Raw genomic sequence first — 107,882 nt, 5'->3', positions numbered from 1 at the left:
TAAATAAATATAAATCCATTACAATAGACTAGCTTCCTTTATATTAAATTGCAGTATAGGGGAGAAGTTGGTGTGGTGCAGGCAGCTGGCTAACAAGTTAATTCATGAAAATGTATTAGGGTGTTATTCTGGGCATTAGGGTCCTAATGCCCGCCATAACGAATGCATACAATAAATATCACATCTTGAAATGTGTATGCAAATTTGAAAAATGTATGTGTGTGTGAGAGAGAGCCTCTATAGCAGGGGTCGGGAACCCATGGCTCGCGAGCCAGATATGGCTCTTTTGAGGGCTGCATCTGGCTCGCAGACAAGTGTCGCCATACTTCGCGGTTCCCCGCTGACCCAGCTGCTCCCCGGTCCTCCGCCGCCCGGGCTTAAAATGCTGTCAGCCCGGGCGGAACGCGGCAGGACAGCTGGAGTCAGCGGCACCGGCGTGCTCTCTCCTCCCCCCCCCCCCCCCCCCGCGGCCCGGAAGAGGAAGTGGAGAGCATCGGGTGCCTGCGCGGGAAGAAGAGACCACACTAGCGTGGTCTCTTCTTCCGCGCAGGCACCCGATGCTCACCACTTCCTCTTCCGGGCCGCGGGGGGGAGGAGAAGAGAGCACGCCGACTGGAGTCATCCGGGTGCCTGCGCGGGAGTCATCGGGTGTCAGCCGGGTGCCAGCGCTGGAGTCATCGGGTGCCTGCGCGGGTCTTCCCACGCAGGCACCCGATGCTCTCCACTTCCTCTTCCGGGCCGCGGGAAGAAGAGAGCACACCGGTGCTCTCTTCTTCCCGCGGCCCGGAAGAGGAAGTGGAGAGCATCGGGTGCCTGCGCGGGAAGACCCGCGCAGGCACGCTAGTGTCCGACGGGAAGAAGACTGCAGCGCGGCTCGGAGGAAAATGAAAATCTTCAACCGCGGCCGATGGGACTCCGCCTTCGCCTCCGCGAGGGCTGAAAATGAAGGAGGTTAGCGTTGGGAGGTGGCTGCTGCTGCCGCGAGTTCCCGGGGGAGGGGGAGAGAGAGAGTGAATGAATGAGCGAGCAAGCATGTGTGTTTGAGATCCTGTGTGTGTGAGTGAGAGATTGCATGTATGTGAATGATTGAGAGCCTGTATATGTGAAAGAGAGTATGTCTGTGATTGAGATCCTGCCTGTGAGAGAGAGAGCATGAATGTAAGTTTACCATTGGGAACCTGTATGTGTAAGTTTGTAATTGAAAACCTGTTTGTTTGAAAGAGTATGTGTGTATGATTGAGATCCTTTGTGTGTGAGAGAGATCATGTGTATGTATGATTAAGAGCCTGTGTGTATAAGTAAGAGAGAGATCATGTGTGTCTGTGTCTGATTGACAGCTGGTTTAGGTGATGGAGCATGTGAGTATGTGATTGAGAGCCTGTGTTTAAATGAGAGAGAGAGACCATGTGTGTCTGTGTGATTGAGAGCTGATTTAGGTGAGGGAGCATGTGAGTATGTGATTGAGAGCCTGTGTTTAAATGAGAGAGAGAGACCATGTGTGTATGTGTGTGATTGAGAGCTGATTTAGGTGAGGGAGCATGTGAGTATGTGATTGAGAGCCTGTGTGTAAATGAGAGAAAGAGAGGACATGTTTGTAAGCATGTGAATGAGAGTCTGTGTGTGAGAGAAAAAGACAGCATGTATTTATGTGATTGAAAGCCTGTGTGTGTGTAAGCGTGAAAAGATAGACAGCATGTGTGTAAATGTGTAATTAAGAGCCTATATAAGTGAGAGAGAAAAAACATTTGTATATGTGAGTGACTGAGAGCATGTGTGTATAGGTGTGTCATTGAGAGCCAGTGTGAGAGAGGAGCGCTGGTATGTGACTGAGAGAGGAGAAAGTTCCAAGCAAACCACCCCACCTCCTGCTAATTCAGAACAATCTCAGGACACCTGGATATCAAACGTTCCCAGGTATGCAGAGCAAAAAAATTTTTGTATCCTTATTATTTTTCATTACTGGATCTTTGTGTCTGCTATTTTGAAATATTTTGTTGGTATCTGGAAATGTTTTATATGAGTTTTTAATTATTGGATATTCCACTCATCAGCTGTTTCGAAATATGTTCTTTTTGTTAGTACAGTTTTACTGCTGATGATTTTATATTTCTTGATTTGTTTTATAAGGATGTGTGATGTTTCTTTTTTCCTTTGTTACACTGCATACAGAGACTCTGGCTTGTTGCAGTTTCCAATTCAGTTTTTGTCTGCATGCTTCTTGTTATGCGTTTTGGTCTCTTTATTCTATGTTAGGTGAGGGACAGCACGTGATTCAGGTGAGGTTTTCTGCTGGCGTGTAGTTTCTGTGTAGGACTCTATAGCAGCCTGACTTGGTCCGTTTTCCTAATAGGAGATGTATTGGTGTCTTAAGGCCTGGTGTAATATTTTCAGAGACTTATTGTACTTTAAAAGTGTGATCTTACATAAAATGCACACATTTACTTGTATTTAGTTTTAAACATATTGTATGGCTCTCATGGAATTACATTTTAAAATATGTGGCGTTTATGGCTCTCTCAGCCAAAAAGGTTCCTGACCCCTGCTCTATAGAGACCCACTAATTTTTGAACTATTTATACCACTGTAAGAGGGGGCACTAGTAACGAGGTGAGGTGGGTTCTGGGCAATTTTACATGCACAGTCATACGTATGAACAGCACAGTTACCATCAGTGAAGATGCACTATCTACCTAGCTGCAGTCAAGCAACATACAGATGGTAAAAATCACTCTTCTTTCACCTTTCATCCCTCCAAATCCCATTATATAGGCGGAATCTGCAGAAATAGGGTCTACTCTAAGGCAGGTTATGTGGGTCTTCAAGGTAGTGACTACAAAACCCGTTTAATTTTAGCAACCCTGTATTTCTCCTGTCTTTTCAGTATCTCCCTGGCCTTTTTTCTGTTGTTTCTCACGCTGTCTCAATGGTTAAGCCATCTACTTTATAAAAGTGTTACTCTGTTTTGAACTTACATCCCCATGCAGTGTGGTTTTTGTAGTTCCTGATTCTACCTATGGAACATAAGTCCCATAATGTATCAAGATTATGTTGTTAGAAATCATTGCACAGAGGGAGGAGGCTCACAAAAAAGTTTACTATTTATACCACTGTAAGAGGGGGCACTAGTAACTCAGGGTGAGGTTTGTGGGGGGTGGGTTCTGAGGGGGGCAATTTTACATGCACAGTCATATGTATGAATAGCACAATTATCATCAGTGAAAATTTAATTCCAATCGATTTGGCCTCTACCGCTGGCGGCGTTCTATGTATCCACCTCCCCCCACCCCTTTACGCATCCCAGAAAGCAGAAGAGCCCTGCTTCTCAAGCCTGCTTTACATGTTGCCATAGAAACAGAAGGTCAGCGCCCGCATCGTCGCGTGATCGTAAAGCAGCAAAAAGGCCGTGGTCGTAAAGCACAGGTTGTGCGCGCGGCTGCGGCCTTGCTCGCCGTTTCCCGGGATTCCGGAGTCGGCGCTTTCAGCTCCCTGTTTGGCCCTCGTTCCCGCCTGCGAAGATGGCGACGTTTGTGAGCGAGCTGGAGGCGGCGAAGAAAGGCCTAAGTGAGGCGCTGGGAGAAAACGTAAAACAGTGAGTGCGGCCGCCCCAGCAGTGCCATGCCCGATTAATGGGAGCGGGGAAAACGGGGAATCTGCGCACGGCCGGGTCCCGTCATCTTCGGACTCAACTTAGTTCGTTTAAGGCGAGAGAGCGGGGCGCTTCTTTCTTCCCTATAAAATGTTGGTGGTGTTGCCGCCTTATAGGCTCTCTAGAAGTACGGGAAGTAGGCTCGTTGCAGAAATTCGTTTTCTCTCTTCAGGACCAGTAAATGAAGCGTTACCATCTTCTGGACCGAAGAGGTGACTGGGGAGAGACAAAGTTTAAAAACAAACAAACTGTGTTGAGTAAAAAACACAATCTAAAGATGACAAAACAAAAACCAAACAAACATGAAAAATTGTTTTTGAAAAAATAGATAAGAAAGAGAGCTAGATCTCTGTATAGAAATAACTTGAGTAATAAAGTAATTCTCTGCCCCCCCCCCCCCCGAAAAAGCCCAAACTAAAAGGTTACAGTGGAATAAATAAACACATTGGCTTTTTATTTTTTTATTTGTATTTATCTGCTTTTTATATTCTGCTTTTCAACACTTCAGAGCGGATTACCCTTGACTCATAAATATTGACTAGTGTGTATATTGTATCAGGTCAGATATACCCTCAACGATCCATTTTTGCAATTTTGTGAATCCTGGAAATGTGACATAAAGTTGACAATGGCTGAAAATAGGAAAATCTAGTTGGATTTAGTCAAATGTTTGGCCTATGTGGTGGTGATGGTCTTCACAGAAACCATAAAGATCTGGAACTTGTGGCCTGTTAAAATAAAGGGTAGTTATTGTCACTTGGTGCTATGTCTATGTGGGGAATAAATACTTTATCACCTGTAGAAAGTCCAGAAGTGACCGACATGTCCAGGAAGTTTTCTAAAGTAGCTGAAAAGGTATTTGAAAAGTAGGTTAGCATTCATAAACTACAAGAAATTGCAGAAAGAGGAAGATAGGTGGCAATATCTGGGAAAGTAGGAATGCAAAAATGAAAATGGAAGCAAAAATAGCAACTGGTGAAAAGGGGGAAGGAAAAAGCTCCTTTTTTTTAAATAGATAAGTTAATGATAAGAGGAAGTGCAAAAGTGGCATTATGAGACTGATGTGTAGAGGTGGACAAGTAAAAGCAATATTGCTGACTAGATGTTTGTTCATTGTGGAAGGGCCAGGAATTAGGTCCACATAAAACTAACACAAATAGAAGTGAGTTAAACCTCAAATGATTTTGAGAAGTGTTTGTGAGGAGCTAGCTAAACTTAAAATAGATAAAACTGTGGTCCTAAATGGGATAGATCTAAGGGTATTAATGGAATATAGAGAAGTTCTGGCAGCTTTACTGGTTGACCTTTTCAATGTTTCTTTAGTCTGGAGTAATTCCAAAGTAGCGGAGGCAGGCAGATGTGGTTCCTATTCACAAACATGGTGAATAGGAACCACAGGGTGCTGGGAGCTACAGGCCAATTAATCTGATCTCTGTGGTGAGTAAATTCATGGAATCTCTGCTAAAACATAGGATAGTGCAGTTTCTGGAATCCAATGGATTACATGATCCAAAGCAGCATGGTTTTACTAGAGGTAAATCTTGTCAGATGAATCTGATCAATTTCTTTTGATTGGGTGACCAGAGAGTTGAATCAGGGGGGAGCACTAGCTGTAGTGTCCTTGGATTTCAGTAAGTCCTTTGGCATAGTTCTGCATAGGTGACTTATAAATAAATCGAGCACCCTTGGTAATGGCCTTAAAGTGATTGTCTGGGTTAGAAACTGGTTTATTGGGAGGTGACAAATGGTAGTGGTAAATGGAGTTAATTCCAAGCAGAGAGGCGTTACTAGTGGTGAACCACAGAGATTGGTCCTTGGCCCGGTTCTTTTCAACATTTTTGTGAGCGACATTGCAGAAGGCTTGTCTGGAGAGATTTGGCTTTTTCTGAATGATATCAAAACCTGCAATAGTGTAGACAGCCAGGAAGGCAAGGAAAACATGAGGCAAGATCTAGTGAAATGTGAGGAATGATCAAGTGTCTGGCAGTTAAGATTTAATGCTAAAAAATGCAGACTTTTGCATTTTGTGATGCAAAAATCCAAGGGAAAAGCACACTTGAATGTGAAATACTAAGCATGAAAGAAGAGCAGCATCTGTGGGTGAACATATCAGATGATCTTAAGGTTGCCAAACAGGTGTGTAAAGTAATGGCAAAAGCCAGAAGGATACTTGGCTGCATAAGGAGAGGAATGGTCAGCAAAAAAGTAGGTGATATTACCCCTATATAAGTTCTTGATGAGACCTCATTTGGCATACTGTGAATAGTTCTGGAGATTGCATCTTCAAAGGGATATAAACAGCGGTTCTCAAACTGTGTGTCGCCAAGCACCGGCAGGTATGTTGCGGCTCCCGGTGTTCCATTGCCCTGCTTGTGCTTCCCTTCTCCCTAGGGGTGGGGCTGAAGAATGGAGAGACGCTGCGCGTCACCACTGGAGGCCAGGCCGGCAGGGCCGAAGAGAGGCCTGTGCGCCGCTGCCGGCGGAGCCGAAGAATGGTGAGACGCACGCTGCTGGCGGTGGCTGAAGAGTGGAGAGATCTGTGCGCCGCCGCCAGTGGAGCCGAAAAATGGTGAGACGCATGCTGCCGCGGTGGCTGAAGAGTGGAGAGATCTGTGAGCCGCCACCGGCGGGGCTGAAGAATGGAGGGCGCTGTGTGCTGCTGCCAGCAGCTGAAGAGTGGAGAGACCTGTGCACTACCGCTGCCGGCGGGGCCGAAGAATGGTGAAATGCTGCTCGCTGCCACCGGCGGGGCCGAAGAATGGAGAGTCGCTGCGTGCCGCTGCCGGTGGCTGAAGAGTGAAGAGACCTGTGCTCCGCCGCTGGAGGCCAGGCTGGTGGGGCCGAAGAGCGGGGAGACTCTGCGCACCTCCGGAGGTGGCTGGAGAGACGTTGCACGCTGCCGGAGGTCAGGCCAAACAATGAGAAGAGGCTCCATGTGAGCTTGTGTCTGTGTGTGTATGGTAGAATGGGTGCCTGGGTGCATGAGTGAGGGCTTGTGTGTGTGTGTGTGTGTGTGAAGTAGAATGGATGCCTGGGTGCATTAGTGAGGGCTTGTGTGTGTGTGGGGGGTAGAATGGGTGCCTGGGTGCATGAGTGAGGGCTTGTGTGTGTGGGGGGGGGGGTAGAATGGGTGCCTGGGTGCATGAGTGAGGGCTTGTGTGTGTGGGGGGGGGGTAGAATGGGTGCCTGGGTGCATGAGTGAGGGCTTGTGTGTGTGGGGGGGGGGTAGAATGGGTGCCTGGGTGCATGAGTGAGGGCTTGTGTGTGTGGGGGGGGGTAGAATGGGTGCCTGGGTGCATGAGTGAGGGCTTGTGTGTGTGTGTGGGGTAGAATGGGTGCCTGGGTGCATGAGTGAGGGCTTGTGTGTGTGTGTGGGGGGGGGGGGTAGAATGGGTGCCTGAGTGAGGGCTTGTGTGTGTGGTAGAATGGGTGCATGAGTGGCAGTTGTGTGTGGTTGTAAGTGACAGTGTGAGTGTGATTGAGAGAGAGACTGGTCAGAGGTGATGTGTTTCTGTGAGAGAGGCAGACTGGTCAGGAAGATGACTGGTGTGTGTGTGTGTGACAGACTGGTCAGGGAGGTAACTGTGGTAGAATGGGTGCCTGGGTGCATGAGTGAGGGCTTGTGTGGGTGCTTGGGTGCATGAGTGAGGGCTTGTGCGTGTGGTAGAATGGGTGCATGAGTGAGGGCTTGTGCGTGTGGTAGAATGGGTGCATGAGTGAGGGCTTGTGCGTGTGGTAGAATGGGTGCATGAGTGAGGGCGTGTGCGTGTGGTAGAATGGGTGCATGAGTGAGGGCTTGTGCGTGTGGTAGAATGGGTGCATGAGTGAGGGCTTGTGCGTGTGGTAGAATGGGTGCATGAGTGAGGGCTTGTGCGTGTGGTAGAATGGGTGCATGAGTGAGGGCTTGTGCGTGTGGTAGAATGGGTGCATGAGTGAGGGCTTGTGCGTGTGGGTGCCTGGGTGCATGAGTGAGGGCTTGTGTGCGTGTGGTAGAATGGGTGCCTGGGTGCATGAGTGAGGGCTTGTGTGCGTGTGGTAGAATGGGTGCCTGGGTGCATGAGTGAGGGCTTGTGTGCGTGTGGTAGAATGGGTGCCTGGGTGCATGAGTGAGGGTGAGTGTGTGTGTGTGTGGTAGCATGGGTGCATGAGTGAGGGCTTGTGTGTGTGTGTGGTAGAATGGCTGCATGAGTGGCAGTTGTGTGTGGTTGTGACAGTGTGTGTGTGATTGAGAGAGAGACTGGTCAGAGGTGATGTGTTTCTGTGAGAGAGGCAGACTGGTCAGGAAGATGACTGGTGTGTGTGTGTGACAGACTGGTCAGGGAGGTAACTGTGGTAGAATGGTGCCTGGGTGCATGAGTGAGGGCTTGTGTGTGTGTGTGGTAGAATGGGTGCACGAGTGAGGGCTTGTGTGTGTGTGTGGTAGAATGGGTGCACGAGTGAGGGCTTGTGTGTGTGTGTGGTAGAATGGGTGCACGAGTGAGGGCTTGTGTGTGTATGTGGTAGAATGGGTGCACGAGTGAGGGCTTGTGTGTGTGTGTGGTAGAATGGGTGCACGAGTGAGGGCTTGTGTGTGTGTGTGTGGTAGAATGGGTGCACGAGTGAGGGCTTGTGTGTGTGTGTGGTAGAATGGGTGCACGAGTGAGGGCTTGTATGTGTGTGGTAGAATGGGTGCACGAGTGAGGGCTTGTATGTGTGTGTGTGTGGTAGAATGGGTGCACGAGTGAGGGCTTGTATGTGTGTGTGTGTGGTAGAATGGGTGCACGAGTGAGGGCTTGTATGTGTGTGTGTGTGGTAGAATGGGTGCACGAGTGAGGGCTTGTATGTGTGTGTGTGTGGTAGAATGGGTGCACGAGTGAGGGCTTGTATGTGTGTGTGTGTGGTAGAATGGGTGCACGAGTGAGGGCTTGTATGTGTGTGGTAGAATGGGTGCACGAGTGAGGGCTTGTGTGTGTGTGTGTGGTAGAATGGGTGCACGAGTGAGGGCTTGTATGTGTGTGTGTGGTAGAATGGGTGCACGAGTGAGGGCTTGTGTGTGTCTGTGGTAGAATGGGTGCACGAGTGAGGGCTTGTGTGTGTGTGTGGTAGAATGGGTGCACGAGTGAGGGCTTGTATGTGTGTGGTAGAATGGGTGCACGAGTGGCAGGTGTGTGTGGTTGTAAGTGACAGTGTTTGTGTGATTGAGAGAGAGACTGGTCAGAGGTGATGTGTTTCTGTGAGAGAGGCAGACTGGTCAGGAAGATGACTGGTGTGTGTGTGTGTGTGTGACAGACTGGTCAGGGAGGTAACTGTGGTAGAATGGGTGCATGAGTGAGGGCTTGTGCGTGTGGTAGAATGGGTGCTTGGGTGCATGAGTGAGGGCTTGTGCGTGTGGTAGAATGGGTGCATGAGTGGCAGGTGTGTGGTACAGTGGGTGCATGAGTGGCAGTTGTGTGTGGTTGTAAGTGACAGTGTGTGTGTGATTGACAGAGAGACTGGTCAGAGGTGATGTTTCTGTGAGAGAGGCAGACTGGTCAGGAAGATGACTGGTGTGAGTGTGTGAGACAGACTGGTCAGGGAGGTAACTGTGTGAGAGAGACACAGACTGGTCAGGGAGGTGACTGGTGTCTGTGTGAGGAAGAGATACTAGTTAGGGAAGTTACTGGTCTGTGTGAGACAGAGACTGGTTGTGGGCCTAAGGAAGAGGACCGTGAGGACAGAGCTTCAGCAGTCCTAGCTGCTTCTGGTGAGTGCTATTGGCCTGCATGGGAAAGGAGTAGGAGAGTTGCTGGAGAGGGTAAGTAAAGGCAGCTTTTTAAGTTTATTTTTCTTAATTGACTACCATTTTAATTATTGTGTATTATGTGATGCCTGCTGTTTTGAAATATTTTATTGATATTTGGACAATTTTAAATACTTTTTATGAGTATTTAATTGTTGGATGTTATTTTGTTCATCAGCTGTTTTGTAACATTTATTAGTATAGTTTTACAGTTATTTCTAAGTGGGTATCTATAGCAGCTTGGCTTGCTCTGTTTTCCTAATAGGAGGTGTATTAATGTTTAGGGCCTGGTTAAATATTTGTAGTGGTAAATTACTGTCTTTTCATAAGGAAGGCTATTGTGCCTGGTAGTAAAGAGAGTTTGTTTTGCTTTTACTGAGATGTCATCAGATCCAGAATATCTTTTTTTGTATGGTGAGTTGCATGGGTAATGCTCTGCACCCATTTTTGGGGGTCGGGGGTTCCTGAGGATGCAGAATGTATATTTACATTTTGCCCCGTGACGGACACATGTTCAGTGTGTCACGCATGTGAGAACCATCTGTCAGGTGTGTCCTGGCCGAAAAAAGGTTGAGAACCACTGGTCTAGAAGGTGGCTTCTAAAATAGTCAGTAGTCTTCATTCTAAAGCATATGGGGACAGTCTTAAAAATCTAAACATGTATATGCTTGAGGAAAGGTGAGCTAGGGGAGTTGTGATAGACATTTAATTTCTTTCAAGGTTTCCATGAAGAAGGGGTGTGTCTCTTTTAAAGGAAAGGTGGTGCTAGGATGAGGTTGAGAGGGGGTAAACTCAGGAATAATCTAAGGAAATATTTCTGACAGAGAGGGTAGTGGAAGCTTGTGATAAACAGATTATTTCTGAGGGAGTGGTAGGGATTGTAGATTTGAATAGTTGGTGTGTATGAGCAGAGGTCTTATGGTCTTTTTGTGCCTTCAAGCTTCTACATTTCTGGTGGAGAAGCTTGATTACTAGAACATTTCAATGCACAACCCATATTTGGTGTTCAGATTTTGCAAAAGGAATACGGTGGGACTCACTTTAAAATGAGGACAATATGGCAGCATCGCAGGGGATGTCAACTCAGACTGGGTACCATTATATTACTTTTGTGAACGTTGAACTTGGCTTGCTTTTCTGTCACATTGTCTGCTTCCTCTGTCTGTTTCATTCATACTTTTCATTGCTAAGGTGTAAAGTGTAATAAGTCTCCTTAGTTATTGTTGTTGTTTTTGTTATGAGTTATTTTTTGTTATTCTTATGTTTCGCAATGTTACAATGTATCAATAGTAAGACACCTTAGTCTTACTATTTCTAGCAGTTATAATGTAAACTGATTATGAATGATGGTATATAAAAACAACTAAATAAAAAAAAAAAGTAAATAAAGATTGTCCATTTGGAGGAGGTCATCAAACTTTCCCATTGGATGGGGAAGGCAGTTTTGATGTTCGTTTTTTTTTTCCATTTTCTCTTTTGTGGCTCGTTTTGTAGCCAGCATTAAGTGGCTTGACCTTTCTTGTGGATGAGGATGAAGCGAACTGATCCTGCTGCACACTTGACCATGGATGTGCCAACTGTAGGTACTCATTCTGGGCTGAGGATATGGCAGTTGAACCTATTGTATTGGCAGGTGTTTTCCTGGATGGTGCGGGCTTTGTTTAGAGATCTTTTTGTAAAATTGCTCCAGAAGCTGTGGCGCAGCCTTTTGTCTTCAGTTGGAATCCAGTATCACTTTACCATGCTTGCGGTAGGTGAAAGTGGTCATCAGCCTTTCTTGAGCAAAATGAAGAGTATTTGTAAAATTTCTAAAAAGGCAGAAATTAGCAGCCAAAGTAAAAATTATACTGACAGGCCAAAACCTTCAGTAGATATAAGCAACTTTGTCCTGTCTCCAAATCATCTGTGGTTATCTGGTTTCTGAAAATGTTCTAAGTTTTAGATTATATGTTCTGTTACGGTCTCTTCTCTGTATTAATAACATAATTGCCATAGTCACCACTTTGTTATAATATAGCTGCCATTTGTATGAACAGAGTGGAAGAGTAGCTAAGAGAGAGAGAAGATGGAGGCTTCTTGCTTTGTAGGGAGCATGGTTAATGGCTGAGTGAGCTACCCAGCAAACTAAGATATGCAGTCAGAATCTTATGGAACTGAGCAAGATAAGAGATATGGCACCAGCAGAAGGAAACAATGTAAACCAAGAAAGGCGTAACCCTGAAACAAAGTAGAATCTGATAGAAGAAAAAGGAACTGTGCTTGAAACTAACAACTAGGAAGCCAACCTACCGTATTTTTCGCTCCATAAGACGCACCTGACCATAAGACGCACCTAGGATTCAGAGGGGGAAAATTAAAAAAAAAAATAAAAAAAAAAATTGTGCTAAACCGGCTCTGTCCCCGGGCGTCTGTGCGTCTTATGGAGCAAATTAGGGGAGTGCATAACATTTTTTTTTTCTTCCCATTTTGTTTTCGGGTCTGGGGAGGGCCATTTCGGTCCATTCCCCAGATCAGAAAACTTTTGTCTTTCTAATTCTGTGGGAAACACCCACCCCCCCCCCCCCCCCCAAAAAAAAACCAGCCATCCCAACACTTTAAATTAATTAACAACCCCCACCCTCCTGAACCATTCAAGACCTGCCATAAGTCCCTGGTGGTCCCCCACTTTTGGGGGAAAAAAAGTGCGTCTTATGGAGCAAAAAATACGGTAATTTAGGAGAACTTTGTATCTTATCTCTGGTACAGCTGTGCTGACTCCTGTCCAGCCAGCAGCCTGAACCAAAACTGATAGTCTGAACAGAGCAAAGTAACAAGTATTTCTTCATCTTGATAGGAAGGTTCAGAAAAAATGTTGTCACACATAGCACACAAGGCAAAGATGAGCATTCTCTTACCAACAATAAACTTGAGAAGGTAAAGTGAACAGAAGGAAATCTACAGTGAAACATTGTAATAATATTCATTTCGGCCTTGATATAGTCCATCCCAGGCCACAGTAGAGGCTTCCAGCAGCAGTTTCTCACTTGCAAAGCTATTAGGGCTGCCCACATTTAGTAAGTGTGCAGACAGGATTGTCAAGGACTGAATTGGACCGATGCAGCAAATATTACATTTTGTTAACCCTCTCACTTCCTTTAAGGTTCTGTGCATGGATTCTCATAACAGGGAGCTGCTGCCGCTGCCTAATACTGTGCACAGAAATGTTTTGGTTTATTTAAAATTGGGGGGGGGGGGGGAAAGAAAAGGAAAAGAAACTCAGGCCTGCCTCGCCCCCATCCCTGTTAGCACCTTGAACTGCCAAAGTTTAAAAAATAAAAGTACACTTCTGTGCCACTTCTTCATCCATGTGTGAGCAGTCACCAGTCACTGCTGTTTTACAATTGGTGCAGGCCTAAGGTCGGCTGGCACTAGCTTGAAAAGCAGCTGTGAAAAGGGATCACTCCAGCCCATTGGAGACCGGCAGATGGGGTAAGGAGTGGTAGGTATGGCGAGGAAGGGTTGGGGAGCTGCAGGTGATGATGCCAAGCAAGAGGAAGTGAGGGTGCTTTTATTTTTTTTTTCTTTTTGCAGCATTTTTGGGGGGAGGGGACAAGGGAGACCTCAAGGGTGGCTATTTCTGCCATTGTGTGTGTGTGTGTGATTTTGTTTTATTTAAAAAAAAATTCTTTCATTTTCCAAATCAAATGAAACTAAACAAAATTTGTATCAAACTAAAGCACATCCTGCTGCGGCCTGGGCAGCTTTCTGCTGACTGTGCTGTGGTAGAGAAACTGAGCTGCTGCTGTTGACTGATCCCCCTAATGCTAGACCATAGTGACAAGAGGAAAGAAGGCGATCAAAATTAGGTGAAACAAGTCTATGGCAAGAGCGATGTATGATTTGCAGTACTCGAAGGGTTGAGGAGAGGTTGCAAGTAAACCCTGAGCTGTTGCCTGCAGGATTTTGTTGGAGTTTGTGAAGGTTTGTTCCTTTCACCAACAGAGAAGCGGTCTCTCATCCCAGGTTATGGGGTCAGATATGACTAGAAAAAACATTTGGATTTCCCTTCTACTGTATACATTTTCAACATTTGCAGTGGGCATATTCACTTTCAATACTTGGAGCCCAGCTTTTACATTTTAGTTTTATTAAGGTTATCTTCTTGGTGTCCGTTTATCGTGTGTTTGGGTAGTTGAAAATGAAGAAATGTGGAAGCCACTTCCTTTTACAATCTTGCTCGATTTCATCATCAGATTCTGGTTTGCTGATTTTATTTGTTCTAAATCTGGAAAGCAATCCATAAATTTCCATACAAAACATTTTTTTGAAACTAATCCCATGGTAAGGAAATTCTTTTGTGTCATGGTAAGAGGTACATTGTCTGGAAACAAGCCCCATAGAATGATAGTAGTACTTAAAGGAATTCAGAGGTTACTTTCTTTATCTAAAAACTTATCAATTTTATTGCAAACATTCTGTATATATTCACCCTTCCAAAGACAGTCTATTAGGGTCTTTATTTCTTTCTTGCATTTCTGACTGAATTATCTATCTAAAGCAAGGCCAGAAAAAAACCTGAGCTGGCTGGAGGGAGCCAAGTCTGGAAGCAGCTGATAGGGTGCAGAAGAAGGACGTTGGGGAGCAAAATGTCAAAATAAGCAAAAAAAAAAAAAAAAAAGAGCCAAAATAAGAGTAAAAACAAAAAAAACCTAACAATTTTTTCCCCCCCAACTCCAAGGAATTTTGGATAGTGCTTTTTGTTTGTTTTGTTTGTTTCTTTAAAGAAAAAATTCCTTTCCTGATCTAGAAATCCCATCTTAAATTTTGCAGAATTAAGAAACCATTTGTGTAACAGTTTAAATTGAACTGCCTCTACAATATTGAGTTGTTGTTGCTTACTAACAGGCCGATTCAGTAAAAGTCGCAGGAGAGCGGGCGAGCGCACAGGCCACTGTGCGCACGATTCAGTATTTAAATGAGGGCCCGTGGTAAAAAGAGGCGCTAGGGACACAAGCGCGTTCCTAGCGAGTTTGACAGCCAACGCTCAATTTTGCTGGCGTCTGTTCTCAAACCCACTGACAGCCATGGGTTCGGAAACTGGATGCCGGAAAAATTGAGCATCTGTCTTCCAACCCGCGGGCCGATTTTTAAAAAAAAACATTTGTTTTACTTATTTTTAACTTTTGGGACCTCCGACTTAATATTGCTATGATATTAAGTCGGAGGGTGTACAGAAAAGCAGTTTTTACTGCTTTTCTGTACACTTTCCCGCTGCCGAGAGAAATTAATGCCTACCTTTGGGTAGGCACTAATTTCTGAAAGTAAAATGTGCGGCTAGGGCCATCAACATACATTTGCATGTTGCGGGCGTAATTAGTTTCGGGGGGGGGGGGGGTTTGGACGCGCGTTTTCGATCCCTTACCGAATAAGGGGTAAAGCTAGCTCGTCAAATGCATGTCCACACTAAAGTTCATTAATGATGCTTGTCTGACAACCAGCTTATTTTGCTGCATGTTTACTTTTTTATTGCATACTTTTAAATAGCTTTAGGTACAATATAAAGGGGCTGATGTAATAGTGCCAGTTTCACCATGGGTTTTATTTTTCAGCACGTATATCTTTTTAAGCAAGCACAGCAAAAGCAGGCACCTCCACGGGATAGAATAAGGGGATGGCATGCAAATGAGATACGCGCAGAAAATTCTCGCAAAATAAATATCTGCGCAGATATGCATGCTGCAACGTGCACTGATGGTCCTATGCAATAAACTGCTCATTAATGTAGTGACCCATGATTGATTCTCAGTTGAAAGCCTTTAAGATAGTAGTGAGTTAGTGGACCAGGAGTGGGACTGAAGGTGGGCAGAGCAGTGTCTAACTCCTTCATGATCCATCACCAACTGTATGGGAGCTACAATGGTGGATGCCGGTGAATGAGGAAAATGCAACAGAGATTTGGAAGGGGTTACAAAAGCTTTCAGCATTTCTGACATGCGTGTTCCCTCTCCAACCTCTCTTCTGGCTTCTGCCGCTTAATTTTTTGAACTTCAGATAGGCACTTACATTTAACTCCTGCCCTGACCCAGGCATTAAAAAACCCACACTAACGTTAGCATAGCTTTCTGCATTGCCCATGAATAGCATGGCATTAGCAAGGACATGTGCTAAACCAGCCATGGCTTTTTGAGCAGTTTTGTGTATGCGGTTTTTCCTGCTAACCGCGTTATTACATACTCGTGAAAAATCACGTTCAAAAACCTGCGGCAGGTCTACTGCAGCTTATTACATTGGCCGCAATGCATTTTAATTCAATTAAACATTTTGCACTATCTCAAGTTTCTTAAAGACTCAAAGATATTCCCATACAACCATATCCAAAACTTAAATAGCAAGACTGCTACTGCAGAAATTACTCGAGCAGAATTTTTCTCATCTTAAATTTTCCTTCTCTGGGAAGGTTAAATATTCCTCTCTCAATAAAAGGAAATACTATTAAACAAAGTTGGCAGACTCCCAGAAAAGATGGATTTGGGACAGAGTTAATTAAATTTATTACAGGCAAGATTTCCCTTTCACTTTTGTGAATGTTTAATGGTGTTTGCAAAAAGGATAATTGCTCAGTCAGGTAATTTGACTTGCATTACATTAATATCTAAGAAAGGGTCTGGAAATCCTAACTTTTATAGACCCATTTTACTTATAAACCAGGATATTAAATTCTTGGCTAATAGACTGGTCCACAAAGACCAAGTTGAGTGTGTAAAGGGCAGACACTTGGTATTAAATATGCTTAATCTCTGTATTAAATACAGCCAAGGAAAAGCTTTCACTAGGGCAACAGTACAGAGTATGGGTGCTGAAAAAGATTTTGCTATACTTAAATACTGCAAGTCTTCCTTTTGTAGTTGTTTAGCAACCAAGAATTCATAGGCAGAATATAATTAGACCATCTAGTTCTTTCAAGCAATCATGCCATTATCGTACCCTGTGTTTTGCCACATAAATTACATTTATGCCTAGTCCCAACACACTCATTAAAAGCCAGGATTGTTTTTATCCAGTGCTCAGTTATTGTGTATAGATATCTCGTATGCTTTTTTTAATTTTTATTTGTATTATACATGGTATATTTCTACTTTTCATCACATTACCTATCATAGGGTTTCCCAAACTGTGGGTTGGAATCCCCAAATAGGGTGTCACAATCTTCAGCTGGAGTCCTAAGTGCTTCAGATGGCAGCAGCCTGGGGCCTGTGAGCCACCAATCACTCGGGTCCTTTAGTGGCCCTGCCCTTGCATAAATTCGTTTGCTAACAGGGTGCCCTGCACAAGAAGGGATCAGGGCCACTGTAGGGCCTGTGAGCTTGCACTAATCCACTTGCTCCATTGCTGACTTTAAGAATGCTGCTGTAGCTGCTACTGCTGCAGCTGTTTGCAGATCATGGTCAGGTTTGGACCAGCCATGATGGGAGGGAAGGGTTGCGTGCCTGGATCGGTGGAGATTAACAACCTTCTTCTAATTCACTACTGAATTTACCCAAGAGAAAAATGTTTCTCTTGTCATCAGCTTGTCCTTTATACCCACGAGTTGTCATCTACCTTTGGCCCAGGGTCTAAAGGAAAATGTTGAAATGTTGTTGCTGCTGACTCGGGTGGGGGGTGTAGGAGGAGCTATTTGAAGGGAGGGATAAGATGCATGAGGGTTGGATAAGGTGGTGTGGGATTAGCTGTTGGTGGTGAGAAAAGGGGAAATGACAGATCATCTGCAGATGTAAAGAGGTGGGGGAGGACAATGTGAGAAGGCTAGAGAGGAGGTGAGGGATGAGGTCAGAGGGAGGGGATGACAGGTAAGAGGATTAGCTAGAGGGATGCGAAAAGGACTGGAGGGGTGTGGGGTGTGAGGTGTGGAGGTTGAGTAAGCGGGTTCACTGGAAGAGATGGAGAGAGGGGCCATCTGGAGTGGGGATAGTGTAAGGGAATGATTGTTTGAAGAGGAGCATACCTCTGCTAATTGGTTTTGATCATTCTCTCGGATCATGTGAATTTTTAAGAGCTATAATAGCTAAAAGTTTGGAAAGCCCTGATCAAGCATAAATATCCCATCGATTGAGCATCAGGCTCTCTCTCTTTTTTTTTTTTTTTTTTTTTTTTACTCCTCTACTACTGTTTGGCAGCCTCCCAAAATAGTGAAGAGTTTTATTTTTCACAGGCAGCTGCATTTATTTTACAATCCCTTCACCTACTTTACAAGAAAGTAACACACATTTCTATCAAAGCACTATGTGGGGCATTTTCAGCTCCAAATTCATTAAGTTTGTACTTGGTACTACAATGAACCACACTGACACATGATCAGATAGACAAGGCACACCAATATTGACCTTGCAAACTGTACAACTGATTTTTCCTTTAACAGAAATAGATCTTGCTTCATGCATGTTTAACAAAGAAGTAAAATCTATTTCATTTGGATTGGGGAATCTCCATGTATCTTTTAATTTGAAATTTTTACTAAGTACATTACATGCCATAGTGGGTCAGAACAGCTTCTCATCCTGTCTCTGACAATGGCCAATTTGGGTTGTTTGCAAGAATCTTAATGGGGAAATCCATTTACTTGTTCCTTTCGCCTAGAAATAAAGGATGTTGCTCCCCATGTTTTTAATGAACCTGTCCTTCGGAGACTTGTCTAACCCTCTTTTTTTTTTTTTTTTAACTTGGCCATACTATTGGCATTGACATCATTCCATGTAACAATTTACAGCTTAACTATGCATTGACTGAAAAAATGCTTTCATAAATTTGTTTTAATCTCCTGCCTATTAGTTTCATTGAGTGTCCTCTAATCCTAGTACCATTTGAAAGCACATCCCTTATTCCAGACCATTCAAGCTTTTATAAAAATCTATCCTATCTCCTTTCGGTCATCTGTTTTTCAAGGATTTTACAGACTTAGCTACGGGAAATTAGTTTGAGCATGGTTGGTCCCCCACCCTACAATCACATTTGGGTGCGATTCAAACCATTTAGGTTGGCAGGTACCTCCCAGAGTACATATTTACTTATTGGGAAAGAACAAAGCAGGTACTTGTACGTTCCAGTAGATGCTGGGCCTATCATTCTTTGAGTGTTTGCTTTTTTAACTGGGCCTATTTCTTGGGGAAATGCTTTTTGAGGCAGACTGCATACCTCAGAAATTAGAGATTGGTCCTCAGGACTAACGTAAAAGACCGCTGACAGTTTGAGCAGCCTTCCTATTGGTCTCTGGATAGGACAGCGTGTGAACTTTAATTTCCCATTACCACTCGGCACCTTACAGTCAAAACAAGTTTTATTGTTTTAAAGTGTGTTAAAAATGGACTAGAGAGCTGGCTTGGTGGCAGTGCTGTGCCCTCCCATGTGGAAGACATGGATTTAAATCTGGGTGAGATCTTCGGTTTCTTGGTTGAACCCAGGATGGCAATGCTGTGAAGGGAATGTTTATAGCCCCTGGGAGGAGGGAGTCCCAGTGATTGCGCAACAGTGGAACCCAGTGGCTGGCCTTGGGTACCACGATTGCAAGGTCCTGGAGGTATCTGTAATGCATGGCCCTTGGATGAGGATTGTTGCTGCAATGGCAGCTTTAAGTAAGTTGGGGATATAAAATAGGGGAAAAGAATCCCTGGGTAGCTATGAATTGAAGGTTCATGGTATTGGATCCCAGCCTTGGTTCTGATTTGAAGCTGAAAGAAACAAGAGGAAATTACAGGAGTGAAAAGCTGAGCTTCTGAAATGCCTTGGCCTTTGCTCATGTTTCCTCAGAATCAAGTTAATTAAATATTTTGTTTTGTTTTAAACAATATAGTTTAAAAAAAAAAAGAACAATTTGGGGAAATGCATTTCTTAACCCTACCACTGGGGACAAAATAAGTGGCGGTGCTGCTTTAGAGCAGAGCCTTACTGTATCCATTCAGAAGTTTTCCCAAAAGTAGCAAAATATACAGCTGTCCATTCTTGCGTGGAGCAATCGAGAATTCTTCTTTTTACCTTAGGTACTGGGCTAACCTAAAGCTGTGGTTCAAGCAGAAGATAAGCAAAGAAGAGTTTGACGTCGAGGCTCGCAGGCTTCTCACGCAGGAGAACGGTAAGCAAAGGAGATCGGAAGGCTCCATTTTCAGGGGAGGAGAAGTCTGGCTTTGTGCTTCTCTGGAAAGAAAAACTATTGGTGTGTTTGAGTACTTGATGTTTGGTTTATTTTTATTTAATTTGTTTACAACATTTCTGTTCTGCTGATCCTAATTTCTAGCCTTGGCGGAGAATAGGCAAAAGGAACAAAAACAATGTGGTTAAACATACAATAAGTAATAAAAATAAACCTTGTTAAAATTGTCTGCTGAAATCATTTTCACACTTCCTTAAACAGTTCTCAGTGGTCATTTGACCCTCTCTGGCCAAGATAAAGAAAGGGATACATTTAGGGCTGCAATAACACAATACTAATTTTATGTTGTTATTTATAGGGTTTCATTTTTAGCTGAGTTTATTTTATTTTTACGATATTTTATTTGTTTTTAGGACATGTCGTTAAAGACAGTCAGTTGTTTTATTGTAAACCGACTTGAAGTGTACACAATATGTTCAGTATATAAAAATGTTTAAATAAATAAATAAATAAACATCCCTCAGCGATCACCAGCCCGGCCTTCTCCTCAGTACCTCTCTGTTAAGACTGCACATCTTACAGAGACTTATTCAAAAACCCTGGTTTTGTGATGGGGACTTCTTGTGGAATGATATTCCTCTTGAACTGTGAGCTGAAAAGTGCTATTTTTGTAAGAAAAAGTTAGAGCATTTTATTTCAGCTCACAGTTCAAGAGGAATATCATTCCACAAGAGGTCCCATCACAAAACCAGGGTTTTTGAATGAGTCTTGGTAAGATGTGCAGTCTTAACAGAGAAGTACTGAGGAGAAGGCCGGGCTAGTGATCGCTGAGGGATGTATTGTGTTATTGCAGCCCTAAATGTATTCCTTTCTTTATCTGGGCCAAATGACCACTGAGAACTGTTTAAAGAAGTGTTAAAATGATATCATAACACTGAGATACAAATATTTGACTCTTACGAATTTCTGTTTGCTTATAAAAACATCCCTTTGTTTTTGGAGACTTAGTTGCATCTGTTTTGAAGTTGTTTGTTTTTTTATTTTTTTAATGTAGGTACAGTTCAGTCAGATGTTGGAATATATAATGTTTTAGCTTCAGGCTGGAGGTGCAGCAGTGGGGAGAGCATTGTGACTCCGAGAAGTGCTATTTTTGCCACTCTTCCTACAGCCTTAACCCAGTTGCTCCCTTATGTCCACAGTAGGAAAATGAAAGATATTTTATTTAGATTTAGTATTCTAAATCTTGATCCCTTTAATATTTCTCCTCTTGGTTTTGCTGGTTGTAATACCTGCAGTATTTGATCTCACCCGATATCCTTATTTTTACCACAGCATATAAATGTAAATCCCTCCTACAGGGTTCGTCAGTCCTCAGAATCTGAATCTCTGATGTTGGCAGGACACAGTTCCTGTTTTATAGAACTTCATATTGGAGCGAAGTTGAATGAGACTAGATGTGATAAGCACCTAGCCCTGCAGCTAGTGCAGACTACCCTTCGATATGGCATCAAGAAGTTCTTTATCATTACCCTGAAATAGGATATTAGAGCACTAAAGTAGTAGTGAACATAAGAACATGCCATACTGGGTCAGACCAGTATCTTGTTTCCAACAGTGGCCAATCCAAGTCACTGACAAGTATCCAAACATTAAATAGAGCTCAAGCTACTATTGCTTATTAATTAATAAGTTTATGGATTTTTCCTCTAGGAACTTATCCAAGCCTTTTGATAAACCCAATTACACCAACTACTGTAACCACCTCCTTTGGCAATGAATTCCAGAGCTTAACTATGCGCTGTGTGAAAAAGTTCTTCAATTTGTTTTAAATGAGCTGCTTGCTCCCTAGTCCTTCTATTAACTGAGAGAGTAAATAACCAATTTACATTAACCTGTTCAAGTCCTTTCATGATTTTGTAGACTTCTATCATATCCCTCCTCAGTCGTCTCTTCTCCAAACTGAACAGCCCTAACTTCTTTAGCCTTTCCTCCTAGGGCAGTCATTTCATGCCCTTTATTCTTTTGGTCGCCCTTCTCTGCACTTCCCCAGTGCAACTATCTCTTTTTGAGATGCGGTGACTAGAATTGCACACAGTATTCAAGGTGCAATCTCACCATGGTGCGATACAGAAGCATTATGACATCTACTGTTTTATTTGCCATTCCCTTCCTGTTTGCTTTTTTGACTGCCACACCACATTGAGCAGACTTTTTCAATATATGATCTACTATGATGCCTAGATGTGTTTCCTAGGTGGTAACTCCTAAATTCTATCTTAACATTGTGTAACTACAGCAAGGGTTATTTTTCCCTATATACAACACCTTGCACTTGGCCATATTAAATTTCATCTGCCATTTGGAAGCCCAGTCTTCCAGTTTCACGAAGTCCTGAAATTTATCACAATCTGCTTGAGATTTAACTACTCTGCATAATTTTGTGTCATCTGTAAATATGATCACCTCAATTCTCATACCCCTTTCCAGATCATTTATAAATATACTAGCCGTTAAGCCTGTAACAACGGGCTACATTAAAAAAAAATTTTCGGTCCATTTCCTTCCCCCTCCCCCTCATTCTCCCACCTCCCCTCAGTCACTCCCTCTCTGGATGGCACAAACGGAAGATCTCCGGGGGAAGTCCCTCCCTCCCTCGCGCGCGCCGCTACTGCTCCTCCCAGCGCCATTTCTGTTATGGGCAAGCTCTGACCGACGTGCTCGCCCGCGCATGCACGGTAGAGCTGCTCTCTACTGCGCATTTGCGGCATGTCAGTCAAGCTTCATTTATCTAGTAGATTAAAAAGCTCCGGTCCAATTACAGATCCCTGAGGCACCCCACTGTTTACCTTTTTTCCACTGTAAAAACAGACCATTTAATCCTACTCTGTTTTGTCTTTTTTTTTTATTTTATTTTATTTTTATTGCATTTTAAATTTTACAAAAAACAATTTCTATTCAAAACAAAGTACAGGTAATAATTATATTTTTAAACCACTCTATTATAAGTAATATGGTGGAGGTGGATACCGAAATCTTAAGAGCGATTAATTAGAAAATAAGCAAGCAAAAAGAAAAATAAAGCAACCAAATGAGTAAGCCTATTACATGCCATGGGGTGGATTTTCAAAGGGTTAAGCGCGTAACATACGCGCTTAACCCTGAAAACCCGCTCCTATGTGTGCAGAGCCTATTTTGTATAGGCTCGGAGATGCCTGCATGTCCCGGGGCTTGAAAAAGGGGGCGGAGCGGACCGGAGGGCGGGGCCGGAGCCAGGCACAGCGGCGATTTGCCGCTGTGCCCGGGATCGCGGGCTGGCTGGCCGGCCAGTGCGCGTAACCTATACCTGTCCAGAGGCAGGCGCAACTTATCAGATAAAGGTAAGGGGGGGGTTTTAGGTATGGCTGGGGGGCGGGTTAGGGAAGGTAAGGGGGGCGGAAGGAAAGTTCCCTCCGAGGCTGCTCCGATTTTGGAGCAGCCTCGGAGGGAACGGAGGAAGGCTGCGCGGCTAGGCGTGCACAAGTGTGCGCACCCCCTTGCATGCGCCGATCCTGGATTTTATAATATGCGCGCGCATGTTATAAAATCAGGCGTAGATTTGTGCGCGCCAGGTTGCGTGCACAAATCTACGCCCATGCGTAGGTTAGAGAATCTGGCCCCATCTGCGCTGACTATGTCACATTGGGGTGTGAATCCAGGAAGAAATGTAGCTGTGACGGTTCAAAAATTACATACACTGAATTAAGGAATTTGACAACACATTTACAAGGGTAGCGAAGAGTAAATTTGGAACAGTTAGTCAAAGCTTCTACTCTCATATCTAAGAATTTTTTCCTTCTCTCTTGCGTTACCCAGGTAATATCAGGAAATAGCCACACTTTTTGGCCATAGAACAATTCAGATCTATTGCAGAAAAACAATCTAAGTGTTATTTTTTTCAGTAAGAAAGGCAAAAGACACAAATAACACTCCTCTTGTAACCTTGTCCTAATGTGACAGCTCCAGGATGTCAGTAATATTCAGCTGTTGTTGCGGTTCCAAGCTCCCTTTGCCATTTTCTATTCTATTCTGCGGCAAATAGGAGGCCTTTATAATTAAAGGTACAGCTTCCAAAGGTATTTTTAAAATTACATTTAAGTAACTCTTAAACATTTCTGTTGCTGATATCTGTCTAATAATCGGAAAATTCAGTACCCTTATATTTAAACTTCGGAGTGAGTTCTCTGTTTTCAATCTTCTTATTTTGCACAGTTTCAAGTTGCATTGAGTGCTGCTGATATCCTTCCATTACTTTGATTTTTTTCTTCCACTTCTTGCATCTTTTTTTCCTGATTTTCAATCCTTTCTTCGTTTTTAATACTACATTTATTTGACTCCAGGCACGATTTAGATAAATTAATAATAGCTACTTCGATAGCTGCCAGTGCTTCCCAGATCGAGTCTATTGTTACTACCTCGGGTTTAACAAGAAAGGAGGTTAAGGCTTGTGTAAACTCACCCACACATGTGGCTTCAGCGACAATGTCCTGATTTGTTTCCAGTGTCGGAGTTGTAGGCCTGATATCACCCAGCATTAGTGATAGGTATGATCCAATTGAGGAGCTGTGGTCTGCCAGTCAAAAGGGTTCCCACGTTCCTTCTCAGGTATTCTTCCCGGTTCGTCGTCCTTCTGGCATCCAGGCTCGGTAGAGCTATCCGGGAAGCTTGTCGATGCAATTTCCCGCATCTCTCTCACACGGTGGGGAATGGCATCTCTGGCGCACCAGGACTCAGCGAGATTTCATCTGCCAATGGTAGAGGCATTTGCTCTACATCTCAACCTCCCGCGGCACTCGCTCCCGGCTCCTTCGGCGTTGAAGTGAAGAAGGTATGAATCGTGATTTGTTTTGCATCGGAAATTTCAGAAACTGCCTGGATTTCTCTAAGCCGGGCTTTGCGTTTAGTGTATGGCATTTAGTAAACCTTTAGCAAAGCAAATATTCTAAAGAAAATTTCAGCAGAGCAACCTTCTCCAACTTCTCATTCGGCCGCCTTCTTGACTCTACCAGAGGCCTGTTCTGTCTTTTAACCAGTTTACAATCCACAAAAGGACATTGCCTCCTATCCCGTGACTTTTTAGTTTCCTTAGAAGTCTCTTATGCAGGACTTTGTCGAACACCTTCTAAAAATCCAAATATACCACATCTATCGGTTCACCTTTGTCCACATGTTTATTCAACCCTTCAAAAAAAAAAAAAATATAGGAGATTTGTGAGGCAAGAATTCCCTTGGGTAAATCCATGCTGACTGTGTCCCATTAAACTATATCTATCTAAATGTTTTATGATTGTATTCTTTATAACAGTTTCCAAAATAGGGGGGATATGATAGAGGTCTTTAAGATCATGAGAGGTCTTGAACGAGTAGATGTGAATTGGTTATTTACACTTTCGAATAATAGAAGGACTAGGGGGCATTCCATGAAGTTAGCAAGTAGCACATTTAAGATAATCGGAGAAAATTCTTTTTCTCTCAACGCACAATAAAGCTCTGGAATTTGTTGCCAGAGGATGTGGTTAGTGCAGTTAGTGTAGCTGGGTTCAAAAAAGGTTTGGATAAGTTCTTGGAGGAGAAGTCCATTAACGGCTATTAATCAAGTTTACTTAGGGATTATCCACTGCTATTAATTGCATCAGTAGCATGGGATCTTCTTAGTGTTTGGGTAATTGCCAGGTTCTTGTGGCCTGGTTTGGCCTCTGTTGGAAACAGGATGCTGGGCTTGATGGATCCTTGGTCTGACCCAGCATGGCAATTTCTTATGTTCTTAAATGATTAGCCTATCTGCTGCAGACTTTAAATTGGGAAACTTGTTTTACTGTTAAGTAACTTGTCACATCTCGAATGTTTCGGCGCAATTTTGAATTCAAATTGTTGCTCTAGTCCAACACTTTAAACCTGTTTGGCAGTAGTAATTGACCTCTAAACCTTATTTGATGATGTCTGTATAATTGTGTATTAAATTGTTTAATTGGGGTGGGTTTGTTTTGGGGGGGGGGGGGAGGTAGGGGACTGGGCTGGCAGCTTTCTTCTGCTTCCAGCTCAACCAGGCCTGGGATCTGGCCTGCTGAACCTTCATTCACAAATACTTTTTTCCCCTATAGCCCTCTTCCCAGCTTAGTCATTGCAGCAATAGTCCTCAGGCAGGGGCCATGCACCAGGGTTCCCTTAGTGCCCTAAATCCAGCCACTAGGTGTTGCTTTTGTTCAATGGCAGCTGACCCAGGGAGTGGAATATTAAACCTGAGTCACCAGACTGGTCCCTATTGGGTTTTGTTAAGGCCAATTTTTATTCTGACTCTTCTCCCTCATAAACTATTCTGTTTCTATGCTTTTTTTTTTTTTTTTTTTTTTCCAGTGCATTCTCACAATGATTTCCTGCTGGCCATTCTCACACGCTGTCAGATCTTGGTTTCTGCTCCTGGTAAGTGTTTAAAAGTTACATCCCCAATAAAGCCATAAAAATAATTCAATCTGGGCAAAGAACTTTAGCCTTCTGGGCCACAGCTGTGATAGCAACTTCTGGCTCTGGCTTCTTTTAGCTGAGCTTAGCCATACACGTATCTGGTCTCTTGATGAGCCTTCTGTATCTTATTTGCAGTGTTTCAAAAGTCCACATGCTATTCTGTAACTTGCACAGCTAAAATTTACTGCTGAGTTGTCAGTCTTTAAAACAATGCGCCGGGGTTCACATGATATGTTGGACTTGGGAGGCTGCGTGAGCTAGTGCTCCGGGTGTCACCCCCCCCCCCCCCATGTAACTATCTTTCAAGGCGAGTTTATCAGTTTGCAGAGCGCCTGTCTGAAACTTAAGCCAGGAGAAAAACTGGGGAAGCCATGGTGCCGCTTTTTGATGGCATACGAGGAGCAATTGCATTTGTATTTAAGTGCGGCTCACTGTTTGCCTGAAACCAACATTTATTTAACAGTTTTATAACATGACCGCTGGTGGGAGAGTGCGCTTCGCAAGAGGGCAGTGAGACCCAGCAGAGTGCGGCAAGAGCTTGAAGGTCCACAATGGAGGCCTAAGAAATAAAGAGCCGATTCTCTGCAGTAGCCCCATTTCGGAAGTAACTTCTCTTTTGATGCGGTGCTGATTTGGCAAAACTATAAGGCCCATCTTTATTTTTCGGCAAGAGTCTCTGCAAAACGAAAGGAATTTGTCCTGATATGTACTGAGTTGGTGAAATGGGAGATATGGTTTGCCCTGCAATACCCAGCGAAACTGGTTATGTGAAGATGTAACATCTGCAAAGAAATTTATCAACACTCTCTGCTTCGGACTTATAATAGATGGTTAACTAATGGCTACTAAGCTTAAATGAAGTCTTTCATTTCTTTTTGCATGTTGGATTTCTAGTTGTATCTTTTACACTTAGCATTGTATTGGAAACATATGGTTTTCTGGGGGGTGACACCTGAACATATCTCAGGTGACCCTGGCCGCCTTAAATAGAGGGCAATTTGATCAAAGTTTTCCTCAAAATCGGAAAAGATGTACATTTCACTTATATTTGAATTTTTGTTGTTTCCTTTGTTTATAGGGGGGGTTTGGGGTTATGGGAAGATATGGCTGGTAGAGCTTTGGAGTTCAAGCCAAATAGCACGTCACAAGGTCCCCCCGAGCACGACGACAGCACGCCGAAAAAAATGGCGCGCCTGAGGACCGAGTCGGGCTCCTATGCCCCAATACTGGACCGGTCGACCCACTCTTCACCGGGTCCACACAAGCAAAAAGAGAACGTCCTCCCTGGGACCTCAGGGCCCACCTCACACCGAACCCAACACCCAGAAGCGGCCTCCTTTTTGCGACCCCCCCCCCCCCCCAAGTCTTCAGGGTCAGGTGATGTGGCCACAAGAAAACCCCGACAGGCTGCAGCACTATGTCCCCTCACTCGGGAGCAACATCGGAAAAGTCGGGCCACAGACAGAGAGCCGTGCCGGAGAAAACGGCGCAGGGAACCCAGCTTGGAGCGCCATCTCAGCTGCACGAAACGCCTATGGAGCGCCCGACCCCCTGATCGCATATGGCGCACATGACTCAGTGCGTCCCAAGCAAATGGTGCACCAGAAGAGTCCACCGCATCCCAAACATGGTGAGCACTCTGTCCACTCAAAACCTGCTTCGACCCGCTCAGAGCATTCCCGCGCACTCAATGTCCACGTCTCTCACTCCCTCAGGAACCTTCGGGAGACGCACATGACATGGAGGTCATCTCAGACCTGGACAACCCTCTTAGCTCCTCTCCATCTGGTAGCCATTTGGGGATCTCTGACACAGTCTACTCGGATTTGTCCTCTATCTCAAGACGAAAACGCCTATTGCCCCAACTTCAGGAACCTCTGGCAAAGCGGCACAGACCTTCTCCCGCACTTCCACCATGCACTCAACTTCGAAGAATGGCTGCAGAAGACATCTTGCTTGCAGCACTGCCTACAAGACCAAGACATTCTTCTAATCGGAGACAAACAGCTCCGCATGATGGCAGCCTTGCCTCCTAAACTATGCTGCAGATGTCACAGGCCCTTAACTCCTTTTTTATGGACCCGGAATCCAGGGTGTCCGGAACAGAGCCTCTGGCTGCCTCACCATCTCGGCCCCGGGACCCTGTCAAATGGCCTTCCCCAGTCTCCATACATTCACAGAGCCCTGGCTTTCTGGTCTCCCCTCCGACTTCACTGGGTTCCTCCACTGGCATGCCCTTGAACCCACTGGAGGGGCCCCTGGAACCATATTCACCGGCAGAAGATCTCTTCTATACAAAGTTCATAGAGAAGGTGGGAAATCTACTCAAGGTGGAGACGGGTAAGATCCCCGACCCATGTTCGGAGCTCTTAGGCATATTAAAAATGTTTGAAATTCCCCCTGAGCCGACGGCCATTCCGCCTCATCCAGTTCTGGACGCGGTACTCAACAAAATGTGGGAGTCCCCTTTCTCCAACCTCCCAGCTTCACAAAAGACGGACTTAAAATTTCGTATGCGAAATTCGACCATCTATGTGTCTGTCCAACTGCCGCATAGTTTCATCGTTGTAGAGTCAGCTATGAAAAAAGCCAAAAAAACTAGATTGCACTCCATTGTGCCTCCAGATAAGGACCACAGATATTTGGATGACTTCGGCCGGAAGACCTATCATGCTGCAATTCTGTCTTCAAAGATTCACCACCATCAATTTTACATTACGCAATACCTCTACAAATTCCTACAGGCTTTAAGACCTGCCTGCACCTCGACCTCCACCCAGGGATTCTTATCCCAACCCTTCCTGGATTTGGAAGAAGGTCTGCGCCCACTCCCTTACATAGCCCCTCTTTGAGCGACGACAACCCAAGTGCCATCTCTACAAGCGGAAGTTTCCACTCTGTTACAGCAGAGATCCATCCAGGAGATACCACAGCAGGGATTCTAATCCCAATACTTCCTCATCCCAAAGAAATCGGGCGGACTCTGCCCAATCCTGGATTTACTGAACCTCAGCAAATACATTCAGAGGGAAAAATTCAAGATGACATCTCTCAAATCCATTCTCCCGCTTCTGCAACCCAACGACTGAATGTGCTTCCTCGACCTGAAGGATGCATACTCTCATATACTAATGCACCGATCTTCCTGGAGCTACCTCTGTTTTCGGGTCCAGGGTGGGCACTACCAATACAAAGTTCTATCCTTTGGCCTCTCCTCAGCCCCGAGAGTGTTCACAAAATATCTAGTGGTGGCTCATCTTCAATGACTCTACATTCAGATCTTCCCATGTCTAGACAACTGGCTGTTGGTAGCCTCGGACACAGACACCTTGAAGGCGCACACTCTGCACACAGTCCATTGTCTACAGAGTCTGGAGTTCCTAATCAGTTACAAGAAATCCCACCTGCAGCCTACTCAACTATTACAGTTCATTGGTGCCCAAGTCAACATCGTTGTGGGCAGGGCTTACCTTCCCCAAGGCAGGCTCCGCACTATCTCCTGCCAGGCACAACACTTGCACAATGATCCTCTCCCCTCTGCATGTCAAGTGCTAAAACTCTTAGGCCATATGGCGGCAGCCATCCATGTCGTGCTTCACATGAGACTCCATATGCGCCGCTTGCAATGGGGCCTCAAGCGTCAATGGTCTCAATTTCTGCAAATACTAACAACCAAACTTTCACTGACGTAATCCATGATAGAGGACATCAGTGGTGGCTGTCTCCCATGAACCTCTTCAGGGGGGCTCTCTTTCGATCTCCACCGCACCAACTCATACTCACGATGGAATGCTTCCAGAAAGGGTTGGGGCGCCCACCCGGCCGATCTCAAGATACAAGGCCTATGGTCCCCCGAAGAATCCCTCTATCAAATAAACCTACTAGAGCGAGTGATATGGAACACTCTACAAGCCTTCTCCACCCAAGTCAAAGCGAACCGCTTTATGGTATATACAGACAATCAAGTCGCCATGTTCTTATATAAACAAGAAAGGAGGGTCCAGTTCCTGGACACTGTCGGGAAGTCATTCAAATTTTCCATTGGGCAGAATCTGCCAACATATCGCTCCATGCTACATACCTACCGGGTCTAGACAACGTCACGGTGGACCGCCTGAGCAGGGTTTTCCACCCACACAAATGGATCTTGATCCGGGAGGTAGCCCTCAATATCTTTTGACAGTGGGGCTTCCCAGTGATGGATCTCTTTGCCACGGAACACAACTGTCAAGCTCCAATCTTATGCTACATCTACCCCAGCAGGAAATGCTTCGCTCCGGATGCCTTCCTCATCCCATGGACGGAGTGTTTACTGTATCCTATCCTCCCATTCCCCTCGTATCCAGAACCATTCAAAAATGCATTCAGGACATAACAGACTTGATTCTCATAGTGCCAGCTTGGCCGAGACATCCATGGTATGCCTTTCTGTGGCCTCGCCCATACCATTGGGGGGGGATGGGTCAAACACTCCTGACTCAGGAAGGGGGGGACGTTCCTCCACCCGCTGCATCAATCTCTTCACCTAACGGCTTGGAGATTGAAAGGACAATATTAACACACCTCAACCTTCCTTCGCACATAGAGGACATCCTCATTGCCTCCAGGAAACCTTCTACTAGGCTCAGCTACAAAGGGAAATGGCATCGCTATTCCGAGTGGTGCAAATCGAGAGGGCTCGATCCATTCTCCTGCTCTGCTCCAAGCCTCCTGGAATACCTTCACTCTCTCTCTACCAAACTGGTCTCGCTACGACATCTGTCAGGGTGCATAATGCCATTGCAGCCTTTCATCACCCGCTCGTCTCTAGATTTATGCAGGTCATGCTTCGCCTCCGACCACCAGTAGTGAAGCCACCAGTGCCCTGAGACCTTAATATAATTTTAGAACCTTTTGGCGCCTGCCATGTGAAATATCTCACCTGGAAAGTGCTTTTTCTGGTGGCAGTCGCTTCAGCTAGAAGAGTCAGTGAACTTCAAGCCTTAGTTCACTATCCGCCTTATTTGGAATTCTGCCATGATAAGGTTATTCTTCACCCTCACCCCACCTTCTTGTCCAAGGTGGTATCCGCTTTCCAACTCAATCAAAAAATAACCTTGCCGACCTTCGTACCAAAGCTCCACCACAACGAACGAGACCTACTCCTTCATACGCTGGACTGTAAAAGAGCCTTAGCTTACTATAAACAGAGGACTCAACACCCTCCAGGCCCTCTCGGCTCTTCCTCTCCTTTTAACCTAATGCTCCCGGTCAACCGGTATCCAAGAGAACTATCGCCAGCTGGCTGTCGCAATGTATTCATTTCTGCTATGAACTCTGCACTGAAAGGCAGAGCTCATGCTCATCTAATTCGAGTCACAGCAATCTCCGTTGCCCATCTCAGAAAGGTGCCATTACTAGACATATGCAAAGCAGCCACGTAGTCCTCAATGCACACGTTCACATTGCACTACTGTCTGCACCATCAAGCGACCTCTGATGCTTCCTTCCATGGTTGTGTCCCTGGACTACTAAAATATGACCCTATCTGGACACAACCCAAGGGCTTGGGAAGCCCAGACAGCATGGCTAATTCAGCCTGCTATCGACGGGAAAAAGCAAGTTTGCTTACTGTAAACGGTGTTTCCGAAGATAGCAGGATGAATTATCCATGCAACCCGCCCACCTCCCTAGACAGTCTTAAATCATTCCACTTTGAGGTACAGCTTGGTTACTAACAGAGTGAGGAGGGGGGCACAGAATCGCGTGGGAAGATGGCCGCAACAGAGCATCAAAACTCTGTGACTCCTGAGGAAAACTCTGCCTACTGGTTGCCGTGGACGACTCCCAGACAGCATGGCTAATTCATCCTGCTGTCTATGGAAACACCGTGATTTGCTTTTGTCAGCCATGGGAGCAAGTTGATGGAAAGGAGGAATTCTTGAACTCATAGATGGTTCTTGGCTCAGGTGTATAGCCGTCTGTACAGTATGAGTCAGTCTCAACAGTTTTTTGTTTTGTATTTTCACATTTGCTTGCACCAACAATCATTTGAGCTTGAATACAGCCCAGTAGAGACTGATTCAGTGAGGCATCTGGACTGTACTTGATTTTTCTCTGTGTTTAGTTGACAGAACGGTTTTTTTTGTGTGAGGAGAGGTCAGTATTGGGATTTCAGAAAAACCTGAATATTTGCTTGTAATTTGCCTCACTGGGCACTAGATGTCAAGCTTGCACTGTGCTGATGTGCCTGTAGGAGGAAGCAGTACCTGGCAGAAGGGCTGATACTTGTTGGCAGCTTTTTGCTTTCTCTTTCCTGCTTTGAGACCTCTGAGAATTGCAAAACTACTACATATGGTTTGTTCTATGGGTGATATCACATGAACATTCCTGGAAGTTTATTATTACAAAATCAAGCAAAGTTTTTGCTTTTATTATTGGCCAGTAATAAAAAGTTTGTTTAAAAATGAGGCCGAGATTCAAAAGAGGTAACTTTTCCTGTTAGCTGGACAAACCTAGAGTTTTATGTTCCCCCATCCCTGCTAAAACTTTTTTTTAATGTTGGGAGCATTCTGGGGCTGTGGTTTTTGGCTGGCTAGCACTGATATCAGTGCTACCCAAAGGGTTATCTGGTTAACGCTATACACCTGGGCGGGAATTCTGCACCAAAAAATTGAAAATGTTACAATTTTGCATATTTTTATTTGTCCAGACTAATTACTATATTCACTGTTTTTGAATACAATATAGAAAAATATTACTGAATAAAATACAATATAGAAAAATATTACTGGGGAGGAAGTGACATCGGGCAAGATGGCTGCTTAGGAGAGAGGCTCCATCCCTAATTTGTATTAATCCTCAGAATTTATAGATCCTGAGTGCAGTCTAGCAATGATAGCAGCAGAGTTGCTATTGGCAAAGAAAAAAATCGATCTTAAATGTTTCTCCTTGGCGAATGCGGCGTGACTGTTGTGCTGGGGCCTGAAGAAGAAATGGCACCGGAGCATGAGATGCAAGAGGTATGCCACGATTGGAGCACTGCAGTAACTGACTGTGCGCCGACAGGGGCAGAATTTCAGGCCTAGTTCCAGGACTTAAGGGGTGATATGGCCAGCCTACGAAAAGAGAAAGGAGAAATGGGAACTGATATCCGATGCAAGGTAACAGATTTAGGCTGGCGAATGGAAAAGTCTGAAACTCGGCTGAATGAGCAAGCCTGTAATCTAGCTAAATGGTGGAAAGAGCAGAAAAAATTATTGGAAGCTAATGAAGAGCTGTCTATCCGAATTAAAGACCTGGAAACTAGGTCCCGCAGGGTGAATTTACGTTTCCATGGAGTGCCAGTAGAGACTGAATTGGGGGACTATTTAAGGTGGTCTCTATAATCTGTATGGCAGTGCTGGAGTGGGATGGAGATATGGAGAACATCCCAGCGATTAGCTGGAAAGAGCACATAGATTGTTGGAAAAGTGGAACAAACAGGCTAGAGACATTACCGCCTCCTTTCACAGTTTCCCCTTAAAAGAGAGAGTTGCAAATCTGGCAAGGAAATCTGGGCCCTTAATATGGCAGGGACATAAAATTGAGATTTTTAGGATCTTGCTTTTTCCACAGTTCGGAAAAGGAGAGAATTTCAGGACCTTATAGTCCTTCTGCGCAATAGGAATATAAAATATCGATGGCTATTTTTTTTTTGGATTGATCTTTACAGTAAGTGAAGTAACATCTCTAGTGAAGACCATTCAGGAAGCAGCAGAGATCCTGAGAGTGGCAGGCATGTTGATACCGCAAGCAGAAGTGGCAGCAAAAGGATCAGAAGGTGACAAGCGGTGAGATGGCCCTCCGAAATGGCAGAGATTAGGCAAAGGAGGAAGAAGGTTGCAGCACCAATCGGGCAGATTGAACCCATCTAAGGAAGCCCACGTTGAGGAACTTGTGCCCCTAAGGATCCTTGGGGTCCTCCCGTAGATGTTTGCAGATTGTTCAGTTGGGCATGAACACGGGATTTGATGCATTTTGTGTATGATAATAGGGGAACGTAATATTTTATGGGAAATTGACAGATTTGGGAGGGGGAAGTAGGGAGTAGTTATCTGGCAAGGTGACTTCACTCCTCAGCTTGGATGGAGTCCATATTGGAGGTTGGTGGACGAGTTTTGTGAGTGGGCAAGAGAGAGGTGGGGAGAAAGAAGGGTTACCATCTGACTTAGGGATGGCGCATGAGGTTCTGAGGCTAATGGGAGGCGGGGAGGATTTGTAATGCTGAATGTTTGAGAGGGGGATGATCCTGGGGAGGGGAGGGGGGAATGATTTTGTGGATGGATGCATGTGGATTAGTAAATGAGGGGAGACGGGGGTGATACTTATAGATGGGGGGGGGGAGGTCTAAAATTAGTATCTATTAATACAAAGGGCTTGAATTCTCCTATTAAGAGATTTTTTTCAAGAAATGTCAAAGCTTAAGGCCTCTGGTTTTCTTCTGTTAGGAGACTCATCTTTCTAAATGTAAAGAGAGGATACTTGGTGTTAAGGCATTTCCACAACAATTTCATGCTATGGGAAAGAAGTATTGTGGGGTGGATATTCTTTTTTTCCAGTCAGTGGTGGCAGATATACGGGCTGTGCTAAGAGATGTGGAGGGAAGATACATCTTAGTCAAAGTAAGAATAAATGATGTGTTGTATAACTGTTCAAATTAATGCTTCCAGCATTGATCAAGGGCCATTCTTGGATAAAATTTGATTTGCTGACGGAGTGGGCGGAAGAACACCTTATTGTGGGGGGGAGATTTTAATGTAACTAGCTATCCCTATTTAGACAATACAGGTTCAGGGATGGGGGTGGGGTTGAGGAAACACAGATACGCCCTTAAAAATCTGATTAGATTGTGGATTGGTAGAGAGATGGAGACTACAAAATTCCATAACTCGGAATTACACTTATTTCTCCCATATGCAAAATTCTTATTCATGGTTCTGTTTCTTTTTAATTTGATAGATCTTTGAATTATATAAAAGAGACTTACGTGGGTAACATCACCTGGTCGGATCATGGTCCAGTCTAGTTGTTCTTGCAATTGCTGTGTAGACATAAAAGGACATATTATTGGAGACTAAATGACAGGCTGTTAGATGATACACTTTTTGTTAATACTCTCATGGAGTACATACAGGAATATTTGGTCCTTAACAATACAGGGGATGTATCTCCAGGGATTATATGGGACTAAAAAGTGTGGTGCAGGGCAAATTGATTTCACAAGCCTTGTTTCTTAAAAAGGAGAGGGAAAGGATAGCGAGATTAGAGTTAAATTATAGGAGAACACCAAAGGCGCTCAAACTAGAGAAGTTAGAGGAGGCTAGAAGAGAACTGAAAGAGCTAGATCTGCTAAATTTGCATTTGTTAGACCTACTAAAGCAGAAACATTTTGAGTTTGGCAATACGGCTGGGCCTTTATTAGCTAGGCGATTGAAGGAGAAGATCTCCCAGCATCATATTACTAAGATACGAGGTGCAGCAGGGAACTTTGTATATAGTACTGACAAAATTGGCAAAAGATTTGAAAATATTGGCTAAGGTATTGGCAGTTAGGCTGGGAAGATAGTACCGATGCTCATCAGATCAGCCCAGATTTGTACCAGGGAGACTGGTCTCAGATAATGTTAGACGGATCACCAAATTGATCTGGCATGCACAACAGAGGCAAATGCCAGCTGTCCTATTGGTGGTGGATTCAGAAAAGGCATTCGATAAGGGGCAATGGCCCTTTCTTTCAAGTGATGGGGAAAATGCGTTTGGGTGAGGGCTGTATTGGATGGGTTCAGAAGTTTTATGATACACTGAGAGCGAATATAAAAGTAAATGGGGGTTATTCGGCACCCTTTCAGGTGACGAGAGGCATCTGACAGGGGTGTCCACTCTATTGTTTGCTCTCTTGTTGGAACCCTTATTTTATTTATTTATTTATTTATAGGTTCTTCTATACCGCGGTACGTATAGCAATACATCACCTCGGTTTACAGTGAAACATTAATTTAGCAACAGGCTTTACATGTAACAGTATAAAATAAACAGTAAAACAATTAATAGCAACAGGCTTTACAGAAAAACATGGGTTTCAAATAATATGCATAAATATTGAACAATAGAATATTAATAACCATGTATTTGCAGGAGCAAATAATCTATCTGAGGCAAACCAACGTCTCATTATATATAATAGCCTGAATTGATAAACCATGTGGGGGTGTGGAGTTGCAGATGGAGTTGGGCTGGGGATGGAGTAAACCCTTTGCTGAACAGGTGAGAGATAATCCTCAAATTCAAGGTATACAGTTTGGGGAGGTGGATTACAAAATATCACTATTTGCCAATGACCTGTTTACAGTCACTAGGGTTCGAGTTCCACTGTTGCTCCTTGTGACCTTGGGCAAGTCACTTTACCCTCCATTGCCTCAGGTACAAACTTAGATTGTAAGCCCTCTGGGGATAGGGAAATACCTACAGATCCACTTTGAAGTGCTGAAAAAAGTGCAAAAAGCGGAATAAAAAAAAATCATTGATAGCTTTGCTGGGGGAAATGAGACCCTTTGGCAAAAACTCTGGTTTAAGGTTAATGAGGATAAGTCCGAGTTGTTGAATGTTTTTGTTCCTGAGGATCACTTTGTAGAGATTGGCAGTGCACTCCCTTTTTTAAATTGACTAAGAAGTGGGTGAAATATTTGGAAGTTAAAATTGGCCTGGGTTTGGAAGAATTATTCACTTTTAACTGTGATCCATTGATTCGGGAAGTTCAAAGGGATATAGATAGATGGGATAGAATGGATTCTTCTTGGTTGGACAGGGTAGCTATTATTAAAATGAATATTCTACCTCGATTTTTCTATTTTTTTCAAATCCTCTCAGTTGCATTTCCGAGGGCGCTCTGAAATTATGGCAGCACAAGCTTTTTCAATTCATATGGAAACTGAAGCCCCCAAGGGTATCTAGCAAAGGTTTATTTCAGCGTAAGCTAAGTGGAGGGCTAAGTGTTCCCAATTTATTATGGTACTATGTCTCAGCTCAGTTGGCATGTGCAAAGGGAGCAGTGGCCATAGGTAGCTATTGCCCGAGTGGTTGCAGGGGAACCTCCATTGGAGGTGAGGACATGGCAGGAAGGGTAGGGATGTCACTTTTCTCCTGGTGGTTGTTAGAGGTGTGGAAGAAGCGGAGAATTAAGCTGCAAGGCATAGGAGGATTTTTCACCACACTTCTTTTCTGTTTATTAAACACTTTGGGCTGGGGATGGAGTGGAAAGAAATAGAGGTGGCGAGAGAGGGGGATAACTAGACTGGAGCAAACTTGGGATGGAATTTCACATTTTGCAGAAATCATATCACTTGATGCAGAAGAATTCTCCTAAAATCAACTGGCTCATTATTTTTGCTCAAAGAAGTTTCAGTTGGAGTTGAAAAAAGAGAACATTTTTTTGTAAATTTTTGTGAGCAAGCAGATAAGCTTAAAAGACCTATATCCCAGATTTTATGTGGTGTGGAATGAGATAAATGGTGATGTGGAGCCGGTCCCCTTCCACTCTCCAAGAAATGTGTAACATGGTCAAGTAGTGCCAATTTCCCCTTCCCCTCACAATCTCCTATCTTAAGAAAAAAAAAAAAAGGGTAAATCTCCAATGCAGAGTGGGAAGAAGGAGGGGTTCTTATCTCCTGTTCCACTAAATACTCTGTGCAATAGCTCTGACAACTCTCTGCTTAATATTTATTCACTTTCTGCCAGGTGAAAAGAACCATGATTGCACAATGTTTGCCTTCACCACCTCCTCTGGCAAGGCAATTGATTCTGAGTTGCCCTCCCCTAGGGGGTCATGAAATGAAACTCCGGGGAGGACGACTCAGAATCAATGTCAGGAAATAATTCTTCACGGAGAGGGTGCTGGGCACCTGGAATGCCTTGCCAGAGGAGGTGGTGAAGGCAAACACTGTGCAAGATTTCAAAAGGGCATGGGATAAACACTGTGGATCACTAAAGGCAAGGGGGAGAGGAATATGAAGTAAGAGGCATGGGGGCAACTTGCTGGAGTGGCGGATACTACCCTTAACAAATAAGCCTTTATACTGTGGTGCAACTCCATCAGTGCTCGCTGCTTCAACGGCAGGGGGAAAAGAGGAATGGAATTCAGTCAACAACCAACAAGGACATTGAACTGTACAGTCTGGGATAACAAATAAGCATGGGGTAACTTGCTTGATGCAGCGGTTACTACCCTTAACAAAAAAGCCTGATACTACACTTTGGATGCAAGTCCAGCATTAGTCTCTGCTTCAACGGTGGGGGGAGGGGAAGGAAATTGGACTCAAACAGTAACCAACAAGAGCCGTGACCTTGGCGGACTGAGTAACTGATAAGTATGGGAAACTGGGAACTATGGGAGCTTGCTGGGCAGACTGGATGGGCCATAAGGTCCTTTTCTGCCGCTGCTTCTATGTATATATGTTTCTATGATTGGTCCAGTCCATTGATTGATAGTTGCGGGATGCTTTTGATTAATGGTGTGAGCAGTTAAGTGGATATGAAATAAAAATTAGATCCATCAAGGGGAATCTTAATACAGTTTTCTTGCTTTAACAATCAGCTGAATTTTCTTTCAAAAAGACAAAAATGATGGCTGGTGCTCCTGCCTTAAGATGGTTACCCTTTTTCTTTGTTTTAACTGCACACGAGACATGTTAGGAAATGATACTACCACAAATTTATTTCTGCCTCTTTATTTCATGCTGTAGAAGGACCTGGGTCTTTGAACTCTGCAGCTAAGCCTGGAAAACCAAAAGGGAAGAAAAAGTTTTCTTCAGTTCGGCAGAAATTTGACGTAAGTGCAGCTCTCTTGGGGGAACTTTGCTTCTCTGGTTTTTTTTTGTGTAAATAAGATTTGTGTTTCATAGATTTGAAATGCCAGTTCCTAATTTTTTCTTTTCTAATGCTTCTTGACCTTTTATCTAGTATTGCTCCAGTTTAATACATAAAAATTCATAGTACCTTGGAAGCCACTAAACATATTAGCCTTCCCCTCCCTTTTACTATCCCAGCAGATCTCTATTCCCTTTCCTCCCCCTGGTCTCACCAAAAGCAGAGAAGGTGATTTATAGCAGGAGCAGTCGGCACGAGCCACCCCTGGGAGTCAGGACCACCCTTTGTTTCTGCTGATCCCATCCTGTGACTTTGTGACCTCATTTGGTGTCATGCACAGTTTAGGGAGAGCTATATTACTGCTGAAAAACTGATTTAAATAAGTGGGTCTTTAGAGCTTTAAAAGTGTTTTGTGGCCTCCTGAGGATGTATGGATAGAGGAAGGGAGTATCAGAGAACTGGTCCTGCTATGGAGAATGTCCTCTTGTGAGTTACTGTAAGGTGAGCGTTTCAAGGGAGCTATTGGTTAGATGACCGAAGGGTCTTACATGCAGTGGAACTGATCCAGGGTGAAGTAACCTTGTTAATAAGGTTGTGCAATATAACAGCTAATTTATACTGTGTGCGTTCGTGTATGGGTAACCAGTGGAGATTTCTTCAGGGGAGGTGAAATGTCAGTGATGAATGGCGTCAGGCAGTTTGTCCTTCCGTATCACAAGCAGTTGAAATATGCCTCACCCATACTTTCATAATAGTATGCTTTTCATTCTCCAGCTTCTTGTTAGCAGATGCCCCTGACTACTGTGATTTTTGCTCATCTTCCTCCCTTGCCGTTACCACCACCTTCCGCATATCTTCCAGGCATGCTTGAATCCGGTCACTATTCGTTTTATGCACTTTCTAAAGCTTTCTCTTGTGATAAAAGTGTGTTACCCTAGTCAGTATTTGGGTAGGGAAACCAGAAGATAAGCTTACAGAGGCAGCCAGCTGTCTGCTTCATACTTAAGAGAAAGCACTCGGATCATAAGAATTACCTCTGACATGCAAGCTAAGGTGAAAGGGCCCGTGCAAGCCTATTTAGTGCCCTACTTGAATATTAAGTTATTGACACCTCCTCCCCCCCCCCCCCCCCCCAAAACTTACCTATTGGTGGCAACTCCAGCACAGCACTCCCTCCTACCCACAGCAGTAGATCCAGGACTATGCTCCCTTCTTTGGCAGCATTGAATTGGGTACATTGTCCCTCTAGACTTCATGCAGGAAGGATTTTGTCACCCTCAAAATCTTGGCGCTCTAGGTGACCACCTGGTTTGCCTAATGAAAGCACCAGCCCTACAAGGAGGCATGATTTGGACCTAACCAGCTCAAAAGATGGCTATGTTGAAATACTTCCTAAAGATAAATTATGATAAAATAGGGAAAATCCTTGAAAAATAGAAAATGTCTGCGTAAATTCTGCATGATTCAGGGCTTGTTTCTATGTGTCATATCTCCAGAGAGCACCACTGTGGTGGACACTTGACTTCTGATGCCAAAACACTCATGTGTTGGAGAAATAATTGTAGAATGATCTGTGCTAATCTCTCTCATTCTTGTTTGTGTTTGTTCAGTGAATGCCTGAGTTTTCTTAAACAGCATGTTCTTGAGCTGTAGATGTGCTGCTATGAAAACGTTTTTCAGTTTTGATATGAAAAATTGATCTAAGACAGTGATAAATATCTATATAGATATATACGACTTTATGCTTTTATTGCTTTGTTTATTAAATATTCTGGCTCTGATACTCACAGAAGCAAAACAAGCGAGTCAAGTGGTGATCTTGTTGAGCTGCAAACACCACGTCTCAAGCAGAAGACAGTGAAACAGTTGCTGACATTCGGGAGCCCTGTGCTGCAGGCACAGATCCCTCAGCTGTCATGAGCTGTAGCAGCAGAACCTTATGTTAAGGAGCAACAACACAAGTTAATGTTCCAATCAAGCCTAAAGCCAGCTATTAGTGCTAAATAGTGCACGATGGCTGATGAATTTGGGCAAACATGGCCTTCCTCTCCTGCCTCCACAAAATTAAGTAATAAAGCAATTTTTAATAAGAAAATTGTTTGAGAAAAGCTCTATCGGTAAATAAAGAAAAATACATTATTTATATTATTTTAACACTATTCGTGCATCGGGTTGCGTACATAACTAATAGACTAAATAGATGGACCACAGGACCATTTTGCTTTTCTCTTGTAATATGACAGAGCCCACTTCATTTCAGGCTTTACCTTCACATCTGCACAGTTATCTTCTGTATATATTTATTGATTTATTTAGATTTTTATATTCTGCTTTTCGAGTGTACATCAAAGCGGATTATATTCAGGTACTATAGGTATTTCTCTATCCCCACAGGACTTACAATCTGATTTTGTACCTGAGGCTTTCTTGAATTTTGGGAGACTTCCAGGTATTCATCAACCTTGTTGTGAAAAAAAGTATTTTCTGTTAGTCCTGAGTCTAACCCAGCAGTTCTCAAACTCTGGTTGGTAACCCCAAGTGGTCAGAAGTAACAGGGTTACTCTGCTCACGTGGACATCAGACCTTCACTCCATCCTGCATCTGGCAGTCAGTGCACATGCATAGGCTCCAGCACAAGCTTCCAGTTGTATGGGATATCTGTATGGAGGGTCAGGGTCCGGGTCCATGAGCACACGCTTGATTCACAGGTACTGCACGGACTACAGCTGCCATCATGTCCTTGCTTTTCAGGGAGGCAGAGGTCTATTAGTTTTAGATCAGCATGTGGGGTATAGTGAATTTTCAAGTGTTAATATTAGGCTCATTTTGGATAAACTTTGAGCCTTATGATATAACCTCATGTATAAGAACTTTTTTCCACTGGAGAAAAGTAATGTTCAGCTATGCATGGTGTTCAGTGTTTGTAGCTTAGCCAACAAAGTAAGCTAGATTGAAATGGCTTCTATATCATGTAAAGCGCCTATAGACACCACATTCAGGAGTTGTGTTATCAAAATCATTACACAAAATGTTTGATATATATTAAACTAGTATAAGATGGATGCTGTCATTGTACTCCTTTCATATGGCTGAGCACTGTACAGCACTGGAAAGCCTTCCAAAAGTATTTTTTTCCTTATCTTTCCTTTTCACACATAATTGGCAGCTACCTCTCTCCTCTACAGTCAGCAGTGCTGTAAGTCTCTTCTAGCCTCTTATAGAAACATAGCAACATGACAGAAAAAAACTGTATAGTCCATCCAGTCTGCCCATCTTCCAGTTAACTGAGCATTATAATTCTTCCACTTCCTTAGAGAGCCCCTGTATTTATCCCATGTCTTCTTGAATTTAGATATTGTTTTTGTCTCCACCATTTCCACTGGGAGGCAGTTCCAAGCATCCAACGCCCTCTAGCAGATGGGAGACTCAGTCAGATTTCAAAGCTGCCGTCACCCTAGATATGCCCCCTGCATATCTTTAACAGGATGGAGTCTTTAACCCTGCTAGCAGATGGAGACTGAGTCAGCCATTCAGTATCTCTTCATCTCCTAGCAGATGTGGATTGTGTCTATTGTGGAACACATAATCTTTAGATGAGGAAAATTTACTTTCAAACTTCTACCTCTAAATTGGAGAAGATTGAGCTCCACTCTCCTGCGGTGATACCTAAGGGTTATTCCCCCAGTTGAGAATTTCTGAGATCCCTCAGATTTGCTTTGATCCGGTAGCCAGTTCCCGGTGTGGACTTTGCTTCTGAAGCAGCTAAAAGGCAATGGGTACAGGAAGTCAAGTGCGGCGGTGACTGCCTAAACTCTGTCTGTAAAGAAATATTTCCTAAGATTACTCCTGAGTCCTTTCAACCTCATCACATGACCCCCCTCATTCTAGAACCTCCTTTCCGTTGAAAAAGGCTCACCTCGTTTGAGATATTTGAATATCTCTCTCGTATCTCGCCTTTCCTTTAGGGTGTACGTGTTTTAGATCTTTAAATCTATCCCCATATGCTTTAGAATGAAGACCACTGGCCATTTTAATAGCCACCCTCTGGGATGACTCCATCCTGTTAAAGATGTGGTCTCCAGAATTGTACACAGTATTCCAAGTGAGGTCTCACAGGGGCAATATTTCCTCCCTTTTTCCGCTGATCATTCCTCTCCCTATGCAGCCAAGCATCTTTTCTGGCTTTTACTGTTGCTTTATCCACTTGTTTGGCCATCTTAAGATCAACAACTACAATTATCCCCAGATCCTGCTCTTCCTTTGTGCTTAGAAGAATTTAACCTCCAATACTGTATCTTTTCCTTGGGTTTTTGCATCCCAAAGGCATTTCTGCATTTTTTTAGCATTAAATCTTAGCTGCCAGACAATATACCTTTTCTTGAGCTTTTGCTAGTTCCCTCCTTATGTTTTCATACTTTCCTGGCTGCTCACCTTTTTACAGGTTTTGGTATCATCGGCAAAAGACAAACCTTTCCCAATAATCTTTCCATTATGTTGCTCACAAAGTTGTTGAAAAGAACCAGTCCAAGGACTGATCCCTGAGGCATACTGCTAGTAACACCCCTTTCTCGTAGAAAACTCCATTTACCACTTTCCCATCTTCTCTTAATTTTTCCAGATATTGTCACCTGTCTTCCTCTTTCTGTGAGCTCTTGTAGTTTATGAAACTAACCTTTTCTGCTACTTCATTAGAAAACCACAGCAGCCTCTTTTTCCTCTTTCCTAACAAAAAGATTAGTTGCTTAAATATCCCCATTTAGTTTTGCCCATTACCCTTCTACTTCCCCCTAGATTTTCCCATCCAGCTAATGACTCCTTGAGGTACTCAACCATTTTGAAAGTTAGTTTTTCTGTAGTCTAGAACCCTCATCTTAGAATGAACCTTCATCTCTTGCATCCTACTATTGAACTCCACCATCCGGTGGTCACTGGCTCCCAGATGTTCATCTACTACATCAGAAATACTGTTTCCTAGTGAGTAGCCAGATGGACTCGGGACCAATGGGTTATATGTTCCCCTGCTAGCAGATGGAGACTGAGTGATTTCAAAGCTGACGTCACCCTAGATATACCCTTGCAGTGACCTCAGCCATTCAGTATCTCTGTCTCCTAGCAGATGTGGATTGTCTCTGTCGTGGAACACAGTAATCTTTAGATGAGGAAAATTTACCTTCAAACTTCTACTTCTAAATTGGAGAAGATTGAGCCCCACTCTCCTGCGGTGATACCCAAGGGTCACTCCCCCAGTTGAGAATTCCTGAGGCGATTTCTGAGATCCCTCAGATATTTGCTTTGATCCGGTAGCCAGTTCCCAGCATGGACTTTGCTTCTGAAGCAGCTAAAAGGCAGTGGGTACAAGAAGTCGAGTGCGGCGGTGACTGCCTAAACCCTCTCCCCTCACAACCGGAGGCCGTCTCTGCACTGAGCCCAGGTAAGTAGAGAAGAATTCCTCTTATCCAGAGACATGGAAGGGCTTCGGTAACTCTTTCCCCTGTTCTCCTTGCTTGGCGTGCTGTACCGATGACGTTCCCGATCCCAATAGGGCGAAGGAAGGGAGTTTCCGAGCGAGTTGAACACCCCCCCCCCTCCCCGATAGGCTAGGCCCTGCTTCAGGCTCAGTGGGCACTCCACGTGGTGGGCCGCAGTGGTGCCATTTTGTGTGCGGTTTTGTTGCGGCGCCACTTTCCCCCATTGTCGGTATGTACGGTGTGGGCCGGTCCTTGTGCGCCTAATGCGCACTCTTTTGTGCATATCTACGCGCATAACCGAGCGCATAACTACACGCACAACCGACCGCCGAGGCAGGCCTGTGCATGCTCGAGAGGCACTATCCGTCTGAATGCATAAGCTACAGAGTATTATGGCCCCGGCAGCAAAGAAGCTCAAGCAACACTCCCTTTGTGCTGCCTGCCATATTAGGGCTGCACAGCCTGACCTAGAATACTTCCTGTATCAACGCTGTGAGGAAGCCCAGGGAGGGCTGGACTCTCAGAACCTTTCCAAGTCCGGCCCCTCCCAGTTGGAGGATGGGTCAGCCACGACCTTATCTGGCAGCACCCTGGACCTGAGCAATTCCGGGGTGACGTCTTCCCGGGAGAGGGCGGTTCAGTGGCACCTGCTCCAGTTCCTCCTGGGCTAAATTTGCACCTGGCGGCCTTCTCTTGGTTGGAAGTCTTTCAGGGCTTACAAGCCTTTGTTCAGGCGTAGTCCAAGTGCCTGTAATTAAAAACTCACCTGAGCTAAAAAAATTCTAACTTATCCCTATCAATTAAAAAGCAGAATGAAAATACAAAAAACCCCCAAACTTTGAAATGTTTGTATGCTAATGCTAGAAGTCTAAGAAGTAAGATATAAATAAGATGGGAAAATTAGAATGTATAGCAGTGAATGATGATATAGACTTAATTGGCATCTCAGAGACATGGTGTAAGGAGGACAACCAATGGGACAGTGCTATACCGGGGTACAAATTATATCGCAGTGACAGAGAGGAGCACCCAGGAGGTGGTGTGGCGCTTTATGTCTGGGATGGCATAGAGTCCAACAGGATAAACATCCTGCATGAGACTAAATGCACAATTGAATCTTTATGGGTAGAAATCCCTTGTGTGTCGGGGAAGACTATAGTGATAGGAGTATACTACCGTCTACCTGGTCAAGATGGTGAGATGGACAGTGACATGCTCAGAGAAATTAGGGAAGCTAACCAAATTGGTAGTGCGGTAATAATGGGAGACTTCAATTACCACGGATTAGTCAAAAAAGAGTCAGTGGTATACCACACAAATATAATCAGCAAAGAATTAGTGGAAACCAAATTGATTAAATATTATAGCCTAAAAGGTGTCAGCAAGCCTGTCGTTGTGATACTTAAACAGTGACCAACCGGTCTACACATCACCCACCTTATAAAGTCCTTTTTAATGAAATCTATATTTTTTTGGATTTTTGAATATTATAACCTTTTAGGCTATAATATTTAATCAATTTGGTTTCCACTAATTCTTTGCTGAGACTTCAATTACCCCAATATTAACTGGGTAAATGTATCATTTGTACATGTTAGAGATATAAAGTTCCTGGATGGAATAAATGACATTTTTATGGAGCAATTGGTTCAGGAACAGATGAGAGGGAGCAATTTTAGATCTAATTCTCAGTGGAGCACAGGATTTGGTGAGAGAGGTAATGGTGGTGGAACTGCTTGGCAATAGTGATCATAATATGATCACATTTGAATTAATGATTGAAAGGGGGGGACAGTAAGCAAATCCATGGCTCTCGCGCTAAACTTTCAAAAGGGAAACTTTGATAAAATGAGAAAAATTGTTAGAAAAAAAACTGAAAGGAGCAGCTACAAAGGTAAAAAGTGTGCAAGAGGCGTGGTCATCGCCTAAATAAATAAATAAATAAAAAATAATACTATCCTAGAAGCACAGTCCAGATGTATTCCACACATTAAAAAAGGTGGAAAGAAGGCAAAACGATTACTGACATGGTTAAAAGGGGAGGTGAAAGAAGCTATTTTAGCCAAAAGATCTTCATTCAAAAATTGGAAGACGGATCCAACAGAAGAAAATAGGATAATGCATAAGCGTTGGCAAGTTAAATGTAAGACATTGATAAGACAGGCTAAGAGAGAATTTGAAAAGAAGTTGGCCGTAGAGGCAAAAACTCACAGTAAAAACTTTTAAAAATATATCCGAAGCAGAAAGCCTGTGAGGGAGTCAGTTGAACTGTTAGATGATCGAGGAGTTAAAGGGGCACTTAGAGAAGATAAGGCCATCGCGGAAAGGTTAAATGATTTCTTTGCTTCGGTGTTTACTGAAGAGGAAGTTGGGGAGGTACCTGTACTGGAGAAGGCTTTCATGGGTAATCATTCAGATGGACTGAACCAAATCACGGTGAACCTTAGAAGATGTGGTAGGAGTGATTGACAAACTGAAGGGTAGTAAATCACCTGGACCAGATGGTATACACCCCAGAGTTCTGAAGGAACTAAAAAATGAAATTTCAGACTTATTAGTAAAAATTTGTAGCCTTTCATTAAAATCATCCATTGTACCTGAAGACTGGAGGATAGCTAATATAACCCCAATATTTAAAAAGGGCTCCAGGGGCGATCCGGAAAACTACAGACTGGTTAGTCTGACTTCAGTGCCAGGAAAAATAGTGGAAAGTGTTCTAAACATCAAAATCACAGAACATATAGAAGGACATGGTTTAATGGAACAAAGTCAGCATGGCTTTACCCAAGGCAAGTCTTGCCTCACAAATCTGCTTCACTTTTTTGAAGGAGTTAATAAACATGTGGATAAAGGTGATCTGGTAGATGTAGTGTAAGTGGATTTTCAGAAGGCGTTTGACAAAATTCCTCATGAGAGGCTTCTAGGAAAAGTAAAAAGTCATGGGATAGGTGGCGATGTCCTTTCGGGGATTACAAACTGGCTAAAAGACAGGAAACAGAGTAGGATTAAATGGACAATTTTCCCAGTGGAAGGGAGTGGGCAGTGGAGTGCCTCAGGGATCTGTATTGGGACCCGTACTTTTCAATATATTTATAAATGATCTGGAAAGAAATACGACGAATGAGGTAATCAAATTTGCAGATACAAAATTGTTCAGAGTAGTTAAATCACAAGCAGAGTATGATAAATTGCAGGAAGAACTTGTGAGACTGGAAAATTGGGCATCCAAATGGCAGATGAAATTTAATGTGGATAAGTGCAAGGTGATGCATATAGGGAAAAATAACCCATGCTATAGTTACACAATGTTAGGTTCCATATTAGGTGCTACCACCCAAGGAAGAGATCTAGGCGTCATAGTGGATAACACATTGAAATCTTCGGTTCAGTGTGCTGCGGCAGTCAAAAAAGCAAACAGAATGTTGGGAATTATTAAAAAGGGAATGGTGAGTAAAACGGAAAATGTCATCATGCCTCTGTATCGCTCCATGGTGAGACTGCACCTTGAATATTGTGTACAGTTCTGGTCGCCGCATCTCAAAAAAGATATAATTACGATGGAGAAGGTACAGCGAAGGGCAACCAAAGTAAGGGGAATGGAACAGCTCCCCTATGCGCAGTCTGTCTCTCTATGTCTATTAACACTGAAGACTGTATTCTTTAGGTGGCAATATGCTTGGTTTGTTGCATCTCCCAACCATTCCTCTGGTTCACTCCAGGAACATTGCAGTTTCACACCGTTCCTTCTTATTAAACCATCTCCTTACTGTCCCTGGATGGATGCAAGGACACGGAAGACTACAGTCTCCTATGCCACTTAAACGTCAGTGGGCTTTTAGTACGGTACCTGGAACACTCAGAATTGGTGCACAAGACAGATTGTTTTTTTGTCCTTCAAAGGGGAAGAAAACAAAGTGAAGTGGCTGTGTGAGCTACCATAGCTCGCTGGATCAAGGAAGTGAATCCAGGAGCTTATGTGGAGGCAGGGAAGCTGTTACCCCTTCAGGTCAAAGCTCATTCCACTAGTGCCCAGGCCATATCCTGGGCGGAAGCTAAGCTACTGTCTTCCGTCGACATCTGTCGAACAGCGACGTGGTCTTCCTTGCACACCTTCTCCAGGTTCTATCGCTTAGATGTCCAGGCCCGAGAGGATGCAGCCTTTGCAAGGGTGGTGCTAATCGGACCTCAGGCAGCCTCCCGCCCCATTCGGGAGTAGCTTTTGTACATCCCATTGGTCCTGAATCCATCTGGCTATACGCTATGAAATGGAGAAATTACTTACCTGATAATTTTGTTTTCCTTAGCGTAGACAAATGGAGTCAGCATCCTGCCCAGGAGAGGTGGCAAGAAATCGCCCATGAAATCACTCTATTCCATTTGGTTATGGAAAATCCGTTTGCCTGTCCCTAGTTCAGGGCATCTATAGTATTGCTGGGATTCAGCACTCTCAGTTGGTTAAGTACAGTCGCAGTCTCCAGTTTTTAATTGTTTTTAATCAAATTAAGTTGTATCCAAATTCTAATCTGGTTCTTCAATAATATGTCCACAATGGCTTTTGAAGAGAATATTGAATGGCTGAGGGGTATATCTAGAAGGACATCAGCTTTGAAACCTGACTCAGTCTCCATCTGCTAGCAGGAGAGCACATAACCAATTGGTGCTGAGTCCATCTGTCTACACTAAGGAAAACAAAATTATCAGGTAAGTAATTTCTCCATTCCTGTTGGCAAGTACCAGGTTCAGTATCTACTTCTGGGGGAATTCTGTGCATAAAAACTGAAAATTCTGCAAACTTTATATTGGTCAAAATAACACAATTTACATGACAGTCTTTAAGTAATTACATTTTAAATTATTACAGAAAAAAGTTATTACTTAGTTGCAGAATTTTAAATATTTTGAGCAGAATTGCCTTAGAAATTTACTGTAAGTGTCCCTTCCACATACACACCCCCTCATACAGGCTCCCTCACTCTCTCTCACACACACACACACACACACACACACACACACACACACACACACACACACACACATCCCCCTCACACAGGGCCCTCTCTCTTGCATACACACCCACACAAGCTCCCTTTCTCTTTCACACACAATTCCTCACACAGGCTACCTATGTCTCTCACGCAGCTCTTCACACAGGCTCTGTCTCACACATACACAATCCCATCACACAGGCTCTGTCTCACACATACACAATCCCATCACACAGGCTAGCACCCTCACATACACACAATCCCTTTTTTATACACACGAGCTCCCAATCTCTCACACACATACACACGCCTTCACAATTTCCTCATAAAGGCTCCCTCTCTCTGAAACCCAAACTCAAGCATCCTCCCACCCACCCTCTCTTACCTCCCATGCTCTCTCTCACCCTCCCCACCCCCTCACCAACCATGCTCTCTGTCACCCTCCCCTCTCTCACACACACATTCTCTCTCACGGCATTCCCCCCCCCCCCCCCCCCCCGCTCTCTCTCACCCTCCCCTTGCCTCTCTGACATACATTCTCTCTCACTGGCATGCCGCAGGACGCGCTCCGTTCCCGGTGAAGATAAAGGCCCGGTGCGCTGTTCGTGGCGAAAACCGGCGCGCCGGGCCTTCACCTTCGCCGCGAACAGAGCGTGTGCCGCAGGATGCACTCCGTTTGCGGCATGCCGGGGTCTCTTCTGCTATTTTCTGCACAGAATTTGGCAATTCTGCGCAGGGGGGGAATTCTGTGCAAATTCTGCGTTCTGCAGTAGCGCAGAATTCCCCCAGGAGTATATAGTATCGTCCCCTTCCATGTGGTTCCCTTACCAGTTGACAGAACAGGTATGGTGAACTCTCTCCTACCAGCAGGAGCATCATGCTTGCTATTTTGCAACCTAACCAGGAGTTGCACAAAATGTATGCAACCGTGTTCTCCCTAAAACTTTCAAAGTGATGCTACTACTATACATTGGACTTTTGATTGGACGATGGGTAGTGTGGAAATTAACATTATCAAACAATATGAATACACAGTCTTGGCAGTGCTTAGGAGAAGGGAACCATATGGTGTTTGTAATTGATATTCTTCATGCGCATGCTTCCAGCACTCTCTCTAGCTAAGAGAAGGGGAGCTAGAGGCAGTGCTGGAAGTGTAAGCTAAGTAAGCTTACACTTCCAGCACTGCTTTTCTTAGAACAGCGCTGGAGGTGCTGGGAGTGGGGCAGAGGGTCTCTTGCTCCCAGCAATAAAATGATTGTATCAGTGAGGATGGAGAGAGAGGGGGTGCCATGCCCTTTAGCATTCTTATGGGTGGGGCGGCAGGCTGATGTGTTAATTTATGAAACTATGGGACAGGGGGCTTCTGCTGTATTTTAAGATTTAGACATTCTGAAAGGGCTTTTTTTTTTTTTTTAAACCTATGATGGCATGTTTAATATTTAGGCCTAGCATGTGATCAGAACATGTTAAGTTGCCATAAGTGTAAAAAAAATAAATAAAAACTTTCAGAATTTCAAAGCCAGTCGGCTACCACTATAAAGTGGATAGTTTGTGATAATCTATTGGCTTTGAAATTCTGAAAGGATATATAATTTTTGTTTTAACCTATGATGGCCTGTTAAGATGTTTTGATTGCATGCTAAGCCCTAATATTAAACACCAGAAGAGTATTTTGGTGTGGGCTGTCTGAGGTTTTCCCGTTTCTGGACTTGTTTTGTTTCTGTAATTAGCAGGTTTGCTCTTCTTACATTTTTTCTACTATTTACCAATGTTCACATTTTTGGGGTTTTTTTAGGGTGTGCAAAAAGGAAAAAGTACATTGGAACTAGGGGAGTCCTTAGGAAATAACCTCTTTAGATATTACTTTCTTTTTAAGAAGTTCCTGGTGGGTGTGAGGAGTGTCTTCAGTCTCTTGAAACTTTGCTAAGGCTCTATTCCATCGCTTGGAACAAATTATAACAAAAGTAAACCAGTAGTATTAATGTTGCTTTTTGCTACTTCCTTTTACAACAGCACCGATTCCAGCCCCAAAACCCATTATGTGGAGCTCAGCAGTTTGTGGCCAAGGACCCCCAGGAGGATGAGGACCTGAAGTTGTGCTCCCACACCATGATGCTGCCAAGCCGCGGGCAGCTGGAAGGACGAATGATTGTGACCGCTTATGAACATGGCTTGGATAACGTCACAGAAGAAGCAGTGACTGCTGTTATCTGTGCTGTGGAGGTGAGTTACTGTCGCCCAGGAAAGGGGGTGGGATGGAGTTTTGTAAAATCTGAAAAGAAGTCCCAGAAGCAGGCAGAGTCCGATGCAAAGTGTGGTGTTTTGGGGTTTTTGGGGGGGGGGGGGGGGGGGTTTAATAGCTCATCCTTCAAGACCAGCTGACCTGTGTTTGCTGGTGGCAAGCACAGGTCAGCTATTTATTTTCCCCAGGTATAGCTTGCCTTTCTTGTTAAGCCTTTTATGCTGCCCTGGTTGCATTTGCTCCTGCTTCCCGTATTGCATGGACATGTGTTGACTTAAAAGACTCATCTGCAGTGGAGATCACTATATTACTTAGGACAAAATAATTTAAATATTCCATGGAAAGAAATGGGAATGCACTTGGTAAATGACCAGAACTAAGTTATGTTTGAGTCCAGGTGACTAGCAAGACCTGATTCCTAGCTTGAAATGAGCAGACTGTCCATCCAATACCACCATGCTTTGGAAATGTCAGTAATGGGAAGACTGGCTATCAATTTTGTTTTCTGCTATGCATGACTGCTTTTAACAAGAGGGAAGAAGGACCAATGTTAACCAGTTAGAGCTGGGTGACATGAGGCAGAAGGAGATAGCAATTTTGTTTCGCAGGAATTGGCTCTTGAATCCTTTTTCACTGCTCTTCCAATTACAGATACACCTGAAGGATATTCTGACATCCGTCATATCTCGAAGACGAGCCTATCATTTGCGGGATGGCCAATTCAAATATGCTTTTGGAAGCAATGTCAACCCTCAGCCTTACCTGAAGAACAGCGTTGTTGCCTACAATAATTTAATTGAATGGTGAGTTAATGGTTGGTATCAAAGGACAAAAGAAGTTAAGCAGGATTTGTAGCGAGACATGGCTTTTTGAAATTCTGCATAACAAGAAGCTGAAAACTAAGGGACATATCTGAGCTATATGTATTCCTAAATCTGATCCTGAAACACATTAAGGTTAGGGGGTCAACGGCTTTGGTCTTGGCATGCCACAAACAAGTCTGATTTTTCAGAATATCCACTGTGAACATTCTTGCCGAATATTGCATGTACTGCCTCTCCTTGTATGTAGATATCTCACACACATTCATTGTGAACATCCTGAAATCCAGACCTTTGTGACAGTCCAGGACTGGATTTGCCTATCCCTGCATTAGGGCATGGAAGAAGGATTTAAGCTGGGCTGTGGAGGAATATATAGGGTCAGGCAGCTGTGAAAGAGTTAGCAAAACTTCGATCTTGCAAATATTACTCAACATGGATACAAGCTACTATATAGATGGTACTTACTCAGTTTAGACTACATAAGCTTTATCTGTCAGGAAAGGAAGAATGCTGGCATAGAAGTGGGAATGTGGATACATTTTATGCATATCTGGTGGGAATGTGTGTAGATGAGGTCCTGTTGGGAGAAGGTAGAATAAAGATTAAGTTAAGTAGACATCCCATGCTATTTCTGTTAGGAGCCACTAAGCCTGAGGTGGCTACCAAAATAAACTAATTGCATAGTGTGTAATGGTGACCCGTTGCGAGACTGCCACATCATTTATTTATTTATTTAGGGTTTTTCTATACTGACTTTCTTGATACAAATCAAATCAACTCTGTTTACATCGAACAAGCAGTAACTATAAACAACCATTAACCAGAGACAATTTGAAAGGAGAATAAAGTTACATTATAACAAGGATATGTTAACTTGGAGTAAGAAATAAGAAAGGGCACGAAAAGAGGGGGTAATATACAATGGGTAATATACAATGGAGAATATGAGGGAGGCAAGGAACAGTATTCATAATAACTTATAAATATTCTTATAGTAGTAATTTGCGTACATGAAATAGAGCTTGTTTGTATGTATAATTGTTAGAACAGGTTGAAATCAGACTGTTGGGTTGTAAGAAAGCTCACATGTCCTCAAGACTCTTTTAATGCGATGTATTTGGAGAATATTTATTTGAGGAATTAACTTACTGTAATATCCAAAGCATATTGCAGCAATTTAAGAGGATATGGAAGTCGTATGAGAGGTGACGTGAAATGCCGACTCAAAATGTGGATATAGTTAATGCTTAATGGAAGCAGTATGGATGTAGATGTGTGTGGAGATTGGCTTGGAATGTACCAGAAGAGCAGCGCGCGGTTACACTGGACCAGTGTTACACAATGCATTGTCTGGGTTAAGGGCTAAGACGGATGATTTGAAACTCAGGAAGGTAATTAAAACATGGCTTGTTAAGCAAGCTTTTAAGAATTAACAGGGATTTTATATTGCGTTGTCTGTCAGTTTGACACTTTTATTTTACTGTTTAATTTTAATGCTATGTGGTCAGATTTAGTTATGCTCTGTACTTTAAGAGTTTTGTGTGTTTTTAAAACTTTGTACACTGCTTTGAACAATGTTTGAATAAACTAAACTATCAACAGATGGAGGGGAGGCTGGGGGGTTACTGTGATAGGGTTAAAAACTTGATTTAAAGTCTAGATACCTGTTATGTTTGTGTTAAAAAAAAAATTTAAAATCCAACAAACAAAGGACACTGTATTTTCCTTTACCGATGTCTGGTATTTCTTGTTAGGCTCCACCCTGTGATGATTACAGCCTTATTAGTAAGAATACCGTTTTTAATTTTTTCTTTTATCCTACCTAATAAACGAAGGATGACCGACGTGCCGCAAATGCGCAGTAGAGACCAGCTCTACCGCGCATGTGCGGGCGAGCACGTCGGTCTGAGCCAGAAAAAAAGAAAAAAAAAATGGCGGTGTCCAGTGGCAGCGGCGGCGTTGAGTGGCAGCAGCGGCGGCGGCAGGTGGCAGCGGCAGCGTCCGGTGGTGGCGGCGGCGTCGGGTGGCAGCTGCGGCGTTGAGTGGCAGCAGCGGTGGCGGCAGCGTCCGGTGGTAGCGGCAGCGGGTGGCAGCGGAGGCGTCCGGTGGCAGCGGCGGCGGGTGGCAGCGGCGGTGGCAACGAGGGAGGAGAGAGAGAGGGAGTGGGACGGAGGGAGGGAGTGAGACTGAGGGAGGGAGGGAGTGGGACTGAGTGAGGGGGGAGAGAGGGAGAGGGGGGGGAGAGAGGGAGTGGGACTGAGGGAGAGTGAGAGGGAGGGGGGGAGGGAGTGGGACTGAGAGGGGGAGGGTGAGGGAGTGGGACTGAGGGAGAGTGAGAGGGAGGGGGGGAGGGAGTGGGACTGAGGGGGAGGGAGTGGGACTGGGGGAGGGGGAGGGAGTGGGACTGGGGGAGAGTGAGAGGGAGGGGGGGGAGGGAGTGGGACTGAGAGGGGGAGGGAGTGGGACTGAGAGGGGGAGGGAGTGGGACTGAGGGAGAGTGAGAGGGAGGGAGGGAGAGTGGAGGGTGGGAGGGAGGTAGGGGGTGGTGAAGAGGGGGAGGTGAGAGACAGAGGGATGTAGCCCGTTTTAACGGGCTTAACGGCTTGTTATTTCATATTTGAATGCAGTTTTTTTAATATATCTTATTTGCCATCCATTAGTGATACCTCTCAACCGAAATTGTTTAAAAGTATGCTTTTCTTTGTGAAATTAGCTCTCTTGCACAGTCACCACCTATCGCCTTCATTAGTATTATTTTATACTTAGCTATATTTAATAAGAAGTTATCTTCTTCTATAAAGACATTTATTATTGCAAGATTGGAGCCGACAGCCCGACACTGGCAGTGTTTCGACCATCCCGTCTTCATCAGGGACTGAGAGCTATATAAAATCAAAATCTATTGTTTCTCACAAAAATTTCAATCCCTGGATCACCTCCCAATTGTGTACATAAACATATAAAAACTTACATTTTACTTGACTTGTACCCTTCTAGAATGCCATGTTGCTATCGGACAACTGGCGTGAGGTACTGCATGCTATTTAAATGTTAAAAGGACCAATGATCTGTGTCCGTTTCAGAACGAGACTGTCAGCAAATTGCCCATGCGCTAAACCCAATTCTGTCTACATTTCTCCATCAAGTCCTCTACTCGCTATACCTCGTGTGAGGAACCAAATCCTGATGACTAAATAAGGTTCTCTTTCATGTTCACTTGTCTCCACTAGACAAAATAGGTCTTCTGATGACAAATTTTCTATTGCGTCTGCTTCTATCTGTTTCTATTTTAATCAAATCCCATGCGTATTTTTCTTTTATCCAGTTACTGTTTAACCCAAATTCATCTGAAACCTGAAGCCGCCAACAAATCCCTGCCTAATCCCTGTTTGCAAAAAAACAAATTCCAAGTGACTAATTTTGTTTATTACACCAAACGGGTCCCTTTTTAAGAGAGACTGTCAACAGCAGTTCTCCTTCACATCCCTTATACATTACCCCCATGTGGGGGACCTATCACTAGTGACTGATGTAGTTCCCTATCATATCCCTCTATCCCTACTGAACAGTAGGGCTCCCATGTCAGATTTTTATTATTGTCATTTTTACAACAATAATAGGATCTCCTTCCTATCCATTTTGTAACTGCCAAAGAGTTCTCTGTCCCATACCCGATTATTAACAAGAAAATGCCAGCCTAATAAATTTACCTATTGACTAAACTGAATCTGTTTCTGAATGGGGATTATCGGCGCATTGTTAACGCACTATTCCTCCCTGTTTTAATGCCCTTTTTAGGTACCCTTATTTATGAGAAAATGAATCCCCTATTGTTAACTGATATCATATCATCTTTGTATTCTCTGTGATTTCACCCATCTGGTGTATATATCCACTTGCTTCTTCCTCAGTAGTATATATACACTCCCCTTTTTTTTATGTATTGCATTATAACAAGGTGACCCACTTCTTATATGGTTTTTGAGTTGTGTTTTGTTTGTGGTTAACCCCAATGTCATCATAAGGAAATCCATTATGAGAATTGTAACTGACTTGAGGAGTGATCTGTTGACAAGCCAAATTTCTGAAATCCACAAGTTGCTATATGTTGTAACTTAATAAAATGCCGCCCGCTCTATTTCTTTGAGTCCATTTGGGGCTACTGTGTTCCACGAGAAGATATACCGTTGTTCGATCTGAACTAATTTGAGGTTATGAACACCCCCCCCCCCCCCCACCGTGGTGAACTGGGAACATGGCACAGTGCTGCTGCTGTCAGGTCTTCCCATTGATGGGCTGCTGCTACCCAGTGGTCTACTAAAGGTGCCCCTTCCTTATGTCTCTTAATGCAACTTATTTATGTTTATGTGGTGGACAGATTGTTTTAGGTACCTGTATCTGGACTAATACAAACATTTAAATTGAAAGAAAATAAGTTAGAAAATTGAGCAGGGAAAGGAGCTGCACAGGAGCTCTTGTAAATCATGCTAGTAAAGCTTGAGTCATTAGCAGCAGGTTTTTGGTGGAATTGTTCAGTTGTATACAGTATATGTGACAGAAAATAATTTTCATTGACAAATCCTAGTTCTTAACATATTTCTGTGATGTATATTTGTTTTAAGGCTAATTCTCTGCTAATTCCAGTGTTTCTGGTCATCCTTGAATGTTTTGTATTCTTGAAGACAGAAGTCCTATTAATTGGCTTTTCCATTAATTGAATGGCCATTGCTGCAGCACTATTATGAATGTTGCAAAATCACCTGATTTGTCAAAAATGATTTCTGCTTTTAACTTGATCAGACAGGCCTTTATACTTCTTGCAACAATGCTAAATTGTTCATTAGTGGGGTTTTCTATGTACCTTTATAAAAGGATATACAGAAGAGGACAAAACATCTGTTACAAGCATGCGGTAGAGGTAAAACTATGCAAGAGAGAGTGGGGATTCCCAAGGATATCTGGTAGTTGACACCTAGCCAGGCTTACATAAGTCAAGTGACTAATAGTGAACTGTTCCAATCCTCCCTTTCACATATGCACAGAAAATGTTTCTCACATTCTGGCCTTTTTTTTTTTAATTCTTTATTTAGGATCAGGCATAATATAGAACAGTACACATTATGATCGCTTAATGTACAGTATCTTTTCTTAAAGGAGACCTCTGATACAATTTGCTTTGTGAAAAAAAAGCAACTGTTCAGATTAATCTCCAGTAAAGTTTGAAATCTGTAAGAGAGGTCAAAAAGCCATAAAAAAAAAGTTATGCATTAATCCTAGGATCAGGCAATTGACTCAAATAAAATGAGAAATAAAATAAACCGTGGCCCATCCTACAGAATAGAACTTCCAAAAAATCTCCAGATTTGATTGTATTTATGATGCTGCCTCTTTAATGAATATGATATTTGAAGACGACTGCACCGAACGATTAACTTTACTTTCCATAGCTTAATTGTGGGAGATGTTTTCCAATGACCTGCGATGGTAAATCTTACTACCAGAAGTAAAATGATTAATGTGCACCCCCCCCCTCCCAAGCCCAAAATTCAAGAAATGGATCAACGGAAAATCCCACCATTCTTGTTATAGTGCAGAACATCACCTCCCAAAAAGTTGATACCAATGAACTTGTCCACCACAAATGAATGTGAGTGCCGCTTAACCCACATTCTTTCCAGCACAGAGGACTTCAGTGTAGTTAAACTTATGAAACCAAGTGAAGAAGGAAGAATCTTAAATCTGAGTGCATAGCGAAATCTTATGTGCATCATTCCATTAAAATATCCCAATCTTTCTATAATTGAACTGAGAGCTTCTTGTTCCACTGAGATACCAAGGACTTTGTACCATATTGCCAAAACCATCCAGCAACTGTCTATAGGTTAGAGCAGTGATTTTCAACCTTTTTTGAGCCGCGGCACACTTTTTACACTTAAAAAATCCCGGGGCACACCACCAACCAAAATGGCACAAAATGACACTAAAACAGTACATATTATACATATGTTTAAAAATATAGATTCTAAATGTATCTATACTCATTCAGTGTGAAACCTGGGCCTGTTTCGATGAACACAAAAGGGATATCCTGGCAGGAATGGTGGAAAGACACACACGAAGCTCTTCCTCAACAGTTCTCAGTCTCTCCCTGTTTTTAGTTTTTATGGCAGTCAAGCTTGAGAAGCCCAGCTCACATAGATATGTGGTTGAAAATGGGATCAATGTCAAAATAGCTTTGTTGGCCAGAATGGGGAACTCCTTGGCAACAGATAACCAAAAACTGTCTAAAGGAAGATCAGCAAAGTTTAGCTTTAAACCGCGATCTTGCTTCAGTTCAATGAGTTCCTCTTGCTCCTTTAAAGTCATGTCCTTTCCAGCAACGGATAATGAACTGTATGGGTCCCTAACCCAGTCAAGGCATTCTGTGAAGGCTGAAGAGAAATAAAACGACAATTTCTCCTCAAGAGTTTTCAAATGTCTGCCAATCACCTCGCACATTGCAGCAGTGTTGCCATCATGCAGTTTCTCGGTGAGCGGGAACATCTGAAGGTTGCCACCCTGAACATGTTGTTGCCAGAGCTGCACCTTTAAACGGAATCCGTTCATTTTATCAGTGCTTGTAAGCAGGTTTTCATTTCGGCCTTGCATCCGTGTGTTCAGTTCATTCAGATATTGAAATATATCAGCCAGGTATGCCAGCTTTGTACACCACTCATCACTTGCAAGCAGCTTTGAAAAATCGGACCTCTCGTTTGTCAGAAATATTTTAAGTTCCTCTCGCAACTCATACACACGGGCCAGCACTTTGCCGCGTGACAGCCACCGGACCTCCGTGTGGAGCAATAAGATTTTATGTTCCGCTTCCATTTCTGTACACAAAGACGCAAATAAGCGACATCGCAAAGGTCGCATCTTCACAAAGTTCACTATGCGCACAACATCATCCAACACAGGAACTAGATCTGCTGGTAAGGTCTTTGCAACGAGGGCCTCACGGTGCAAGAAACAGTGGGTAACAAGAACATCTGGGTTTCTTTCTTTAACCCTACTTACAAAGCCTTTGATGCGCCCGACCATGGCTGCGGCTCCATCAGTGCAGACACCTGTGCAGTTTTCCCATGTAAGCCCACTTTTATCAAGATATTCCGATGTGACCTGGAATATTACCTCTCCTGTTGATTTTTCTGGCAGTGCCTTGCAAAATAGGAAGTTTTCTCTAATGGCTTCTCCATCCACAAAACGCACATTGGCCAACAGCTGACAATGTCCACTGATATCCGTCGACTCATCAAGTTGCAAGGCAAATTTCTTACTGATGCGCACCTTTTCCAAAACAACTGTTTCAATGTCAGCAGACATGTCATCAATCCGTCTGGAAATTGTGTTATCAGAGAGAGGCACTTTAGCTATCTCTTTGGCTGCGTCAGGGCCAAGCATCTCATTTACAATAGCTTTACAAGCTGGTAGTATTAATGTTTCTGCCACAGTGTGAGACTTTTTTGATTTAGCTATGAGTTCAGCAACAAGGTAGCTAGCTTTGAGGGCTCTCTCATTTACCTGTGTGCTTTTTCTCAAAAAAGTTGCTTCTTTCTCATTGTTTGTACGTAAGCGTACAAAATACTCCATCGGCTTGTTTTGAACGGAAGAGTGTTTCGTTTGGAGATGGCGTTTAAGCTTGCTTGGCACCATGGCGCTATTGGATAGCTTCTCACCACACACCAAGCACAGTGGTGTTGGTGCTGTCGCATCCCCAGTGAAAGTAAATCCAAATGAAAGATAGCTTTCACTGTATTGCCTTGAGCTCACCGTCTTGTCTTTTTTCTTTTGTCGACCTCTCATACTAGGGCCTTCATCTAGGTCAGAATTGTGTCCAGGGTCCTGTTCGGCATTTGCCTTTTCCATTCTCAAATACTTCTCCATCACTGCTGAGATAGTGTGCACAGCCACACACTAAAATAGAAGAGTATTACATTATCTGCCACACTTAAAGGACCTCTGCCAAGCATATACTGCAATATAAAGGGGTACAATGAGAAATACTATGGTCATGAGGCCAGAGTACAAGTACCAGCTCGGTGATGTCATTAAGTCACGCGAGCGTTCAAAGCTCGCGCATGTGTTATTGTACACGGCTCCTACACTGTAGGAAGCGTGACTGCGCATCGTAGGGGAACAAAACACAGGGGCAGGGCCGGTGCAAGGGTATTAGGCGCCCTAGGCGAAACGTCAGCTACGCCGCCCCCCCCCCCCCCCGCCTCCACACACAATTAACTTACATTGTGCATTAATGAAAATAACGAAGTCTGTATTTATAACAGAACACTTATTTGACATTTTTATGCCATGTAAACCATTGAGATGATTTGTCTTATTGACGGTATAGAAACTCTTTTATAAATAAATAAATAAAAATATATAAAATAAACATAAACCAAAGCTATACTTGTTGCTCAAACAAAAAAAGCAGACACATCACATAATATTAAATAATTAAAATGGCAGTCAATCAAGAAAAATGAACTTAAAAAGCCATCTTTACTTACCCCCTCCAGCAGCTCTCTTACTCTTCTTTCATGCAGGCTGTAGTACACACCAGAAGCAGCAGTAGTGGCTAAGCTCTATACCAGGGGTCAGGAACCTTTTTGGCTGAGAGAGCCATAAACGCCACATATTTTAAAATGTAATTCCATGAGAGCCATACAATATGTTTAAAACTAAATACAAGTAAATGTGTGCATTTATGTAAGATCACACTTTTAAAGTACAATAAGTCTCTGAAAATATTACACCAGGCCTTAAGACACCAATACATCTCCTATTAGGAAAACGGACCAAGTCAGGCTGCTATAGAGTCCTACACAGAAACAACACGCCAGCAGAAAACCTCACCTGAATCACGTGCTGTCCCTCACCTAACATAGAATAAAGAGACCAAAACGCATAACAAGAAGCATGCAGAAAAAACTGAATTGGAAACTGCAACAAGCCAGAGTCTCTGTATGCAGTGTAACAAAGGAAAAAAGAAACATCACCCATCCTTATAAAACAAATCAAGAAATATAAAATCATCAGCAGTAAAACTGTACTAACAAAAAGAACATATTTCGAAACAGCTGATGAGTGGAATATCCAATAATTAAAAACTCATATAAAACATTTCCAGATACCAACAAAATATTTAAAAATAGCAGACACAAAGACCCAGTAATGAAAAATAATAAGGATACAAAATTTTTTTTGCTCTGCATACCGGAACATTTGATATCCAGGTGTCCTGAGATTGTTCTGAATTAGCAGGAGGTGGGGTGGTTTGCTTGGAACTTTCTCCTCTCTCAGTCACATACCAGCGCTCTCTCTCACACTGGCTCTCAATGACACACCTATACACACATGCTCTCAGTACTCACATATATACATGTTTTTTCTCTCTCATATAGGCTCTTAATTACACATTTACACACATGCTGTCTATCTTTTCACGCTTACACACACACACAGGCTTTCAATCACATAAATACATGCTGTCTTTTTCTCTCACACACAGACTCTCATTCACATGCTTACAAACATGTCCTCTCTTTCTCTCATTTACACACAGGCTCTCAATCACATACTCACATGCTCCATCACCTAAACCAGCTGTCAATCAGACACAGACACACATGATCTCTCTCTTACTTATACACACAGGCTCTTAATCATACATACACATGATTTCTCTCACACACAAAGGATCTCAATCATACACACATACTCTTTCACACAAACTTACACATACAGGTTCCCAATGGTAAACTTACATTCATGCTCTCTCTCTCACAGGCAGGCTCTCAATCACAGACATACTCTCTTTCACATACACAGGCTCTCAATCATTCACATACATGCAATCTCTCACTCACACACACAGGATCTCAAACACACATGCTTGCTCGTTCATTCACTATCTCTCTCCCCCACCCTGGGAACTAGCAGCAGCAGCAGCCTCCTCCCAACGCTAACCTCTTCATTTTCAGCCCTCGCGGAGGCGGAGTCCCATCGGCTGCGGTTGAAACTCCATTTTCCTCCGAGCCGCGCTGCAGTCTTCTTCCCGTCGGACACTAGCGTGGCCTCTTCTTCCCGCGCAGGCACCGGCGTGCTCTCTTCTTCCCGCGGCCCGGAAGAGGAAGTGGAGAGCATCGGGTGCCTGCGCGGGAAGACTCCCGCGCAGGCACCCGATGACTCCCGCGCAGGCACCCGGCTGACTCCAGTCGTGCCCGGCGTGCTCTCTTCTCCTCCCCCCCGGAAGAGGAAGTGGAGAGCATCGGGTGCCTGCGCGGAAGAAGAGACCACACTAGCGTGGTCTCTTCTTCCCGCGCAGGCACCCGATGCTCTCCACTTCCTCTTCCGGACCGCGGGGGGGGGGGGGGGCGGGAAGAAGAGAGCACGCCCGGTGCCGCTGACTCCAGCTGTCCTGCTGCGTTCCGCCCGGGCTGACAGCAAAGGACTCACATGCTTGAAAGCGCGGCTCTCTTAATTTTACCGGGGCAGTGCCGCCCCCGGGAAGCTGGCGCCCTAGCCTAGGCGACCGCCTAGTTCACCTAGTGCTTCCGCCGGCCCTGCACAGGGGGCACTATAGTTTGGGGAACTTTCCCCGCGACACACCCGACCATGTGTCGCGGCACACTAGTGTACCGCGGCACACTGGTTGAAAATCACTGGGTTAGAGCAATAGTTCTGTTAAACGTTTTCTGGTCAAATATTGCCCACACAATTGTAATCTGTCTCCTAGCTTACCCAACTGTTTTATCTTTTTTACTAACCAGAAAATCACAAAGCTGCAGATAATGGGCATGGGTATCCATTGGGAAACCAATTGCTCAAAGTTGTTAACATTTTCATCCAACCATACTTGCCACACAAAATATAGCGCTCTCTCCTCCCAGCTACATAGGCAGGGAGAGAAAAAAACTTGTAGTTATAGCTGGCTTGCATATTAGATGCGAGACAGGTGATATTTCAGTGTACCCCTTTCCAGCCACCAAATATGCATTGTATGGGAAATAATGGATCCAGTTCTACAAACCTGCTTCACTAAGAGCAAAGCAGGGTCACTTGGTCTAACATTTTCATCCAAGACAGCCCTCCAGCCCAGTAATAAAATTGCAAATTACAGATGATACGAGTCTTTCTATCTTTAGGAGAGTGGAACGACTTGCTCCATAGAAATAATGCTATTCAGTTCTTTAAAGATTCTGTTGGGGCATGTTATAGTTGAGGGAGTCAACTTTCTTTTCCAATCTGGTTAACGAGAGTCCCTGACCTGCAACCAGGTCCCATAGAGCCTCGAGTGTCACAGCCCCCGGCCTCGATGTTCCCGACGCAGACTCACCACCAGTGGCCGGGAGGATGATGTTAACTCCGGCTTCTCGAGCCACCCCTTCCACCTCTGGGGGCTCTCTCGGTGCTCCAGACCCCACTCCACCTTCCTCGGGGCCCGTTTGCATCCATGCCGGATTTCCTCCCTCCGCTGTTCCGGAGCTCTCTCCCTCCAGCTCTGGCACCCCGGAGACGTCATCCGAGTGCAACAGAAAATATTGGGGATCCAAGAACAAGGAATTGTTTTTACTAATAAGATAACGGAAATTGAGAATAAGCTTCAAACAAATGCCAAAGTTAACTCTGTTATTATAAAAGAACAGTTAACATCTTCAAGGCGCTTGGAGTTACTAGAAAATGGACTCAGAAAATTAAATGTGAGAATTCTAAACTTTCCCCATATTATGGGGGAAATGCCTTATATTACTTTAAAGAAATTTCTAACGGTTTGCCTAGGATTTTCTGAACAAAATATTCCCTCTATAAATTTCTGTAGATTTTTAACAAATAGGGCAACTGCTAGAAATGAGAATAATGTTGAAATACCACAAGATTTGACTGGGTTTTTAGAATCCTCAAATGTAGAAATAATCGACAGGAAAGTCCTTCTAGTATCGTTTATTACCACACAAGATGTTTTGAATGTAATGAGAAATTATTTTAGGAATTTTCCGGTGAATTTCTGTGATCAGGAAATTAGGCTATATCCTGATATGGCCCCGATTACCCAATGCCGCAGAAAAGAGTTTTTATCATATAGACAAGATGTTATATCTTTGGGATATGTGTTTTCACTGCGGTATCCATGTAAATGTCTATTAAAGAAAGGAGATGAAACTTTCGTGTTTTTCCAAGTCGAACAGCTAAAGCAGTTTATTGAAGCCCGTAGGCCAGCAACCTCTTCTCCCAATGTCTAGAGTTGAAGGTCCAATTTGTATATCACTGTGAGAAATTATGTTAAGCCTGTCTCTGAAAAGGTTTTTCTTTAGTGCTCCTGGTTATATATATATGGTTATGCCTCCCAGAGTGATATTCTTATTTTGAGGGTAATTTGTAAATCCTTATTATACAGTTTGCAGTTTTGGTAAATAACTAGAGAAATTATATAAAAGATAAATATTTTCTTTATATATATTATACACTTAAGATTGTATGATTTGATTTAATAATATGTGATATTATGTAATGCAACTTTATATGGAAGGATTTAAAATGTAAAATTGAAAATCATAAATAAATAATTAAAAAAAAAAAAAAAAAGATTCTGTTGGGTACTGGTAGGAACTCAAATAAATAGATAGATCTAGGAAGCACATTTATTTTTAATATGTATCCTACCAGACTGAGGTAAATATAAATCTCAACAGTCTGGCTTACTGACCTGCAGGAACTGGAGCCAGATGGTCTGCTGCCTCTTAGAATGTTCTTTCAGCAGAAAAGATGTGCTGTACCATTCAGAAATATTAGGAAGATTTTTTTTTTTTCAGTATTTTAAAAAATCTGTAGGAGTATGTTGTTTACTTACTTTTTTCTCACAGTAAATATAAACTTCTCTGACAGTGTTTCTCCATGCTGCACACCGTGGGGGGGAGGCTTAAATCAGATAGTCTCTAGTGAACCTGGCAGCAGGGTTGCTACTTGCTATTGCGAGGTCAGTGATGTAGGCACTGGACTGGGAACAGCAGCTCATTGGTGGAGAAGTCCTGGGAGAGTCTCTCCTGACTGAGCTTGTCAGCTTTCCTCCGTCTATTGAGAAATAACATAGTTCCTTCTTCTCACTTTCCGGTCAAAGATTTTATGCAGTTTAGGTGCCAAAAGTATGCTGCCTAACCACCTACTCCAGAGATGGCTGCACGCATGCATGCATCTGAATTGCTAAATAGTAAAGTATGAGATCCTGTTATTGCTGTACGATGTAGATCACTGTTGGATGACTGATGTTAACAAAGTAATGACAGCAGATAGACCAAATGGTCCATCCATTTTGCCCAGCAAGTTGCCCATGGTGGTAACTGACATTCTGTGCAGGTACCTCTATGCCTTCTGTTAAGGGTAGTAGCTGCTGTTCTGTACAGGTTACCCCCATGCACCCCTTTCTTCATGTCTGACCTCTAGCAATTAGGGTTCTGCAATGTCTAACCCATGCCCTTTTGAATTCATTTACTGTTTTCTTCCTAGCTTTGAACATAGGTAATTTATTATTTAGGCATTTATATAGCACCCAGATCCAGGGCACTTTGCAACAAATTACATACAGGTACAACGAGACCCTTTCTAAGTAGGTACCTGAGAAAGAGGGAGAAATGGGACAGGAACCCATTACTCTAACCTCTGGGCTACCTGTCTTTATATTCTGTGTCAGGGATGACTACTTCTTCTCTTTCCATTTAGTTCCTCAGCCTGTGGCGCTCTTTCGGCAGGTCAGAGCCCTGCATCTCAGCTGCATCCTGATGAGACAGAGCAGCAGGCGGCTCTGCTGTTAGCCTGTTCAGGGGAGACCACATCTGCTAGCCTGCCTCCAGTCAACATGTACCACCTCCTGGATGCCCTGCAGGTAGGGTTCAGCATGGTTTAGTCTGGCTTTAGTCAGTACAGAGATGTTTGGTTACCAGCATCTAAGAATACCGCCCAGTATTTCTCCTTGTTTTGCACAATAATTTTTAAGTCAGAGCATCTGTTTCATACTGCTTGTTTTCTGGTGTGATAGACCGCAGACAACTTATCACAGAACTTTTTTTTACCTTTCCATGTCTTCCCTTAAGCCAAAAAAACAAAGAGAGGAAGGATGTCAAAGTAAGTGGATTTTAATGATCATATATTGTCCGACTCTGGCTGAATTTCACCCATAAACAAGGGCTGCTTCAGGTTCTTCGGCACCATTAAGCAAATCAAGACGCTATTCAGGGAAAACACTCAATTAAGGAATCTAACGGCTGTACACTAGCTGCGTTTCTGGTGCATGGAACTCTGTGTGCCAGTATATGTTTAAACCTCTATTTGGAACACAGCAAACTTCTGAAAGCGCTGCTAAGTTTAATTACATCCTCCGTAGACCACAATAGAGAAGAGTTTGGCACCATTCTCCTGATAAAGGATTACTGGCTACATTCAAAACATAGCCCATGAAACAGTCCTTGTTTATGGGCGAAACTCGGCCAGAGTCTGACAATATATGATCAATAAAATCCACTTACTTTGACATCCTTCCTCGCTTTGGTTTTTTGGCTTTTCTGCTACATTGGATAGACTTCCGTATTGCTTTTTGGGACCATGTCTTCCCTTATACACCAGAAATACACCGTGTAACAGTAGTCCAAGATAACAAAAATGGCTCTGTTACAATACATGTCCTCATTTTGGACAGTCTTGAGTTTGAGTATCAGCACTAAGAGCAGCATATTTGCTTAAAATGTCACAGCAACACTGCAAAAGTAATTTCAAATATCTTGCCAAACCTTGTTTATCTTTCATATAATTTGTATTCCCTTTCTTGTCATGTGTGTGTGTTTGTGTGTGTGTATATAAAATAGAAACAACTGGAACACTATACAAAATCAAAAAGATTATTGCAAAAAGATGACAATTTTATATATGTTTATTAATTTTATACAAACGATTTATACAATAAAAACACAATTGTATTTGCTAGCTAATGCTGTGTGATAAAGTGCCAAAACTTTTTTCTTCAGTGCAGCTTCTGAGCCACACCCTTTCACAAGCCACCATGCTCTGTGCACTCCTATGCTCTGTACTTTGTTTTAGAGCCACAGGCCACCTGTGTTCTGTACTTCATTTTAGAATCATAGGTCCTCTTCACAAATTTATGCATTTCAAACAGACAATTCCCTCTATCTTCTGCAAACTGCTTCTGGCAGGCCACACCTACACAATCTTCTTTGGAGGCTGGGTTTTCCTCTGTAGTAGGTTTAGAGAAAAAATCCTATGCATGAGACACCATATGTGAGAACGAGCGGTGAGTCCTTGACACAAACTGGACTGACTCCAGCCTTTCTTAAAACACTTTATCTTTATTTGCCACTTTAACACACACACATTAGTAGACTGCCTTTATCTTCAGAACAGTGTACTCCAATTACTCACAGTTCAGTACCACTTTCCTCAGTACTCATACAGCTTAGTTACAGCTCTGTGTTTGGACAGAAATATTCTGCAGGATCTGGAAACCTGGGCCTGGCCTGCCTATCCCCACCTAGGTCCCAGCTCTTATTCCTCCCCTGCTGGGCCCCGCCCACAGAGCTCGCTTTCTCTTACAAGAGGAATTACATAGAAATGACGGCAGAAAAGGACCAAATGATCCACCCAGTCTGCCAAGCAAGCTTATGCCAGTATCTGCTGCACTGGCAGGTTACCCCCTTGCTTATTAGTTTACCAGACCGTAAAGGTCATGGCCCTCTGATACTGTTTTGAATCCAATTTCCCTTAACTTTTGCTGTGAAAGCAGAGAGCAATGTTGGAGTTGCATCAAAAGTATCAGGCTTACAGGCCTATCCAGTACCGAGCGGTAGGAAGAGCTGCGTTAGTGCCTACGGCACCCGCGGTTACCGCCCGCACAGTGCAGCTCACCTACCGCTCGATCCTGAAGCCTAATTACATGTAAATGTAGGCCGCGTCCGAAAAGCCTTAGGTCCGCGCAACCCAGGATACTGGATAGAGCGCCTATACAGGATCCTGGGTGCGCGGGCCTAAGGCTTCACGCCACGCTGGTATCTGTCATTTCAAATGTCATTTGAAATGACATATACCAGGAAGCGAAAAAAACAAAAGCAAAAAGTAAGTCGCTTCGCCGCTTCACTCTTCCCTCCTCCCGGAGCAGGGCGCGAAAAGCCGCCTTGCTCCGGGAGGAGGGGGGACACTGACAGCGACGATGCTTTCCCCCTGCCCGGACACCGGCAAAACTTACTGTTATGCAGCCATGAGCAGGAACGCGAAGGTCTGGCTCCGAAAGCTCCTCCCACAAAATGGCCGCCTGCACGGGGAAAGAGTATAATTGGCCGCGGTCGTGACGTCACGTCTTCAGCGGCCAATTGTACTCTTTCCCCGTGCAGGCGGCCATCTTGTGGGAGGACCTATCGGAGCCAGACCTTCGCGTTCCTGCTCATGGCTGCAAAACAGTAAGTTTTGCTGGGGGAAAGCATCGCCGCTGTCAGTGTCCCCCCCCCTCCTCCCGGAGCAAGGCGGCTTTTCCGCCCTGCTCCGAGAGGAGGGGGGACACTGACAGTCCTTTCGCCGCCGCTGTCTTCTGGCTTCGCCGGTGTCCGGGCTGGGGGAAAGCTTCGCCGCTGTCGGTGTCCCCCCCTCCTCCCGGAGCAAGGCGGCTTTTCTCGCCCTGCTCCGAGAGGAGGGGGGACACTGAAAAGTCGCTTTGCCGTTGCTTCGCCGTTGCAGTCTCCGTGGCAGCCCCAGTCCGGACATCGGAGGGGGCTGCAATGTTTTTTTCGGGGGGGGGGGGGGGGGGGTTTTGGCTTCGGGAGCAGGGGAGAGGACTGGGGCTGCCACGGAGACCGGCACCCATGATCGCGGCCGGGGCAGGTGAGCGGGGGCTGGGGGAAAGCTTACCACCTACCCTTACCCATGCCTCTACCGCCTGGGTCAGGGTAGGCGGTAAGTTTGCAGGTTAAACGCGCGACAAAACGGCAGGGAAAGGTAGCGTTAGTCGGGGCGCGGGTTACGGGATGCTAGGGGAATAGCTAATTGGCTCGTTTGCATGCAATATCGAGCTAATTCGCTCGTTTGCATGCAATATACATGCCGCGGGCGGAAGGGGTTACCCGGGGAATTTAGGACGCGGTAGGAGTAGGTTAAAGGGGATTCGGGATCGCAGGAAGGGCTAACGCGGCCGGAACGTGAGTTAAAAGCGGCTTAGGAGCAGGGTAAACCCGGCCGCACTTTACAGGATAGGCCTGTTAGTGATTAAGGGTAGTAAGTGCCGCATCAGCTAGTTTCCCCCATGTTTATTTGTTCCCCAAACCATAAATGTTGGGGCCATTGCTGGTTGCTGTCTGAATCCAATTCCCATTTTCTCACTGCCATTGAAGCAGAAAGCAATGATGGAGTTGCATTAACAGTATTAAAGCTTAATTGTTAAAGGGTAGCAACTGTCATACCAGCAGGTTACCCCCAGTTACCCCCATGCACTCTTTCCTTTACTTCCAGCCTCTAGCCTTTAGGGATCCACAGTGTTTATCCCATGCCCCTTTGAATTCCTTGACTCTTTTTGTCTTCACCACCTCTTCAGGAAGGGCATTCCAGGCATTCACCACCCTCTCCGTGAAGAAATATTTCTTGACATTGGTTCTGAGTTGTTCTTGGAGTTCTGGTTCTATTGATTCCTTCCAATGGAAAAAGTTTCAGAAATCTGAAAGTCTGTATTATATCTCCCTGCACCTCCTTTCTTCCAGGGTGTACATATTCAGATCCTTCAGCCTCTCCTCATAAGTCTTCCAATGCTGACCCCTCACCATTTTGGTTGCTCTACTTTAGACCACCTCTATACTGACTTTATCATTTTTGAGATAGGGGCACCAGTACTGAACACATTACTCCAGGTGAGGCCTCACCAAGGACCTGCACAAAGCCATTATCACCTCATTTTTTTTTGTTACTGGTTATTCCTCTCTCTATGTAGCCCAGCATTCTTCTGGCTTTAGCTATCGCCTTGTCACATTGCTTCACCATCTTCAGATCATCAGACACTATCACACCAAGATCTCTCTCCCAGTCCATCTGCATTAGACTTTCACCGCCCATCACATAAAGCTCTTTTGGATTGCCGCACCCCAGATGCATGACTCTGCACTTCTTGGCATTGAATCCCAGCTGCCAAATCTTCAACCACTCTTCAAGTTTTCTTAAATCACTTTTCATTCTCTACTCCTTCAAACGTATCTTAGTATCATCCACAAATAGACAAACTTTACCTTTCCTAGCGTGTAGCAGATGGACTCAGACCAATGGGTATAGTGTGCTCCTGATACCAGTTGCAGACAGAGTCAGATTTCAATCTGACGTCAGCACTACATATACCCGTGCAGGAAGTCTGCTCTTCAGTATTTTTCCGTGTCCTTAGCAGTTTGGGACTACACACGCTTGCACAGCGATAGGAAATCCAAACCAAAGAAAGAAAATTCCAAAATCTTACCTCTACAAGACGAGCCCCATTCTCCTGCGGTGATACCTAAGGGTCCCTCCCCCAGTCGAGAATTCCTGAGGTGATTTCTGAGATCCCTCAGAGGTAAGCCTCTGTCCGGTAGCTGGTTCCCGGCGTGGACTTAGCCCCCAGGAATGGGAGTGGCTGAGAGGCAGCGGGTGAAATACCGAGCATGACAGTGAAGGTATTTCCCTCTCCCCCTGCAGCCGGAGACCACCCGGCACGAAACTAGGAAGCACCGAGACACAAGGTAAGGTAGAAAACTTTCCTTAGTCTCCGGTCTCCGAGGCTCGGATAGCCGCACAGATCGCCCTCCGGTGTCTGTCCCATCGGGTTGAACAACCCCGTCCGGGCTAGACCCCGATTCGGTACGAGGGTCCTCCCTCGTGGAGACCCCCCCCCCCCCCCAGGGGGGCTGCCATCTTGCCTGCGTGGATCGTTGTATTGTTCGCACAATTGAGCAGTCCGCACAGTGGCAAGCCGGGCACATACACTACTTGGGCGCACAGCGGCACGCTCAACAGCACCGGGCGCACAAATTAAGCCGGTTGGACACAGCGGGGCGCGCATCTCTCCTGGGCGCAAATAGCAGCCTGCATGCACATCTTTGACTCACCCGGAGCGCATATCTAAGCCTCCCGTTGCGTGCATATAGGCGCACAGACGAGTTTTGATAGACTCCACGCGCTGAAATCATGGCACCACTGGCCAAGAAAGCCAAGGGACAAGCGCTCTGCCCTGCCTGCCACCTGAGAGCGGCACAACATGAAGTGGCTTCTGCCCTGTGCCTGCAGTGCGAAGAGGCTCTGGGGGAACCAGGACAAGGCCCCCCCGCCCCCCCCCCCCCCCCCCCCCGACCAGTAGAGGAATCCGGCTCCACCAATGATAGTATTCCGGACCTCTTTATCCCCGGCTCGGCCCCTACTCAGTTGGGCCTCTCGGGGAATGCTGCTATCTTCAATATGGACCCAGGAACCTTTTCCTGGGTAGAATTCTTCAAAGGGCTGCAAACTTTTGTCCAGGCACATCCGGTGACACAGCCACAGCCTCCACCAGAAGACCAAAATCTTCCAGGCCCCTCTCGGCCTCCCCGAGACATGCCCCCTCCAGACAAAAGCCTCCTCTTAAGGGACACGGACACCTCTGAGGAAGAACCAGACTCCCTGGATGAAGGAGAAATCCCTCCAGGAACGGAACCATACTGAACCATGATGCGTTTCTTCTCCAGAGACTAGTTACCAGACCTCGTGTCTCTGAGCCTGAAGGAGCTGGCCATTCCAGGCACAAGTACCACAGCGGAGCCAAAGACAAACCCTCTGCTGGTCGGACTCAGTCAGGCCTCACGCCATTTCCCATTGCTGCAGGCCGTACAACAACTGATCGACTTGGAGTGGAATGCTCCAGAGGCCAGTTTAAAAGGAGGACGGGCCTAGAAGCCCTATATCCACTGGAAGCCGCAACCAAAGAAATCCTGGTGTTCCCCAAAGTGTGGACACCATGGTCTGCGCTGTCACGAAGCGCACTACCATTCCAGTCGAAGGAGGAACGGCACTCAAGGATGTCCAGGACAGACATCTGGAATCCATCCTTAAACAGTCATTTGATGCAGCAGCTATGTCACTACAGATCGCTGCCTGCTGTGCCTGCTTATCACTTAACAGGAATGCTACCACACCCGTCAAAACATCAGAACCAGCGATATCCTTCCTCAGGGATGCGACATCCGACCTGGTGTGCACCTCAGCCAAGGGCGTCTCATCCATTGTGGCAGCCAGAAGACAACTCTGGCTCCGAAGCTGGTCAGCCAACGCGACCTCCAAGACGAAACTCACAAGAATGCCCTTTAAAGGAGCGCTCCTGTTTGGAAGCGAACTGGAGAAGTTGGCCGACGCCCCTCTTCCCGAACATCCAAGGGCAGAGGATCACAGCGCTTTAGACCATATAAGAATACGTACCAAGCACCTCACCCCGCAGGCAGGGGCCAGTCCTTTTGGAACAAACACAACAAGAGGGGAGCCGGCTCAGGTCCAGGCCCCAGCCACACCCCACAATGAGAATCAACAGACCCATCCACAGGAAGAAGCCATAGGGGGCAGGCTTGCCCTATTTTACCAAAAATGGGTCGTGATAACGTCGGACAAGTGGGTCCTAAACATCATTCGAGAAGGATACTATCTGGACTTCCACAGCATCCCTCCAGACAGATGTGTGCAATCCCCTTGCCACTCCCCTTCCAAGAGGACGGCAGTGGAAACCACACTGACAAAATTGCTCTCCCTAGAGGCTATAACATCGGTGCCCATGCACCAACAAAATTCTGGACACTAGTCCATCTATTTTATCGTCCCCAAGAAAGAGGGAACGTTCCGGCCCATCCTGGACCTCAAATCTGTCAACCGCTACTTGAGGGTAACATAGAAACATACCTAGAAACATAGAAATGATGGCAGAAAAAGACCAATCGGCCCATCCAGTCTGCCCAGCAAGCTCCCACACATTTTCTCATACTTACCTGTTTCATCTACCAGCAAGTTCAGGGCCCTTGTTGGTAACTGTTTTTCAAATTTCCTGCCATCCCCTGTCATTGATGCAGAGAGAGTATGTTGGAGTTGCATCAAAGGTGAGCATAAGGCTTAATGGTTAAGGGTAGTAACCGCCGCATCAAGCAAGTTACCCCGATGCTTGGTTACCCAGACTGCACAGATCAATGCGTTGTTGGATGTTGTCTGAATGTAAAACCTGTTTTCCACATTTCCCCCTACCGTTGAAGCAAAGAGCAGTGCTGTATATGTATTCAAAGTGATGTATCAGGCTTAATTGCTTTAGGATAGTAACCGCCGTAATAAGCAAGCTACCCCCATGCTTCTTTGTTTACCCAGATTGTGAAGTTCAGTCCTTGTTGATGATTGTCTGTCCACACTTCTGCATGGAAAACCCTACGTTCGGTCATAAGGGCAGTACAGCCAGGATAATTTCTGATCTCCCTGGACCTGTCAGAAGCCTATCTGCACATCCCGGTCCATCACGACCACCAGCACTTTCTAAGCTTCGCGATCATAGACTACCACTACCAGTTCTGGGCGCTACCCTTCGGACTAGCTACTGCCTCTTGGACATTCACCAAAATCATGGTGGTGGTGGCAGCGACACTGAGGAACGAAGGTATCCTCGTACATCCGTACCTGGACGATTGGCTGATCAGGGAAAAATCTCCAGAAGAAAGCCATCAGGCGACCACCAGAGTCAAGAATCTACTGCAGAATATCGGGTGGGTCGTCAACACAACCAAGAGCTGCCTGCAGCCCTCCCAATCACTAGAATACCTGGGAGTCTGGTTCGACACCAAACAAGATAAGGTCGTTCTTCCCCCTTCAAGGAGAAGGAAACTGATGGACCAGTTGAGAAAACTGTTGAACGGCGCCCGCCCCACGGTATGGGACTACCTCCAAGTCCTCAGCCTCATGACATCGACCATAGAAGTTGTCCCATGGGCAAGGGCTCACATGCGACCACTACAACGTTCCCTACTGTCCCGATGGAACCCGATATCCCAGGACTACACCGTTCGCCTCCAGTTACCGGCGGAGGTATGGATCCAGCTCCTATGGTGGCTACAAGAAGACCACCTGAGTAAGGCTATCCCCACCGACCTGGGTCTTGCTCACCACAGATGCGAGCCTACAAGGGTGGGGAGCCCACTGCCAGGAACTGATGGCCATGGGGCAATGGAACAAGGAAGAGTCTGGATGGAACATCAACCGACTGGAAGCCCAAGCAGTCAGACTGGTCTGCTTGCGATTCAGTCACAGACTCCGAGGAGAATCTGTCACTCATGTCTGACAACGCCACAACAGTGGCCTACATCAACTTTCAGGGAGGAACCAGAAGCCACAGGTGTCCCTGGAAGTAGACCCCCTAATGGCATGGGCGGAAGCAAACCTACAAGGGATCTCAGCCACCCACATCGCGGGAAAAGACAATGTCACTGCGGATTACCTCAGCAGAGAAAGTCTAGACCCAGGGGAATGGAGGCTGTTGACCACAGCATTCCAGTTGATAATAAACCTCTGGGGCACTCCAGCCATGGATCTTCTGGCAACCCAGTCCAATGCCCAAGTTCCCAGCTTCAGCCACAGACGAGACCCACAATCCCAGGGGATCGACGCCCTTGTTCAGACCTGGCCACGGGAAGACCTGCTGTATGCCTTTCCACCATGGCCGCTACTGGGAGGGATCATCCGAAAGATAGAACATCACAGGGGCTAGTGCTTCTAGTGGCCCCGAATTGGCCAAGAAGACCGTGGTACGCAGACATGCAAAGACTTCTGGAGGGGAGCCATCTGTCTCTACCTCCACACAGGGATCTGCTCCAGCAAGGACCGATCCTCCACGAAGATCCAACTCTATTCTCTCTTATGGTCTGGCCATTGAGAGGACGCGCCTGAAGAAGAGCAGATTCTCGGGGACAGTGATTGACACTTTGCTCCGAGCACGCAAGTTTTCCACGTCTCTAAACTACATACGAATATGGAGAATATTCGAAGCCTGGTGTGAAGACCACAAATACTTCCGCAGACAGTCAAAATCCCCATGATCCTGGAATTTCTGCAGGACGGCTTACAGAAGGGGTTGTCTCTCAACTCCATCAAGGTTCAGGTGGCTGCGTTGGCTTGCTTCAGAGCCGAAGTGGACGGCATCAGCTTATCTTCACACCCAGACGTCTCCCGCTTACTGAGAGGTGTCAAACAAATCAGACCACCACTAAATTGGCCGGTACCCCTATAGAACCTCAATCTAGTACTGGACTTCCTAGCGGGAGCTTCTTTCAGACCTACCCGTGGGCTGTCTCTATGACTTCTAACCTTGAAGACTGCATTCCTAGTGGCAATATGTTCAGCCCGTCGCATCTCCGAATTTCAACCACTATCCTGTCGGGAACCTGTCGGGATCCATACAGCTATGCACTGTCCCTTCCTTCCTTCCAAAGGTGGTTTCTCATTTCCATCTAAACCAAACCATCTCGCTGCCATCTCCAGACGAGCATAAGGACTGAAGACTCTCACCTTTTTCGCCATCTTAACGTCGGCAGACTACTAGTCCGATACCTGGAAAGGTCGGAATCCGTACGAAAGACGGACCACCTATTCATCCTTCACAGCGGTAAGAAACAAAGGGAAGCAGCCTCGTGGGCAACCATAGCCCGCTGGATCAAGGAAGTAATCAAGGCGGCCTACATAGGGGCAGGGAAGCCTCCACCTCTTACAAGTGAAGGCCCATTCCACCAGAGCCCAGTCAGTGTCCTGGGCAGAAACCAAGATGCTGTCAGCTGCCGAGATCTGTCCGGCGGCGACATGGTCCTCCATTCACACCTTCACGAGGTTGTAGCGCCTGGATGTTCAGACCCAGGAGGACATAGCATTTGCAAGGGTAGTTCTAAGTGGGCCATGGGCAGCCTCCCACCCGGTTCGGGAGTAGCTTTTGTATATCCCATTGGTCCTGAGTCCATCTGCTACATGCTAGGAAATGGAGAAATTACTTCCCTGATAATTTTGTTTTCCTTAGTGTAGACAGATGGACTCAGTATCCAGCCCACGGCTGCCTCAGAATACGGAAACCTCGGGTGACAATCCCTGAGAGCAAGACAAGCACGGGTAAGCCACGCTTTACCCCTAGTTAAGACACCCGTAATTATGGGTGTCGGCGTTTCTAGGTTGAGTGCACTAGTGGTCTCTAGCTACAATTCACATCAACTAGTTCAAGTTAATCAAGTTATTCAAACACACATATATCCACAATTGCTTTTCGAGGAAAATACTGAAGAGCAGAGCTTCCTGCACAGGTATATGTAGTGCTGATGTCAGATTGAAATCTGACTCAGTCTCCAATCAGGAGCACACTAAACCCATTGGTCCTGAGTCCATCTGTCTACACTAAGGAAAATGAAATTATCAGGTAAGTAATTTCTCTATTCTCCTGTCAGTCAACCAGTTTGCAATCCACTCTACTACCTTGGCACCCATTTCCAAGCTTCTCATTTTGTTCACGAGTCTCCTATGTGGGACTGTATCAAAAGCTTTACGAAAATCCAAGTAGATCACATCTAGCGCTCTTCCCTAATCCAATTTTCTAGTCACCCAATCAAAAAAATTAATCAGATTTGTCTGACAGGACCCTTCCCCTGGTGAATCCATGCTGCCTCGGGTTGAGCAACCCAACAGATTGTAGATAGCTCACTATCCTTTCCTTCAGCATAGTCTCCATTAATTTTCCCACCACCGAAGTGAGGCTAACCAACCTGTAGTTTCCAGTCTCCTCTCTGCTCCCAGTCTTGTGAAGTGGGACCACCACTGCTCTTCTCCAATCTTGCGGCACCATTCCCATTTCCAGGGATCTATTGAACATGTCCTTCAGCAGACCTGCCAGCACATCTCTGAGCTCTCTCTGAACTCTCTCATCTGGTGGCATGTCCTTGTCCACTTTCAGTTTTCCTAGCTCTTCCCATACATTCTCGTCTGTAAACGGAATATCGTCTACTCTACCCCCATCCACAATCTTGTTAACTAGAGATTGTCCTTCTCCAGGGTTGTCTTCAGTGAATTCCAAACTGAAGTATTTGTTTAATATTTCGGCCATTTCTTCATCTCTCTCCACACATTGATCTTTGTCACCTTTTAATTTCACTATACCACTTTGGACCTTTCTCTGATATCTGAAAAATGTTTTACCACCTCACTTTACCTCTTTGGCAATCTTTCCTTCCTCCTGACCTTTTGCTTTCTTGATTTCTTTCTTTGTCTTCCTCAGTTTCACCAGATATTCTTCCCTCTTCCTCTTTTTGGGATCCTTTATATTTCTTGAATGCTGTTCTTTTTGCTTTTATCAGCTCCCTCCTTTGAGAACCAGATCGGTTCTTATTTCTCTTACTTTTGTTTACTTTTCTAACATATAGATTTGTTGCCTTTGTAATTGCTTCTTTTAGTTTGGCCCACTGTTCCACCTAGCTTGGTCCTGCACCAATTTAAGAGGGAATATAGGGGCAATGCCTCACACTACCCAAAGTTCCCACCAAAAGTGGTGTCAACTTTTCATATAAATCAAGCCATCATGTTGCCATGTTCTTTCCAAGGTCACATGCACATGAAGGTGAGAGAACCCTTCTTTCCTTGAAATGTAAGAGAGCCTTAGCTTACTACCCAGTTTCCCAGTGCAAAGAACTCCTGGTTGTCAGAGAATGAATGACCTCTGGAGACTAGCATGGCAGACCTGGAGGAGCTGAGGTAGACAGGTATATAAATAAGACCTTCAGGGACATAGTAACCAAGTCCCAACTCCAGTCTGGTAGCCCTGGTGCTGCCTTGGATCAGGAAGGTCTCCTGGTCGGCGAGCATCACCCTGGTGTAGCAGGAAGTGATCCTGTAGCAAGGACCTGCTCTCCAGGTGATGCACCGGGGATGAGTCTCCTAGGGCTACTGCCTAGGAGGGAAGGGTTAGGTCAGTCATCATAGTTGGTAATTTGATTCTTAGAAATGTGGGTAGCTGAATTAACTGGTGGACGAGAGGACTGCCTGATGCGAAAGTGGCAGACCTCGTGTGTTACCTAGAAATGACTTTAGTCAGTGCTGGGGAGGAGCTAGCTGTCATGGTACATGTGGGCACCAACAACATTGGAAAATGTGGGAGGGAGTTTCTGGAAGCCAAACTTAGGATTTTAAAAAGAAAGCTGAAATCAGAACCTCCAAGTAGCATTCTCTGAAATGCTGTCTATTCGATGAGCAGATCCCCAGAGGCAGGCAGAGCTCCGGAGTCTCAATACGTGGATGAGACGATGGTGCAGGAAAGAGGGATTCAGTTTTGTAAGGAACTGGGCAACCTTTTTAAGTAAAGAATTACCTGAACTAAAAGATTCCAAATTATCCCTGTTAACTGAAAAGCAGAATATTAATACAAACCCCCCACTCCCACCCCCCCACGCACACACTTTGAAATGTCTGTATGTTAATGCCAGAAGTCTCAGTAAGATGGAAGAGTTAGTCTATAGCAGTGAATTGGCATCTCAGTGACATGGTGGAAGGAGGGTAACCAATGGGACAGTGCTGTACCTGGGTACAAATTATACCGCAATGATAGAGAGGAGCAACTTGGAGGCGGGATGGCGCTTTATGTCCAGGATAGCATAGAGTCCAATAGGATAAAGATCCTGCATGAGACTAAACATGCAATTGGATCTTTGAGTAGAAATCCCTTGCATGTTGGGGAAGAGTATAGCGATAGTGTGTACTACCGTCCACCTGGTCAAAATGAAGACACTGACCATGAAATACTAAGAGAAATTAGAGAAGCTAATCAAATTGGTAGTGCAGTAATAATGGGGGATTTCAATTACCCCAATATTGACTGGGTAAATGTAACATCTGGACATGCTAGAGAGATAAAGTTCCTGGATGGAATAAATGACAATTTTTTGGAGCAATTGGTTCAGGAACTGACTAGAGGGAGCAATTTTAGATCTAATTCTCAGTAGAGTGCAGGATTTGGTGAGAGAGGTAACTGTGGTGGGATGGCTTGGCAATAGCAATCATAATATGATCAAATTTGAATTAATGACTGAAAGGGAGACAGTAAGTAAATCCATGGCTCTAGCACTAAACTTTGAAAAGGAAAACTTTGATAAAATGAGAAAGTTAAAAAAACAAAACAAAACAAAAACAAAACTGAAAGGTGCAGCTAAAAAGGTTGTTTGCAAAGTTGTGAACGTTGTTTAAAAAAACAAAAAAAAAAACTATCTTAGAAGTGCTGTCCAGATGTATTCCCTGCATTAAGAAAGGTGGAAGGAAGGCCAAAGATTGCTGGCATGGTTAAAATGTGAGGTGAAAGAGGCCATTTTATCCTAAAGATCTTCATTCAAAAATTGGAAGAAGGATCCATCAGAAGAAAATAAGATAAAGCATAAGCATTGGCAAGTTTAAATATAATTCATTGATAAGACAGGCTAAGAGAGAATTTGAAAAGAAGTTGGCCGTAGAGGCAAAAAACACATAATAAAAATTTTTAAAAATATATCCGAAACAGCCTGCGAGGGAGTCAGTTGGATATAGGGGTTAAAGGGGAACTTAAGGAAGATAAAGACCATCATGGAAAGGCTAAACGGATTCTTTGCTTCTGTGTTTAATGAAGAGGATGTTGTGGAGAAAACCGTTCCAGAGACAGTTTTCAAGGGCGACAATTCAGATAAACTGAACCAAATCACAGTGAACCTGGAAGATGTGGTAGGCCAGATTGACAAACTAAAGTGTAGTAAATCTCCTGGATCGTATGGTATACATCCCAAGGTTCTGAAAGAACTAAAAAATGAAATTTCAGACCTACTACAATTAATTTGTAACCTATCATTAAAATCATCCATTGTACCTGAAGACTGGAAGGTGGCCAGTGTAACCCCGATTATTTAAAAAGGGCTTCGGGCGCACTCTGGGAAACTATAGACTGATAAGCCTGACTTCAGTGCCGAGAAAAATAGTGGAAACTATTCTAAAAAACAAAATCACAGAACCTTTAGAAAGACATGTTTTAATGGAACACAGCCAGCATGGATTTACGGAAGGGAAGTCTTGCCTCACAAATCTTAATATTTTTTGAAGGGGGTTAATATCATGGATAAAGGTGAACCAGTAGATGTAGTGTATTTGGATTTTCAGAAGGTGTTTGATAAAGTCCCATATGAGAGGCTTCTAAGAGAAATAAAATGTCAAAGGATAGAAGGCAATGTCCTCTCTTGGATTGCAAACTGGTTAAAAGACAGGAAACAGAGTAGGATTAAATGGTCGCTTTTTTCACAGTGTAAACAGTGGAGTGCCTCAGGGATCTGTACTTGACTGGTGCTTTTCAATATAAATGGTCTGGAAAAGGATATGACAAGGTGATCATATTTGCAGATGATACAAAATAATTCAGAGTAGTTAAATCACATGCAGATTGTGATAAATTGCAGGAAGACCTTGTGAGACTGGAAGATTGGGCTACCAAATGGCAGATGAAATTTAATGTGGACAAGTGCAAGATGAAAGATAACTCATGCCGTAGTTACACGGTTAGGTTCCATAGTAGGAGTTACCACCCAGGAAAAAGATCTGGGCATCATACGTTGTGCTGCAGCGGTAAAAAAAAAAAAAAAAAAAAGCAAGCAGAATGTTACGAATTATTAGGAAGGGAATGGCAAATAAAACTGAGAATACCGTAATGCCTCTATCACTCCATGATGAGACCACATCTAGAGTACTGTGTGCAGTTCTGGTCGCCACAGCTCAAAAAAGGTATAGTTGCACTGAAGAAGGTACAGAGAAGGGCTACCAAAATGATAAAGGGAATGAAACTGCTCCCCTTGTGGGGAAAGGCTAAAGAGGTTAGAGCTGTTCAGCTTGGAGAAGAAACGATAGAGTCCTAGAAAATCATGAGGACTAGTATGGGAAATGTGAATTGATTATTTACTCTTTCAGATAATAGAAGGACTAGGGAGCACTCCATGAAGTTAGCAAGTAGCACATTTAAAACAAGTCAGAGAAAATTCTTTTTCACTCAACACACAGGCTCTGAATTCATTGCCGAAGGGCAGTTAGTGTAGCTGGGTTTAAAAAAATTTTGGATAAGTTCCTGGAGGAAAAGTCTAACTACTATTAATCAAGTTGGCTTAGGGAATGGCCACTATTGCTATTACTGGTATTAGTAGCATGGGATATATTTAATGTTTGGGTAATTGCCAGGTACTTGTAACCTGAATTGGCCACTGATGGAAATAGGATGTTGGTCTTGATGGACCCTTGCTCTGACCCAGTATGGCAACTTCTTATGTTCAGAACTCAACTACATCATCAGAATTCACAGCTATTCATCTCGTACAATCCTAACTGACTGGGCATAGTTGCCAAGCGCATATTATCCAATTGGCTAGCAAACTCTATTGCGCATTATGCACTTCTGGCCTCCAAATTACAGACTTAAGGGTCATCAAGTGAGAGGCATGACTGCAACAGTTGCTCATCCTCGCGCCATGCCTATCAGACATCTGCAAAGCTGCAACTTAGTCGACGGTGCATACCTTCTCATCCCATTACTGTCTGGACAATCTGTCAAGAACTGACAGTAAATTTAGACAAACAGTTTTGTGTAGCCTGTTCACCCAGTAATCTCCTCTCCATGGTGTAGTCAGAGTTGCTTTTTCAGTAAGCATTCTGCTGCGAGACTCCGCGTCATTACAGCCCTGCTGGTTGATGGAGAAAACAAGTTTGCTTTCCATAAACAGTGTTCTCTGTAGACATCAGGATTAATTAGCCATGCCAAATACCTATCTGCTTGGAAAGTCAAATACCTAGGTCAACGTAAGCTCCAAATTTGACTGAGAGGTTCATGAGGCAATACCCACATAGGAACTCCCACACATGTTGCTAAGAGCAAATGCTCTATGAGCTGAGAGAGCACTGAACACACTTTTCTATCGGAAAACATAGAAATGACGGCAGAAGAAGACCAAACGGTCCACCTAGTCTGCCCAGCAAGCTTTCACTCCCCCCCCCCCCCCCCACCCCAATACTTATCTGTTTCTCTTGTCCCTTGTAAGTGACTTTTTGGTTCTATTTCCCTTCCACCCCTGCCATCGCTGTAGTTAGCAGTGCTGAAGCTGCATCTAAGTGAAGTATCTAGCTAATTGTTTAGGGGTAGTAACTGCCATCATAGCAAGCTACTCCCACACATGTTTATCCAGCCTGTGCAACTCAGTCCTTGTTGGTTGTTGTCCGAATATAAATCATCTTTTCATCATTCCTCCTGCCGTTGAAGCAGAGAACTATGCTGGATATCATTGAAAGTGAAGTATCAGGCTTATTTGGTTTGGGGTAGTAACCGCCATATCAAGCAAGCTATTCCCCTGCTTTTTTGTGGATGCAAATCCTTTTTTTTCCACATTTCCTCTTGCCATTGAAGCATAGAGCAATGTTGGAGTCGCATTAACCATGTGTATGTTTATTGAATAAGGATATTAATCTCCAGGTAGTACCCGTTATTCCCGCAAGCCACCCCCATGCCTCTTCACTTCATTCACATCCTCTAGACTTTATGGATCCATAGTGTTTATCCTATGCCACTTTGAAATCCTTCACAGTTTTTGTCTTCACTTCCTCCGTGAAGAAATACTTCCTGACATTGGTTCTGAGTCTTCCTCCCTAGAGTTTTAAATCGTGACCCCTGGTTCTGCTGATTTTTTTGTAACGGAAAAGGTTTGTCGTTGTCTTTGGATCATTAAAACCTTTCAGGTATCACCCATGTGTCACGGCTAATTCATCCTGCTGCCCCTGGAGAACATTTATGGTATGCAATCTTGCTTTCCCTTCCCACAGTGAGCCACCAACTTCTCAAAAAAACAAAGAAATCCCTCCTTTTCTGTGCCAACCAGCAACTGCAATTAATATCCTCTTCCTGTGAACTTTTTTTTTCCCAGGCCCGATCTCTGGGAGGAGAGCAGATACAGCTGAAAGTTAATGAGCTGGTCTGGAGCTGAGTCACTGGCTGATGTGCTCTGTCCCTGCCCGCCATACAAAATTTCGGAGGGGACAGGGCTTTAGAATAGAGCAGATGCTGACTCAGTCTCAGGGTGGCTCATTAACTTTCAGCTGTATTTGTTGTCCTCCCAAAAGACTGGTCCCAACTGGAAAAAAATAGTATGTAGGGTCGGGGGCGAAGAATTAGGAAAGATTTCTGCTGGCTAGGGTGCAGTGCAGCTGCAGGACAGGTCTTGCTTCCTCTAATCAACGTTGCTCTCTAAGGACTGGCAGAAATGCTGCTAGGGACCAGTGCTGGTCAGTGGACCTGTGGTTGAGGAACACTGCTTTAGTCCAGTGGTTCTCTCACATCTAGCCAGTTAGGATATCTACAATTAATATGTATGAAATAGATTTACATGCATTGCATCCAATCTTGTGCATATTCATTGTGGATATCCTGAAAACCTGACTGGCTAAGTGTGTCCTAAGGACTGGATTGAGAACACCTTGTTGGCTGAAAAACCTGACTTTTAATTATTTTCTATTAGTACATTTTCACTGAGAGGGATAGTTAGTGTATCTGGACAGTAAATACCTAGAGCTAAATAAGTTCTGTTGCTGCATAGTATACAGAGGGGCTCTGTCTGCCTACTGACAGTGCCTTTGCTTGTAATCCTTAGGTGCACAGAGAAGTGGTTCCTTCACACACCGTCTATGCCTTGAATATTGAACGAATAATCATGAAGCTGTGGCATCCAACCCATGAGGAACTTCAACAGGATGAAATTCATCGACGTCGTCTGGCGGCAAAAGAAGGGCTCTCGTGTTGAGCGGCAAGGACACAGTGTGCGACGTTCCAGTTATCTTCCTTCAATGTATTGCAATCCAGATTTTAACATTTCCTAGAAGAAATGTGTAATATTACATGTAACCTTTCCCATGGAAATCTGAACTATGTATGTAGTACATCTTTTCTGCTGTCACAAAGCCAGAACATAAAATGATCTTCTGGCTAAACAATGTGTGCACGTGTGCTGCTTAAGGTTCAAACGTCGTATATTGCATTTGTAACAAGACCTATCTAAGAAAGTGCCAGTATAATTTTAAGTCTTGTGCTTTCAAAAAAGAAGAGAGGAAGTCACAAATGTTCAATGTAAATAGTGGGTTCCTTTTTCTACACACTTCTTGAACCTTGTTAAAGTTGTGCATATATCTAAAGTAAGTTGAATGAATGTTAAATATTACCCAGAAAAATGCTTTTGTTATCTTCACAATACTCCTTTAAAAAAGACAATTAATAAAACAGTATTACAGAATAACCAGTAGGCAATCATAAGAACACCACAGATTGATTTGTATGCCATCAGTGGCAGGACAGTTCTTACTAGGATTAGCAAGAGGAAGCAAATCAAATATAAACTCCAGAATTCACAGTTGTTCATAGCTGCCTCTTCAAAAAATTCAAGCAGGCAATTATATTTACTTAGTTCTCTTTATTAAGAGACAGAAAAAGGGTTCAATTAGCACAAATTCAAAATTTCTGAGTAGTAGCTTCTACTCACAAATCTCAATCTTGTCTTAATTCAGCCAGTATTTGTCTGCTTATATTTGTCTAATTTATGTGCTTGCATTTTTCTGTTTATTGAAACTAATTCACTTCACTTGCAAACCCCCAAGATATCTTAACACAGGGAAGCAAGACCATCAGTTCGCTCCCAGCCACCCCCTCCCCCCCCCCCCCCCCCAAACAAAACATCAACACAATTTATGGCGTTAAACACAAGGCTGCAGTTTATTACAACACCTAACCCGAGCCCAGCAATTTATACATAAGCATTAAATGTCTTTCCCCTCCCCCACCGCCATCATGCCCCTCTTCACTGCGTCCCAGTGGTAAGACTCGGTTGACGCTCCCCCAATTCTTACCCCGCCGTGGCTCCAGCAAGGGTAAGCATGCGGCCTGAGCATCGGCCCCCCCCCCCCCCCCTTGCTCTTAGGCCTTCCCGTGGAGCAGCCCCAAACTACACGAGCATTCCCCACCCCCCCTCCAAAGTCCTTCGCAAACCAAACGCAACACATTTCAACTTCGGGCTCGGGTTTTCTGCCACAAACAAAAGTAACCCCAGTTACCTTTGTTCCCCCACTGCAGCCCTCTGTTCACGCAGCTGTTGCATGAATCCCTCCTCCTGTTTCAGAAAGGTGAACCCCATCCCCTAAAAAGAAACCCCCAAGCACCTCCCATGACCAACTATGCCGCACCCAGAAACCACCCTGCTGAACCAACCATTTTGTCAATCTGTCGATTCAGTTTCTTGACTCCTTTGCGCCATAATGGCTCTGAACAGTGTTTGATCCGAACTATAATATCAGACTAACCCATCCTTGTGATTGGCATATCATTCATAATACTCGTCAAGTCCTTTCTTATAATTGCCACTAATTTGCGGCATGACATTTTTCGTTACCCTCTAAATGAAGAATCATCATCTGCGGAGCTCCCAAATTTGCACGCGCCTTTGGAGGAAAGATCGCAACTTCCCCCAATGCATGCCTCCCTTCCCAAACCACCGCACTGTTCAATTACAACTATTCAAATTTAAATGCTTTCTGTAAGGCCTCTTCACAGCCCTTTGCTGCGCACGATGCACAAATTAATGGCCCAAGACCCAGGCACATTCACATTTGGATGTCACTCCCTTCAAAAACAAAGGACTGCATTAGCCTTTATTGGGTAAACCCCTCCGCTCCCCTGCACACCCTCATTTCCGCACGTATGCTCGGAAAGCCTCTGATCTCCATCTTCCCATCACCTGAATCCTCGTCCCGGACCATCCTAACTGCCACTGTGGTTGCCACTCCTATGCGGAAGGAATGCGGCGAGTAAACCCCCGCATCCCACCCCAAGCCCTTGACTACCCACTGCAACACTTGAGCGAACTGAAAGATCGTCAATGGTAAAACGGTCTTTGTGAATCAAGAATAATCCCCCGACTTGCGGTCGTACCTGTACAAAATCTTTCATGCACCTGACCAGGCACGCTAACTCGTCTTTTGCCGGTACCAACGAAATCCAACACCCTTTACCTTTCGGGTCCATTTTGGATTTTCGAATGCGCAAAGTTACCTTACGTTCGTATATCCACATGTCCTGGGCTCGAAAACCCCCCCCCCCCCCCCCCCCCCCGTGTTGACATTTGATTGAGCGACCAGTTCCCCAACTCTCATGGCCCCGAAAAAAGCTAGGGAAAATTTCACCCTAAATAACAATAACTCATATCGAGACCTACACACTACCGCTAATTGTTTTGCCATTAACAAAAGGTCGACATACTGTATAGGTCTCTTGTCACCGTGCTCAGTTTGCTCCCTACCCCAGTCCTGTAGCACCCGCTGAATCATGAAACCCCTGTACTGGGTTTCCCTGTCCCCCTAGCTTCTGAAAGAAGGCGAAACCCGCTAGCTGGCAGTGCATCGATGACATGGAATAACCCGCCCCCTTTGCCCACAAAATATACTGCGCGATGTCCCCTTCTCAAACTGCCCCCCCCGCTCCACCCCAAAACCCTCAAAAAACGAGACACCAGTGCTCTGCCCGTCGTATAGGATCTCCAAGTAGACTGCGCGAGGGATTGACAAATCAAGTGCCACGTCTCAGCAATCCGTTCCACAGATGTTCCGGGATTCTCTCTCCCATCGAACTCGCCTGGGGTACCTCTGCCCAAAATACGTCCCACTTGAAACGAGAGAGCATCCGCAATCACATTCCTGATACCCGGCACGTGTCTCGCCATGAACATTACGTTCCACTGCAAGCATAAGAATACCAATTCCCTCAGCAACCCTGACACCCGCGGGCACCTAGCAGATTGCCGATTAACTACCTTCACTTCCCCCAAATTATCGCACCACCACACTACTTTCTTGTTCTGCAGCTCCTGGCCTCATATAGTTAACACTACTATCATCGGGAACAGCTCCAAGAATATGATGTTTCTTGTGAGACCTTCCGCCTGCCAGGACTCTGGCCACCATTCCGCGCACCACTGCCCCTGCAAGTACACGCCAAAGCCCGTTGCTCCCGCTGCATCAGAGTATAATTCCAAATCCACGTTCGCTGTCTCCTCCTGCATCAGGTGCACTCCATTAAACGACTCTAAGAAACCCTCCCATATACCCAGTTCGTAACCCAAATAAAATGATGCCCTGCCTTTACCCCGACTGTCCTGGCAGACAGCCGTCGAATAAAAGCTCTCCCCATGGGAATTACTCGACACGCAAAATTAAGCGAACCTATCAAGGATTGCATCTGTTTAAGCGTCACCTTGACCAATTCACGAACCAATTTCACCAACTCCTTCAAGTGGACAACCTTCTCCCACGGCAGCCTTGACACCATCTCGTCCGAATCTAATTCAATACCTAAAAATGTGATCCTGGTCACCGGCCCTTCCGTCTTGTCCTGTGCAATGGGCATGCCTAAGGACTGTGCCATCTCCAAAAAACCGGTTAACTGGTTTTGACATGCACTTGTCCTACTTGGACCCACAAACAAGAAATCATCTAGATAATGTAACATCTCTTGTCACCCAGTATGCTGCATCGTGGCCCATTGAATGAAGGTGCTAAAAGCTTCGAAGAACACACAAGAAACTGCGCAACCCATCGGGAGACAATGGTCCACAAAGTAGCCCCCGTCAAAGTGAAAACCTAATAATGGGAAACTCTCTGGGTGAATCGGTAGTAGCTGAAAGGCGGATTCAATGTCCACCTTGGCGAGCAAAGCTCCCCTCCCCGCTTCGTGAACTAAGGCTATGGCCTCATCAAAGGAAGTGTACTTCACCATACATTCGTGCCGCGGGATAAAATCATTCACTGAGGTTCCTGGGTATGATAAGTTCAAAATTAGTCTGAACTTCCCTGGCACCTTCTTTGGAATGACCTTCTTTGGAATAAAGGGGACAAGTGCATCCTACGAAACGGCCTCGCTTCAAAAGGCCCCACAACCCTTCCTAACTGGATCTCCGTATTTAACTTCTGTCTCGCTACTTCCTCCATGCGGTAAGCCGACCTCAGCTTTCTCACCCTACCCCCTTCCCCGGGACCCTCGTATGGAATTCTAAAACCCACGCTAAACCCTGAGCACAACAGACTCACCGCTGCTAAGTCCGGATAACACCTCAGTCTCTCCTTTAACTCAGAGAGCACTATGGGTGACTCCGCCTTTTGAAACAACACTTCACGGTTTACCACCCTTGGAAAGGGTGGGATTTTGTCCCTGCCCACACTTTGTGGCTGGATGGGCTCCTCCGCAGGAAGCGCACGCGTGTCTAAATTTACATTGCAGGAACAAGCACGTGAGCTTGTTAAATCTCCAACGTATATCAGCCCCTCCCCCCGCAACTTTGCCTCCGGCCTCCCCCTTGCGCCCGCTTCCATTCTACGAAAGGAACTACTTTGGGTACCTGCCGCCACCTGACCAGCGAAACTGCTGGTCGCGCTAAGCCCTGCCGCTCCTCCTTTCCCTACGCTAGCCCGTCATCTGTGTAAGCCACAGATGAATATCTTGCATCCCCCAGGACATGAATTTGTTAGCTGCCATTTTGTCCCGAAATTTCTCATAGTAGTTGAGCAAAGCCCAACCTTCTTAATCTTTGAACGCTCCCAATATGTTGTCCGTGTAGGACAGCAGTGCCCCGTATTGAGTGGGATCAAAATGGCTAACCACCCTCACCAATCTCAGAAAGCCCCTCACCCAGTTAATTATATTCTTAGAAATTTTGATGCCCCCTCTCCCCGTTTCCCCTTCTTTTTTGATCTTCTTGTGTTTCCGATCCCCTCATCTACCCTTTAATAACTAAAAGATATTTACGAACTTTCGCTTTCGTATACGCTTTACTATATGCTTAGGAATTTCTTCCCAGAGCTCTGATAAAGAAGCCAATGCAGGATGGCCTATATCATGCCTGGGGCCCTCTACTAACACTGTATGTGGACCCTGCCCCACGTCGCTTAAACTAGACGACGTGCATGAGGAACTGGACGAACTACTGTCCCTACCCCTCTTTCTCTTCCTATCATGGCCTTCACCTGCCTGAATATCTCCCCTAGAAGCCATACCTGTACCCTTGCCCGATGCACCACGTTCCGGAACCTCCGATGGACCGCTCCTCGTGAAGTCTGTTGCGCTTTTGCTCACCGGCTCCCTGTCCCTCCATGCCTCTTGCCGCAACGTCCCTGGAACCACAGCTTCTGCTGCAGCTGAAAAACAACCCCTGGAACCACTCCCCACATTCCTTATGTCTCCTCCTGCACCTTTACGACCCCCAACATTTGCACCCAGCGTGTGGGATTTGGCTCTCCTCCTAACCCCTGATCGCTCATACTGCTCCCAGTCCTCCCCGGTGAAAAGTTCTCGCCCAAAGGCCCCCCCCCCCCTTCCTCTTGGGTCCAACCACCTATGCCCTGTGTGCTCCCATCACCCGCTACTCCCTTTGCCCGGGGGGTGTCAAGTAGCTTGGCTTCCACATACTGCTGGATCATCTCCGCTACCAGGGCCGCATCCAGGCTCCCTGTGAAGCGCTCTCTGCCAGGCGCTGCATGGCCCAGGGTGTAAGACCGAGCAACATGCTCCTGAGAGCTTGTTACTATCCCTCCGCACTTGCCCCTAGCTGTCATCTTACCCTTCCCCCCCTACTCTGCCTCCTTTACTCGGTCCGTCATGGCCCACCAAGGGGGTGGGGTGCTTCGGGGCCGTCCCCACATGGGCCGGCCGATCACCCCTCCCTGGCCGGTGGCTCCTCCCTCTGCTGGGCTTGGCTTGCCTACTGCTACTTGCCTTCGTGCTCTCAGAAAGAATCCCAGGCCTGGGCCTGCCATGGGAGCACCTTGTCGGATCCCCTGACGGGGCCTGGGCCGGGGAGGCTCGAACTTCGCCTGCTGCTGTGACCCGGGCAGCGCACGGATCACACTCCACTGGGGAGAGGCCCGGTGGGGGCGATCTCTCCGTCGAACTCCCGGCCGGATGCATGTAAGAAAATTGCGTCTTCCATCGCGGCAGGAAGTTGCCGGGGGCCGGGGCGGGCTGCGAACGGCGGAACCGGGCTGCGGGCCGCTCTCCCCTGAGTCTACCTGGGGGTGGGTGGCAGGCCATGACGCATAGGCCAAGGGGGCCGCAGGCCGGCCATCGGGAGCGGGCTGAACATCCAAGGGGGACCCCGAACCCAAACTTACCGGCCCGATCCTGGGGGACTAAGGTCCTCTCCCCTGCAACCGGCTCCCTTCTCGCAGGGGCCCTCCCCAAGGGGTGCAGCAGTTGACTTGGCCCTTGCTCTGCGCATCCTTCGATCCGCTGAACTGCCAAACAATTTTTTTTTTTTAACCTAATCGGCTGACTAAATATGCCAGTTAGGAACCAGCACCAGAGCAGATGCTGGTTCCTGACTGGCATGTTAGCAAGGCAGCAATTTAAATGGTTGCTATTACTATCTGTCCTCCTCCCCTCCCCGTCGCTCCCTGCAGCTTGTACCCATGTTACAAGCAGCAGCAGGAAACAAGCCTTCTCGTGACAAGATCCAGACAATACCTCAACGGTGCAATCCTATTCTGAGTCATAGGGATAGAGGCATGTTACTCCTTAAACAGCAGGCACTGATACTGTAGAGAGAGAATGACGACTTCCACTTCAAAACAGCAATAGTCTGGAAGTTATATAAGAAGAGGTTTTGAAACAAAAGGAAATTGTAAAACCATCAATTTTCTTAATGGATTAGAATGGAATCTTATTCTAATATTAGAAATAATCAGAAAAATAATCACTAAATTTGGACAGCTATTGACATTGATTACATTTTATCTACAATTAGACCAATTCATGAAAATATATTTAGCCTGATAATTGATTGCATTGCTAATTCTGAAAAGAATACCAAACAACTGCCAGCATGAATAAATGAGGTGAAAAAGACTATTAAAAAAAGGCATCTTTCAAACAAATAAAGGAAGATCCATATTAAGGTTAGGAAAGAACATAAACATTGGCAAGTTAATTACTCTTAGGGGAATTTTGCATCAAAAAGTTTAAAATTCTGTGTACACATTGTGTAAATTCTGCACATTTATTTGTCAAGTGTTTTTGCAAATCATCCTATAATTCATTATAATCCAGCATTTTCTCTAAATAATAGTACAGAAAAGAGCCTTCACATATTTCTCACTAAGAGGGTCATTCATTAAAATGCAATGGGTCCTAACGCACGCAATAAGTACCGCATTGCAGCTTAACATGTAAATGAGGGAAAGGGCTGGGGGAAAAAAAAATTTTATGCCGATACTGCTGCAGGTGACATCGCTGGAAATAACACCAGCTTTTGCAGTGGCGCTATAGGGGGGCGATACTGTGCAGTGCAGCCGCAACTACGTTGGTAAAAGCACACTGCCGTGATGCGGCTGGCTGCACACTATCTTCCCCCCCCCCCCCCCCCAATACCTTTCCTGGCTGTGGCTCATCATTCCACTATATTTATAGCAGAATGATGAATCCCGGGTTAATGATTTCCCTCTGGCAGAAAGTAGCAAATTACACAGAAAATGTTTATCATTTTCATCTGAGAATCAATTAGTTGCCTTTGTAAGCCCAGCACCAGTCACCCTCAGTGACACTTGGCTCATCTGCCAGCAGTTACTGTCACTCTTCCACTTGAGTGCCTTGGCAACTTGGCTTGACTGTCAGCACTGGCAACAGATGAGTCAAGTTGGCAATGACTGCTGCAGTTGCTGCCATCCCTTCCCCCTCTCCTTCACCTTCCCCTTCCTTCTCTCCCTTTTCCCTTTCCCCATCACCATTTATTCCCCTTCTCCCTTTGACTATCTCATACATTTACAGCCATTTATTTACCTCTTTCTCACAGTATAGGAATAATATGCACCGATTGCACTCCACTGTTTATTTCCCAGTCTTCAGGCTGTCTAGTTGTGCTGTGTTCACGAAGACCCCTTTAGTCAGTGCTGTGCTGCCTCTGGTGACCCTGCCCCGTGCTGCACTGCCTCCTGCGAGCCTGTCCTATGCTTCTGGGGATCGCAGAGTACTGCAGTTAAGGCTTCTCCTCTTCCGGCAGGCGTGGGGAGCCATTATTGCCACAATCCTGCCTGTGTTTGAGGTCAGAGCGATGATGGAACCTAGAAACGGCGGATTCTGCAAGGTAAATATGAAAATCTCTGTGAAGGGGAAAAATCTGGATATTCTGCAGTAGCACAGAATTCTCCTAGGAGTATTAGATGTAAAACATTAAAAAGGTGGGCCAAGAAAGAATTTGAGAAGAAATGCCACAGAAGAAAAAACGAATAACTTTTTCAAGTATGTCAAAAACAAGAAGCCTGTGAGAGAATCAATTGTACCACTAGAGGACTATGGATAGAAGGGGTGCTTATGGAAGACAGGGCCATAGCAGAAAAACTAAATGAATGCTCTGTTTTGGTTTTTGAAGAATCTGTTGAGATATCCACATATAACTTTTTTTTTTTTAAACTATCTTTGAAGGTGATGTTTCAGAGGAACTGAAGCAAATAACTGTAAAACTGGAAGATGAAATAGAGCATTGTGGCAAACTAAAGATTAACAAATTACTGGGCCCATATGGTATTTACCCCAGAGTTCTGAAATAAATCAAATATGAAATTGCAGACCTGGTACTGTCATTAAAATTGGCTAGTGTGCCAGAAGACTGGTAATTCCCTGTACGTACCAGGATCAGTCCAGACAGTGGGTTATCTCCCCCTTCCAGCAGATGGAGTCAATTAGAACTTTGAAGGATGCTTCCTTATAAGGTAGTGCACCCTCTACTAATCCTCTGTATTCTCTTGACTCCAGCAGATGACCGTGGTGGCTTTCGTTCCCCACTGAGATGACTAGAAAGCTATTTTAGGAATTTTCTCTATTTTCCTCAGCTTTCCTTTCTTTGGGATGGATCAAGTCTAATTTTAAAAAAATCTTTGAATTTTGAATTTTCTGAGGGAATTCTTTGGAGAGCTTTCCTGTAGCCTCCGCTCCTGTTTTAGTGGGAGCATTCTATTGCTTGCAGGCAGTACTATTTGCAGCTCTCCCCACCCCTCCCATCTCTGTTGTCGGGGTAAGTTTGTTTTTATTTCCTTTTGACAGGTTATTTCCTCTCTTCCTCTCTCTGGGGTGCAAGTCGGTGGTGCCGACCTCTCCCCCTGTGGCTGCTATCCGACCCACTGCCCCTGAGACGCCGTTTTCCTCGGGGCAGCCTGCACAGAGAGGCGTTATTCCTCTGTGCCTCAATCTGTGGGTCGCTGAGGGATAGAGAGAGAGAAGGACTGAAGCGGAGGCTATTACCCGTTTCTTACAGCCACGAACCTGGTGAGTGTGAGGAAGAACAGGCTGAAGCGGAGGTTTTTCCCGCTTTCCGCAGCTTTAAACCTTGCCTATTTCTCACGTTAAGAATAGCTGGTTCCCTCGCGGCTCCGGGGTTCCCCTTGCCTCGTTCGTCCAGGTGCTGTGCTTGTGGAGAGCCTGGGTCGAGGCTCTCCCGTGAGGGGATTTGCACAGCTTGCCTCCCTGGTGGGGAGGGACCCTCTCAACCGCCGGGTCACTCTGGTTCTCGTCTTCTGGCGCGCCTCGACGCTCAGGGACCGGCCCAGATCTCACTGACCGTGGGAACGGTGGCCATTTTGTCTCCAGACTCGGCTGCTCCGGCGCTAATAGGAGAAGAGCAGGACGCTCCTTTTTCATCTCAGCCGCCGGTTTTGACACCCGTTCCACCTCTGGAGCCTTTTCCTTCGTCAGGGGATCTTCTCACTCTTCCTCCATCGGGGCCACCTCTGTTTTCCATGGATTTTGTTCTCCTGCTTCACAATGCTTACCTGGCCAGAATGGGCCAGCACCAGGAATTTTTGGCGGGACCTCCTCCTCCTAAGGTACCCAGAATGGCTGATTCCACTGAGGTCTTGGGAAATGCCCAGACCATGGGGAGTGCCCAAGGGTCAGCGGTCCCGGGACCAGGGGTACCTCCGACCACCCCAAGCGCTCAGAGGGTCCGTTTGGTACACCCCTCTGCGGGCGGGTCTGTTCCTCAGCAGGACCAGGATCCGGATGAACCTTCAACTACGGCTCAATTGGAAGGGGATGATCCTAGAGTCCTGCGGATCTTCCAGAGGGATGAGCTGGACCCTCTCATTCCACATATTCTACAGGAATTGGACATGGAAGCCCCTCAGGACCCGCCTGAGCCTAATCCACCAGCGAAGAAAGGGGACCCCCTTCCTGCTGGTCTATGTCTGCCATGTAGGTCCTTTCCCTCCCATCCCACGTACCTTCAACTGTTATCCAGGGAATGGGATTCTCCGGAGACCTCCCTCAAGGCCGGCAGAGCCATGAATAAGTATTATTCTCTCCCGGATGATTTCCTGGAGATTCTTAAGGTTCCCAAAGTAGATTCTGCAGTCTCAGCGGTGACAAAAAGAACTACCATTCCAGTAACGGGTGGTGCAGCCTTGTGAGATCTTCAAGATCGAAAGTTGGAAGTTTATCTTAAGAGAGTTTTCGAGGTGTCCGCCCTGGGGGTCCGGGCGGCCATTTGTAGTTCCTTCGCTCAGCGTGCAGGCCTCCGCTGGCTTCAACAGCTGCTCAGCTCCAGGAGTTGCCTCCTGAGGAAGCACTTCAGGCAGACCATCTGGAGGCCGTCATAGCATATGGAGCAGATGCTCTATATGACATTCTGAGAGTATTGGCCAGAACTATGGTTTCTGCAGTCTCAGCTAGAAGCTTCCTCTGGCTTCACAACTGGTTGGCAGATTCTTCTTCCAAGTCGCAGCTGGGATCCCTACCCTTCAAGGGCAAGCTATTATTTGGGGAGGATCTGGACCTGATTATCAAGTCCCTCGGAGAGAAAAAGGTACACAAACGGCCAGAGGATCACCCTCATTCTTCTAGGTCTTTTAATTCCACTAGAAGCCGATTCAGGCATCAATGTCGTTTCCGCCAGGCAAGGACTGCAGCTCCTCATCAGCCATCCTCTCGATCTCAATCCTGGACTCAGTCCTTTCGTGCCCGAAGACAGCCCCACTCTGGTCCGGCCCAGGGGACGTCCTCCAAGTCTTCACAATGAAGCTATGCCGGACCACTCCCCGATCCCCAGGATAGGGGAATGTCTCTCCCTTTTCTACGAGGAGTGGGTCAACTTCACATCAGATCAGTGGGTCCTGGATATTCTAAGACACGGCTACTCGTTAGAATTTGCTCGGCTGCTAAGAGACAGGTTCCTCTTCTCTTCATGTGGCCCTGTCCAGAAACAACTCATAGTCCGGCAGACATTCGACAGGCTTCTGACTCTCGGAGCGATTCGTCCGGAGCCCCCCCTGGAAGTAGGCCGGGGACATTATTCGGTATACTTTGTAGTCCCCAAGAAGGAAGGTTCCTTCCGCCCGATCTTGGATCTCAAGATGGTCAACAGGGCCCTCAAGATTCCCCACTTTCGGATGGAAACCTTGCGCTCCGTGATAGCGGCGGTACACTCCGGAGAATTTTGGGCCTCCCTGGATCTGATGGAAGCTTATCTACACATTCCCATCCTCCAAGCGCACCAGCGTTTTTTTGCGATTCAAGATTCTGGGACAGCATTTCCAGTTCCAGGCTCTACCCTTTGGTCTTGCGACCGCTCTTCGAACCTTCACGAAGGTGATGATAGTAGCTGTCGCTCTCCGGAGGGAGTCTTTGTGCACCCATACCTGGACGACTGGCTCATTCGGGCAAAGTCCTCAGCCCATTGCCACTGGGCAGTCGACAAGGTGTTGACGCTTCTTCACTCCCTCGGTTGGGTGGTCAACTTCGCCAAGAGCAGCCTTTCTCCATCTCAGTCTCTGGACTTCCTGGGGGCGCATTTCGACACAGCACTGGGCAAGGTATCTCTGCCCTCGGACAAGGCTCATACACTCATAGCTCAGATACAGCGATTCATCAGTCTCTTGCTTCCAACAGCGTGGGATTACCTCCAGGTCCTGGGATCCATGGCTTTCCACCATCGATCTGGTCCCCTGGGCGTTTGCACATATGCGTCCCTTACAGCGTGCCTTGCTCTCCCGCTGAAAGCCGGTGTCTCGGGACTTCCAAACCATCCTTCCTCTTCCACAGGGAGCCAAGGACAGTCTCTCGTGGTGGTTCAACCTGTCTCATCTTCTCCAGGGTGTTCCTTTGGACATTCCGAAATAGATAATCGTCACGACAGAGGCCAGTCTCTCTGGCTGGGGAGCAGTGTGTCAGATGAGTTCTACACAAGCGAAGTGGACGCCATCCCAAGCAACTTGGCCGATCAATCGCTTGGAGACCAGAGCAGTGTGTTTGGCATTGAAACGCTTCCTACCTCTCGTCCATCAGACTTGATCAACCTCGCAGTGGACGGACCTCTTTGTCTGGGTCACCTTCCACGCTTGCTGCATCAGGGTCCAGTATCTTTCGCCCAGGCCGATCGCTTCTGTCTTGTGGCCTGGCTTTTGAGAGGCGCCGGCTGAGACGGTGTGGATACCCAGAGGCCGTTATCTCGACTCTCCTCAAGGCTAGAAAGACGTCTACCTCCATCTCGTATATCAGGGTATGGAAAGTTTTTGAGAACTGGTGTGTCTCCATACCTGTGTCGCCACGGACCGCCTCGGTGGCTCAGGTCCTGTCTTTTCTTCAACAGGGACTGGACAAGGGTCTGGCGTTCAACTAGCTGAGAGTGCAAGTCTTTGCCCTAGACTCTCTACTTAATCAATGAGAGGGAACTTCCTTCTCCTCTCACCCGGATATCCGATTCCTCAGGGGGGTGAAGCACGTGAAACCCCCGGTCCACGCTCTTTATCCTTCGTGGAGTCTCAATCTCGTTCTCCGAATCTTGGTCGGTCCACCCTTTGAACCCATGCATTCCTCGACCCTCAAGGATATCACTCTCAAGACGGTTTTCCTGGTAGCTATCTGTTCTGCCCGCAGAATCTTGGAGCTTCAAGCACTCTCGTGCAGAGAGCCCTACCTTCTTTTTACGGATTCGGGAGTTTCCTTGCGCACTGTACCTCCTTTTTGCCCAAGGTGGTTTCCGAGTTCCACTTGAATCAGACGGTAGAGCTTCCGTCCTTCTCAGCGGTCGCGTCGACATATCTACCAAGCTAGATGTCAAGCGTATCCTCATTCGCTATCTGGAAGTCACTAATGATTTTCGCTTGTCGGACCATCTTTTTGTTCTCTGGCCTGATCTGAGGAAGGGGGCCAAGGCGTCGAAAACTACCATTGCTCGCTGACTGAAGGAGGCAATCTCTGTGGCCTACATTGGAGCGGGTCGACAACCTTCAGTGGGTGTCAAGGCCCATTGTCTTCGAGCTCAGGCTGCTTCTTGGGCGGAGATGCAATTGGTCTCGTTCCAGGAGATTTGTCGAGTGGCAACTTGGAAATCGTTACATACCTTTGCTCGTCATTCTCGTCTACACATAAAGTCGCCTACTTTTGGCTCCTTTGGCTATAGGGTCATTCGAGCAGGGCTTTCTGGGGCCCACCCTATGTAGGGAAGCTTTGGTACATCCCACTGTCTGGACTGATCCTGGTACATACAGGGAAAAGAAAATTATTCCTTACCTGCTAATTTTCGTTCCTGTAGTACCAAGGATCAGTCCAGACAGGGTTTGGGATTGCCTCTCTGCTTAAGTTGTTCTTCAGTGCCTTTTTTCCTTTGGCTGGTTAATGGTTCATTCTGCAAGTTTGTTGTTTGACACTGTTTTGTGCCTTTTGCACACTGTTATTTGTTATTTAATTCTATTGTTCTTGATCCATCCTGATTTTCCTCTTTGCTTTGATATACTCCATACTGAGGATTAGTAGAGGATGCATTACCTTATAAGGAAGCATCCTTCAAAGTTCTAATTGACTCCTTCTGCTGGAAGGGAGAGATAACCCACTGTCTGGACTGATCCTTGGTTCTACAGGAACGAAAATTAGCAGGTAAGGAATAATTTTCTTGTGGCCAATGTAATACCAGCTTTTAAAAAGGCTACAAGGGTAATCTGAGAAACTATAGACTAGTGAGCTTGACATCTATACCAGGCAAGATGTTATTTTTAGGAGCAAATTGCTGGTCATATGCCTAGAAATGACTTAATGGGAAAGTGCCAACATGGCTTCACCAATTTAGAATTTTTGGAAGATGTAAATAAACATGTAGAATAAGGGTAGAAACAGTGTGCTTGGATTTTTGAAAGGCGTTTGACAAAATCCCTCGTGAGAGACTCTAGGAAATTAAAAAGTCACAAAATATATGAAGCAATATCTTACTGAGGGTTGATAACTGGTTAAAAGATGAGAAACTGACTAAATAGAGATCTGAACTGGGATCTGTGCTATTTAACATGTACATAAATAATCTGGAAAAGAAAGTTTTGAGTGAGGTGGTTAGATTTACAAATGACAAAATTAATCAAAATTGTTTGAACTTGAGCAGATTGTGAGGAACTGCAAAAGCACCAGTTAAGTGGAAGATGGAATTTAATTTGGATAAGTGTAAAGTGATGCACATAGGGGAAAACAATCCTAACTATAGCTGTACTTGACTGGGTTCCATTTTATCAGTCATCATTCAGGCAAAATTCTTGGAGTCAGGTGGACAATACTTTGAAATCCTTAACTCAGGTCTGGCAGTGGTCAAGAGCAAATAGAATTATTCAGAAATGAGAGTGGAGAATAAAACAGAGAATATCATAATGCTGATTCTCGAGCCACAACCTGATCCGGTTGTCAGGATATCCACAATGAATATGCATGAGATAGATATTGATGCACTGCCTGGGTTTTCTATAAATATATCTCATGCATATTCATTGTGGATATCATAAAAACCAAACCTGGTTTTGGCTTTTGAGGATCAGAGTTGGCCCCTGCCCATAATGCCTCTGTATCAATTCAGGATGCGACCACACCTTAAGTATTGTGCGCAGATCTGGTCGCCTCATTGCAAAAAAAGATATAGCAGAACTAGAAAAGGTACCGAGTGAGACAACAAAAATATTTATTTTATTTAATTAACGTTTTTCTATACCGGCATTCATGATTAGAATCACATGCCGGTTTACATTTAACAGGGTGGTGTAAATTAAAATAAATAACAGAACTGAAAAAAACTGTAACAAGTGAAATGAAAAACTCTGAAGTTACAATAAAACAGGATGCTAAAACTGGGTGGAGGAAAGTCTAAAGGAGCTTAACAGAAAGAGCCATTATTTACAGTATTCTAAGAATGTCTGATTTTGGTTGTCGTTAATAGAGGATGGAGCATCTCCCTTATGAAGAAAGGTGAAATGAGTAGGGCTCAGGTTGGAGAAGAGATGAGAGGTGATATGATAAGATGTTTATAAAATCATGAGCGGGGTTGAACAAGTAAATAGGAAACGGTTATTTATCCTTTCAAATAGTACTCGGACTAGGGGACAGTCCATAAAACAGAGTAGCAGAGCTAAAACTAATTGGAGAAGACTGATTTGGATTTGGCATGTTGTAGACTCATTATGAGACTGTGTAATCTATTTGACTGCACTTGTAACAGTCTCCCCCCACCACACATACACATTTTATGGACTTACCATTTCAGAGTGGATCTAGGCTGCTAGCACTAAACTTTAGAAAGAATATAGTGCAGCTTTTAAACTAGGTGATGAGTGAAAGCCAATAGTTCAGAGGTGCATGGTTTGGAATGATATATCTTTGAAGAATACTAAGCGAACAGGGAAATTATTGCATCCCATTAGAGAGGTTGCAATAAAAGCCAAAGTAGAACAGGTGTCTTTAAGTAAAGAGCAGAAAGATTCTGAATTGCTATTGTCAATTGATGAGCAGGTTGTTAATACAAACAAAAATCATACTTTGAAATGTCTATACAAAATCTCGAAGTCTAAAAAAAAATTAATAAGATGGGAGAGTTGGTGTATAGCACTGAATGAAGAGGTAGATACACTTGGCATCTCAGAGACCTGGTGGAAGGAGGCTAACCAATGGGACCCTGTAATATCCAAATTTATTGATATGATAGAGATGTTTAAAATCATGAGGGCTAGAATGGGTAGATGTGAATCGTTTTTTTACTCTTTCTGATAATAGAAAGACTAGGGGGCACTCCATGAAGTTAGCATGTGGCGCATTTAAAACTAATCGGAGAAAGTTCTTTTTCACTCGACGCACAATTAAACTCTGGAATTTGTTGCCAGAGGATGTGGTTGGTGCAGTTAGTATAGCTGTGTTTAAAAAAAGGATTGGATAAGTTCTTGGAGGAGAAATCCATTACCTGCTATTAATTAAGTTGACTTAGATAATAACCACCGCTATTACTAGCAACGGTAACATGGAATAGACTTAGTTTTTGGGTACTTGCCAGGTTCTTATGGCCTGGATTGGCCACTGTTGGAAACAGGATGCTGGGCTTGATGGACCCTTGGTCTGACCCAGTATGGCATAAGAACATGCCATACTGGGTCAGACCAAGGGTCCATCAAGCCCAGCATCCTGTTTCCAACAGTGGCCAATCCAGGCCATAAGAACCTGGCAAGTACCCAAAAACTAAGTCTATTCCATGTAACCATTGCTAATGGCAGTGGCTATTCTCTAAGTGAACTTAATAGCAGGTAATGGACTTCTCCTCCAAGAACTTATCCAATCCTTTTTTAAACACAGCTATACTAACTGCACTAACCACATTCTCTGGCAACAAATTCCAGAGTTTAATTGTGCGTTGAGTAAAAAAGAACTTTCTCCGATTAGTTTTAAATGTGCCACATGCTAACTTCATGGAGTGCCCCCTAGTCTTTCTACTATCCGAAAGAGTAAATAACCGATTCACATCTACCCGTTCTAGACCTCTCATGATTTTAAACACCTCTATCATATCCCCCCTCAGTCGTCTCTTCTCCAAGCTGAAAAGTCCTAACCTCTTTAGTCTTTCCTCATAGGGGAGCTGTTCCATTCCCCTTATCATTTTGATAGCCCTTCTCTGTATCTTCTCCATCGCAATTATATCTTTTTTGAGATGCGGCGACCAGAATTGTACACAGTATTCAAGGTGTGGTCTCACCATGGAGCGATACAGAGGCATTATAACATTTTCCGTTTTATTCACCATTCCCTTTCTAATAATTCCCAACATTCTGTTTGCTTTTTTGACTGCCGCAGCACACTGTACCGACGATTTCAATGTGTTATCCACTATGACACCTAGATCTCTTTCTTGGGTTGTAGCACCTAATATGGAACCCAACATTGTGTAATTATAGCATTTTCTTATGTTCTTATGTTCTTACTTTTTTTTAAACTTTCTAATCTGTAAGACAGAAAATATCAATAGCTGGTCTCTTTAAACAGTTTATGATCTTGTTGATGTTCCTTATCTTGCTTTTTGCTTTGGGTGTCAGGTTTAACTTAGTCTTTTCTTCTCTTGGACCCCAGCATACATATCCATCTTCACATAGGCCAGGAGCACAGCCATTAGCTCCTGCTTCTCCTGGTCTCTCCTACCTTTCTTTTTCTCTCTGCTTGCTTATCTGTCTTACACTGCTTTCATCCTCATGTGTTACATCATTCTTTTTCACTAGTACCTCACCTGTTATCTCAACCAATTGCTCTGGCTGTTCCAGCATCTCCCCTCTGGAGCTCCCTGACTTTCTAGAACTTTTCATCTGGTGCTCCTTGGCTGTTCTGGGGCCTCTTTTCTGTCACTTCCGCTATCCAAATCCCCTCTTTTGCTCTGTCTTTCTCTTTCTATATCAGTCTTCAGTTTGTTTGTTTTTTGTGTGTTATCACTTACATACACCTTTGCTTTGATTTTTCCAATTGAAGATCTTAAAGTATTGTCAGTTGCTTTTTGCAGCTTTTCCTTTAATAGTTTTTCCTCTTTCTTCCAAGTTTTCGGTGTCCTCTCTTTGTAAACCCTCTTGTAGGGTTTGTAATATAAAAATAGCAGTATATGATCTCCTGTTTATCTGTAGGAGTCCATGTACCTATATCTCATCCTCTTAGTTTTTTTTTTTTTTGGTTTTTTTTTTTTTAAATTAGCTTTTGTGGTCCATCCGTCACCACGACCTATAGTTGTACCAGGGGTATTGTCTTCACCTGAAGGGTCTGCACTATCGCTATCGCCATCATTAGCCTTTGTGCCAAAGCTAAATGTAGGCCACCATTTTATCGCGGGCAATGTGCTGCCAGTATGAACTTTTCTTTCATACTTCAGTAGCAGGCTGAGATTTTTCTTGATGTACTTAGCTGGATTTGGCAAAAGAGATTTATCTTATTCTCTCCTGCTCAGAAATGCAGAGCAGTTGTTAATCCCCTACTTCTCTGATAACATTGGTCCAGTAATGTATTTCTATGCAGTGCTATGTATTTTATCCTTTCTGAAGTGCTCTCATGAGTATTGGGTTTAATGTTTACACTTGGATGGAGCCTGTTGTTCCAGCTACTCTACCTTTGTGATGACACAAAGTCTGTTTGGGTAAGGAAATTAAACTTTTATAACTTAAAAACAAAAATATGAGGACTGCAGTCCAATAGTGAGATAGTGTCTTCCCATTCTCTTTATACCTGAGTGCTATATATATATAGCACTATTTATATATAGCACTCAGGTATATCTGCCCAGCAGGCAGATATATATATATTATCTGCCTGCTGGGAAGAGGTTGTATGTGTGCATTAGGGGTAAGAGCTCCTGCCTCTCAAAGAAAAAGTCCGATCTTTGGCAGCTAAAGTGGTAGGCCTATGGGAACTAAGATAGTCAGAGAGGAATATAGAGGAGACCTTCAGGAACATAGTAGAGCAGTCGCCTCCATTCTGTCAGCCCCTGTGCTGCTTAGTAGAATCAAAGTCAACTGGAAGGATAACACTGATATGGCAGGAAGTGGTTCTGTAGCTAGGAATTACCCTGCAGATACCTCTTGCACTGAGGTTGTCTCCAGGGGCATATGCCAAAGTAGGAAGGATTAAGACCGCTGCTGCTGTTGGTGATTCGATCTAGGAATATAGATAACTAGGAGGCCAGTTTATGTGAGAATCACTTGGTAACTTGACTGACTGGTGCAAAGGAAATGGACCTCATGCATCACCTAGATGTCAGATTCTAGACCATTCCTCAAGCTTCACTAGATCCTCCTCATATTTTCCACACTTTCTGGCTGTCTGCCATGTTGCAGATTTTGGTATCATCTGTAAAAAGACAAACTTTTCCCTGATAGTTCTTCTGCAATATCTGTTAGAAAAATGTTGAAAAGAATTGGTCCAAGGATCCGATCCCTGTGGTGCAACACCAGTAACACCCCTCTCCTCAAAGTAAATCACATTTACCACTACCCTTTGTCACCTCCCACTCAACCAATTTCTAACCCACTTTTGGACTTATAGTAAGGGTGCTCAGTTTATTTATAAGTTGCCTGTGCGAAACCATGTCAAAGGCCTTATTGAAATCCAAGTACACTACATCTAGCAAGATCCCTTGATCCAACTCTCTGGTTATACAGTCACAGAAATTGATCAGATTTGTCTGACAAGATTTACTACTGGTAAAACCATGCTGCCTCCGATCTTGCAATCCATTGGATTCCAGATACTGCACTATCCTCTGTTTTAACAGCACTTCCATTAATTTACTTACCACTGAGGTCATACATTCCTTAATGCCTTTTTTTTTTTTTTTTTTTTTTTAAGAGGAGACACAGCCATCTGTCTTCAGTTCTCTGGAATTACTGCCAATTAAAGAAGCTTTTATTTATTTATTTATTTATTTATACATTTTTATATACCAATAGCCATTTGCACATTGTACCGGTTTACAGAAAACAGGCGGAAGGCCGTAGGAAAAAGGCACAACCTTTACATGGAATGCATAAGAGTAACATTTGAACGCTTTTAAAAGGTCATTCAGCAATGCTGTCAGAATTTCTCAAGTTCTCTTAAAACCTTTGGATGTATCCCATCTGGCCCTATCGCTTTATCTACTTTGAGGTACATATTCAAAAGCATTTAGCTCAGAAGTTAGCTGCCCAAATTAATATTTGGGCACTTATCCGACTAAATTCTAGCCAGCTAATAAGATACCTGGCTAGAATTTAGGCGGCTATGTTAGGAACGTTCCAGGGGAATAACTGAGCCAGCTAACTTCAATATTCAGAATTAGCCAGATAACTTAGCCAGGAAAATCTGATTAGGCCAAAAACTACCCTAAACTTAGCCAGCTATAGTTAACCAACTAACTTTAAGATGGCAGTTATATTCAATAGTTCAGTTGCACTGTTGAGTATACCTCCAAAATTAACCAGATAAGCTTATCTGACTAACCCCATCATTCATCAAAATGTGTTATAGCGTTAACGCATGCGAAAAACACTGTAACGCACAGTGCAAATACAAATTTTGGGGGGCGGGATCGGGAAGGAGTCTGGGCGGGATTTAGTTAAATGAGGGACAATATCGCACCGTGTGATAACATAACGCATGCTATCGCATGGTTTTAATGCCGGAAATAACCACACCATTTTTCCTGGTTTTAGGCTGTGCAATAAGCCTGAAATGGCCATAACACAATTCACGATAAAAGTTTGGCCATTTCTGGGCTTGGGGGGGGAGAGAGAGCAAGCCTCTGCGGAGAACCTCACTGTGCACCTATTTATATCTCTATAGGAGGGCTGCACCATCAAGCTAGGGTGAGATAACATAGTACAAAATGTCGTCTTTTTCAGACTTTCCTCTCTACAAATGACTTCAGATCTTCACCAAGGTGTACTGTGCTGTACGTACGTCTCACTCTACATGTGAAACTGGCCCGTAAACCCTAAACCAACACCTCATCTCGACCTATTAGATAGCCCTCCTATAGAGATATAAATACTTAATTACTATGAGGGCCTTGCACATAGTCAGTCTCTCCCTGTCTCTGTCTCCACACCATGTGATAATACCTTTGCAAATTAACTTGATTGATGAATTTAGGGGTAACTTTGCTATCTGGACTGTCTGAATATGGACCTCTTTAAGTTTAGCTGGTTCCTCACGAACACACTTTTCTGAAAATTGAGGTTTACCTCACTTCCAGTGTTTGTATGATATTCCTAGTCCTTCGTCAGTCAACACTGAACAGAAAAATCTGTTAAGCAATTTCACCTTTTCCTCATCATTCTCTGCATATTCCTCCCCTTCTCATCCGAGTCTGGCTTTTAGAATTTAAATACTAATTTATTCCTATATTTTTTTTGACTTAAAAGAAAGGGTACTTTGTCTTGAGAAGGTGCAAGAGAACTGTGATATTGCTGTGAATAGGTGCTAACAAATTACAATGAACCAGGAAGATGTAATAGATTAAAAATGACAAACTAAAGAGTTAACTGGATGGTATACATCCTAGAATTACAAAAGAACTAAAAAATGAAGTTGCAGACTTATTACTTGTAATCTCTAACTTCTCACTCAAATCACCTACGTATATTATCTTCTCTGCTGTTTAATATTTATATCGCTCCTATATGCGAGATTCTAGCAGGCCTCGGTGAGGGATATAGATTATTTGCTGACATACAGTTTTTGGAAAAGAACAGTCCCACATGGTCAGACACAGTTGGTTTATAGTGCATTCAGAAAGTATTCCTGTTTTCCACATTTTGTTACATTACAGTCTTTTTCTAAAATGGATAATATGCATCTTTTCCTCCTCAATCTACACACAATACAAAGCGAAATTAGGTTTGTAGAAATTTGTGAAAATTCATTTAAAAAAACCTGAAATATCACATTTACCTAAGTATTCAGACCCTTTTCTCAGTACTTTGTTGAAGCTCCTTTTGCAGCAATTACAGCCTCAAGTCATCTTGGGTATGATGCTAAAATCTTGGCACACCTGGATTTGGGGATTTTCTCCCATTCTTCTCTGCAGATCCTCTCAAGCCTCTGTCAGGCTGGATGGGGAGCTCCGTTCATCCTTCTCTGTTCAAGAAGTCCCGACACGGTGCCGTGTTTCATAGAAACTGCTTCCAACGTTAGAAGCAAAACAACGCAGTGTTTGTGCTAGTGCGGGATTACAGAAGGATCCATTAACCCCCTGAAGCAGTTTCTATGAAACATGGCATCGTGTCAGGACTCCTTCAACAGAGAAAATACTTTTGAGGATCTTTTTGGAAATGAAAACACTATGAGATAAGTTTGACATATGACTTCCTGCATTTTTGTGTGAGTTGCATGAATTATCTGGTCGTTTATTTTTTTACATGCATAAAACAGAAAATCACAAAAAAAATAAAAAATTACATAATATATTAATATGGACCTTGAGGTGATTAAACAGCCTCAGTAATGTTTATTATAGGCTGGTAAAGGAACGATCCTACATATTTATATACATCTCTAACTTGGATGATTGTTTGAATGTGTTAAATTTGTACCAGGATAACTACTCTTTTTTTTTTTTTTGGAAAAGACCATAAACCGTTATTAGCCATGTAGACTTGGGAAAGCCACTGCTTATCCTGGTTATAAATAAGCAAGAAGGATTGGATCTGTTCTTTGGGATTTGACAGGTACTTGTGACCTGACTTGGCTTCTCTTGGAAAGAGGATGCTAGGCTTGATGGAGTTTTGGTCTGACCCTGAATAACATTTTTCATGTTTTTTTTAATGCAAAGGGAAAGGAGTTAAATGTTGAAAGAGTGTGAGATGAAGAGGGGTGTGAATACTGGTCATGCAAGAAGAGTTTAATGTTTGGGAGGGTAGTGTGAAAAGGGATGAATGTGGAGGATTAAAAAATGCCCTCTTCTGATGGGTGAGAAATCCCACACATGTTTTATGGTTCACAAGTAGCTATGGCCTACAGGCAAGATGCTGATTTTTTTTGTTTTTAAATTGCTTGCGATAAGGTCAACAAGATCTCATGGAATACTAGTGTCCTGTGTTTTACAGGATCAGTTACAGGGTGAGGGGGAGAGGAGGAGGAAGAGAGTCTGATCATGACTGTTGTATATCAGAATCGCGGTGGGAGGGAGATTTATTTTATTTATTCATTTCAAATACTTATTTTCTGCCTATAGAAGTCCAGCCCTGCAAAGCGGATTACAATATAAACTGACACATGCAATAATAATTTTATTTACTTACTTAAAATGTTTTTATATTCTGCTTCTTCCACCATTGTTTGCAGGGTGAATCCTCTTGGTCTGATTCTTGAGTCTTTTAAAAACTAGCACTGCTTTTCATTCTTATCCTAGTCTAGCCGTGGACAGAAGGAAGTGCAGTTCCTTCCAGGCTGCGTTTATCCCACTGCCACCAAATTAAGGAAAGCCATTCTTCCTGCGCACCACCATCTGTAATAGCAAGAGCAAAGGCCAGCAGCATGGGGAATACCTGAGCATGCACACGC

The 107,882-nt window shown here is 44.6% G+C and overlaps 1 protein-coding gene across 1 annotated transcript; it reads left to right on the top strand.

The window, feature by feature from the left end:
• The first annotated feature begins 3,355 nt into the window (after positions 1–3,355).
• On the top strand, positions 3,356–84,718 carry TADA1 (transcriptional adaptor 1). Its single transcript, XM_029618228.1, has 8 exons — positions 3,356–3,589; positions 19,415–19,506; positions 25,915–25,980; positions 38,781–38,866; positions 51,371–51,580; positions 52,251–52,402; positions 66,173–66,335; positions 84,160–84,718. The coding sequence occupies exons 1-8, from the start codon at positions 3,516–3,518 to the stop codon at positions 84,307–84,309; spliced, it is 993 nt and encodes a 330-aa protein (XP_029474088.1). The 5' UTR covers positions 3,356–3,515; the 3' UTR covers positions 84,310–84,718.
• The last annotated feature ends 23,164 nt before the right edge of the window (positions 84,719–107,882 follow it).

This window comes from Rhinatrema bivittatum, chromosome 10 (genome assembly GCF_901001135.1).
Source record: "Rhinatrema bivittatum chromosome 10, aRhiBiv1.1, whole genome shotgun sequence".
Taxonomy (NCBI): Eukaryota; Metazoa; Chordata; class Amphibia; order Gymnophiona; family Rhinatrematidae; genus Rhinatrema; species Rhinatrema bivittatum.
The sequence above is the reverse complement of the archived record's forward strand: the minus strand, read 5'-3'. Positions and strand labels throughout refer to the sequence as shown.

Coding starts and splice junctions, on each gene's coding strand:
- TADA1 (XM_029618228.1), top strand. CDS start 3,516: ATGGCGACGTTTGTGAGCGAGCTGGAGGCGGCGAAGAAAGGCCTAAGT. Junction 19,507..25,914: donor GCTTCTCACGCAGGAGAACG/GTAAGCAAAGGA, acceptor TTTTTTTTCCAG/TGCATTCTCACAATGATTTC. Junction 66,336..84,159: donor ACCTCCTGGATGCCCTGCAG/GTAGGGTTCAGC, acceptor TGTAATCCTTAG/GTGCACAGAGAAGTGGTTCC.